At 45.0% G+C, this 144,179-nt stretch overlaps 3 protein-coding genes across 8 annotated transcripts in view; all 3 read left to right on the top strand.

Moving 5' to 3' along the window:
* The window catches only part of LOC139416984 (mitochondrial carnitine/acylcarnitine carrier protein-like), a 43,963-nt gene extending 3,216 nt beyond the window's left edge, over positions 1 to 40,747 (top strand). The window contains exons 2-9 of one of the 2 annotated variants that reach the window (XM_071166217.1): positions 6,504 to 6,593; positions 11,931 to 12,058; positions 13,817 to 13,907; positions 16,474 to 16,597; positions 17,694 to 17,766; positions 17,936 to 18,045; positions 25,312 to 25,439; positions 39,434 to 40,747. In XM_071166217.1, the coding sequence (XP_071022318.1) occupies positions 6,504 to 6,593; positions 11,931 to 12,058; positions 13,817 to 13,907; positions 16,474 to 16,597; positions 17,694 to 17,766; positions 17,936 to 18,045; positions 25,312 to 25,439; positions 39,434 to 39,496 (807 nt within the window). In that variant the 3' untranslated portion in view covers positions 39,497 to 40,747. The remainder of the gene's footprint in view (positions 1 to 6,503; positions 6,594 to 11,930; positions 12,059 to 13,816; positions 13,908 to 16,473; positions 16,598 to 17,693; positions 17,767 to 17,935; positions 18,046 to 25,311; positions 25,440 to 39,433) is intronic. The other variant, XM_071166218.1, reaches the window with a different exon arrangement.
* A 23,820-nt stretch (positions 40,748 to 64,567) lies between these two features.
* Positions 64,568 to 91,925, top strand: LOC139416982 (tafazzin, phospholipid-lysophospholipid transacylase). Of its 4 annotated transcripts, XR_011635152.1 has the most exons (12): positions 64,953 to 65,186; positions 65,619 to 65,756; positions 67,853 to 67,981; positions 72,632 to 72,677; positions 79,017 to 79,102; positions 80,604 to 80,684; positions 80,758 to 80,799; positions 81,623 to 81,685; positions 81,765 to 81,817; positions 82,041 to 82,118; positions 89,761 to 89,959; positions 90,030 to 90,054. XR_011635152.1 is itself a non-coding variant. In XM_071166213.1 (11 exons), exons 2-11 carry the CDS (start codon positions 65,648 to 65,650, stop codon positions 89,860 to 89,862), a joined length of 789 nt encoding a protein of 262 aa, XP_071022314.1. In that variant the 5' UTR covers positions 64,891 to 65,186; positions 65,619 to 65,647; the 3' UTR covers positions 89,863 to 91,925. The 4 variants fall into 4 exon arrangements, 3 of the variants coding, with proteins under 3 accessions (XP_071022316.1, XP_071022314.1, XP_071022315.1); XM_071166213.1 differs by having other exon boundaries at positions 64,891 to 65,186; positions 89,761 to 91,925; XM_071166215.1 differs by lacking the exon at positions 67,853 to 67,981 and having other exon boundaries at positions 64,568 to 65,186; positions 89,761 to 91,925.
* Positions 91,926 to 105,026: 13,101 nt separating this feature from the next.
* Positions 105,027 to 137,363, top strand: LOC139417451 (V-type proton ATPase subunit S1-like). 2 transcript variants are annotated; one of them, XM_071166737.1, is made up of 10 exons: positions 105,027 to 105,258; positions 114,367 to 114,493; positions 116,047 to 116,315; positions 129,724 to 129,764; positions 129,896 to 129,981; positions 132,354 to 132,527; positions 135,906 to 136,063; positions 136,190 to 136,240; positions 136,317 to 136,554; positions 137,022 to 137,363. In XM_071166737.1, the coding sequence occupies exons 1-10, from the start codon at positions 105,134 to 105,136 to the stop codon at positions 137,229 to 137,231; spliced, it is 1,479 nt and encodes a 492-aa protein (XP_071022838.1). In that variant the 5' UTR covers positions 105,027 to 105,133; the 3' UTR covers positions 137,232 to 137,363. The 2 variants fall into 2 exon arrangements, with proteins under 2 accessions (XP_071022838.1, XP_071022837.1); XM_071166736.1 differs by having other exon boundaries at positions 132,351 to 132,527.
* Positions 137,364 to 144,179: the final 6,816 nt, after the last annotated feature.

The following is a 144,179-nucleotide window of genomic DNA, read 5'->3' as shown; positions in this document are numbered from 1 at the left end:
ATGGAACCCCTACCCCATAGGACATGTTGTATAGAACCCCTACCCTATAGGATATATAGATCCCCTAACCTATAGGATATATGGAACCCTTACCCCATTGGACATGTTGTATAGATCCCCTACCCTATAGGATATATGGAACCCTTACCCCATAGGACATGTTGTATAGAACCCCTACCCTATAGGATATATGGAACCCTTACCCTCTAGGATATATGGAACCCTTACCCCATAGGACATGTTGTACAGAACTCCTACTATATAGGATATATAGATCCCCTAACCTATAGGATATATGGAACCCTTACCCTATAGGATATATGGAACCCTTACCCCATAGGACATGTTGTATAGATCCCCTACCCTATAGGATATATGGAACCCCTACCCCATAGGACATGTTGTTCAGAACTCCTACTATATAGGACATGTTGTATAGATCCCCTACCCTATAGGATATATGGAACCCCTACCCTATAGGACATGTTGTATAGAACCCCTACCCTATAGGATATATGGAACCCCTACCCTATAGGATATATGGAACCCCTACCCCATAGGACATGTTGTATAGAACCCCTACCCTATAGGATATATAGATCCCCTATCCTATAGGATATATGGAACCCCTACCCTATAGGACATGTTGTTCAGAACCCTTACCCTATAGGATATATGGAACCCTTACCCTATAGGATATATGGAACCCTTACCCTATAGGACATGTTGTATAGAACCCCTACCCTATAGGATATATAGATCCCCTACCCTATAGGATATATGGAACCCCTACCCTATAGGACATGTTGTTCAGAACCCTTACCCTATAGAATATATGGAACCCCTACCCCATAGGATATATGGAACCCCTACCCCATAGGACATGTTGTATAGAACCCCTACCCTATAGGATATATAGATCCCCTATCCTATAGGATATATGGAACCCCTACCCTATAGGACATGTTGTTCAGAACCCTTACCCTATAGGATAAATGGAACCCTTACCCTATAGGATATATGGAACCCTTACCCTATAGGACATGTTGTATAGAACCCCTACCCTATAGGATATATAGATCCCCTACCCTATAGGATATATGGAACCCCTACCCTATAGGACATGTTGTTCAGAACCCTTACCCTATAGAATATATGGAACCCCTACCCCATAGGATATATGGAACCCCTACCCCATAGGACATGTTGTATAGATCCCCTACCCTATAGGATATATGGAACCCTTACCCCATAGGACATGTTGTATAGAACCCCTACCCTATAGGATATATGGAACCCTTACCCTCTAGGATATATGGAACCCTTACCCCATAGGACATGTTGTACAGAACTCCTACTATATAGGACATGTTGTATAGATCCCCTACCCTATAGGATATATGGAACCCTTACCCTCTAGGATATATGGAACCCTTACCCCATAGGACATGTTGTACAGGACTCCTACTATATAGGACATGTTGTATAGATCCCCTACCCTATAGGATATATGGAACCCTTACCCCATAGGACATGTTGTATAGAACCCCTACCCTATAGGATATATAGATCCCCTAACCTATAGGATATATGGAACCCCTACTCTATAGGATATATGGAACCCTTACCCTATAGGATATATGGAACCCTTACCCCATAGGACATGTTGTATAGATCCCCTACCCTATAGGATATATGGAACCCCTACCCCATAGGACATGTTGTACAGAACTCCTACTATATAGGACATGTTGTATAGATCCCCTACCCTATAGGATATATGGAACCCCTACCCCATAGGACATGTTGTACAGAACTCCTACTATATAGGACATGTTGTATAGATCCCCTACCCTATAGGATATATGGAACCCCTACCCTATAGGACATGTTGTATAGAACCCCTACCCTATAGGATATATGGAACCCCTACCCTATAGGATATATGGAACCCCTACCCCATAGGACATGTTGTATAGAACCCCTACCCTATAGGATATATAGATCCCCTATCCTATAGGATATATGGAACCCCTACCCTATAGGACATGTTGTTCAGAACCCTTACCCTATAGGATATATGGAACCCTTACCCTATAGGATATATTTAACCCTTACCCTATAGGACATGTTGTATAGAACCCCTACCCTATAGGATATATAGATCCCCTACCCTATAGGATATATGGAACCCCTACCCTATAGGACATGTTGTTCAGAACCCTTACCCTATAGAATATATGGAACCCCTACCCCATAGGATATATGGAACCCCTACCCCATAGGACATGTTGTATAGAACCCCTACCCTATAGGATATATAGATCCCCTATCCTATAGGATATATGGAACCCCTACCCTATAGGACATGTTGTTCAGAACCCTTACCCTATAGGATATATGGAACCCTTACCCTATAGGATATATGGAACCCTTACCCTATAGGACATGTTGTATAGAACCCCTACCCTATAGGATATATAGATCCCCTACCCTATAGGATATATGGAACCCCTACCCTATAGGACATGTTGTTCAGAACCCTTACCCTATAGAATATATGGAACCCCTTCCCCATAGGATATATGGAACCCCTACCCCATAGGACATGTTGTATAGATCCCCTACCCTACAGGATATATGGAACCCTTACCCCATAGGACATGTTGTATAGAACCCCTACCCTACAGGATATATGGAACCCTTACCCTCTAGGATATATGGAACCCTTACCCCATAGGACATGTTGTACAGAACTCCTACTATATAGGACATGTTGTATAGATCCCCTACCCTATAGGATATATGGAACCCCTACCCCATAGGACATGTTGAATAGAACCCCTACCCTATAGGATATATAGATCCCCTAACCTATAGGATATATGGAACCCTTACCCCATTTGACATGTTGTATAGATCCCCTACCCTATAGGATATATGGAACCCCTACCCTATAGGACATGTTGTACAGAACCCTTACCCTATAGGATATATGGAACCCTTACCCCATTGGACATGTTGTATAGATCCCCTACCCTATAGGATATATAGATCCCCTACCCTATAGGATATATGGAACCCCTACCCCATAGGACATGTTGTACAGAACTCCTACTATATAGGACATGTTGTATAGATCCCCTACCCTATAGGATATATGGAACCCCTACCCTATAGGATATATGGAACCCTTACCCCATTGGACATGTTGTATAGATCCCCTACCCTATAGGATATATGGAACCCCTACGCCATAGGATATATGGAACCCCTACCCTATAGGATATATGGAACCCCTACCCCATAGGACATGTTGTATAGAACCCCTACCCTATAGGATATATAGATCCCCTATCCTATAGGATATATGGAACCCCTACCCTATAGGACATGTTGTTCAGAACCCCTACCCTATAGGATATATGGAACCCCTACCCCATAGGACATGTTGTACAGAACCCCTACCCTATAGGATATATGGAACCCCTACCCCATAGGACATGTTGTATAGAACCCCTACCGCATAGGATATATGGAACCCTTACCCCATTGGACATGTTGTATAGAACCCCTACCCTATAGGATATATGGAACCCCTACCCTATAGGATATATGGAACCCCTACCCCATTGGACATGTTGTTCAGAACCCCTACTATATAGGACATGTTTTTCGGAACCCCTACCCCATAGTACATGTTGTTCAGAACCCCTACCCTATAGGATATATATAACCCCTACCCTATAGGATATATAGAACCCCTACCCCATAGGATATATAGATCCCCTACCCAATAGGATATATGGAACCCCTACCCCATAGTACATGTTGTTCAGAACCCCTACCCTATAGGATATATGTAACCCCTACCCTATAGGATATATATAACCCCTACCCTATAGGATATATAGATCCCCTACCCTATAGGACATGTTGTATAGAACCCCTAAACTATAGGATATATGGAACCCTTACCCCATTGGACATGTTGTATAGATCCCCTACCCTATAGGATATATAGATCCCCTACCCTATAGGATATATGGAACCCTTACCCTATAGGATATATGGAACCCTTACCCCATTGGACATGTTGTATAGATCCCCTACCCTATAGGATATATAGATCCCCTACCCTATAGGATATATGGAACCCTTACCCTATAGGATATATGGAACCCTTATCCCATTGGACATGTTGTATAGATCCCCTACCCTATAGGATATATGGAACCCCTACCCCATAGGACATGTTGTACAGAACTCCTACTATATAGGACATGTTGTATAGATCCCCTACCCTATAGGATATATGGAACCCCTACCCCATAGGACATGTTGTACAGAACTCCTACTATATAGGACATGTTGTATAGATCCCCTACCCTATAGGATATATGGAACCCCTACCCCATAGGACATGTTGTACAGAACTCCTACTATATAGGACATGTTGTATAGATCCCCTACCCTATAGGACATATAGAACCCCTACCCTATAGGATATATAGAACCCCTACCCCATAGGACATGTGGTAGAAAAACATATTATATAGTTTGACAACCCTGTTTGTAAACTCTTAAATTACATCAAATTCAAATTCCAGTGATGAAGTGTCATGCACAGAAGGTTGGTGGCACCTTAATTGTGGTGTACAGGATCGGGGTAATGACTGCAGCGGAGTTAGTGGAATGGTATCAAATACATTAAAAACACATGGTTTTCATGTTTTTGATGCCATTCCTTTCAACTTCTTAGGGCTAGGCCCCTTTTTTCTCCACTTCCTGTCTGAATGACGTGCCCAAAGTAAACTGCCTGTTGCTCAGGCCCCAAAGCCAGAATATGCATATAATTGGTACCATTGGAAAGAAAACACTTTGATGTTCGTAGAAATGTTAAAATAATGTAGGAGACTATCACACAATATATATGGTAGAAGAAAATCCAAAGAAAAACCAACCAGAATCTTTTTTTTTTTTGAATGACCATCCGCTTAGAAATGCAAGAGAAAGGTCATATTGAGAATTAGCTCCCAGGGTGTAATTCCTATGGCTTCCACAGGGTGTCAGCGGTTTATGTTCACGGTTTCAGGCTCGTAACTTCAAAAACGAATAAGAAATATCAGTTTTAGCAGAAGGACAAGGTCTTGGAAATTTGTGTTTGCGCACGCCATGAAGACATGGCTGCTAAAATCGGTTTCCTATTGAACATACTTCATTCCGTAAGAAATATTATAGTTTGATTACATTTTACATCTGAGGAGTAAATAGAAACATATTTTGACTTGTTGAAACAAAGTTTAGGGGTAGATTCTCGGATTCCTTTCTCTGCAAGTTGAACGAGTGGATTACTCAAATCGATGGCGCCAACTAAACAGACTTTTTGGGATATAAAGAAGGATTTTATCTAACAAAACGACACTACAGGAGGACTTGATCATTCTTGGGGCGGCAGGTAGCCTATTGGTCAGAGTGTTGGACTAGTAACCGGAAGGTTGCAAGATCGAATCCCTGAGCTGACAAAGTAAAAATCTGTTGTTCTGCCCCTGAACAAGGCAGTTAAACCATTGTTCCTAGGATGTAATTGAAAATAAGAATTTGTTCTTAACTGACTTTCCTAGTTAAATAAAGGTTGTCATCCTTTGGATGACAAATCAGAGGAAGATTTTTAAAAAGTACACTTTATCATTATATGTAAATGTATGAAACCTGTGCCGGTGAAATGTTTTATTTATTTGGGGCACCATCCACAAACAATCGCATGGCATGTTTTCGCTGTAATGGCTACTGTAAATCGGACAGTGCAGTTAGATTAACAAGAATTTAAGCTTTCAGCCGATATAAGATACTGGAGATACTATAAGATACAGTATGTACCTAAAAGTTTAAAATCCATAATATTTATGATTATTTATTTGAACCGCTAAAGGACACCGATCCTTTCGTATTATGAGGCATCCTCCCCTCAGCAGTTCCCCTGTTTATGGTATGGTGGGGTACGCAAAATAGGTCATCTTTGAGCACATATTTCTCATTCAGGTCCAAATAGTAACTTTCTGAACACTTCTTCCATGGGCAAACATGTATGGTGAGTTTTGTTTAAATCAAAAGGGATGCTGTCAAAAAGTGATTGAATTCAAATGTATTTACGCTGTAGTATTGTGTTTTATCCTACCGCTGTATAATACTGTAGTATTGTGTTTTATCCTACCGCTGTATAATACTGTAGTATTGTGTTTTATCCTACCACTGTATACAACTGTAGTATTGTGTGTTATTCTACACCGTATAATACTGTAGTATTGTGTTTTATCCTACCGCTGTATACAACTGTAGTATTGTGTGTTATTCTACACCGTATAATACTGTAGTATTGTGTTTTATCCTACCACTGTATAATACTGTAGCATTGTTTGTTATCCTACCACTGTATACAACTGTAGTATTGTGTGTTATTCTACACCGTATAATACCGTAGTATTGTGTACACCACTGTTCAGGTGCGGCTACAGACCCAGCCCAGAGTGCCCAGCCAGGATGTCCTCTACAAAGGTGCTTATGACTGCTTCCTAAAGACTGTCTCCAAAGAGGTGAACACACATACATTCAGAAAGGATTCAGAGCCCTTGCCTTTTCAACATTTTGTTACGTTACAGACTTATTCTACAAAGGAGTAAATAAATACAAATTCTCAGCACTCTACACATGATACCGTATAATGATGAAGTGAAAACAGTTCTCTTTTAATTTTTACAAATGTATTAAAAATAAAAAACGGATCCCTTTTTTACAAAAGTATTCAGACCCTTTTCTGTGAGACTCGAAATTGAGCTCAGGTGCATCCTTTTTCAATTGATCATGTTTGAGATGTTTCGACAACTTGATTGGGGTCCACTTGTGGTAAATTCAATTGGTTGAACATGATTTGGAAAGGCACACACCTGTCTGTCCTGTCTATATAAGGTTCCACAGTTGACAGTGCATGTCAGAGCAAAAACCAAGCCATGAATTCGAAGGAATTGTCCGAAGAGCTCCAAGATAGGATTGTGTCGAGACACATTTCTGGGAAAGAGTACCAAAAAATGTCTGCAACATTGAAGGTCCCCAAGAACACGGTGGCCTTCATCATTCTTAAATAGAAGAAGTATGGAACCACCAAGACTCTTCCTAGAGCTGGCCTCCTGGCCAAACTGAGCAATCTGGGGAGAAAGGCCTTGGTCAGGTAGGTGACCAAGAACCCGATAGTCACTCTGACAGAGCTCTAGAGTTCCTCTGTCGAGATGGGAGAATCTTTCAGAAGGACAACCCTCTCTGCAGCACTACACCAATCAGTCCTTTATGGTAGAGTGGCCAGACAAAAAACACTCCTCCGTAAAAGGCACATAACAGCTCGCTTGGAGTTTGCCAAAAAGGCACCTAAAGATTATCAGACCATGAGAAACAAGATTCTCTGTTCAGATGAAACCAAGATTGAACTCTTTGGCCTGAATGCCAAGCGTCACGTCTGCAGGAAACCTGGCACCATCCCTAAGGTGAAGCATGGTGGTGGCAGCATCATGCTGTGTGGATGTTTTTCAGTGGCAGAGACTGGGAGACTAGTCAGGATTGAGACAAAGATGAATGGAGCAAAGTACAGAGAGATCCTCGATGAAAACCTGCTCTAGAGCGCTAAGGACCTCAGACTGGGGCGAAGGTTCACTTTCCAACAGGATATCGGCCCTAAGCACACAGCCAAGACAATGCAAGAGTGGCTTCGGGACAAGTCTCTGAATGTCCTTGAGTGGCCCAGCCAGAGCCCGGACTTGAACCCAATCGATAATCTCTGGAGAGACCTGAAAATAGCTGTGCCGCGACGCTGCCAATCCAACCTGACAGAGCTTGAGAGGATCCGCAGAGAGGAATGGGAGAAACTCCCCAAACACAGATGTACCAAGCTTGTAGTGTCATACCCAAGAAGACATGAGGCTGTAATCACTGACAAAGGTGCATCAACTATGGAATGCCGTTTGGGTCTTTGTGTCAAAAAAGATACATGTCAAATAACACTATTTGACGCATCAAATAAGCTTGTTGACCAATCGGGACCTGATAATACTCTCCTTCCGTACAACTCTCCTTCCGTGGCCTCCAACTGCTCTTAAATGCAAGTAAAACTAAATGCATGCTCTTCAACCGATCGCTGCCCGCACCTGCCCGCCCGTCCAGCATCACTACTCTGGACGGTTCTGACTTAGAATACGTGGACAACTACCAATACCTAGGTGTCTGGCAAGACTGTAAACTCTCCTTCCAGACTCACATTAAGCACCTCCAATCCAAAACTAAATCTAGAATCGGCTTCCTATTTCGCAGCAAAGCAACCTTCACTCATGCTGCCTAACATACCCTCGTAAAACTGACTATCCTGCCGATCCTTGACTTCGGCGATGTAATTTACAAAATAGCCTCCAACACTCTACTCAGCAAATTGGGTGCAGTCTATCACAGTGCCATCCGTTTTGTCACCAAAGCCACATATACCACACAAAACTGTGATCTGTACGCCCTCGTTGGCTGGCCCTTGTTTCATATTCGTCGCCAAACCCACTGGCTCCAGGTCATCCATAAGTCTTTGCTAGGTAAAGCCCCGCCTTATCTCAGCTCACTGGTCACCATAGCAGCACCCGCCCGTAGCACGCGCTCCAGCAGGTATATTTCACTGGTCATCCCCAAAGCCAAATCCTCCTTTGGCCGCCTTTCCTTTCAGTTCTCTGCTGCCAATGACTGGAACAAACTGCAAAAATCTCTGAAACTGGAGACTCATATCTCCCTCACTAGCTTTAAGCACCAGCTGTCAGAGCAGCTCACAGATCCCTGCACCTGTACGTAGCCCATCTGTAAACAGCCCATCCAACTACCTCATCCCCATACTGTATTTATTTTAATTATTTTGCTCATTTGCACCCCAGTATTTCTACTTGCACACTCATCTTCTGCACATCTATCACTCCAGTGTTAATGCTATATTGTAATTATTTTGCCACTATGGCCTATTTATTGCCTTAACTCCCTAATCCTACCTCATTTGCACTCACTGTATATAGACTTCTTCTATTGTATTGTTGTATTACTGTGTTGTTGTTTGTGTCACAATGCTTTTTTTAATCTTGGCCAGGTCACAGTTGTCAATGAGAACTTGTTCTCAACTAGCCTACCTGGTTAAATAAAGGTGTTCTCAACTAGCCTACCTGGTTAAATAAAGGTGTTCTCAACTGGCCTACCTGGTTAAATAAAGGTGTTCTCAACTAGCCTACCTGGTTAAATAAAGGTGTTCTCAACTGGCCTACCTGGTTAAATAAAGGTGTTCTCAACTGGCCTACCTGGTTAAATAAAGGTGTTCTCAACTAGCCTACCTGGTTAAATAAAGGTGTTCTCAACTGGCCTACCTGGTTAAATAAAGGTGAAATAAAAAATACATAATAATAATAATTTAACACGTTTACAAATCTTTTACATAGTCATTACACATTGATTACACTATCACTCGTATTTAAAATGTCACATCGATTCATCGATACGTATGCTATGATGCTGGTAAATGTGTCTAATGCTACAATATCATAAAGAAAAAAGTTAGCTAGCTGATGGATGCAAACAATGTTACTTCCCAAAAACAAAACATCAATTTCAGGACTATTTAGCTTGGTGTCATCATCTAAAATAACCCTAATTTTTAAGTTCTTAATTTTCTGTTCGTATTTGATTAACGGTGGTCAGACCATATGTATAGCTAGCCACAATAAGGACTAGCCACAATAAGGACTAGCCAAGCTTCCTGCCATCCAGGACCTCTACACCAGGCGGTGTCAGAGGAAGGCCCTAAAAATTGTCTAAGACCCCAGCCACCCCAGTCATAGACTGTTCTCTCTACTACCGCATGGCAAGCGGTACCGGAGTGCCAAGTCTAGGACAAAAAGGCTTCTCAACAGTTTTTACCCCCAAGCCATAAGATTCCTGAACAGGTAATCAAATGGCTACCAGGACTATTTGCATTGTGTATGTCCCCCCAACCCCTATTTTATGCTACTGCTACTCTCTGTTCATCATATATGCATAGTCACTTTAACCATATCTACATTCACATACTACCTCAATCAGCCAGACTAACCAGTGTCTGTATGTAGCCTCGCTACTTTTATAGCCTCTCTACTGTATATAGCCTCTCTACTGTATATAGCCTCTCTACTGTATATAGCCTCTCTACTGTATAGAGCCTCTCTACTGTATATAGCCTCTCTACTGTATATAGCCTGTCTTTTTACTGTTGTTTTATTTCTTTACTTACCTATTGTTCACCTAATGCCTTTTTTGCACTATTGGTTAGAGCCTGTAAGTAAGCATTTCACTGTAAGGTGAATAAATACCTGTTGTATTCAGCATTTCACTGTAAGGTGAATAAATACCTGTTGTATTCAGCATTTCACTGTAAGGTGAATAAATACCACGTGACAAATACACTTTGATTTGATTGTGGGAATCTGAAACCACTGAATGGAGCCACATTTATTGTACCAGTCAACCTACTATAGTGTATTGAACACTATTCCAGAGGAAAAACAATGTGGATGTTTTGGAGTCTGATAACTCTGAGGAGCTCTTAGATACTTAGTAGACTGATACCCCATTTAATTGATCCCCAATCCTTAGGTAAGGCTGTACAGTGCAATATGATTGTCAGTACGCACAATAGGCTGACTGGGTGATTTCCCCCAGTCAAAGTCCCTGAGCTACAATGCTAATATTTACATAAACTCTTCACAGTTGTGTTCTGTTCTCACCAAGTAGACTGATCTTCCATTTCATTGCTCCACATTACAACACTCTAACCTTGTAATAACATGATCTAGTCTAAACAAGTTGTAATGTTCTGCATCACTTTCAAAGAGGGATTTTTATTTTTGAAGGCCAACTGCAAATTCCACTATTGTGGCTAATCCTTATTGTGGCTAATCCTTATTGTGGCTAATCCTTATTGTGGCTAATCCTTATTGTGGCTAATCCTTATTGTGGCTAATCCTTATTGTGGCTAATCCTTATTGTGGCTAATCCTTATTGTGGCTAATCCTTATTGTGGCTAATCCTTATTGTGGCTAATCCTTATTGTGGCTAATCCTTATTGTGGCTAATCCTTATTGTGGCTAATCCTTATTGTGGCTAATCCTTATTGTGGCTAGCTTCACAAAACACAAACCGGTTCAAGCCACACGAGCCAGAGGAAGCTACTCGGCTACTTATAGTGTTAGCTTTGGGCAACAGGGTTAAGTAATTAGCTAGTTATTTTCATGAACTGAAGTTCAACAACAAGTGACTACCTAGCTAATACTTAGATGGATTCCTAAATCATTGCTAAGAGTATTGAAAATGACAGCAGTTTCTACTGGTCATTGTTTTCAGGCTAGTTGCATTGGTGCCATCTAGGTACCAAGCTAAAGCTAGCTAACTACCGCAGAAGCTGCTAAATAACATCTGTATCAAAGATATTAACAACATTTTTTTGAACCTGCTCATTTGATCCTAATCTTATTTCAAATGCTCACACAGACGTTTTCCCATTCGGTCGAACACAAGCCTTATTACCAATTGCGGTATTGTAAACGTATCGTTTGTGGCCGATGTTGTTTGCAGACTGTTATTTTCGTACAGCTTTGACAGCGCTACTGGTCATAGTGGAGGAGCTTGGCTTGCACCTGAAAGTTCAGCACACACAACATTCAATAACAGAGTTGTGTTATTTGTCAAATTAAAAGTGTATTTGACGCATCAAATAGTGTTATTTGTGTATTGTTTGTGACACGCAAAGGCACAAGGGAAACTCTAGACCCACTCCAATTTGCATACCGCACCAACATTGTGTGTGTGTGTGTGTGTGTATGTGTGTGTGTGTTTAGGGACTTCTTGGGCTGTACAAGGGGATGGGGGCCCCCCTAGCCAGCGTAGCTCCTATGATGGCCATTAGTTTCTTTGGGTTCGGACTGGGAAAACAGCTGTTGCAACCAGACTCCACTAAGACACTGATGTAGGTATTCCTTTCTTTCTTTATAACAGTGTCGCTGGGAAACAGGAAGCAAGTTCAGGCATAGAGTTTAATAATAAACGTAACAGAGAACAATGCAAGGCACAAGTGCAGCGTACAGACATGGAACAACATGAATGCTGCTTGGGGAATAGACGTAAGGGAGTGCAAGATATAGAGGAGGTAATGAGAGAGGAAATGGAGTCCAGGTAGTCACGTATACTCCCTCTCTGGCCTCTAGGTCATCAGGCTGCTGATTATCCTGCACACCTGTCACCATCGTCTCGGGCACCTGCGCTTCATGTCACTCACCTGGACTCCATCACCTCCTTGATTATCTTCTCTATATCTGTCACTCACCTGGACTCCATCACCCCTTGATTATCTTCTCTATATCTGTCACTCACCTGGACTCCATCACCCCTTGATTATCTTCTCTATATCTGTCACTCACCTGGACTCCATCACCTCCTTGATTATCTTCCCTATATCTGTCACTCACCTGGACTCCATCACCTCTTGATTATCTTCTCTATATCTGTCACTCACCTGGACTCCATCACCTCCTTGATTATCTTCCCTCTATCTGTCACTCACCTGGACTCCATCACCTTCTTGATTATCTTCCCTCTATCTGTCACTCACCTGGACTCCATCACCTCTTGATTATCTTCTCTGTATCTGTCACTCACCTTGGTTCTTTCCTCAGGTATTATTGACTCTTTTCATGTAGGTGCGTTGTTTGTGTTTATTTTATTAAAACACTCACTCCCTGAACTTGCTTCCTGACTCTTAGCGCACTCGTTACACAGGTGAGCCTCATCATGAGGAACAGGTGAGCCTCATCATGAGGAACAAGTGAGCCTCATCATGAGGAACAAGTGAGCCTCATCATGAGGAACAGGTGAGCCTCATCATGAGGAACAGGTGAGCCTCATCATGAGGAACAAGTGAGCCTCATCATGAGGAACAGGTGAGCCTCATCATGAGGAACAGGTGAGCCTCATCATGAGGAACAGGTGAGCCTCATCATGAGGAACAGGTGAGCCTCATCATGAGGAACAGGTGAGCCTCATCATGAGGAACAGGTGAGCCTCATCATGAGGAACAGGTGAGCGTAATGATTGATACCAGGTGAGCCTCATCATGAGGAACATGTGAGCGTAATGATTGATACCAGGTGAGCATAATGATTGATACCAGGTGAGTGTAATGATTGATACCAGGTGAGCGTAATGATTGATACCAGGTGAGCGTAATGATTGATACACGGTGAGCGTAATGATTGATACCAGGTGAGCGTAATGATTGATACCAGGTGAGCGTAATGATTGATACCAGGTGAGCGTAATGATTGATACCAGGTGAGCGTAATGATTGATACCAGGTGAGCGTAATGATTGATACCAGGTGAGCGTAATGATGGTAACCAGGACCGGTGGTTAGTAAACAGGTGACGTCAAACGCCAGAGGGGAGGAGTAGTGGGAGTAGTTCTTTCTTTCTGTGTTCCTTTCTTTCTTTCTGTATTCCTTTCTGTGTGGTGTAATAGTTGAAATATGAAGCCTAAATATATCTGTAGCCCTTCTCTCTCCTATCATTCACTTCCATCCTTCCCACCCCTGAGTGACTACCACACACACATTCCTCACATTTACCTCTCTCTCTCTTCCCTCTTTCTGCCTCTCCTCTCTTCCCTCTTCCTGCCTCTCCTCCCTCTGTCTCTCTCTCTCCATCTCTCTCTCCCCCTCTCTCTCTGTCAGGCCTACCCAACTGTTTCTCTCAGGCTGTCTAGCAGGTGTTTTCACTACAGTGATAGTGTGTCCTGGAGAAAGGGTCAAGTGTTTACTACAGGTAAAATGACTACACTTACTCCCTGCCCCTGTCCATAACATCCCAAAGCTTCAAACCCAATCAAAAACACCTAAATTGTACTCCCTAATTTAGCCCCTTCCCCAAAATCCTAGTCCCTAAACCCTAGCTCCTACTCCCTAACCCCCTCCCCCTAGCTCCTACTCCCTAAACCCTCCCCCTAGCTCCTACTCCCTAACCCCCTCCCCCTAGCTCCTACTCCCTATACCCCTCCCCCTAGCTCCTACTCCCTATACCCCTCCCCCTAACACCTACTCCATAACCCCCTCCCCCTAACACCTACTCCCTAACCCCCTCCCCATAACACCTACTCCCTAACCCCCTCCCCATAACACCTACTCCCTAACCCCCTCCCCCTAACACCTACTCCCTAACCCCCTCCCCCTAACACCTACTCTCTAACCCCCTCCCCCTAACACCTACTCCCTAACCCCCTCCCCATAACACCTACTCCCTAACCCCCTCCCCATAACACCTACTCCCTAACCCCCTCCCCCTAACACCTACTCCCTAACCCCCTCCCCCTAACACCTACTCCCTAACCCCTCCCCCTAACACCTACTCCCTAACCCCCTCCCCCTAACACCTACTCCCTAACCCTCTCCCCCTAACACCTACTCCCTAACCCCCTCCCCCTAACACCTACTCCCTAACCTCCTCCCCCTAACACCTACTCCCTAACCCCCTCCCCCTAACCCTCTCCCCATAACACCTACTCCCTAACCCCCTCCCCCTAACACCTACTCCCTAACCCCCTCCCCCTAACACCTACTCCCTAACCCCCTCCCCCTAACACCTACTCCCTAACCCCCTCCCCCTAACACCTACTCCCTAACCCCCTCCCCCAAACCCCTACTCCCTAACCCCTCCCCCTAACACCTACTCTCTAACCCCCTCCCCCTAACACCTACTCCCTAACCCCCTCCCCCTAACACCTACTCCCTAACCCCCTCCCCCTAACACCTACTCCCTAATCCCCTCCCCCTAACACCTACTCCCTAACCCCCTCCCCCTAGCTCCTACTCCCTATACCCCTCCCCCTAACACCTACTCCCTAACCCCCTCCCCCTAACACCTACTCCCTAACCCCCTCCCCCTAACACCTACCTACTCCCTAACCCCCTCCCCCAAACCCCTACTCCCTAACCCCTCCCCCTAACACCTACTCCCTAACCCCCTCCCCCTAACACCTACTCCCTAACCCCCTCCCCCTAACACCTACTCCCTAACCCCCTCCCCCTAACACCTACTCCCTAACCCCCTCCCCCTAACACCTACTCCCTAACCCCCTCCCCCAAACCCCTACTCCCTAACCCCTCCCCCTAACACCTACTCCCTAACCCCCTCCCCCTAACACCTACTCCCTAACCCCCTCCCCCTAACACCTACTCCCTAACCCCCTCCCCCTAACACCTACTCCCTAATCCCCTCCCCCTAACACCTACTCCCTAACCCCCTCCCCCTAGCTCCTACTCCCTATACCCCTCCCCCTAACACCTACTCCCTAACCCTCTCCCCCTAACACCTACTCCCTAACCCTCTCCCCCTAACACCTACTCCCTAACCACCTCCCCCTAACACCTACTCCCTAACCCCCTCCCCCTAACACCTACTCCCTAACCCTCTCCCCCTAACACCTACTCCCTAACCCCCTCCCCCAAACACCTACTCCCTAACCCCCTCCCCCTAACACCTACTCTCTAACCCCCTCCCCTAACACCTACTCCCTAATCCCCTCCCCCTAACACCTACTCCCTAACCCCCTCCCCCTAACACCTACTCCCTAACCCCCTCCCCCTAACACCTACACCCTAACCCCCTCCCCCTAACACCTACTCCCTAACCCCCTCCCCCTAACATCTACTCCCTAACCCCCTCCCCCTAACACCTACTAGCACCTAGCTCCTACTACCTAACCCCTTCCTCCTAGTTCCTACTCCCTAACCCCTTCCCCCTAGCTCCTACTCCATAACTCCTACTCCCATACCCCTAGATCCTACTCCCTACTCCCTTCCCCCTAGCTCCTACTCCCTAACTCATATCTCTTATCTCCTAATCTCTTAACCCTAGCGCTTACTTCCTATCCCCTTCCCCCTACCTCCTACTCCCTAAGCCATATCTCCTACTCCCTAACTCCTACTCCATAATCCCTTCCCCCATATCTCCTGCTCCCTTCCCCCTTCCCAATAGCTCCTATTCCCTGACCCATATCTCCTTCTACCCAACTCCTACTTCCTAATCACTTCCCTGTAGCCTCTACTTCCTAATCCTTACCTCCTAGCTTCTACTCCGTAAACCCTTCACCCTATTTCCCACTCCCTAACCCCTTCCCCTAGCTCCTACTCCCTAAGCCCTAGCTACTCCTCCCTAATACCTAGCTCCTCCTCCATAAGCCCTTTCTCCTAGCTCCTAATCCCTTCCCTCTAGCTCCTACTCCCTAACTACTCCCTAATGGATCTGACAGGATTGGATAGATGTGTGTGTGTGTGTGTGTGTGTGTGTGTGTGTGTGTGTGTGTGTGTGTGTGTGTGTGTGTGTGTGTGTGTAGGTGCAGGCCAGCGGGGGCCAGCAGGCAGTACGGTATGCAGGTCCTCTGGACTGTGCTCTCAAGTTGTATAAAACACAAGGCATCCGCTCCATCTACAAAGGAACAACACTCACACTCATCAGAGGTACACACACCAGACTTTACCCTGTGTGTGTCTTTAAATCTATATTGCACTTTGGTTCCCATGATAGTAATATAAATCAGGTATAAGTTCAACATGACTAACTACTAGCGTTGTTCTACCCTGGATTGAAATATATCATTGTTGTTCAATAAAATAAGACTAGTTCACCAGTCTGTTGCTCTCAAATGCATTTTACAATATACCTCTCTTCTCTCTCTCTCCCATTCTCTCTCTCCCATTCTCTCTATCTGTCCCTCTCTCTCTCCCATTCTCTCTATCTGTCCCTCTCTCTCTCCCATTCTCTCTATCTGTCCCTCTCTCTCTCCCATTCTCTCTCTGTCCCTCTCTCTCCCATTCTCTCTATCTGTCCCTCTCTCTCTCCCATTCTCTCTCTGTCCCTCTCTCTCCCATTTTCTCTCTCTGTCCCTCTCTCTCCCATTCTCTCTCTATATCTGTCCCTCTCTCTCTCCCATTCTCTCTCTCTATCTGTCCCTCTCTCCCATTCTCTCTCTCTCCCTGTCCCTCTCTCTCTCCCTGTCCCTCTCTCTCTCCCATTCTCTCTCTCTCCCTGTACCTCTCTCTCTCCCATTCTCTCTCTCTCCCTGTCTCTCTCTCTCTCCCTGTCTTTCTCCCTGCCCCTCTCTCTCTCCCATTCTCTCTCTATCTGTCTCTCTCTCTCTCTCCCATTCTCTCTCTCTATCTGTCCCTCTCTATCCCATTCTCTCTCTCTCCCTGTCTCTCTCTCTCTCCTTGTCCCTCTCTCTCTCCCATTCTCTCTCTCTCCCTGTCTCTCTCTCTCTCCCATTCTCTCTCTCTCTCTCTCTCTCTTTCTCTCCCATTCTCTCTCTCTCTCTCTCTCTCTCTCTTTCTCTCCCATTCTCTCTATCTGTCCCTCTCTCTCTCCCATTCTCTCTCTCTCTCTTTCTCTCCCATTCTCACTCTCTCTCTTTCTCTCCCATTCTCTCTATATGTCTCTCTCTCTTTCTCTCCCATTCTCTCTCTCTCCCTGTTCCTCTCTCTCTCCCATTCTCTCTCCCTCCCTGTCCCTCTCTCTCTCCCTGTCTTTCTCCCTGTCCCTCTCTCCCCCCTCCTCTAGACGTGCCTTCTAATGGTGCCTACTTCATGGCTTATGACTTCCTGAAACACAAAATGACAGCTGAGGGTGAAAGGTCAGTCTCATGTTACCATTACAACCCCAACACCTCTTCATCCAAAACTTTATAGAACACACTGCAATAATTGGTAACAGATATCAATCACTTGATATATAAATGTTTAACCCTGCGTGTGTGTGTGTGTGTATAAATGTTTAACCCTGCGTGTGTGTGTGTGTTCCAGTGTGTCCCAGCTCAGCACTCCAAAGATCCTCCTTTGCGGTGGCATAGCGGGCATCTGTAACTGGATTGTGGGACTTCCACCCGACGTACTCAAGACCAACTTCCAGACAGGTACACACACACACACACACACACACACACACATTCACTGAACCCAGGTCGACCCAATGTCCTTTGGCTGAAGGTTTTTGATTTGTTTATTTGTAATCTCATCAAAAAAAGAAACGTCCTCTCACTGTCAACTGCGTTTATTTTCAGCAAACTTAACATGTGTAAATATTTGTATGAACATAACAAGATTCAACAACTGAGACATAAACTGAACTAGTTTTACAGACATGTGACTAACAGAAATTGAATAATGTGTCCCTGAACAAGGGGGGGAGGGGTCAAAAGTAACGGTCAGTATCTGGTGTGGCCACCAGCTGCATTAAGTACTGCAGTGCATCTCCTCCTCATGAACTGCACCAGATTTGCCAGTTCTTGCTGTGAGATGTTACCCCACTCTACCAAGGCAACTACAAGTTCCCAGACATTTCTTGGGGGAATGGCCTTAGCCCTCACCCTCCGATTCAACAGGTCCCAGACATGCATGATTGAGATCAGGGCTCTTCGCTGGCCATGGCAGAACACTGACATTCCTGTCTTGCAAGAAATCATGCACAGAACGAGCAGTATGGCTGGTGGCATTGTCATGCTGGAGGTTCATGTCAGGATGAGCCTGCAGGAAGGGTACCACATGAGGGAAGAGGATGTCTTCCCTGTAACGCACAGCATTGGGATTGCCTGCAATGACAACAAGCTCATTCCGATGATGCTGTGACACACCGCTCCAGACCATGACGTACCCTCGACCTCCAAATCAATCCACTCCAGAGTACAGGCCTCGGTGTAATGCTCATTCCTGCGACGATAAACGCGAATCCGACCACCACCCCTGGTGAAAGACGAAACCGCGACTCGTCAGTGAAGAGCACTTTCTGCCAGTCCTGTCTGGTCCAGTGATGGTGGGTTTGTGCCCATAGACGACGTTGTTGCCTGTGATGTCTGGTGAGGACCTGCCTTACAACAGGCCTACAAGCCCTCAGTCCAGCCTCTCTCAGCCTATTGCGGACAGTCTGAGTACTGATGGAGGATTCTGGTGTAACTCAGGCAGTTGTTGTCACCATCCTGTACTTGTCCCGCAGGAGTGATGTTCAGATGTACCGATCCTGTGCAGGTGTTGTTACACGTGGTCTGCCACTGTGAGGACGATCAGATGTCCATCCTGTCTCCCTGTAGCGCCGTCTTAGGCATCTCACAGTACGGACATTCAAATGTATTGCCCTGGCCACATCTGCAGTCCTCATGCCTCCTTGCAGCACGTTCACGCAGATGAGCAGGGTTTTTCAGAGTCAGTAGAAAGGCCTTTTTAGTGTCCTAAGTTTTCATAACTATGACCTTAATTGCCTACCGTCTGTAGGCTGTTAGTGTCTTAACGACCGTTCCACAGGTGCATGTTCATTAATTGTTTATGGTTCATTGAACAAGCATGGGAAACAGTGTTTAACCCCTTTACAATAAAGATCTGTGAAGTTATTTAGATTTTTACAAATTATCTTCTGAAAGACAGGGTCCTGAAAAAGGGACATTTATTTTTTTGGTGAGTTTATTTATTTGTTACCCTTTATTTAACCAGAGAGGTCACATCTCTCTAGACCCAAACTGCTACAGACCTATATTTATCCTACCCTGCCTTTCTAAACTCTTCGAAAGCCAAGTTAATAAACAAATTACCGACCATTTTGAATCCCACCGTACCTTCTCCGCTATGCAATCTGGTTTCAGAGCTGGTTATGGGTGCACCTCAGCCATGCTCAAGGTCCTAAACGATATCATAACCGCCGTCGATAAGAGACATTACTGTGCAGCCGTCTTCATCGACCTGGCCAAGGCTTTCGACTCTCAATCCCCACATTCTTAACGGCAGACTCAATAGCCTTGGTTTCTCAAATGACTGCCTCGCCTGGTTCACCAACTACTTCTCAGATAGAGTTCAGTGTGTCAAATCGGAGGGCTTGTTGTTCGGACCTCTGGCAGTCTCTATGGGGGTGCCACAGGGTTCAATTCTCAGGCCGACTCTCTTCTCTGTAGACATCAATGAGGTCGCTCTTGCTGCTGGTGATTCTCTGATCCACCTCTACGCAGACGACACCATTCTGTATACTTCTGGCCCTTCTTTGGACACTGTGTTAACTAACCTCCAGACAAGCTTCAATGCCATACAACTCAAGTAAAACTCAAGTAAAACTAAATGCATGCTCTTCAACCGATCGCTGCCCGCACCTGCCCGCCCGTCCAGCATCACTACTCTGGACGGCTCTGACTTAGAATATGTGGACAACTACAAATACCTGGGTGTCTGGTTAGACTGTAAACTCTCCTTCCAGACTCACATTAAGCATCTCCAATCCAAAATTAAATCTAGAATCGGCTTCCTATTTCTCAACAATGCATCCTTCACTCATGCTGCCAAACATACCCTCGTAAAACTGACCATCCTACCGATCCTCGACTTCGGTAATGTCATCTATAAAATAGCTTCCAACACTCTACTTAACAAATTGGATGCAGTTACCTCATTTGCACACACTGTATATACTTTTTCTATGTGTTATTGACTGTATGTTTGTTTTACTCCATGTGTAACTCTGTGTTGTTGTTTGTATCGAACTGCTTTGCTTCATCTTGGCCAGGTCACAGTTGTAAATGAGAACTTGTTCTCAACTGGCCTACCTGGTTAAATAAAGGTGAAATAAATAAATACAAATAAATCTCTTTTCCAAATGTGACCTGGCCAAGAAGGCCGCATGCATAGTTGACAACATAAAACACATGGTATAAAACACATGATATATACTGTATATTAAACACATAACACATGGTAATTAGCACATGGTATAAAACACATGATATATACTGTATATTAAACACATAACACATGGTATAAAACACATGATATATACTGTATATTAAACACATAACACATGGTAATTAGCACATGGTATAAAACACATGATATATACTGTATATTAAACACATAACACATGGTAATTAGCACATGGTATAAAACACATGATATATAACACACGACACGTGCTTCTACATCTGAATGGCTTCCTGTTTGGGGTTTTAGGCTAGGTTTCTGTACAGCACTTTGAGATATCAGCTTGATGTAAGAAGGGCTTTATAAATACATTTGATTTGATTGATTTAACACATGATAGATGTCTAACACATGATGTAGAACATGGTGTTGAGAGATGACGGTAATGTCCATGACTCTGTAAGTGAATAAAGTTCTGAAATATATTGACAGCTGCCCTAAGATGGTCGTTTAGGTCACATACACCTGGTCTGAACACCAGAGGATGGAAACCAGATGTTTGACTCCAATCCAACCATTATAATGAGCCAGTCCTCCTATAGCTTCTCCCACCAGCCTTTTCTGGCTGCTGATTCTATGTATTGGCCATTGAGAGGCTTTAAGCCACCGGTCGGCCATATTGGCTCTCCCTAGTAGGAACAGTTCCTCATAGGAATGAATGGAATTCTACCATATTTCATTTAAATGTTTCAAAGACAAAATAACATTGTTATGTTTTGTTGTAGTGGGGACAGTAATATTAGTACTCTCTAAGAAATATATTTTACGGAAAATGTTTTTATTAGCTCACATAATAAAATATAAAAGTATGCATTAAAGTGTCTGTAATATAATACTTGGGAAAAACTAATGTAGATATTTATAAATTAATTTCTATAGCTTTTAAAATATGTTTTACAATTGTGGAGGAGCACCCCCTGTCAGTCATCCAGGGATACACATCACTGGGCCAGACACACCCCCTACCTCCATCCCTGTTAGGGGCCAGACACACCTACTACCTCCATCCCTGTTAGGGGCCAGACACACCCCCTAACTCCATCCCTGTTAGGGGCCAGACACACCCCCTACCTCCATCCCTGTTAGGGGCCAGACACACCCCCTACCTCCATCCCTGTTAGGGGCCAGACACACCCCCTACCTCCATCCCTGTTAGGGGCCAGACACACCCCCTAACTCCATCCCTGTTAGGGAACAGACACACCCCCTACCTCCATCCCTGTTAGGGGCCAGACACACCCCCTAACTCCATCCCTGTTAGGGGCCAGACACACCCCCTACCTCCATCCCTGTTAGGGGCCAGACACACCCCCTACCTCCATCCCTGTTAGCGGCCAGACACACCCCCTAACTCCATGGAGGTAGGGGGTGTGTCTGGCCCCTTTAACACTTTGACCAGAGTTCCATGATTAAAATGGAGTTAGGGGGTGTGTCTGGCCCCTAATTTCACCTTTATTCCCAACAACATCAAATGTGTCGAGGCACGACCAAAAGAGCAGCGCCCCCTAGGTAAATCTGTGTCACCTTCCCAGAGCAAACTCTCCCCTGAGAGCTTTCCTTCCATAACCAGCTCTTGTTGCAGCTTGATTTTAGCATGCTCCAAATCCTGTTTAAATTCCAATTATTTGTCATACTTTACACGATCGTGCTCTCGCTTCTCACGATCGTGCTCTAGCTTCTCGCGATCGTGCTCTAGCTTCTCGCGATCGTGTTCTAGCTTCTCACGATCATGCTCTAGCTTCTCACGATCATGCTCTAGATTCTCACGATCGTGCTCTAGCTTCTCACGATCGTGCTCTAGCTGTAACAGAAGCAGTTATTTCTGCTGTTTAAAAGAAGACCACTAGGGCTAACAGATGGAGCAGCCATTGTAATGAAACAGGGAGACGGCGAGAGGTAACTTCATCAGATTGGCCTTCAATATCAACCTAATATAATTGTTTAGACTGGTAGTGTTCAGCAATCTTCAACAGCTGTTCTTCAGTACATAATTCTAACAGTTCCTCTGATGGAAAGCGAATGAACGTGTCTAAGTAAGACGCCATAGTCACTAGAAATACAAAAAAAAGATCTCGCTCTTCCCCTCTGCTGAGCACACCAGACCGGACCACAAGAGAACTGACAATCACGCTGGGCACCACAGAAGAGATAAATATATGGAGTTTCCCATAAAACCTACAGTAACTCAACCCTAGTCTTCCGTAAAACCTACAGTAACTCAACCCTAGTCTTCCATAAAACCTACAGTAACTCAACCCTAGTCTTCCGTAAAACCTACAGTAACTCAACCCTAGTCTTCCATAAAACCTACAGTAACTCAACCCTAGTCTTCCATAAAACCTACAGTAACTCAACCCTAGTCTTCCATAAAACCTACAGTAACTCAACCCTAGTCTTCCATAAAACCTACAGTAACTCAACCCTAGTCTTCCATAAAACCTACAGTAACTCAACCCTAGTCTTCCATAAAACCTACAGTAACTCAACCCTAGTCTTCCATAAAACCTACAGTAACTCAACCCTAGTCTTCCATAAAACCTACAGTAACTCAACCCTAGTCTTCCGTAAAACCTACAGTAACTCAACCCTAGTCTTCCGTAAAACCTACAGTAACTCAACCCTAGTCTTCCGTAAAACCTACAGTAACTCAACCCTAGTCTTCCATAAAACCTACAGTAACTCAACCCTAGTCTTCCATAAAACCTACAGTAACTCAACCCTAGTCTTCCATAAAACCTACAGTAACTCAACCCTAGTCTTCCATAAAACCTACAGTAACTCAACCCTAGTCTTCCATAAAACCTACAGTAACTCAACCCTAGTCTTCCGTAAAACCTACAGTAACTCAAACCTAGTCTTCCATAAAACCTACAGTAACTCAACCCTAGTCTTCCGTAAAACCTACAGTAACTCAACCCTAGTCTTTGTGCGGATTTGTGGTGGGTAATTACACACTGTAGTCTACTGGCAAGGGAAATTTAATTAATTAATTAAAACACGCAGCATGCTGGCAGATTCACCCAAGCCACGGATGTGCCCCCGAGACAACTGCTCCGTCCACAGACACCACACAATAACAAACAAAATAACCATGCCCAACGTATTCCAAAGTGAAACACATCACTAAGCCTAACAGGGGAAAAATAAAGGCTATAGCTCCAGGTAGCAAGTGTCACTACCCTACCCAAATCTCCCACTGAGGTACACAGCCGATTGTACTCACCTCAGACCGGTGTCCCAACAGTGAGTAGATCAAGAGTCTCCAGCCTGGGCAGGGGCCTGGAAACTAACCAATATACTCTCCAACGCAGCACACAACCAACTATCCACCGCGGTGGCAAGTTTCCCAAACAAAGGCAACCAACACTGGGCCTACCAAACATTACAACTCAAAAGCTGTAATGAAAGTTACCAAGCACCTACAGAGTTCTCAAACAGTAACTCCACATTTTCTCCCAAACACAACTCATACTAGTATTAGTCCTTCATAATGCAACAAAGTGCTATATGCCAAAATGTCTAGGAACCAACCTTAAATCCCAGACGAGCCTTCACTTGTCACGAACCGGCTCGAAGTTCGTAACAAAAAAGGGAGACAACGTGGAGATAAGGAATAACAATATATTTATTAATGGAAGTAAACTAAATACAATGAACAACGGTGTGTGTGTGTAGTCAGTAGTGTAAGTGAGTGTTTGCGTGCATAAATGTGATAATGAGGGGTGTTGAAAGGTGCCAAAGCAACCTGCCAACTGCCACAACCAAACTCTATCCGTGTGTCTGCATGGAGAGACTCTCTCCAATAAAATGGGGAAGAGGTGTATTTATCCCGGGACACACCCGAGCCCAGGTGTGTCCCATTTTGCTGACGACCCTCCCGGCTCCGCCCACCGACCTCCTATTAAGGGGAACAAGAGCAAAGAGAAAGAATTCGGCAGACAGAGTGGGAGGGTTGTCACAGTTGAATGGCCTGACTGGAAACTGTGATATGTGGTGGTTTTACCTAACTTAGTTGAATGGCCTGACTGTAAATATTTCTGCTTGAGAGCGTCTGCTAAATGACATGAAACTACAGGAGCCTGGTAGCCAGGACTATAGGAGACAGCAGCTGAATGCTCCCATGTAGTGGTGACAACTGGCAATGACAGACAGATTCTCAGTCCTCATCCTGCTCCAGAGTAACAGAGCAAGGTACAGAGAAGGATCATTTAATGAATACCTGTGTGAAGACCTGGGGGAACTATAGCTAAATATTTAGATTCAATTTAACTGGGGGAACTATAGATAATTATTTAGATTCAAATTAACTGGGGGAACTATAGCTAAATATTTAGATTCAAATTAACTGGGGGAACTATAGCTAAATATTTAGATTCAAATTACCTGGGGGAACGATAGCTAAACATTTAGATTCAAATGAAAATCTGTTTTTTCTTACTGTGTGTGTGTAGCTCCAGACGGGCGGTACAGGGGAACAGGTCTGGTAGATGTACTGAGGGAGCTGCTTCGTGACGAGGGGCCCAGAGCACTCTATAAAGGATCCAACGCCGTGTTCCTCAGAGCCTTCCCTGCCAACGCGGTAGACAACCTATTACAAGCCCTATAGCCACACCACCCCACCAATCAGCATTTAGTACCACACCACCCCACCTATCAACATTTAGTACCACACCACCCCACCTATCAGCATTTAGTACCACACCACCGCACCTATCAGCATCTAGTACCACATCACCTATCAGCATTTAGTACCACACCACCCCACCTATCAACATTTAGTACCACACCACCCCACCTATCAGCATTTTGTACCACATCACCTATCAGCATTTAGTACCACATCACCCCACCTATCAGCATTTAGTACCACACCACCCCACCTATCAACATTTAGTACCACACCACCCCACCTATCAACATTTAGTACCACCCCACCTATCAGCATTTAGTACCACATCACCCCACCTATCAGCATTTAGTACCACACCACCTATCAGCATTTAGTACCACACCACCCCACCTATCAGCATTTAGTACCACACCACCCCACCTATCAGCATTTTTTACCACACCACCCCACCTATCAGCATCTAGTACCACACCACCCCACCAATCAGCATTTTGTACCACACCAACCCACCTATCAACATTTAGTACCACACCACCCCACCTATCAGCATTTAGTACCACACCACCCCACCTATCAGCATTTTGTACCACACCAACCCACCTATCAACATTTAGTACCACACCACCCCACCTATCAGCATTTAGTACCACACCACCCCACCTATCAGCATTTTGTACCACACCACCCCACCTATCATAATTTAGTACCACATCACCTATCAGCATCTAGTACCACACCAATCCACCAATCAGCATTTAGTACCACACCACCCCACCTATCAGCATTTAGTACCACACCACCCCACCTATCAGCATTTTGTACCACACCACCCCACCTATCAGCATTTTGTACCACACCAACCCACCAATCAGCATTTAGTACCACACCACCCCACCTATCAGCATTTTGTACCACACCACCCCACCTATCAGCATTTTGTACCACACCAACCCACCAATCAGCATTTAGTACCACACCAACCCACCTATCAGCATTTTGTACCACACCAACCCACCTATCAACATTTAGTACCACATCACCTATCAGCATCTAGTACCACACCACCCCACCAATCACCATTTGAAAAGGTCAAATAGGGGGTGCTAATATTTGTCCTGTTTCACTACTGGGCGGTTTCACAGACAGAGTTCAATTTAAATCAGGACCAGGCTAATTCTACTTAAATTAATCTAGATAAAACAATGGCTTTCTGAGCCGTTTAACTTCAGATTAATTATTGCTAGACTAGGGAGTCCCAGACTAAGGAAAGTAAGGACTAACCAGTTCATCTTTGTGAAGCTTGATTTGGTTAATGTTCTGATCTGAGGATGCTCCAGAAACCAGGCATGGGACACTAATACATAAGCATTGTGTGGAATTGGAGCAACTCACCTAATTAAAGAAAACACTTTGAAAAACCCTCTTCAAGTGAATTGTGTCTTATCACCCAATTATGGAGAGCAAACAGTATGAATAATCAACAGAAAATAAGAAATAGAATGCCTGGACTACCATTTGTAATGAATTCAACAATTCAACAAGCGAAAAACTAAACGTACGGACGCTACAGCAACTTCAGGTAATATACTGTATTTACTGTTGGCCCCCTTTTACAAATCAGAGTTACTTTGAAATGTTACTTTTCTGGTGTAACAACACAGTGGGGCCGAAATGTATTTGTGTGACAGAAATGTAACAAACTATCACAAATAATTAAGACCAGAGGAGCTGGGGGACTAGTGGATGACCCCAAGTAAGACCAGAGGAGCTGGGGAACTGGTGGAGGACCCCCAATCAGGCCAGAGACAGAGGAGCTGGGAGACTGGTGGAGGACCCCCAGTAAGACCAGAGGAGCTGGGGGACTGGTGGAGGACCCCCAGTAAGACCAGAGGAGCTGGGGAAATGGTGGAGGTCCCCCAATCAGGCCAGAGACAGATGAGCTGGGAGACTGGTGGAGGACCCCCAGTCAAGCCAGAGACAGATGAGCTGGGAGACTGGTGGAGGACCCCCAGTCAAGCCAGAGACAGATGAACTGGGGGACTGGTGGAGGACCCCCAGTAAGACCAGAGGAGCTGGGGGACTAGTGGATGACCCTCAGTAAGACCAGAGGAGCTGGGGAACTGGTGGAGGACCCCCAGTCAGGCCAGAGACAGATGAGCTGGGGGACTGGTGGAGGACCCCCAGTAAGGCCAGAGGAGCTGGGGGACTAGTGGAGGACCCCCAGTAAGACCAGAGGAGCTGGGGGACTGGTGGAGGACCCTCAGTAAGACCAGAGGATCTGGGGGACTGGTGGAGGACACCCAGTCAGGCCAGAGACAGATGAGCTGGGGGACTGGTGGAGGACCCCCAGTAAAATTTAGAGTAGCTGGGGGACTGGTGGAGGACCCCCAGTAAGACAAGAGGCAGATGGGGGACTGGTGGAGGACCCCCAGTAAGAACAGAGGAGCTGGGGGACTGGTGGAAGACCCCCAGTTAGACCAGAGACAGATGAGCTGGGGGACAGGTGGAAGACCCCCAGTTAGACCAGAGAAAGATGAGCTGGGGGACTGGTGGAGGACCCCCAGTAAGACCAGAGAAAGATGAGCTGGGGGACTGGTGGAGGACCCCCAGTTAGACCAGATGAGCTGGGGGACTGGTGGAGGACCCGCAGTTAGACCAGATGAGCTGGGGGACTGGTGGAGGACCCGCAGTTAGACCAGATGAGCTGGGGGACTGGTGGAGGACCCGCAGTTAGACCAGATGAGCTGGGCGACTGGTGGAGGACCCCCAGTAAGAACAAAGGCAGATGGGGGACTGGTGGAGGACCCCCAGTAAGACCAGAGGAGCTGGGGGACTGGTGGAGGACCCCCAGTAAGACCAGAGGAGCTGGGGGACTGGTGGAAGACCCGCAGTTAGACCAGATGAGCTGGGGGACTGGTGGAGGACCCGCAGTTAGACCAGATGAGCTGGGGGACTGGTGGAGGAGCCCCAGTAAGACCGGAGGCAGATGGGGGACTGGTGGAGGACCCCAAGTAAGACCAGAAGCAGATGGAGGACTGTTGGAGGACCCCCACTTAGACCAGAGGAGCTGGGGGACTGGTGGAGGAACACCAGTTAGACCAGAGTGGCTGGGGGACTGGTGGAAGACCCGCAGTTAGACCAGATGAGCTGGGGGACTGGTGGAGGACCCGCAGTTAGACCAGATGAGCTGGGGGACTGGTGGAGGAGCCCCAGTAAGACCGGAGGCAGATGGAGGACTGTTGGAGGACTCCCACTTAGACCAGAGGAGCTGGGGGACTGGTGGAGGACCCCCAGTTAGACCAGAGTGGCTGGGGGACTGGTGGAGGACCCCCAGTAAGACCAGAGGAGCTGGGGGACTGGTGGAGGAAACCCAGTTAGACCAGAGTAGCTGGGGGACTGGTGGAGGACCCCCAGTTAGACCAGAGGATCTGGGGGACTGGTGGAGGACCCCCAGTTAGACCAGAGGATCTGGGCGACTGGTGGAGGACCCCCAGTAAGACCAGATGAACTGGGGGACTGGTGGAGGACCCCCAGTAAGACCAGATGAGCTGGGCGACTGATGGAGACCCCACAGTTAGACCAGGGGATCTGGGGGACTGGTGGAGGACCCCCATAAGACCAGAGGAGCTGGGGAACTGTTGTAGGACCCACAGTTAGACCAGAGGAGATGGGGGACTGGTGGAGGTCCCTCAGTAAGATCAGAGGATCTGGGGGACTGGTGGAGGACACCCAGTAAGACCAGAGACAGATGAGCTGGGGGACAGGTGGAAGACCCCCAGTTAGACCAGAGAAGGATGAGCTGGGGGACTGGTGGAGGACCCCCAGTAAGACCAGAGAAAGATGAGCTGGGGGACTGGTGGAGGACCCCCAGTTAGACCAGAGGAGCTGGGGGACTGGTGGAGGACCCCCAGTAAGACCAGAGGAGCTGGGGGACTGGTGGAGAACTACCAGTAATACCAGAGGAGCTGGGGGATTGATGGAGGACCCCAATTAGACCAGAGGAGCTGGGGGACTGGTGGAGGACCCCCAGTAAGACCAGAGGCAGATGGGGGACTGGTGGAGGTCCCCCAGTAAGACCAGATGAGCTGGGGGACTGGTGGAGGACCCCCATAAGACCAGAGGAGCTGGGGAACTGTTGTAGGACCCACAGTTAGACCAGAGGAGATGGGGGACTGGTGGAGGTCCCTCAGTAAGATCAGAGGATCTGGGGGACTGGTGGAGGACACCCAGTAAGACCAGAGACAGATGAGCTGGGGGACAGGTGGAAGACCCCCAGTTAGACCAGAGAAGGATGAGCTGGGGGACTGGTGGAGGACCCCCAGTAAGACCAGAGAAAGATGAGCTGGGGGACTGGTGGAGGACCCCCAGTAAGACCAGAGGAGCTGGGGGACTGGTGGAGAACTACCAGTAATACCAGAGGAGCTGGGGGATTGATGGAGGACCCCAATTAGACCAGAGGAGCTGGGGGACTGGTGGAGGACCCCCAGTAAGACCAGAGGCAGATGGGGGACTGGTGGAGGTCCCCCAGTAAGACCAGATGAGCTGGGGGACTGGTGGAGGAACCCCAGTTAGACCAGAGTGGCTGGGGGACTGGTGGAGGACCCCCAGTAAGACCAGAGGAGCTGGGGGACTGGTGGAGGACCCGCAGTTAGACCAGATGAGCTGGGGGACTGGTGGAGGACCCGCAGTTAGACCAGATGAGCTGGGCGACTGGTGGAGGACCCCCAGTTAGACCAGATGAGCTGGGGGACTGGTGGAGGAGCCCCAGTAAGACCGGAGGCAGATGGGGGACTGGTGGAGGACCCCCAGTAAGACAAGAAGCAGATGGAGGACTGTTGGAGGACTCCCACTTAGACCAGAGGAGCTGGGGGACTGGTGGAGGATCCCCAGTTAGACCAGAGGAGCTGGGGGACTGGTGGAGGAAACCCAGTTAGACCAGAGTAGCTGGGGGACTGGTGGAGGACCCCCAGTTAGACCAGAGGATCTGGGGGACTGGTGGAGGACCCCCAGTTAGACCAGAGGATCTGGGCGACTGGTGGAGGACCCCCAGTAAGACCAGATGAACTGGGGGACTGGTGGAGGACCCCCAGTAAGACCAGATGAGCTGGGCGACTGATGGAGACCCCACAGTTAGACCAGGGGATCTGGGGGACTGGTGGAGGACCCCCATAAGACCAGAGGAGCTGGGGAACTGTTGTAGGACCCACAGTTAGACCAGAGGAGATGGGGGACTGGTGGAGGTCCCTCAGTAAGATCAGAGGATCTGGGGGACTGGTGGAGGACACCCAGTAAGACCAGAGACAGATGAGCTGGGGGACAGGTGGAAGACCCCCAGTTAGACCAGAGAAGGATGAGCTGGGGGACTGGTGGAGGACCCCCAGTAAGACCAGAGAAAGATGAGCTGGGGGACTGGTGGAGGACCCCCAGTTAGACCAGAGGAGCTGGGGGACTGGTGGAGGACCCCCAGTAAGACCAGAGGAGCTGGGGGACTGGTGGAGAACTACCAGTAATACCAGAGGAGCTGGGGGATTGATGGAGGACCCCAATTAGACCAGAGGAGCTGGGGGACTGGTGGAGGACCCCCAGTAAGACCAGAGGCAGATGGGGGACTGGTGGAGGTCCCCCAGTAAGACCAGATGAGCTGGGGGACTGGTGGAGGACCCGCAGTTAGACCAGATGAGCTGGGGGACTGGTGGAGGACCCGCAGTTAGACCAGATGAGCTGGGCGACTGGTGGAGGACCCCCAGTAAGACCAGAGGCAGATGGGGGACTGGTGGAGGTCCCCCAGTAAGACCAGAAGCAGATGGGGGACTGGTGGAGGACCCCCACCTAGACCAGAGGAGCTGGGGGACTGGTGGAGGACCCCCAGTAAGACCAGAGGAGCTGGGGGACTGGTGGAGGACCCCCAGTAAGACCAGAGGAGCTGGGGGACTGGTGGAGGACCCCCAGTAAGACCAGAGGAGCTGGGGAAATGGTGGAGGACCCCCAGTAAGACCAGAGGAGCTGGGGGACTGGTGGAGGACCCCCAGTAAGACCAGAGGAGCTGGGGGACTTGTGGAGGACCCCCAGTAAGACCAGAGGAGCTGGGGGACTGATGGAGGACCCCCAGTAAGACCAGAGGAGCTGGGGGACTGATGGAGGACCCCCAGTAAGACCAGATGAGCTGTGGAAATGGTGGAGGACCCCCAATCAGGCCAGAGACAGATGAGCTGGGGGACTGGTGGAGGACCCCCAGTAAGACCAGAGGAGCTGGGGGACTGGTGGAGGACCCCCAGTAAGACCAGATGAGCTGGGGGACTGGTGGAGGACCCCCGTAAGACCAGAGGAGCTGGGGAACTGTTGTAGGACCCACAGTTAGACCAGAGGAGATGGGGGACTGGTGGAGGTCCCTCAGTAAGACCAGAGGATCTGGGGGACTGGTGGAGGACACCCAGTAAGACCAGAGACAGATGAGCTGGGGGACAGGTGGAAGACCCCCAGTTAGACCAGAGAAAGATGAGCTGGGGGACTGGTGGAGGACCCCCAGTTAAACCAGAGGAGCTGGGGGACTGGTGGAGGACCCCCAGTAAGACCAGAGGAGCTGGGGGACTGGTGGAGGACCCCCAGTTAGACCAGAGGATCTGGGGGACTGGTGGAAGACGCCCAGTTAGACCAGAGGAGCTGGGGGACTGGTTGAGAACTACCAGTAAGACCAGAGGAGCTGGGGGACTGATGGAGGACCCCCAATTAGACCAGAGGAGCTGGGGGACAGGTGGAGGACCCCCAGTATGATCAGAGGAGCTTGGCGACTGATGGAGGACCCCCAGTTAGACCAGAGGAGCTGGGGGACTGGTGGAGGACCCCCAGTATGATCAGAGGAGCTTGGCGACTGATGGAGGACCCCCAGTTAGACCAGAGGATCTGGGGGACTGGTGGAGGACCCCCAGTTAGACCAGAGGATCTGGGGACTGGTGGAGGACCCCCAGTAAGACCAGATGAGCTGGGGGACTGGTGGAGGACCCCCAGTTAGACCAGATGAGCTGGGCGACTGATGGAGACCCCCCAGTTAGACCAGGGGATCTGGGGGACTGGTGGAGGACCCCCAGTAAGACCAGGGGAGCTGGGGGAATGGTGGAGGACCCCCAGTTAGACCACAGGAGCTGGGGGACTGGTGGAGGACCCCCAGTTAGACCAGATGAGCTGGGGGACTGGTGGAGGACCCGCAGTTAGACCAGATGAGCTGGGGGACTGGTGGAGGAGCCCCAGTAAGACCGGAGGCAGATGGGGGACTGGTGGAGGACCCCCAGTAAGACCAGAAGCAGATGGAGGACTGTTGGAGGACCCCCACTTAGACCAGAGGAGCTGGTGGACTGGTGGAGGAACCCCAGTTAGACCAGAGTGGCTGGGGGACTGGTGGAGGACCCCCAGTAAGACCAGAGGAGCTGGGGGACTGGTGGAGGAACCCCAGTTAGACCAGAGTGGCTGGGGGACTGGTGGAGGACCCCCAGTAAGACCAGAGGAGCTGGGGGACTGGTGGAGGACCCCCAGTAAGACCAGAGAAAGATGAGCTGGGGGACTGGTGGAGGACCCCCAGTTAGACCAGAGGAGCTGGGGGACTGGTGGAGGACCCCCAGTAAGACCAGAGGAGCTGGGGGACTGGTGGAGAACTACCAGTAATACCAGAGGAGCTGGGGGATTGATGGAGGACCCCAATTAGACCAGAGGAGCTGGGGGACTGGTGGAGGACCCCCAGTAAGACCAGAGGCAGATGGGGGACTGGTGGAGGTCCCCCAGTAAGACCAGAAGCAGATGGGGGACTGGTGGAGGACCCCCACCTAGACCAGAGGAGCTGGGGGACTGGTGGAGGACCCCCAGTAAGATCAGAGGAGCTTGGCGACTGATGGAGACCCCCCAGTTAGACCAGGGGATCTGGGGGACTGGTGGAGGACCCCCAGTAAGACCAGAGGAGCTGGGGGACTGGTGTAGGACCCCCAGTTAGACCAGAGGAGCTGGGGGACTGGTGGAGGACCCCCAGTTAGACCAGATGAGCTGGGGGACTGGTGGAGGACCCCCAGTTAGACCAGATGAGCTGGGGGACTGGTGGAGGACCCGCAGTTAGACCAGATGAGCTGGGCGACTGGTGGAGGACCCCCAGTAAGACCAGAGGCAGATGGGGGACTGGTGGAGGTCCCCCAGTAAGACCAGAAGCAGATGGGGGACTGGTGGAGGACCCCCACCTAGACCAGAGGAGCTGGGGGACTGGTGGAGGACCCCCAGTAAGACCAGAGGAGCTGGGGGACTGGTGGAGGACCCCCAGTAAGACCAGAGGAGCTGGGGGACTGGTGGAGGACCCCCAGTAAGACCAGAGGAGCTGGGGAAATGGTGGAGGACCCCCAATCAGGCCAGAGACAGATGAGCTGGGGGACTGGTGGAGGACCCCCAGTAAGACCAGAGGAGCTGGGGGACTGGTGGAGGACCCCCAGTAAGACCAGAGGAGCTGGGGGACTTGTGGAGGACCCCCAGTAAGACCAGAGGAGCTGGGGGACTGGTGGAGGACCCCCAGTAAGACCAGAGGAGCTGGGGGACTGGTGGAGGACCCCCAGTAAGACCAGAGGAGCTGGGGAAATGGTGGAGGACCCCCAATCAGGCCAGAGACAGATGAGCTGGGGGACTGGTGGAGGACCCCCAGTAAGACCAGAGGAGCTGGGGGACTGGTGGAGGACCCCCAGTAAGACCAGAGGAGCTGGGGGACTGGTGGAGGACCCCCAGTAAGACCAGAGGAGCTGGGGGACTGGTGGAGGACCCCCGTAAGACCAGAGGAGCTGGGGAACTGTTGTAGGACCCACAGTTAGACCAGAGGAGATGGTGGACTGGTGGAGGTCCCTCAGTAAGACCAGAGGATCTGGGGGACTGGTGGAGGACACCCAGTAAGACCAGAGACAGATGAGCTGGGGGACAGGTGGAAGACCCCCAGTTAGACCAGAGAAAGATGAGCTGGGGGACTGGTGGAGGACCCCCAGTTAAACCAGAGGAGCTGGGGGACTGGTGGAGGACCCCCAGTAAGACCAGAGGAGCTGGGGGACTGGTTGAGGACCCCCAGTTAGACCAGAGGATCTGGGGGACTGGTGGAAGACGCCCAGTTAGACCAGAGGAGCTGGGGGACTGGTTGAGAACTACCAGTAAGACCAGAGGAGCTGGGGGACTGATGGAGGACCCCCAATTAGACCAGAGGAGCTGTGGGACAGGTGGAGGACCCCCAGTTAGACCAGAGGATCTGGGGGACTGGTGGAGGACCCCCAGTTAGACCAGAGGATCTGGGGGACTGGTGGAGGACCCCCAGTTAGACCAGAGGATCTGGGGGACTGGTGGAGGACCCCCAGTTAGACCAGAGGATCTGGGGACTGGTGGAGGACCCCCAGTAAGACCAGATGAGCTGGGGGACTGGTGGAGGACCCCCAGTTAGACCAGATGAGCTGGGCGACTGATGGAGACCCCCCAGTTAGACCAGGGGATCTGGGGGACTGGTGGAGGACCCCCAGTAAGACCAGGGGAGCTGGGGGAATGGTGGAGGACCCCCAGTTAGACCACAGGAGCTGGGGGACTGGTGGAGGACCCCCAGTTAGACCAGATGAGCTGGGGGACTGGTGGAGGACCCGCAGTTAGACCAGATGAGCTGGGGGACTGGTGGAGGACCCGCAGTTAGACCAGATGAGCTGGGCGACTGGTGGAGGACCCCCAGTAAGACCAGAGGCAGATGGGGGACTGGTGGAGGTCCCCCAGTAAGACCAGAAGCAGATGGGGGACTGGTGGAGGACCCCCACTTAGACCAGAGGAGCTGGGGGATTGGTGGAGGACCCCCAGTAAGACCAGAGGAGCTGGGGGACTGGTGGAGGACCCCCAGTAAGACCAGAGGAGCTGGGGGACTGGTGGAGGACCCCCAGTAAGACCAGAGGAGATGGGGAACTGGTGGAGGACCCCCAGTCAGGCCAGAGACAGATGAGCTTGGGGACTGGTGGAGGACCCCCAGTAAGACCAGAGGAGCTGGGGGACTGGTGGAGGACCCCCAGTTAGACCAGAGGAGCTGGGGGACTGGTGGAGGACCCCCAGTAGGACCAGAGGAGCTGGGGGACTGGTGGAGGACCCCCAGTAAGACCAGAGGAGCTGGGGAACTAGTGCAGCACCCCCAGTAAGACTAGAGGAGCTGGGGGACAAGTGGAGGACCCCCAGTAAGACCAGAGGAGCTGGGGAAATGGTGGAGGACCCCCAGTCAGGCCAGAGACAGATGAGCTAGGGGACTGGTGGAGGACCCCCAGTAAGACCAGAGGAGCTGGGGGACTAGTGCAGCACCCCCAGTAAGACTAGAGGAGCTGGGGGACAAGTGGAGGACCCCCAGTAAGACCAGAGGAGCTGGGGAAATGGTGGAGGACTCCCAATCAGGCCAGAGACAGATGAGCTGGGAGACTGGTGGAGGACCCCCAGTGAAACCAGAGTAGCTGGGGGACTGGTGGAGGACCCCCAGTAAAACCAGAGTAGCTGGGGGACTGGTGGATGACCCCAAGTAAGACCAGATGCAGATGGGGGACTGCTGGAGGACCCCCAGTTAGACTAGAGAAAGATGAGCTGGGGGACTGGTGGAGGACCCCCAGTAAGACCAGAGGAGCTGGGGGACTGGTGGAAGACCCCCAGTTAGACCAGAGAAAGATGAGCTGGGGGACTGGTGGAGGACCCCCAGTAAAGCCAGAGTAGCTGGGGGACTGGTGGATGACCCCAAGTAAGACCAGATGCAGATGGGGGACTGCTGGAGGACCCCCAGTTAGACTAGAGAAAGATGAGCTGGGGGACTGGTGGAGGACCCCCAGTAAGACCAGAGGAGCTGGGGGACTGGTGGAAGACCCCCAGTTAGACCAGAGAAAGATGAGCTGGGGGACTGGTGTAGGACCCCCAGTAAGACCAGAGAAAGATGAGCTGGGGGACTGGTGGAGGACCCCCGTAAGACCAGAGGAGCTGGGGGACTGGTGGAGGACCCCCAGTAAGACCAGAGGAGCTGGGGAACTGTTGGAGGACCCCCAGTTAGACCAGAGGATCTGGGGGACTGGTGGAGGACCCCCCGTAAGACCAGAGACAGATGAGCTGGGAGACTTTTGGAGGACCCCCAGTAAGACCAGAGGAGCTGGGGGACTGGTGGAGGGCCCCCAGTAAGACCAGAGGCAGATGGGGGACTGGTGGAGGACCCCCAGTAAGACCAGAGGAGCTCTGGGACTGGTGGAAGACCCCTAGTTAGACCAGAGAAAGATGAGCTGGGGGACTGGTGGAGGACCCCCAGTTAGACCAGAGTAGCTGGGGGACTGGTGGAGGACCCCCAGTAAGACCAGAGAAAGATGAGCTGGGGGACTGGTGGAGGACCCCCGTAAGACCAGAGGAGCTGGGGGACTGGTGGAGGACCCCTAGTAAGACCAGTGGAGCTGGGGAACTGTTGGAGGACCCCAGTTAGACCAGAGTATCTGGGGAACTGGTGGAGGACCCCCAGTTAGACCAGAGGAGCTGGGGGACTGGTGGAGGACCCCCAGTTAGACCAGAGGAGCTGGGGGACTGGTGGAGGACCCCGGTGGACGATGTCATCGATGTACTTATTGATGAAGCCAGTGACTGATGTGGTATACTCCTCATTGTGATCTGAAGAATCCTGGAACATGTTCCAGTCTGTGCTACCAAAACAGTCCTGTAGTGTAGCATCTGCTTCATCTGACCACTTTTGTATTGACTGAATCACCGGTGCTTCCTGCTTTAATTTTTGCTTGAAAGCAGGAATCAGGAGGATAGAGTTATGGTCAAATTTGCCAAATGGAGGTCAAGGGAGAGCTTTGTACACATGTCTGTGTGTGGAGTAAAGGGGTCTAGAGTTTTTTCCCTCTGGTTGCACATTTAACATGCTGGTAGAAATTAGGTCAAACGGATTTAAGTTTCCCTTCATTAGAGTCCCCGGCCACTAGGAGCGCCGCCTCTGGATGAGCGTTTTTCTGTTTGCTTATGGCCTTATACAGCTCATTGAGTGTGGTCTTAGTGCCAGCATCGGTCTGTGGTGGTAAATAGACAGCTACGAAGAATATAGATTAAAACTCTCTAGGTAGATAGCGTGGTCTACAGCTTATCATGAGATACTCTACCTCAGGCGAGCAAAACCTCGAGACTTCCTTCCTTGCACCAGCTGTTGCAAATACACAGACCACCACCATTTGTCTTACCAGAGGCTGCTGTTCTATCTGGCCGATACAGTGTGTAACCCACCAGCTGTATGTTATTCATGTCGTCATTCAGCCACGACTCGGTGAAACATAAGATATTACAGTTTTTAATGTCCCGTTGATGGGATATACGTGCTTGTAGTTTGTCCACTTTATTATTGAGCGATTGTAAGTTGGCCAGTAGTACTGATGGAAAAGGCACCCTCGTTGCCGCATCCTCACAAGGCACCCGATCTCCTTCCGCGACACCGCCGTTTCCCTCTCCTGCGAATGACGGGGATGAGGGCCTGTTCGGGTGTCTGGAATACATCCTTCTCGTATGAATGTATTTTTGTTGTCCAGTTCAAGGTGAGTAATCTCTGTTCTGATGTCCAGAAGCTCTTTTCGGTCATAAGAGACGGTAGCAGCAACATTATGTACAAAACAAACAAACAATGCGAAAAAACAACAAAATAGCACGGTTGGTTAAGAGCCCATAAAACGGCAGCCATCCCCTCCGGCGCCATTTATATATCCGTCTATACAGCCAATGACTCCAGGGAAGTTCCCATAGTAATATAACTCTACCTTGTAGTTGGCTTGGGCAGCAGCATCAGCGAAATTGATGTAATTGTCATTCAGTTCACATATAGACTTTGTGGACATTTCTGCATACAGTCAGTTCACTTACACCACACTAATCTCCTGTTTCACGATGGAAGGTTCCAGATGCCAAAAACCTCAAGGTGATCAGCAGTTGTTGGGAAGGAGGGATGGGCCTTCTCTGAAGATAGCCAGATGAAAGCCTTGGCTCAAGCAAACAAATAGATGCATTTTCTTTGTACACACGGAAAAGGTCACAGAAATTGAGTTCTTCAAAATCATTCAGTTAGTTGCTCCTGTCTTTTACCACCCTTTTCTCTGGCCTTGGAGGTGCTCTTTGATCATCATTGAAATAGTCCAGGTAATACATTTTCCTCCATTGCCAAGTTCAATCTAGGGGCCAACATCCATTAATCTGAAGTTAAGCCTCTGGCCAAGTCTTCACCTCGATCTAGATTAACTCTAATCTTCCTTCTGGAAATCAGATGTTTTAAATCTAGACTAGGGCAAGTGTGAAACTATTTGAAACCATGTCTGAGAAATGTAGTCTGAGAAATTTAGTCTAGGATTAGCCTTAATCTGTGTCCAGGAAACCGCCCTACAAATGGATAACCTGTACAAGCGTGAAATGGAAATGTGCTTTTTACATATCCCAGCTTCCCCTGCGACACTGTCAGAGAGTGGGGTCGCAGCCAGGGAACAGCCATTATTGACAGCGACCCTGGCGCAATTAGGGTTAAGTGCCTTGCTAAAGGGCAGATCGACCTATTTTTCACCTTGAAGACTCGGGAATTCGAACTACACTGAACAAAAATACAAACGCAACATGCAACAACTTCAAAGATTTTGCTGAGTTACAGTCAATAAGGAAATTGGTCAATTAAAATAATTTCATTAGGCCCTAATCTATGGATTTCACATGGAAACCTTATTTTTCCTGCTCAATGGTCTAACCGCTAGGCTACCTGCCGCCACACCAATCCACCTATCAGCATCCACCAACCCACCTATCAACACACAGTACCACACCAACCCACCTATCAACACACAGTACCACACCAACCCACCTATCAGCATCCATAACCCATCATTTTCTTTCTAGGGTTCTTTCTGCTCTGATCTTCTCTCTGTATCCCTCAGGCCTGTTTTCTAGGGTATGAATTGGCGTTAGAGTGTCTAAATTGGCTGGCTCCCACCTGGTGAAGTCTCCTGCTATGACCTGTCATTAAGAGGTTGTAACCTGCATTGACCTGTTGCTGTCTTCAGACTGGACTCTTCTCTTGATCTCAGTTTCTTGCTTCCCAAATGGCACACTATTCCCTATATAGTGCACTACTTCTGCCTAGGGCCTGTAGGTAATAGGGCTCTGGTCAGTTTTGCACTATATAGGGAAAGTAGTGCACTATATAGGGAATAGGGTGATGGTTTTTGTTGTTGTATTTAACCTTTATTTAACTAGTCATGGTTTTTCATGACAACAACAATGTTAATTCTTGTCCTCCTTGTTGTTAATGTGGTTCTAAAAAATATATTCACTGATGTTTCAGTTTGACATCTTGTCCTGTTTCAGTTTGTCATCTTGTCCTGTTTCAGTTTGTCATCTTGTCCTGTTTCAGTTTGTCATCTTGTCCTGTTTCAGTTTGTCATCTTGTCCTGTTTCAGTTTGTCATCTTGTCCTGTTTCAGTTTGTCATCTTGTCCTGTTTCAGTTTGACATCTTGTCCTATTTCAGTTTGACATCTTGTCCTGTTTCAGTTTGACATCTTGTCCTGTTTCAGTTTGAGATCTTGTCCTGTTTCAGTCTGACATCTTGTCCTGTTTCAGTCTGACATCTTGTCCTGTTTCAGTCTGACATCTTGTCCTGTTTCAGTTTGACATCTTGTCCTGTTTCAGTCTGACATCTTGTCCTGTTTCAGTTTGACATCTTGTCCTGTTTCAGTTTGTCATCTTGTCCTATTTCAGTTTGTCATCTTGTCCTGTTTCAGTTTGTCATCTTGTCCTGTTTCAGTTTGACGTCTTGTCCTGTTTCAGTTTGACGTCTTGTCCTGTTTCAGTTTGACGTCTTGTCCTGTGATTCACGTCTTGTTGAAGAGAAGTTTAAACGCACAGTGAAATAATGACAATCATGATATTTATTTAAGGGGATGATTGACATATTTCTGTGAACCTACGGTTGTGTCTAAAAGGCACCTGATAATAGTGCACTATAATTTATATTCATTATTCATTGTTAATAGTAACAATAAAGACGTGTTTGAATGTTGAAGATTTAAAACAATTTTTTTAAATGCCTTCATTTGTCTATTGACCAATTTAGGGGTTTTGATGTACATTTTAAATGTGATATAATGTGATATAATTTGATGAATTTTGACAATTAATCAAATCCATTTATGAGCAATCCAGATTTATCTCAGAACAGGTTTTATACATTTGTTTGAATAAAGTGTCATTTGCCAAATATGCCATTGCTGTGTCTATTAATGCATAGTTTATGGGTAATTCAGGCCCTAAATTACCATTGGACACTAATCTAAGGTTTTGAGCATAGAGAGGTGTATTCTAGATTCTATTTCTACCTTTATGGTATGCTAGGAGTAGGCCACAGCTATTTTCTAGATTGTATTTCTACCTTTATGTTCTAGTATTCAATAAGTTTATTCTGTCTTTTTGCTGGAGGCATAGTTGCGGGAAGATCTTTGGGGCAGGAGGTGCTGCGATTTGTTTCACAGACAGACGGCTACATCAGTCTGCTAATACAGGACTAATAAAGGCCCAGTGCACTACTTTTGTGAAAAGAATAAACCTTAATTCTCATCTTTCAGGGGTGCTGCAGCACCATAATATGGAGGTCCAAAGCTGCCATAATTACAATGAAATAAAACATTAATTAGCAAGGAAATAAAAAAATACTGACTAAAATGTATTCATTTTCTCTTTATCTGTAATAATTGTTCAATTACAAATGTATTAAAACTTTAATCAATTTATATATTCATTCATTTAATATAGTTCCGTATTTCTTCCTCCCATATGAGAATGAGGGGGTGTCAATCAAACGTCTAGGAGAGGTATCTACTAGAGGTCGGCCAATTAATCGGAACGTCCGATTTCAAGTTTTCATAACAATCGGAAATCGGTATTTTGGGGCGACGATTTTGCAGATTTTTTTATATATATTTTTTTAAATTAGGCAAGTCAGTTAAGAACACATTCTTATTTTCAATGATGGCCTAGGAACGTTGTGCCTCATTTAGGGGCAGAACAACAGATTTTTACCTTGTCAGCTTGGGGGATCCAATCTTGCAACCTTACAGTTAACTAGTCCGACGCTCGAACCACCTGATTACATTTTTATTTTTGTATTTTTTATACAGCCCTTCGTACGTCAGCTGATATCTCAAAGTGCTGTACAGAAACCCAGCCTAAAACCCCAAACAGAAAGCAATGCAGGTGTACTGGCTGTGCCTGGTGGAGATTATAACAGAACATGGCCAAGATGTTCAAATGTTCATAAATGACCATGAACTGGAGCAGCAGCACGGCCAGGTGGACTGTGGACAGCAAGGAGTCATCATGTCAGGTAGTCCTGAGGCATGGTCCTAGGGCTCAGGTCCTCCGAGAGAGAGAAAGAAAGAGAGAAAGAGAGAATTAGAGAGAGCACACTTAAATTCACACAGGACACCGAATAGGACAGGAGAAGTACTCCAGGTATAACAAACTGACCCTAGCCCCCCGACACATAAACTACTGCAGCATAAATACTGGAGGCTGAGACAGGAGGAGTCAGGAGACACTGTGGCCCCATCCGAGGACAACCCCGGACAGGGCCAAACAGGAAGGAATATAACCCCACCCACTTTGCCAAAGCACAGCCCCCACACCACTAGAGGGATATCTTCAACCACCAACTTACCATCCTGAGACAAGGCTGAGTATAGCCCACAAAGATCTCCGCCACGGCACAACCCAAGGAGGGGCGCCAACCCAGACAGGAAGATCACATCAGTGACTCAACCCACTCAAGTGACGCACCCTCCTAGGGACAGTATGAAAGATTGCACTCCACGAGGAGCATGCCTGTTACGCGAATGCAGTAAGCCAAGGTAAGTTGCTAGCTAGCATTAAACTTATCTTATAAAAAAACAATCAATCAACGACTGTCGTTGCTCCAATCTGTACTTAACCATAAACATCAATGCCTTTCTTAAAATCAATACACAAGTATATATTTTTAAACCTGCATATTTAGCTAAAAGAAATCCAGGATAGCAGATGAAATTGTGTCACCTCTTGCGTTCATTGCACACAGACTCAGGGTATATGCAACAGTTTGGGCTGCCTGGCTCTTTGCGAACTAACTTGCCAGAATATTATGACATAACATTGAAGGTTGTGCAATGTAACAGGAATATTTAGACTCATGGATGCCACCCGTTAGATAAAATACGGAACGGAATAAACATTTTGTTTTCGAGGTGATAGTTTCCGGATTTGACCTAAGGCTCGTATTTCTGTGTGTTTATTATAGTTAAGTCTATGATTTGATAGAGCAGTCTGACTGAGGGGTGGTAGGCAGCAGCAGGCTCGTAATAGTCAGAGGTATATGGTTTAGAGAGAAATAGCAGACGCGTTATAATTCCTGTAATAACTTGCGGCCGAACTTGAAAGGGGTTCCTTCATTATTTTACCATTCATGTCTTCCATAGAGAATGTCTTGATCTACTTCAAATAAGGTCTGTGTTTCGTGCAGGCTTAAAACGCCTCTGTTCATGTCTTCCATAGAGAATGTCTTGATCTACTTCAAATAAGGTCTGTGTTTCGTGCAGGTTAGGGTTCAGGCTTAAACCGCCTCGGCATTTTGGTACCTGTGTAAATCACTAGGATAAGGTAACGTTTGTCAAAATATTTTCATAAATCCACTCTACAAAAAAATGATCTTTGCTTATATTTAGCCAATATTGATCAGAGTTACCTTGTCTTATGGATATCTACACAGTTATACAATTGGCAAGGTGGTGTAAGCCTACATGAATCAGACCTTATTTTAAGTGAATCTAAAAATATCCTATGGAATAAATGAATGAAGGAACCGCTTTTCAGATTTTGCTAGAAGGTGTCATGGGAATTATGACTCGCACTTTGGTAGTCAATTCTTACCATGTCCATTATTAAAATAGGATTTCCTGCATATAGAAATTACAGTTTTTGTTTTCAACATTCATCATTCATGTTATTTGAGATTTAATTAATTTTATTTATGTATGATATTAAGTTACACTAAGAGTGTTCATTGTTCATTCAGTATTGTAATTGTCATTATTACAAAAATGTGTGTGTGTATATATATATATATATAATTATTTTTATTTATTTATTTATTAAATCGGCATCGGCTTTTTTTTTTGTCCTCCAATAATCGGTATCGGTATCTGCGTTGAAAAATCATAATCGGGCGACTTCTCGTATCTACCACACCATTGGTTGATCAATGTCACAGTGCGTAGCTCGACTACTTTTGCACCACCTATGTGAAGCTAGCCACAATAATGATTAGCCAGAACACAACAGTAGAATTTGCGGTTCACCTTCAAAATAAAAGTCTTTCATTGAAACTGACGCAAACAGTACCAATAGTGGAATGACTCCATATTTGAACTGGATAATGCTGAGCTCGGTTGGAATGCTGATATGTATATTTAATCAGATGAAATCACACTGTGGATGTATTAAGACGTCAGAATTCCATTGGGTCATACTGTATGCATGGTACACCCTTGCCTATGGATCTTGCGTCCATGAAATGTTCATAACTGTGAAAGGTTTACACAAATATTAGCATCGTGTCTCTTATTAACAAGGCTAATCTGAAAACAAGACTCCCTAAATTCTATCAGCATATCGATTGTGCAAACCCTGGATCATTGTTTTTCTAACTTCCGCGACGCATAGAAGGCCCTCTCCAACCTCCTTTTGGAAAAGCTGACCACGACTCCATTTTGTTGCTTCCTGCCTATAGACAGAAACTAAAACAGGAAGCTCCCACGCTCAGGTCTGTTCAACGCTGGTCCAACCAATCTGATTCCACGCTTCAAGATTGCTTCGATCATGTGGACTGGGATATGTTCCGCATTGTGTCAAACAACAACATTGACAAATACGCTGATTCGGTGAGCGAGTTTATTAGCAAGTGCATCGGCGATGTCGTACCCACAGCAACTATTAAAACATTCCCAAACCAGAAACTGTGGATTGATGGCAGCATTCGCGCGATACTGAAAGCGCGAACCACTGCTTTTAATCAGGGCAAGGTGACCGGAAACATGACTGAATATAAACAGTGTATCTATTCCCTCCGCAAGGCAATCAAACAATCTAAGTGTCAGTATAGAGACAAAGTAGAGTCGCAATTCAACGGCTCAGACACAAGAGGTATGTGGCAGGGTCTAAAGTCAATCACGGATTACAAAAAGAAAACCAGCCCTGTCGCGGACCAGGATGTCTTGCTCCCAGACAGACTAAATAACTTTTTTGCTCGCTTTGAGGACAATACAGTGCCAATGACACGGCCCACTACCAAAACCTGCAGACTCTCCTTTAGGTTAGATTACTCGTTGGTTATTAATGCATTGTCGGAACTAGAAGCACAAGCATTTCGCTACACTCGCATTAACATCTGCTAACCATGTGTATGTGACCAATAAAATTTGATTTGATATTACAGGACTTTAACACCACTGTGAAATTCTCCACATTAGCATACCAGCCAATAGGCTGAAAAGTGATTTCCGTCAGTCTTGCAATAAGAGTTATGACACTTATACTCTATACTTATACTTATACTCACAGTTGTGTTCAGTTGGTGTCACTGAATAGGCTGATACCCCATTGTTATTGATCCACAATCTATAGGTGAGGCTGTACAGTGAAACATAAGTATGCCCCCAATGCAATGATAAAGTCTAATATATCCACAATACGATTTTCTAATTTCTTTTTAGATTTTCTTTTTCTAATCAACAAATTGTCTTTTGTTGAATTTATATAACACCGAAAACTTGTTAAGCATTATCTTTTGCAAATATGGCATGATTCCACTATTTGTATCTGTTTCAAAGCGGGACATTTATTTTGAAGGCAAAAAATTCCACATTTTCCAAAAACTTTCTTGTACTTTCCTGAACAGACTTTGAGATACGCTTCATGGATATGGACCCTGGAAGAAAACTGTTGCCCTATAACTTGACCAGCTGTCCTTTCACCACAGGACCCTAGAGCAGGTGTAGACAACCCTGTTCCTGTAGTGCCACAGGACCCTAGAGCAGGAGTAGACAACCCTGTTCCTGTAGTACCACAGGGCCCTAGAGCAGGGGTAGACAACCCTGTTCCTGTAGTACCACAGGACCCTAGAGCAGGAGTAGACAACCCTGTTCCTGTAGTACCACAGGACCCTAGAGCAGGGGTAGACAACCCTGTTCCTGCAGTACCACAGGACCCTAGAGCAGGGGTAGACAACCCTGTTCCTGTAGTACCACAGGACCCTAGAGCAGGGGTAGACAACCCTGTTCCTGTAGTACCACAGGACCCTAGAGCAGGAGTAGACAACCCTGTTCCTGTACTACCACAGGAACCTAGAGCAGGGGTAGACAACCCTGTTCCTGTAGTACCACAGGACCATAGAGCAGGGGTAGACAACCCTGTTCCTGTAGTACCACAGGACCCTAGAGCAGGTGTAGACAACCCTGTTCCTGCAGTACCACAGGACCCTAGAGCATGAGTAGGCAACTCTGTTCCTGGAGTGCTGCAAGTACTGCAGGATTTTGTTTCATTAAGGCACCTCACCATGGGAGCGTTCAGTTCGCTTGAACGTTTGCTACATTGTGTAACGGTTTGTACTGAATGCCACGTTTTCCAAAAACATTCTTGTATGGTCTTGAACCGACTTTGAGATACGTTTGCTCTGTTCGGTGCCTGGGTATGGCTTGAAGCAGTGCATTTTGAACCCACAACCCAAACCAGCCTTGTTTTTCAACCAGTCGTTCAGTACCTTTTCCAGTACGTTTTTATATACTGAGCGCAGCCCTGACCAACTAAGCTAATAGATCAGTTCAGTGATTTCCTGAATTCCACACACCTGGTCTTCCAGGTCGGTTAATCAAAAACATGAGCCTGCAGCACTCCAGGACCAGGGTTGCCCCTGCCCTAGAGGTGTTAGTCAATGCTTATGAACTGAATATTGTATGTGAATATCCATATATCAATCAGTGGAGGCTCCTCAGAGTAGGACCATCCTCCTCAGTGAATGTTTTTTTTAAATAATTGTGAAACAATAAAAAAAAGTTATCCTTTTTAGATTAAACTACACTAAATACATTCACGTCACCAAATAATTGATTAAAACACACCGTTTTGCAATGGAGGTCCCCAGTAGCCTCAACAGCGCTCTCTGGGGTAGCAACCTGGTGTAGCCGGAGGACAGCTAGTTTCCATCCTCCTCTGGGTACATTGACTTCAATACAAAACCTAGGAGGCTCATGGTTCTCACCCCCATCCAGACTTACACAGTAATTATGACAACTTTCAAACTCTTGTAGCATGAACTGACATGTTGTCCCCCCAATCAAAGGATCAGAGAATGAATCTAGTACTGAAAGCATAAGCTACAGCTATCTTGCACTGCAGTGCATAACATGTGGTGAGTAGATGACCCAAAGAGAGAGAAAGACAATAGTTGAACAGTTTAACTAATGAATGTCTTCAAAAAGGAAAGAGAAAGAGCGAGAGAGATATATTTTGCTACACTTACCTACTCAAACAGAAAGGGATGCTAGCTGGCTATGGCTATGCAACACTGGAACCCTTCCAAGTATTCCTATTTGTATTTATTATGTCACGAACGTGGTCAGGGAAATGACCGGACCAAGGTGCAGCGTGGTGAGCGTACATTTCTTTTTATTTAGAAAGTCGTCAACAAAAACAAGAAACAAAGAAACTAACGTGAAGCTGACTAGAGCTATACAGGCCACTAACACAGACATCTACCCACAAAATACCAAAGGAAAAAAGGCTGCCTAAGTATGATTCCCAATCAGAGACATCGATAGACAGCTGTCCCTGATGGAGAACCATACCAGGCCAAAACATAGAAACAGAAAACATAGAAATAAAGAAACTAGAATGCCCACCCTAGTCACACCCTGGCCTACCCAAAATAGAGAATAAAAGCCTCTTTATGACCAGGGAATGACAGGATCCCCATTAGTTCCTGCCAAAGCAGCAGCTACTCTTCAAGGGGTCCAGCAAAATTAAGGCAGTTTATACAATTTTAAAAACATTATAATACATTCACAACACACTGTGTGCCCTCAGGCCCCTACTCCACCACTACCATATATCTACAGTACTAAATCCATGTGTCTGTATGGTGCGTATGTTATTGTGTGTGTGCGTGTGTGTGCACATGTGTGCGTGTGTGTGTGCGTGTGTGTGTGTGTGTGTGTGTATGCATGTGTCTGTGCCAATGTTTGTGTTGTTTTACAGTCACCTCTGTTCCATAAGGTGTATTTTTATCTGCTTTTTAAATCTGATTCTACTGCTGCATCAGTTACCTGATGTGGAATAGAGTTCCATGTAGTCATGTCTCTATGTAGTACTGTGGAATAGAGTTCCATGTAGTCATGGCTCTATGTAGTACTGTGGAATAGAGTTCCATGTAGTCATGTCTCTATGTAGTACTGTGGAATAGAGTTCCATGTAGTCATGTCTCTATGTAGTACTGTGGAATAGAGTTCCATGTAGTCATGGCTCTATGTAGTACTGTGGAATAGAGTTCCATGTAGTCATGGCTCTATGTAGTACTGTGGAATAGAGTTCCATGTAGTCATGTCTCTATGTAGTACTGTGGAATAGAGTTCCATGTAGTCATGGCTCTATGTAGTACTGTGGAATAGAGTTCCATGTAGTCATGGCTCTATGTAGTACTGTGGAATAGAGTTCCATGTAGTCATGGCTCTATGTAGTACTGTGGAATAGAGTTCCATGTAGTCATGGATCTATGTAGTACTGTGTGCCTCCCAGCTAATTGCATGGATTATTTTCCTAATAATAGTGTAAAATGAACATTTGTACAGACAGACCATGTGAAGGCCAAATTACAGAGGAGGAACTTCTTGATGCATTTAAAGCCTTTAAGGCTGGGAAACCTCAGGGCTGGATGGCAGACCAGTGGAGGTATAACAAACCTCAGGGCTGGATGGCAGACCAGTGGAGGTATAACAAACCTCAGGGCTGGATGGCAGACCAGTGGAGGTATAACAAACCTCAGGGCTGGATGGCAGACCAGTGGAGGTATAACAAACCTCAGGGCTGGATGGCAGACCAGTGGAGGTATAACAAACCTCAGGGCTGGATGGCAGACCAGTGGAGGTATAACAAACCTCAGGGCTGGATGGCAGACCAGTGGAGGTATAACAAACCTCAGGGCTGGATGGCAGACCAGTGGAGGTATAACAAACCTCAGGGCTGGATGGCAGACCAGTGGAGGTATAACAAACCTCAGGGCTGGATGGCAGACCAGTGGAGGTATAACAAACCTCAGGGCTGGATGGCAGACCAGTGGAGGTATAACAAACCTCAGGGCTGGATGGCAGACCAGTGGAGGTATAACAAACCTCAGGGCTGGATGGCAGACCAGTGGAGGTATAACAAACCTCAGGGCTGGATGGCAGACCAGTGGAGGTATAACAAACCTCAGGGCTGGATGGCAGACCAGTGGAGGTATAACAAACCTCAGGGCTGGATGGCAGACCAGTGGAGGTATAACAAACCTCAGGGCTGGATGGCAGACCAGTGGAGGTATAACAAACCTCAGGGCTGGATGGCAGACCAGTGGAGGTATAACAAACCTCAGGGCTGGATGGCAGACCAGTGGAGGTATAACAAACCTCAGGGCTGGATGGCAGACCAGTGGAGGTATAACAAACCTCAGGGCTGGATGGCAGACCAGTGGAGGTATAACAAACCTCAGGGCTGGATGGCAGACCAGTGGAGGTATAACAAACCTCAGGGCTGGATGGCAGACCAGTGGAGGTATAACAAACCTCAGGGCTGGATGGCAGACCAGTGGAGGTATAACAAACCTCAGGGCTGGATGGCAGACCAGTGGAGGTATAACAAACCTCAGGGCTGGATGGCAGACCAGTGGAGGTATAACAAACCTCAGGGCTGGATGGCAGACCAGTGGAGGTATAACAAACCTCAGGGCTGGATGGCAGACCAGTGGAGGTATAACAAACCTCAGGGCTGGATGGCAGACCAGTGGAGGTATAACAAACCTCAGGGCTGGATGGCAGACCAGTGGAGGTATAACAAACCTCAGGGCTGGATGGCAGACCAGTGGAGGTATAACAAACCTCAGGGCTGGATGGCAGACCAGTGGAGGTATAACAAACCTCAGGGCTGGATGGCAGACCAGTGGAGGTATAACAAACCTCAGGGCTGGATGGCAGACCAGTGGAGGTATAACAAACCTCAGGGCTGGATGGCAGACCAGTGGAGGTATAACAAACCTCAGGGCTGGATGGCAGACCAGTGGAGGTATAACAAACCTCAGGGCTGGATGGCAGACCAGTGGAGGTATAACAAACCTCAGGGCTGGATGGCAGACCAGTGGAGGTATAACAAACCTCAGGGCTGGATGGCAGACCAGTGGAGGTATAACAAACCTCAGGGCTGGATGGCAGACCAGTGGAGGTATAACAAACCTCAGGGCTGGATGGCAGACCAGTGGAGGTATAACAAACCTCAGGGCTGGATGGCAGACCAGTGGAGGTATAACAAACCTCAGGGCTGGATGGCAGACCAGTGGAGGTATAACAAACCTCAGGGCTGGATGGCAGACCAGTGGAGGTATAACAAACCTCAGGGCTGGATGGCAGACCAGTGGAGGTATAACAAACCTCAGGGCTGGATGGCAGACCAGTGGAGGTATAACAAACCTCAGGGCTGGATGGCAGACCAGTGGAGGTATAACAAACCTCAGGGCTGGATGGCAGACCAGTGGAGGTATAACAAACCTCAGGGCTGGATGGCAGACCAGTGGAGGTATAACAAACCTCAGGGCTGGATGGCAGACCAGTGGAGGTATAACAAACCTCAGGGCTGGATGGCAGACCAGTGGAGGTATAACAAACCTCAGGGCTGGATGGCAGACCAGTGGAGGTATAACAAACCTCAGGGCTGGATGGCAGACCAGTGGAGGTATAACAAACCTCAGGGCTGGATGGCAGACCAGTGGAGGTATAACAAACCTCAGGGCTGGATGGCAGACCAGTGGAGGTATAACAAACCTCAGGGCTGGATGGCAGACCAGTGGAGGTATAACAAACCTCAGGGCTGGATGGCAGACCAGTGGAGGTATAACAAACCTCAGGGCTGGATGGCAGACCAGTGGAGGTATAACAAACCTCAGGGCTGGATGGCAGACCAGTGGAGGTATAACAAACCTCAGGGCTGGATGGCAGACCAGTGGAGGTATAACAAACCTCAGGGCTGGATGGCAGACCAGTGGAGGTATAACAAACCTCAGGGCTGGATGGCAGACCAGTGGAGGTATAACAAACCTCAGGGCTGGATGGCAGACCAGTGGAGGTATAACAAACCTCAGGGCTGGATGGCAGACCAGTGGAGGTATAACAAACCTCAGGGCTGGATGGCAGACCAGTGGAGGTATAACAAACCTCAGGGCTGGATGGCAGACCAGTGGAGGTATAACAAACCTCAGGGCTGGATGGCAGACCAGTGGAGGTATAACAAACCTCAGGGCTGGATGGCAGACCAGTGGAGGTATAACAAACCTCAGGGCTGGATGGCAGACCAGTGGAGGTATAACAAACCTCAGGGCTGGATGGCAGACCAGTGGAGGTATAACAAACCTCAGGGCTGGATGGCAGACCAGTGGAGGTATAACAAACCTCAGGGCTGGATGGCAGACCAGTGGAGGTATAACAAACCTCAGGGCTGGATGGCAGACCAGTGGAGGTATAACAAACCTCAGGGCTGGATGGCAGACCAGTGGAGGTATAACAAACCTCAGGGCTGGATGGCAGACCAGTGGAGGTATAACAAACCTCAGGGCTGGATGGCAGACCAGTGGAGGTATAACAAACCTCAGGGCTGGATGGCAGACCAGTGGAGGTATAACAAACCTCAGGGCTGGATGGCAGACCAGTGGAGGTATAACAAACCTCAGGGCTGGATGGCAGACCAGTGGAGGTATAACAAACCTCAGGGCTGGATGGCAGACCAGTGGAGGTATAACAAACCTCAGGGCTGGATGGCAGACCAGTGGAGGTATAACAAACCTCAGGGCTGGATGGCAGACCAGTGGAGGTATAACAAACCTCAGGGCTGGATGGCAGACCAGTGGAGGTATAACAAACCTCAGGGCTGGATGGCAGACCAGTGGAGGTATAACAAACCTCAGGGCTGGATGGCAGACCAGTGGAGGTATAACAAACCTCAGGGCTGGATGGCAGACCAGTGGAGGTATAACAAACCTCAGGGCTGGATGGCAGACCAGTGGAGGTATAACAAACCTCAGGGCTGGATGGCAGACCAGTGGAGGTATAACAAACCTCAGGGCTGGATGGCAGACCAGTGGAGGTATAACAAACCTCAGGGCTGGATGGCAGACCAGTGGAGGTATAACAAACCTCAGGGCTGGATGGCAGACCAGTGGAGGTATAACAAACCTCAGGGCTGGATGGCAGACCAGTGGAGGTATAACAAACCTCAGGGCTGGATGGCAGACCAGTGGAGGTATAACAAACCTCAGGGCTGGATGGCAGACCAGTGGAGGTATAACAAACCTCAGGGCTGGATGGCAGACCAGTGGAGGTATAACAAACCTCAGGGCTGGATGGCAGACCAGTGGAGGTATAACAAACCTCAGGGCTGGATGGCAGACCAGTGGAGGTATAACAAACCTCAGGGCTGGATGGCAGACCAGTGGAGGTATAACAAACCTCAGGGCTGGATGGCAGACCAGTGGAGGTATAACAAACCTCAGGGCTGGATGGCAGACCAGTGGAGGTATAACAAACCTCAGGGCTGGATGGCAGACCAGTGGAGGTATAACAAACCTCAGGGCTGGATGGCAGACCAGTGGAGGTATAACAAACCTCAGGGCTGGATGGCAGACCAGTGGAGGTATAACAAACCTCAGGGCTGGATGGCAGACCAGTGGAGGTATAACAAACCTCAGGGCTGGATGGCAGACCAGTGGAGGTATAACAAACCTCAGGGCTGGATGGCAGACCAGTGGAGGTATAACAAACCTCAGGGCTGGATGGCAGACCAGTGGAGGTATAACAAACCTCAGGGCTGGATGGCAGACCAGTGGAGGTATAACAAACCTCAGGGCTGGATGGCAGACCAGTGGAGGTATAACAAACCTCAGGGCTGGATGGCAGACCAGTGGAGGTATAACAAACCTCAGGGCTGGATGGCAGACCAGTGGAGGTATAACAAACCTCAGGGCTGGATGGCAGACCAGTGGAGGTATAACAAACCTCAGGGCTGGATGGCAGACCAGTGGAGGTATAACAAACCTCAGGGCTGGATGGCAGACCAGTGGAGGTATAACAAACCTCAGGGCTGGATGGCAGACCAGTGGAGGTATAACAAACCTCAGGGCTGGATGGCAGACCAGTGGAGGTATAACAAACCTCAGGGCTGGATGGCAGACCAGTGGAGGTATAACAAACCTCAGGGCTGGATGGCAGACCAGTGGAGGTATAACAAACCTCAGGGCTGGATGGCAGACCAGTGGAGGTATAACAAACCTCAGGGCTGGATGGCAGACCAGTGGAGGTATAACAAACCTCAGGGCTGGATGGCAGACCAGTGGAGGTATAACAAACCTCAGGGCTGGATGGCAGACCAGTGGAGGTATAACAAACCTCAGGGCTGGATGGCAGACCAGTGGAGGTATAACAAACCTCAGGGCTGGATGGCAGACCAGTGGAGGTATAACAAACCTCAGGGCTGGATGGCAGACCAGTGGAGGTATAACAAACCTCAGGGCTGGATGGCAGACCAGTGGAGGTATAACAAACCTCAGGGCTGGATGGCAGACCAGTGGAGGTATAACAAACCTCAGGGCTGGATGGCAGACCAGTGGAGGTATAACAAACCTCAGGGCTGGATGGCAGACCAGTGGAGGTATAACAAACCTCAGGGCTGGATGGCAGACCAGTGGAGGTATAACAAACCTCAGGGCTGGATGGCAGACCAGTGGAGGTATAACAAACCTCAGGGCTGGATGGCAGACCAGTGGAGGTATAACAAACCTCAGGGCTGGATGGCAGACCAGTGGAGGTATAACAAACCTCAGGGCTGGATGACAGACCAGTGGAGGTATAACAATCCTCAGGGCTGGATGGCAGACCAGTGGAGGTATAACAAACCTCAGGGCTGGATGGCAGACCAGTGGTAGTATAACAAACCTTTTTCTGATATACTCAGAGGACCGTTATTAGCATGTTTTAACCACTCCTATATAAATGGTCGATTATCGGGCACACAACAAGGTCTGATATCATTATTACTGAAACAGGACCCAAGTGGTGTATATATAAAGGTCCAGTCCATTTAAAAACTTGGAGGCCCCCTACACTTCAGTGTTGTGATGCAAAATGCTTGGCACATAGAACTAAAAAAGTATTGTCAGGTATTATTCATCATAATCAGACAGGTGTTTTACATGGACGACACCTTGGAGATAATATAAGACAAGTACTGGAAACAATAGAACACTATGAAATATCGGGGACACCAGGCCTGGTTTTCATAGCTGATTTTGAAAAGGCTTTTGATAAAGTACGACTGAAGTTTATATATAAATGCCTAGAATATTTCAATTTTGGGGAATCTCTTATAAAATGGGGTAAAGTTATGTATAGAAACCCTGGGTGTAACATAGTAAATAATGGCTACATCTCAGAATGTTTTAAACTATCTAGAGGAGAAAAACAAGGTTGTCCATTATGGGTATATCTATTTATTATTGCCTGTCAAAAAGTTAGCTGTTAAAATTAGATCCAACAATAATATTAAGGGATTGGAAATCCATGGCTTAAAAACAAACGTGTCATTGTACGCTGATGATTCATGTTTTCTTTTAAAACCACAAGTAGAATCCCTCCACGGCCTCATAGAGGATCTAGATACTTTTACCAAGTAGAATCCCTCCACAGCCTCATAGAGGATCTAGATACTTTTACCAAGTAGAATCCCTCCACAGCCTCATAGAGGATCTAGATACTTTTACCAAGTAGAATCCCTCCACGGCCTCATAGAGGATCGAGATACTTTTACCAAGTAGAATCCCTCCACGGCCTCATAGAGGATCTAGATACTTTTGCCAAGTAGAATCCCTCCACAGCCTCATAGAGGATCGAGATACTTTTACCAAGTAGAATCCCTCCACGGCCTCATAGAGGATCTAGATACTTTTGCCAAGTAGAATCCCTCCACGGCCTCATAGAGGATCGAGATACTTTTGCCAAGTAGAATCCCTCCACGGCCTCATAGAGGATCGACATACTTTTACCAAGTAGAATCCCTCCACGGCCTCATAGAGGATCGACATACTTTTACCGACCTCTCTGGATAACAACCAAAATATGTGTACTATATTACGTCTTGGATCACTAAAAAAATGCACATTTTACATTACCGTGTAGTTTACCAATTAAATGGTCTGATGGAGATGTCGACATACTCGGTATACAAATCCCAAAGGAAAGAAATTCTCACTACAATATATTTTAATAGAAAGTTATGAAAAATAGATAAGATCTTGCTACCATGGAAAGGAAAATACCTGTCTATTTGTGGAAAAATTACCCTGATTAACTCCTTAGTTATATTACAGTTTACCCTGATTAACTCCTTAGTTATATCACAGTTTACCCTGATTAACTCCTTAGTCATATCACAGTTTACCCTGATTAACTCCTTAGTTATATTACAGTTTACCCTGATTAACTCCTTAGTTATATCACAGTTTACCCTGATTAACTCCTTAGTCATATCACAGTTTACCCTGATTAACTCCTTAGTTATATCACAGTTTACCCTGATTAACTCCTTAGTTATATCACAGTTTACCCTGATTAACTCCTTAGTTATATCACAGTTTACCCTGATTAACTCCTTAGTCATATCACAGTTTACCCTGATTAACTCCTTAGTTATATCACAGTTTACCCTGATTAACTCCTTAGTTATATCACAGTTTACCCTGATTAACTCCTTAGTCATATCACAGTTTACCCTGATTAACTCTTTAGTCATGTCACAGTTTACCCTGATTAACTCTTTAGTCATATCACAGTTTACCCTGATTAACTCCTTAGTTATATCACAGTTTACCCTGATTAACTCTGATTAACTCCTTAGTCATATCACAGTTTACCCTGATTAACTCTTTAGTCATGTCACAGTTTACCCTGATTAACTCTTTAGTCATATCACAGTTTACCCTGATTAACTCCTTAGTCATATCACAGTTTACCCTGATTAACTCCTTAGTTATATCACAGTTTACCCTGATTAACTCTTTAGTCATGTCACAGTTTACCCTGATTAACTCTTTAGTCATATCACAGTTTACCCTGATTAACTCCTTAGTCATATCACAGTTTACCCTGATTAACTCCTTAGTTATATCACAGTTTACCCTGATTAACTCCTTAGTTATATCACAGTTTACCCTGATTAACTCCTTAGTCATGTCACAGTTTACCCTGATTAACTCTTTAGTCATGTCACAGTTTACCCTGATTAACTCTTTAGTCATGTCACAGTTTACCCTGATTAACTCTTTAGTCATATCACAGTTTACCCTGATTAACTCCTTAGTCATATCACAGTTTACCCTGATTAACTCCTTAGTTATATCACAGTTTACCCTGATTAACTCTGATTAACTCCTTAGTCATATCACAGTTTACCCTGATTAACTCTTTAGTCATGTCACAGTTTACCCTGATTAACTCTTTAGTCATATCACAGTTTACCCTGATTAACTCCTTAGTCATATCACAGTTTACCCTGATTAACTCCTTAGTTATATCACAGTTTACCCTGATTAACTCTTTAGTCATGTCACAGTTTACCCTGATTAACTCTTTAGTCATATCACAGTTTACCCTGATTAACTCCTTAGTCATATCACAGTTTACCCTGATTAACTCCTTAGTTATATCACAGTTTACCCTGATTAACTCCTTAGTTATATCACAGTTTACCCTGATTAACTCTTTAGTCATGTCACAGTTTACCTTGATTAACTCCTTAGTTATATCACGGTTGACCTATTTGCTTATGGTTTTGCCTACACCTAGTGACCTGCTTTTTAAATTATATGAACAAAAAAATATTCAATTGTATTTGAAATGGCAAGCCAGACAAAATTAAAAGAGCCTATTTATGTAACAAAAATTAATTCGGAGGGCAGAAATGGTTAAATATTAAAGCATTAGACCTCTCACTAAAGGCATCAGTCATACAAAAGTTATACTTAAATCCAAACTGGTTCTCCTGTAAATTGGTAGGAATGTCTCATCCTATATTCAAGAAGGGCCTTTTTCCCTTTATTCAGATTACAGCTGCTCACTTTCAGTTGTTTGAAAAGGAAATCATCTCAAAAATATCGTTATTTTTTAAACAAGCCTTAGACAGTTGGTTGCAATTTCAGTTTAATCCACCTGAAAAGACAGAACAAATAATACAACAAATATTGTGGTTAAAATCAAATATACTAATTGATTCAAAAAAAATTTTTTTTCAAAGAAATGTCTGATCTACCCAAAATTACAACCAACTAAGAGGCAAGTAGAAGGGGAAAAAGTAAGGAACTTGTCTGTCGGCCCTGTATTAAAGACCATAAATGGTTAAAGAAAAGTGTGATAAATAAAAACATATACCAATTTCATTTAAGGACCAAAAGACTGACAGCTGTGCCATATAAATTGCAAAATAGTTGGGAAGAGATTTTGGATGTACCCATTCCATGGCACATGGTTTATGAATTGATACGCAAAACAACGCCGGATTCAAAACTTCAAATCTTTCCATTTATATTACTATACAAAATTCTTGCAACCAATAGAATGTTATATATATGGGGGATACAATCTTCCCAGCTCTGCAGATTCTGCTGTGAGGAGGCAGAGTCATTAGATCATTTATTTTGGTATTGTTCATATGTAGCTCGTTTTTGGTCACAGGTCCAGGAATGGCTGAAGAATTGCAACATGTGCCTAGAACTAACACTACAGATAGCAATACTGGGTGATTTGAAAAGCCGTAGTCAATCAATCAATATAATAATTATTTTAGCAAAAAATTTTTTTTTTAATTCACAATCTGTAGAAGCTATGAGAATAGAAAGGTTCAGTACATACTGTATGTGAAGCATCACAGCACAGTTGAAAAATATATGGCAAATAGAAATCCAAAATGGATGATGTTGAGAGATAGATGGGAGGGGTTGAATGGAGCTGAAGGGTGGGACTAATAACAAGATAACTAATGTAAAACATGCAGGGTCTGTAAAATATACTGTATATAGGCTAATTTTGTGAAATAGCACATTTACAAATAGAAATCAAACTGGATGGACATCAGAAATAGAGGAAGGACTAAAAACAAACAAAATATAACTATTGTAAAAAAGATTGTCTGTAAAATGTGTATAAGATGTATAAACTGAAGGTAGAAGCCTAAGTGTTATTGTAAAGGTTTTCCTCCTCTTCGTCTGAAGAGGAGGTGTAGCAAGGATCGGACCAAGATGCGGCGTGGTAAGTGTCCATATTGTTTAATAAAACATAAACTGAACACTCAATGAATACCAAACAATAACCGTGAACAAAACCAAAACAGTACCGTGTGGTGAACAAACACAGACACGGAAACAATCACCCACACAACAACAGTGAAACCCAGGCTACCTAAGTGTGATTCTCAATCAGAGACAACTAACGACACCTGCCTCTGATTGAGAACCATACTAGGCCGAACACAGAAAACCAACTTAGAAACACAAAACATAGAATGCCCACCCAACTCATGTCCTGACCAACTAAAACAAACAAATAACACAAGAACTAGGGTCAGAACGTGACAGTTATTGTTCATTAGTTTACTCCAATTGGGGGAAGGGTGGTAGGGTTTGTGGGGAATAATAAAGGTGTGTTCTTAAAGTATGTGTATATCTATATAGGTATGTGTATATCTATATAGGTATGTGTATATCTATATAGGTATGTGTATATCTATATAGGTATGTGTATATCTATATAGGTATGTGTATATCTATATAGGTATGTGTATATCTATATAGGTATGTGTATATCTATATAGGTATGTGTATATCTATATAGGTATGTGTATATCTATATAGGTATGTGTATATCTATATAGGTATGTGTATATCTATATAGGTATGTGTATATCTATATAGGTATGTGTATATCTATATAGGTATGTGTATATCTATATATGTATGTGTATATCTATATATAGGTATGTGTATATCTATATATAGGTATGTGTATATCTATATATAGGTATGTGTATATCTATATAGGTATGTGTATATCTATATAGGTATGTGTATATCTATATAGGTATGTGTATATCTATATAGGTATGTGTATATCTATATAGGTATGTGTATATCTATATATAGGTATGTGTATATCTATATATAGGTATGTGTATATCTATATATGTATGTGTATATCTATATAGGTATGTGTATATCTATATAGGTATGTGTATATCTATATAGGTATGTGTATATCTATATAGGTATGTGTATATCTATATAGGTATGTGTATATCTATATAGGTATGTGTATATCTATATAGGTATGTGTATATCTATATAGGTATATCTATATAGGTATGTGTATATCTATATAGGTATATCTATATAGGTATGTGTATATCTATATAGGTATGTGTATATCTATATAGGTATGTGTATATCTATATAGGTATATCTATATAGGTATGTGTATATCTATATAGGTATATCTATATAGGTATGTGTATATCTATATAGGTATATCTATATAGGTATGTGTATATCTATATAGGTATGTGTATATCTATATAGGTATGTGTATATCTATATAGGTATGTGTATATCTATATAGGTATGTGTATATCTATATCTATAGGTATGTGTATATCTATATCTATAGGTATGTGTATATCTATATCTATAGGTATGTGTATATCTATATCTATAGGTATGTGTATATCTATATAGGTATGTGTATATCTATATAGGTATGTGTATATCTATATAGGTATGTGTATATCTATATAGGTATGTGTATATCTATATAGGTATGTGTATATCTATATAGGTATGTGTATATCTATATAGGTATGTGTATATCTATATAGGTATGTGTATATCTATATAGGTATGTGTATATCTATATAGGTATGTGTATATCTATATAGGTATGTGTATATCTATATAGGTATATCTATATAGGTATGTGTATATCTATATAGGTATGTGTATATCTATATAGGTATGTGTATATCTATATAGGTATATCTATATAGGTATATCTATATAGGTATATCTATATAGGTATGTGTATATCTATATAGGTATATCTATATAGGTATGTGTATATCTATATGTGTATATCTATATAGGTATGTGTATATCTATATGTGTATATCTATATAGGTATGTGTATATCTATATAGGTATGTGTATATCTATATAGGTATGTGTATATCTATATAGGTATGTGTATATCTATATAGGTATGTGTATATCTATATAGGTATGTGTATATCTATATAGGTATGTGTATATCTATATAGGTATGTGTATATCTATATAGGTATGTGTATATCTATATAGGTATGTGTATATCTATATAGGTATGTGTATATCTATATAGGTATGTGTATATCTATATAGGTATGTGTATATCTATATAGGTATGTGTATATCTATATAGGTATGTGTATATCTATATAGGTATGTGTATATCTATATAGGTATGTGTATATCTATATAGGTATGTGTATATCTATATAGGTATGTGTATATATATACCTGTATACCTGTATATGTATGCATATATACAGTGCATATATACGACTGATTGTTGTCCTATGGACAGAGTCTCCCACCTCAGCTGTAGATCTCTGCAGTTCATCCAGAGTGATCATGGGCCTCTTGGCTGCATCTCTGATCAGTCTTCTCCTTGTATGAGCTGAAAGTTTAGAGGGAAGGCCAGGTCTTGGTAGATTTGCAGTGGTCTGATACTCCTTCCATTTCAATATTATCGCTTGCACAGTGCTCCTTGGGATGTTTAAAGCTTGGGAAATCTTTTTGTATCCAAATCCGGCTTTAAACTTCTTCACAACAGTATCTCGGACCTGCCTGGTGTGTTCCTTGTTCTTCATGATGCTCTCTGCGCTTTTAACGGACCTCTGAGACTATCACAGTGCAGGTGCATTTATACGGAGACTTGATTACACACAGGTGGATTGTATTTATCATCATTAGTCATTTAGGTCAACATTGGATCATTCAGAGATCCTCACTGAACTTCTGGAGAGAGTTTGCTGCACTGAAAGTAAAGGGGCTGAATAATTTTGCACGCCCAATTTTTCAGTTTTTGATTTGTTAAAAAAGTTTGAAATATCCAATAAATGTCGTTCCACTTCATGATTGTGTCCCACTTGTTGTTGATTCTTCACAAAAATATACAGTTTTATATCTTTATGTTTGAAGCCTGAAATGTGGCAAAAGGTCGCAAAGTTCAAGGGGGCCGAATACTTTCGCAAGGCACTGTATATGGATATATATTTTTACCCCAAAAATATATGGGGGATTGGAAATGTTGCTTACAATTACATTGATGGAAGCAACAATCTTCCTGAAATATAAAGCTTATCCACCTCTAAAAAATAAATAATAATAATAATAATTACACATGTTGGATGTCAGCGCGCCCTCCAACATCATCATCTCAAAAACAGAGAACTCTGCATCCATAGCTTCTCCTGACTCCGCTTTTTACTTTAACTGTCTCCTCTTGCTCTCATCACACAGGAACTCACATCTATGAACCGCTGCAAACGCACCACCTAGGACATCTGCCTTTTATTTACTTGATACAGCTGTGACGTTTCATTTTTTAAAAACATTTTCCAAACTGCACCAATTTCAGTCCCTTTACCAATAGTGGAGCAAAATTCCTGCAGGCCATGTCTCCCTTCTCTCTGTCTTAATCATTATTCTGGCCATGTCTCCCTTCTCTCTGTCTTAATCATTCTTCTGGCCATAACTCCCTTCTCTCTGTCTTAATCATTCTTCTGGCCATGTCTCCCTTCTCTCTGTCTTAATCATTCTTCTGGCCATAACTCCCTTCTCTCTGTCTTCTCTCTGTCTTATATTATTATATTATTATTATATATTATATTACCTTCCTACCCCTACACGTCTAACATGAGAGGTTTGCGCAGGGGTTATATAAATGAACTATTACAATGTTATTTCTACATATATCTATTCCCACACATTCCATTTCATGAATATCCAATACTCTCTACGTAATCTCCTCTTTTTTGGGGGGTGCTAATATAAAACATGGCCTTTAAACTTTGAACATGTTCTGTCACACCATTGATCAACCAATGGTGTGTTAGATACCACCCACATAGGTTTGATTGACACCCCCTCATTATCATACTGGCATTGATCAACCAATGGTGTGTTAGATACCACCCACATAGGTTTGATTGACACCCCCTCATTATCATACTGGCATTGATCAACCAATACCACCCACATAGGTTTGATTGACACCCCCTCATTATCATGCTGGCATTGATCAACCAATGGTGTGTTAGATACCACCCACATAGGTTTGATTGACACCTCCTCATTATCATACTGGCATTGATCTACCAATGGTGTGTTAGATACCACCCACATAGGTTTGATTGACACCCCCTCATTATCATACTGGCATTGATCAACCAATGGTGTGTTAGATACCCCCCACATAGGTTTGATTGCCCCCCCCCCCCCCTCATTATCATACTGGCATTGATCAACCAATGGTGTGTTAGATACCACCCACATAGGTTTGATTGACACCCCCTCATTATCATACTGGAGGAAGAAATACAGAAACAAATAAATGAAGAAATAATATAAATTAATAAAAATAAAGGGATAAATGATTTATATATTTATTTATTTATTCATGTATTTTCTATTTATGTGTGCATTTATTTATTCATTTAATTGTAATTAGGGAAGTTTTGGTCGGCCATACCCTATTTCCTGAGTATTTGGCTGGAGGAGCTTTCAAAGGACACTGACTGCTCTCACCTTTGGCACACTGACATCCTTAACCCATCATGCATTTCACCCATACCAGAAGTCTAGAGGTGGAGCTCGGTCTTTATACCATGAGCGTTATGGCAGCAGCATTAAGACTTCCGGTTTTCTGATTTTGCCTACAACATAAAGGTCTGTGGTAAAACGCTATGTGTATGATACGAAATAAATCATGTTTGCAGCTTTGCATAGTGCCTGTTAAAATAACATTACAAAATGAAAATACCTTAAGATGAATGCACAAACTGTAAGTTGCTCTGCATAAGACCGTCTGCTAAATGACTACATCATTTAAAAAAAATGTATAAATTGCATATTGGCTTATAGAGAGAGAAAAAACTGTTCTATGTGGTGATGTGAAAGTATTGAGAATACTCAGTAGGGTCTGTAGAATTCATATATGGTGTCATCTCATAGTGCTCTGACTAATAGTGCTGCTGACCTTTTACTGCGGTCAAACAGCGCAATTAAAATATGGTGCTTGGATATTATACTGTACAAATATAGCACTGTACAGGAAAAAACGATTATTTTTGACGATATAAATGTATTGTAGGTAATACTCAGTAGGGTCTGTAGAATGGATACTGTATGGTGTGATTCACATTGTGGCCAATGGAATGGGAGGAGTAATTGGCATGCAACACTCCGTATTACTCAGAGCCCTATGAATGGGGGGAGTAAATGGCCTGCAACACTCCGTATTATTCAGAGCCCTATGAATGGGAGGAGAAAATGGCCTGTAACACTCCGTATTATTCAGAGCCCTATGAATGGGAGGAGAAAATGGCCTGTAACACTCCGTATTATTCAGAGCCCTATGAATGGGAGGAGAAAATGGCCTGCAAAACTCTGTATTATTCAGAGCCCTATGAATGGGAGGAGAAAATGGCCTGTAACACTCCGTATTATTCAGAGCCCTATGAATGGGAGGAGAAAATGGCCTGTAACACTCCGTATTATTCAGAGCCCTATGAATGGGAGGAGAAAATGGCCTGCAAAACTCCGTATTATTCAGAGCCCTATGAATGGGAGGAGAAAATGGCCTGTAACACTCCGTATTACTCAGAGCCCTATGAATGGGAGGAGAAAATGGCCTGTAACACTCCGTATTACTCAGAGCCCTATGAATGGGAGGAGAAAATGGCCTGCAACACTCCGTATTACTCAGAGCCCTATGAATGGGAGGAGAAAATGGCCTGTAACACTCCGTATTATTCAGAGCCCTATGAATGGGAGGAGAAAATGGCCTGTAACACTCCGTATTATTCAGAGCCCTATGAATGGGAGGAGAAAATGGCCTGCAACACTCCGTATTATTCAGAGCCCTATGAATGGGAGGAGAAAATGGCCTGTAACACTCCGTATTATTCAGAGCCCTATGAATGGGAGGAGAAAATGGCCTGTAACACTCCGTATTATTCAGAGCCCTATGAAATGACACTACATATAGATTCTACTGACCCTACTTTTACTGTGGCAGTCATAATGTTTTTTTTCTCTATAAACCAATATGTACTCCATACAGAGTGATTCACACTGGATCATTTATAGGACCTTGTAACATGTTTTATCACCCACATTTAATGCAAAATAAATATGAACAAATATGAATCATTGTTAATGTGTAGACAATTATTTTTCATATATCATGAATAAATACAGGTTATTGACACGTTTCTACTATTACGTGGGGGACTTTTATTTGAAACGTTTCCGAAATTCCGTGACCTGGAAGTACTTTTTCCAGTGTTGTTGACGAGACACTGATCATGATAACGCATAGTTTCTAAACCCTGAGGCCAAAATAGCAAGGCTTCCGGGAACGTTGGAGCAAAAGGCCAAACAGACCAGGCCGGGTTAGAGAAGTCAATGAGATTAGTGAAACATTGTTAATTAGTTGTTAATTTTCTGAAAATCTAAAAGGCACAACCTAGATTCGAGTTAATGTCTTAAGTAGTTTAACATGTTATTACTCCAACCTCATGAAAGTGACAAACGGACACTTTATCATTTTCGTCAAAAACAACTTTATATCAAAGGAGTGCCTCTGATTTGCGGCCTGCACATGCGCAGTTAGGCGCCAGGCGACCCTTAGATTCGTTTATTCTGCTCGCCAACGTCGCCATTACATCACCTACAAGCGTGATCGGGGATTTCTATTGGAGAAACCGTTTCCGACTATCTTCATACTGTACTGTCTTTGATTATATATCAGGGGTGGAGATGGGATGAGGGGGATGAAGGAACAGACGTCGTTTCAAAGCATCAATGAGTAGATGGAAGAAACACACACAACAACCATTTGTTTACATCGATTCAGAAAGCTTAAATTCGTTCGACGTAATGAACTACAGCTCCCACAAACCATTGCAGAATTAGCCCTTTTCCGGGTTCTTCGAACATGCTAGTTATCAGCTGAAAGCATAAGGTGAGGATGGGACTTAACTTTGATCACAAGTCATTACTACGCGGAGAAAAACAGTGTAGACTTAGTATAAAACTGTCATATGAAACCAGATCCGTGTATTAAACTGCTTTTGAGTGTTTTTTTTTAAAAGCTTTCACCTGGCAAAAAGTATACATTTTTTACTTGGACGGGAAGCTAGCTAGCAGAGACAACATGTTAAAAAGCTGTGTTCTGTTGACAAACCAAACAATCAAAATCCATGAGTCTATGCCAATGATGTATGATCTATGCATGCAATACTTTTATTCTATTCAATACTGCAAATGATTCCGCTAGCTATTTAGCTTCCATTCTGCAGTGTTGAGAGTAGCTAATCTATACTGTCTGGTAGTTCTGGTTATAAGATCGACCCGGTGGTATGTTTCTCATACTGTTCTCTGACCTGTGCGCCAGGTGGATGTGTGTTCCGTTGGTGAGCAGCGATGCCCCTGGAGGTGAAATGGCCGTTCCCACAGTGCCCGCAGCTGGCCTGGAAGGTGACCAGCACCCTGGTCATGGGTGTGGTGGGCTCATACAGCTACTTCTGGACCAGTGAGTCACTACACACACTAGGGCTGCACCAGCACCCTGGACAAAATATCGAAATCGTTTTTTTGTTTTGGCTAGATATTGCAATTATGAATTGCGATTTTCAAAGACTTGGGTTAAACTTGGTCAAATCAAGTGTCAGGATAGAGAACATCTTCTACAATGAAATCATATGAATGAATAAATCGAATTGTATTTGTGACATGAGCTGAATACAACAGGACCTTAGAGTGAAATGCTAACTGAATACAAAACCAAATTAAACAAATAATTTCCAACTTTGTTATAGGCTACATGTAATAGATACGATTATTACACCTACATATTACATTTTTTTTTCATGATCATCAAAATATAGTGTGCTATAAGTGCAGCAGTTATTCATTAACTAATACCATTATGACTTCCTATTTGACCATTTATGAGTTCTTAAATAATAATTAATCATAATTTATTCAGGTAGCCATTGGCTGCAGATTGAATAGGAAGCGTATGATTGTGTAATTATGTATAAATAGGCTCAATCATTATTATAATGGAAATTATAAGTCAAAGTGCCGTAACATGTAGCCTACTGACTATGTCCAACACGTTGGAATCTGGTCCAGTCATTCAACGTGACATTTTTCAACTTCTATCTTCATTTTATTATACAGTGTAGGGATGGTGACTTATTTGTGAGATGGAATCTTGTATATCTAGCTTTTGAATGATCTTCTTGCAGTAGTCTTTGTTGATTGTGTAAACAGGAACCATGACTTTGGCTCTGTGATTTCTGTGTGTCTACGGGAAGTTGTTTTGGTAGGGCATTACACTTGAAAACCCATCGGCGGTCAGTGCCTGTTTAATGTACATGGCTGGTTGTGGCTGAGGGGCTCTGCTGCTCCTGGGCACTTTTTTTTTACCATGCAATCGTTGTAATGTAGTGGATGTTCATTCTTCAAATGATGTACATGTGTTGTCTCCACTACTCTGAGGCACTTTTTGCACTCGGTTGACATGGGTTTTCCTGTAGCTGAAATACTGTCATACCACTGAATATCCTTCTTTGGCACCAAATCAACATTCTCGTTAGCGCTAGCAGCACACATGTTTCTGACACTCACGAGGGAAAGCCACAGTGTTCCTAAACCTCATACTGTTCTGTATTTGGTAAAGCCCTTTTTCTCCTCACCAGCATCTGAGGTATAAAGCCCCTTCTCTCCTCACCAGCATCTGAGGTGTAAGGCCCCATTCTCTCCTCACCAGCATCTAACTGAGGTGTAAAGCCCCGTCTCTCCTCACCAGCATCTGAGGTGTAAAGCCCCTTCTCTCCTCACCAGCATCTATCTGAGGTGTAAAGCCCCTTCTCTCCTCACCAGCATCTATCTGAGGTGTAAAGCCCCTTCTCTCCTCACCAGCATCTGAGGTGTAAAGCCCCTTCTCTCCTAACTAGCATCTGAGGTGTAAAGCCCCTTCTCTCCTCACCAGCATCTGAGGTGTAAAGCCCCTTCTCTCCTCACCAGCATCTAACTGAGTGCTCTAAGCAGGGACACTTTCAAATTAAAATGTTTATTTTATTTTTCTGTTATTTTACCAGGTAAGTTGACTGAGAACATGTTCTCATTTGCAGCAACGACCTGGGGAATAGTTACAGGGGAGAGGAGGGGGATGAATGTGCCAATTGTAAACTGGGGATTATTAGGTGACCGTGATGGTTTGAGGACCAGATTGGGAATTTAGCGAGGACACCGGGGTTAACACCCCTACTCTTACGATAAATGCCATTGCATCTTTAATGACCTCAGAGAGTCAGGACACCCGTTTAACGTCCCATCCGAAAGACGGCACCCTACACAAGGCAGTGTCCCCAATCACAGCCCTGAGGCATTGGGATATTTTTTTAGATCAGAGGAAAGAGTGCCTCCTACTGGCCCTCCAACATCACTTCCAGCAGCATCTGGTCTCCCATCCAGGGACTGACCAGGACCAACCCTGCTTAGCTTCAGAAGCAAGCCAGCACTGGTATGCTGCTGGCGATTGGCCAGCATGCTATGCAGCGTGAATTCGATTAATCGTGCCACCCTAACACACTCTTTCTCTCTCTTCTCTCTCTCTAGAGTATCTGAACTGTATTACGGTTCATAATCAGGATGTTCTATTTGACCTGATAGACCAACGTCCACCTGACACACCCCTCATCACACTGTCCAATCACCAGTCCTGTATGGACGACCCACACCTCTGGGGTAAGGACACACACATTACAATGGAGTGATTCCATATGAAACCCGGACAAAAAAAGACAGTGATTTGGAGGATTTTCACCAAATGTAGTCCATAGAATGGTCCTTTGGGGGAAGGATTGTTGACATATATTTCACATTTGTATCTAAAAGCATAATTGAGAAATAATTGATCAAAGTTGGAGATTTTGGCCTTACAATGCCTTCTGTTTTTCATTTTTTTTGTGTGTTACAGCCTGGATTTAAAATGGATTAAAAAAAAATTGTGTCACTGGCCTACACACAATACCCCATAATGTCAAAGTGGAATTATGTTTTTTGAAATGTTCACAAATTAATAAAAAAATGAAAAGCTGAAAGGTCTTGAGTCTTAAGTATTCAACCCCTTTCTTATTTATAAATACGTTTGAGTAAAGATTTGCTTAACAAGTCACATAATAACTTGCATGAATCACTCTGTGTGCAATAATAGTATTTAACATGATATCTTTATGACTACCTCATCTCTGTACCCCACATATACAATTTTCTGTGAGGTCCCTCAGTCGGAGTCAATTTCAAACACAGATTCAACCACAAAGACCAGGGAGGTTTTCCAATGCCTCACAAAGAAGGGCACCTATTGGTAGATGGGTAAAAAAAAAAAAAAGCAGACATTGAATATCCCTTTGAGCATGGTGAAGTTATTAATTACACTTTGGATGGTGTATCACTACCTCCAGTCACTACAAAGACACAGGCGTCCTTCCTAACTCAGTTGCTGGAGAGGAAGGAAACCGCTCAGGGATTTCACCATGAGGCCAATGGTGACTTTAAAACAGTTACAGAGTTTAATGGCTGTGATAGGAGAAAACTGAGGATGGATCAACAACATTGTAGTTGCTCCACAATTCTGACATGCATGAGTGAAAAGAAGGAAGTCTGTACAGAATACAACTATAACAAATCATGCATCCTGTTTGCAACAAGGCAATAAAGTAATACTGCAAAAAATGTGGCAAAGAAATTAACTGTCCTGAATATAAAGTGTTATGTTTGGGGCAAACACAACACATCACTGAGTAACACTCTTCATATTTTCGAGAGTGGTGGTGGATGCATCATGTTATGGGTATGCTTGTCATCGGTAAGGACTAGGTCGTTTTTTTTAGGATAAAAATAAATTAAATGTGAGCTAAGCACAGGCAAAATCCTAGAGGAAAACCTGGTCCAGTCTGCTTTCCACCAGTCACTGGGAGACCAATTCACCTATCAGCAGGACAATAACCTAAAACACAAGGCCAAGACAACATTGAATGTGTGGCCTAGTTACAGTTTTGACTGAAATCTGCTTGAAAAACTATTGCAAGACTTGAAAATGGCTGTCCAGCAATGATCAACAACCAACTTGACAGAGCTTGAAGAATTTTGAAAACAATGAGCAAATATTGTAAAATCCAGGTATGGAAAGATCTTAGACTTTCCCAGAAAGACTCACAGACTGGCAAATGTGATTCAAACATATTGAATCAGAGGGTTGAATACTTAATCTAATCAAGATAGTGTTTTTTAAATATTTATTTTGTGCTTTATCCGGGTAGCCGGAAAGTAGAGCATTGCAGTAGTCTAACCTAGAAGTGACAAAAGCATGGATACATTTTTCTGCATCATTTTTGGACAAAGTTTCTGATTTTTGCAATGTTACGTAGATGGAAAAAAGCTGTCCTTGAATCAGTCTTGGTATGTTCTTTAAAAGAGAGATCTCGGCCCAGAGTAACGCCGAGGTCCTTCACAGTTTTATTTGAGACGACTGTACAACCATTAAGATTAATTGTCAGATTCAACAGAAGATCTCTTTGTTTCTTGGGACCTAGAACAAGCATCTCTGTTTTGTCAGAGTTTAAAAGTAGAACGTTTGCAGCCATCCACTTCCTTATGTCTGAAACACAGTCTTCTAGCGAGGGCAATTTTGGGGCTTCACCATGTTTCATTGAAATGTACAGCTGTGTGCCATCCGCATAGCAGTGAAAGTTAACATTATGTTTTCGAATGACATCCCCAAGAGGTAAAATATATAGTGAAAACAATAGTGGTCCTAAAACGGAACCTTGAGGAACCCTGAATTTTACAGTTGATTTGTCAGAGGACAAACCATTCACAGAGAGAAACTAAACCAGGCCAGAACTTGTCTGTGTAGACCAATTTGGGTTTCCAATCTCTCCAAAAGAATGTGGTGATCGATGGTATCAAAAGCAGCACTAAGGTCTAGTAGCACGAGGACAGATGCAGAGCCTCGGTCTGATGCCATTAAAATGTTATTTACCACCTTCACAAGTGCATTCTCAGTGCTATGATGGGGTCTAAAACCAGCATTTCATATACATTGTTTCTCTTCAGGAAGGCAGTGAGTTGCTGCGCAACAGCCTTTTCTAAAATTTTTGAGAGGAATGGAAGATTCGATATAGGTCGATAGTTTTTTAAATATTTTCTGGGTCAAGTTTCGGCTTTTTCAAGAGAGGCTTTATTACTGCTACTTTTAGTGAGTTTGGTACACATCCGGTGGATAGAGAGCCGTTTATTATGTTCAACATAGGAGGGCCAAGCACAGGAAGCAGCTCTTTCAGTAGTTTAGTTGGAATAGGGTCCAGTATGCAGCTTGAAGGTTTAGAGGCCATGATTATTTTCATCATTGTGTCAAGAGATATAGTACTAAAACACTTGAGCGTCTCTCTTGATCCTAGGTCCTGGCAGAGTTGTGCAGACTCAGGACAACTGAGCTTTGAAGGAATACGCAGATTTAAAGATGAGTCCGTAATTTGCTTTCTAATAATCATGATCTTTTCCTCAAAGAAGTTCATGAATTTATCACTGCTAAAGTGAAAGTCATCCTCTCTTGGGGAATGCTGCTTTTTAGTTAGCTTTGCGACAGTATCAAAAAGGAATTTCGGATTGTTCTTATTTTCCTCAATTAAGTTGGAAAAATAGGATGATCGAGCAGCAGTAAGGGCTCTTTGGTACTGCACAGTACTGTCTTTCCAAGCTAGTCGGAAGACTTCCAGTTTGGTGTGGCGCCATTTCCGTTCCAATTTTCTGGAAGCTTGCTTCAGAGCTCGGGTATTTTCTGTATACCAGGGAGCTAGTTTCTTATGACAAATGTTTTTACTTTTCAGGGGTGCAACTGCATCTAGGGTATTGCGCAAGGTTAAATTGAGTTCCTCAGTTAGGTGGTTAACTGATTTTTGTCCTCTGGCGTCCTTGGGTAGACAGAGGGAGTCTGGAAGGACATCAAGGAATCTTTGTGTTGTCTGTGAATTTATAGCACGACTTTTGATGTTCCTTGGTTGGGGTCTGAGCAGATTATTTGTTGCAATTGCAAACATAATAAAATGGTGGTCCGATAGTCCAGGATTATGAGGAAAAACATTAAGATCCACAACATTTATTCCATGGGACAAAACTAGGTCCAGCGTATGACTGTGACAGTGAGTGGGTCCAGAGACATGTTGGACAAAACCCACTGAGTCGATGATGGCTCCAAAAGCCTTTTGGAGTGGGTCTGTGGACTTTTCCATGTGAATATTAAAGTCACCAAAGATTAGAATATTATCTGCTATGACTACAAGGTCCGATAGGAATTCAGGGAACTCAGTGAGGAACGCTGTATATGGCCCAGGAGGCCTGTAAACAGTAGCTATAAAAAGTGATTGAGTAGGCTGCATAGATTTCATGACTAGAAGCTCAAAAGACGAAAACGTCATTTTTTTTTTTTGTAAATTGAAATTTGCTATCGTAAATGTTAGCAACACCTCCGCCTTTGCGGGATGCACGGGGGATATGGTCACTAGTGTAGCCAGGAGGTGAGGCCTCATTTAACACAGTAAATTCATCAGGCTTAAACCATGTTTCAGTCAGGCCAATCACATCAAGATTATGATCAGTGATTAGTTGATTGACTATAACTGCCTTTGAAGTGAGGGATCTAACATTAAGTAGCCCTATTTTGAGATGTGAGATATCACAATCTCTTTAAATAATGACAGGAATGAAGGAGGTATTTATCCTAGTGAGATTGCTAAGGCGAACACCGCCATGTTTAGTTTTGCCCAACCTAGGTCGAGGCACAGACACGGTCTCAATGGTGATAGCTGAGCTGACTACACTGACTGTGCTAGTGGCAGACTCCACTATGCTGGCAGGCTGGCTAACAGCCTGCTGCCTGGCCTGCACCCTATTTCATTGTGGAGCTAATACAAGGGCAAATGTTATTAATCAGTGACTGAAATTTCACCCTACGTGATATTCACTTCCGGCCTTGGAAAGTGCTCAAAGCGTTGTAGAACGCCTCTCTGAATAACGACCGTTGGTTTTGGCTTAACTGTGTTGGGGGAAAAGAAAGATGTGACCCAGCATAGTATCCCACCTGTTCACATCCTGCAAATCACCAGCAGAGGGCGACCATTTTGAATCCATTTCCCATCCAGTCTTTTGGGAATGCTCACTAATTGGATCAGAAGTCTCAAAGTAACAGAGACCCCACTCTAGATCTTTGCCCGTAGAGTATATAATTTGCAACAATATATTGAAAACTTTGTCAAATCCAAGATGGTATATTTTCAATATTCATGTTTATATTTTTTAATATTTCCTCTCCTCTCTTCTCTCTTTCTCTAACAGGAGTTCTGAGACTCAGACACCTCTGGAACTTCAACAAGATGCGCTGGTGAGTGATGCTGTGTTTATTAAGTGTCCATGCATACTCATGTTTTTATTGTTGTTGTGTGGCTTGAGAAGAAAAAACAGCCACTTAAATCTTTGATCCTCTTCTTTAGCACACTAATCCACTTACACCGTTTAAGCTAGAAATGCCGTTCAAACGTGCATACTGGTCTCACTTGAGTTGCTTGTGATATATTTTCTATATTCTAAATCTCCCCAGTGTGACATCATCACTGACTACATGGTATAAAAAATACATTTAGAAATCTATATTATTCAATTATTGCACCCACACTGCTCGCACGCAACAACAAGCTGGCTAAAATAGAGGCCAGTTCTATTTGTGAAGCAGATCGCGCTGCAAGTTCTGCCTCTCCCATCTCCTCATTGGTTTATAGAAGCAGGTACCATCTCTTCATTGGTGACGTGCCATCTCTTCATTGGTTATACCCACGTGGGTGACTGAAAGACGAATGAGGCCAGTGGAGGTAATGCACCTAATTTATGAAAGTTGCCAATCGCAATATAAAGTCCAGAGAAGAAAAAGAATGGAAGGATGAGAGACCGAGAAACGATTCGTTTGACCGTTTTATGTGTGGATTAATTGTCAGAGTAGAGGACCTTGTGCATTTCAGGTAAAATAACAACTCAATGTTTATATCCCAGGACAAATTAGCTAGCATCAACAAGCTAACTAAATAGGACAAATTAGTGCAAGCTAGCTAGCTAAATTGCCATAAATGTTTAATGCTTTTCGACCTGTCCCCAAATTAATGTAATTGGTTCAGAGTTTTGTTTTGATATTTTAACCTGCGTGTCGTGTTTGGTGTGGGGGGACAAAATAATCGTATGCACGATGGCGGTTTGGGTTCCATGTTAGACAAACCGAGCATATGAAATCTTCCTCGACTTCTCTGCTTTTAAAATCTGACTGCAGAACAAAAATGTTATGATAAAAAGTTACCTCTGTTTTAGTAAATTCATCAACAACATTTTCTGTAACTTTTTCTAAACAACTGACATTGTTAGCACCAACAAGTTCAACACCTTTTTTCCCCAGCGGTTTTTTTATCACTCCCCCAACAACTGACAGACAAAAAAGCGTTGTGTGTGAAATCTCCCTCTGATTCGCTGCTTTTCAAATCTGAAAAAAATATTAGGAGTAGCTTCTACCAATCAATAGAACAAGCTGTTTTAGTAACCCATCAACTGCTCTCTTTCTAGAAGCTAGCAGATTCATTATTTACCAACAACAGCTGCAAATGCCAAAGAAACTACAGTGGCAAGTATGTAAACCCTTTAGAATTACTTAGATTGTTGCATAAATTGGTCATAAAATTTGCTTTGGTCTTCATCAAGGTCACAACAATAGACAAACACATTCTGTTTAAACTAATAAAACACAAACAATTATACGTTCATCTCCTTATTGAACACACCGTGTAAACGGTGCAGGGTGGAAAAAGTATGTGAACCCTTGTATTTAATAAATGGTTGACCCTCCTTTAGCAGCAATAACCTCAACCAAATGTTTTCTGTAGTTGTGGATCAGACCTGCACAACGGTCAGGAGGAATTTTGGACCATTCCTCTTTACAAAACTGTTTCAGTTCAGCAATATTCTTAGGATGTCTGGTGTGAACCGTTCTCTTGAGGTCATACCACAGCATCTCAATTCGGTTGAGGTCAGGACTCTCACTAGGCCACTCCAGAAGGCATATTTTCTTCTGTTGAAGCCATTCTGTTTTCTGTGTTTTGGGTTGTTGTCCTGTTGCATCACCCAACTTCTGTTGAGCTTCAATTGGCGGACAGATAGCCTTACATTATCCTGCAAAATGTCTGGATAAACTTGGAAATTCATTTTTCCGTCGATGATAGCAAGTTGTTCAGGCCCTGAGACAGCAAAGCAGCCCCAAACCATGATGCTCCCTCCACCATACTTTACAGCTGGGATGAGGTATTGATGTTGGTGTGCTGTGCCTTTTTTTCTCCACACATAGTGTTGTGTGTTCCTTTGAACACCATTCTTGTTGAGTGTTTTACGTATCGTAGACTCGTCAACAGAGATGTTAGCATGTTCCAGAAATTTCTGTAAGTCTTTAGCTGACACTCTAGGATTCTTCTTAACCTCATTGAGCATTCTGCGCTGTGCTCTTGCAGTCATCTTTGCAGGACGGACACTCATAGGGAGAGTAGCAACAGTGCTGAACTTTCTCAATTTATAAACACATCAGCAGCTACTCTTCCTGGGGTTTATTATGGATCCCCATTATTTCCTGTCAAGGCAGCAGCTACTCTGGTGTTTATTATGGATCCCCATTAGTTCCTGCCAAGGCAGCAGCTACTCTTCCTGGGGTTTATTATGGGTCCCCATTTGTTCCTGCCAAGGCAGCAGCTACTCTTCCTGGTGTTTATTATGGATCCCCATTAGTTCCTGCCAAAGCAGCAGCTACTCTTCCTGGGGTTTATTATGGATCCCCATTAGTTCCTGCCAAGGCAGCAGCTAGTCTTCCTGGGGTTTATTATGGATCCCCCTTAGTTCCTGCCAAGGCAGCAGCTACTCTTCCTGGGGTTTATTATGGATCCCCATTAGTTCCTGCCAAGGCAGCAGCTACTCAAATCAAATCAAATCAAATTTATTTATATAGCCCTTCGTACATCAGCTGATATCTCAAAGTGCTGTACAGAAACCCAGCCTAAAACCCCAAACAGCAAGCAATGCAGGTGTAGAAGCACGGTGGCTAGGAAAAGCTCCCTAGAAAGGCCAAAACCTAGGAAGAAACCTAGAGAGGAACCCGGCTCTGTGGGGTGGCCAGTCCTCTTCTGGCTATGCCGGGTGGAGATTATAACAGAACATGACCAAGATGTTCAAATGTTCATAAATGACCAGCATGGTCCAATAATAATAAGGCAGAACAGTTGAAACTGGAGCAGCAGCACGGCCAGGTGGACTGGGGACAGCAAGGAGTCATCATGTCAGGTAGTCCTGAGGCATGGTCCTAGGGCTCAGGTCCTCCGAGAAAGAGAAATAGAGAATTAGAGAGAGCACACTTAAATTCACACAGGACACCGAATAGGACAGGATAAGTACTCCAGATATAACAAACTGACCCTAGCCCCCCGACACATGAACTACTGCAGCATAAATACAGGAGGCTGAGACAGGAGGACACCCCCGGACAGGGCCAAACAGGAAGGATATAACCCCACCCACTTTACCAAAGCACAGCCCCCACACCACTAGAGGGATATCGTCAACCACCAACTTACCATCCTGAGACACGGCTAAGTATAGCCCACAAAGATCTCCGCCACGGCACAACCCGGGGGGGGGCGCCAACCCAGACAAGATGATCACATCAGTGACTCAACCCACTCAGGTGACGGACCCCTCCCAGGGACGATATGAGAGAGCCCCAGTAAGCCAGTGACTCAGCCCCTGTAATAGGGTTAGAGGCAGAGAATCCCAGTGGAAAGAGGGGAACCAGCCAGCCAGGCAGAGACAACAAGGGCGGTTCGTGGCTCCAGAGCCTTTCCGTTCACCTTCCCACTCCTGGGTCAGACTACACTCAATCATATGACCCACTGAAGAGATGAGTCTTCAGTAGAGACTTAAAGGTTGAGACCGAGTTTGCGTCTCTGACATGGGTAGGCAGACCGTTCCATAAAAATGGAGCTCTATAGGAGAAAGCCCTGCCTCCAGCTGTTTGTTTAAAAATTCTAGGGACAATTAGGAGGCCTGCGTCTTGTGACCGTAGCGTACGTGTAGGTATGTACTGCAGGACCAAATCAGAGAGATAGGTAGGAGCAAGCCGATGTAATGCTTTGTAGGTTAGCAGTAAAACCTTGAAATCAGCCCTTGCTTTAACAGGAAGCCAGTGTAGGGAGGCTAGCACTGGAGTAATATGATCAAATCTTTTGGTCCTAGTCAGGGTTCTAGCAGCCGTATTTAGCACGAACTGAAGTTTATTTAGTGCTTTATCCGGGTAGCCGAAAGTAGAGCATTGCAGTAGTCTAACCTAGAAGTGACAAAAGCATGGATGAATTTTTCTGCATCATTTTTGGACAGAAAGTTTCTGATTTTTGCAATGTTACGTAGATGGAAAAAAGCTGTCCTTGAAATGGTCTTGATATGTTCTTCAAAAGAGAGATCAGGGTCCAGAGTAACTCCGAGGTCCTTCACAGTTTTATTTGAGACAATTGTACAACCATTAAGATTAATTGTCAGATTCAACAGAAGATCTCTTTGTTTCTTGGGACCTAGAACAAGCATATCTGTTTTGTCTGAGTTTAAAAGTAGAACATTTGCAGCCATCCACTTCCTTATGTCTGAAACACATGCTTCTAGCGAGGGCAATTTTGGGGCTTCACCATGTTTCATTGAAATGTACAGCTGTGTGTCATCCGCATAGCAGTGAAAGTTAACATTATGTTTTCGAATGACATCCCCAAGAGGTCAAATATATAGTGAAAACAATAGTGGTCCTAAAACGGAACCTTGAGGAACACCAAAATTTACAGTTGATTTGTCAGAGGACAAACCATTCACAGAGACAAACTGATATCTTTCCGACAGATAAGATCTACTCTTCCTGGGGTTTATTATGGATCTCCCTTAGTTCCTGCCAAGGCAGCAGCTACTCTTCCTGGGGTTCTGGCAAAATTAAGGCAGTTATATCATTTAAAAAACATTACAATACATTTTTTACATAATTCACAAAACATTGTGTGCCCTCAGTCCCCTACTCTACTACCAACGCAAAATCCATGTGTCTGTGTGTGTATAGTGCGTATGTTATCCTGTGTGTATGCATGTGCCTGTGTGTGTATAGTGCGTATGTTATCGTGTGTGTATGCATGTGTCTGTGTGTGTATAGTGCGTATGTTATCCTGTGTGTATGCATGTGTCTGTGTGTGTATAGTGCGTATGTTATCGTGTGTGTATGCATGTGTCTGTGTGTGTATAGTGCGTATGTTATCATGTGTGTATGCATGTGTCTGTGTGTGTATAGTGCGTATGTTATCCTGTGTGTATGCATGTGTCTGTGTGTGTATAGTGCGTATGTTATCATGTGTGTATGCATGTGTCTGTGTGTGTATAGTGCGTATGTTATCCTGTGTGTATGCATGTGTCTGTGCCTATGTGTGTGTTTCTTCACAGTCCCCGCTTTTCAAATAAGGTGTATTTTGATCTGTTTTTTAAAATCTAATTTCACTGCTTGCATCAGTTACCTGATGTGGAATAGAGTTCCATGTAGTCATGGCTCTATGTAGTACTGTGTGCCTCCCATAGTCTGTTCTGGACTTGGGACTGTGAAGAGACCTCTGGTGGCATGTCTTGTGGGGTATGTATGGGTGTCTGAGCTGTGTGCTAGTCGTTTAAACAGACAGCTTGGTACCTTCAGCTTGTCAACCAACACCTATTACATTTGCATAAAATAACTCGCCAACAGTAACTCTTGGACTGTTCAAGCTAGAGACACCAAACCAACTTTCTCATGTTCAGGCTATCCTAACTTCTAATAACTCGCCAACAGTAACTCTTGGACTGTTCAAGCTAGAGACACCAAACCAACTTTCTCATGTTCAGGCTATCCTAACTTCTAATAACTCGCCAACAGTAACTCTTGGACTGTTCAAGCTAGAGACACCAAACCAACTTTCTCATGTTCAGGCTATCCTAACTTCTAATAACTCGCCAACAGTAACTCTTGGACTGTTCAAGCTAGAGACACCAAACCAACTTTCTCATGTTCAGGCTATCCTAACTTCTAATAGCTCACCAACAGTAACTCTTAGACTGTTCTGCTAAACACCAAACCAACTTTCCCATGTTCAGGCTATCCTAACTTCTAATAACTCACCAACAGTAACTCTTGGACTGTTCTGCTAGACACCAAACCAACTTTCCCATGTTCAGGCTATCCTAACCTCTAATAACTCACCAACAGTAACTCTTGGACTGTTCTGCTAGACACCAAACCAACTTTCTCATGTTCAGGCTATCCTAACCTCTAATAACTCACCAACAGTAACTCTTGGACTGTTCTGCTAGACACCAAACCAACTTTCCCATGTTCAGGATATAATATCCTATCAATCAATCGATTCTTCACCAGCTAGCATGCACCCCACATTTTCTTCATGAAATTTACTTTTCTAGTTTTTTTTTACTTCAGTTGGATGAATTGTGTGTGTCAGTCTGGTTTCTGATTGGACAGTATGTGATCTGTCTGGTTTGTTATTGGACAGAACGTGATCTGTCCGGTTTCTGTTTGGAAAGTGTGTGTGGCTGTCTTGTCTGATTGGACAGTATATGATCTGTCTGGTTTCTGATTGGACAGGACTCCGGCTGCGTCGGACATCTGTTTCACCAAAGAGTTACACTCCAGATTCTTCAGCAGAGGGAAGTGTATTCCCGTCTGCAGAGGTGAGGATGGGAGGCAGAGGGGGAGGGACTGTGGGGCGGCACCTTCATTTGGGAGGACATGCTCAGATTTTTTACCAGTCACCAATGTATTACTAGTAAGAGGTAATGTGATATTTTGTTTTCATTAAAATTTTTATGACCCGGAGGTTACCGTGGTAACGTGACGAGTCATGTTTGTGCCTGTGAGATTGAGAGTCCGACTAGTAGCAGTGTTTTTAAAAATATATTTTATATTTTTTATATTAACCCTTTCTACCCTTGACTTTTTCCTCTTCAGAAGACAAAAATAGCCTTTTGTTTTTACAGCTTTTTTGTTACATTGGAAAGTATTCAGAGCCCTTGACTTTTTCCACATTTTGTTATGTTGCACAATAATTCTAAATTGGATTAAAAATATATATTTATTCTCATCAATCTACACAAAATAATGACAAAGCGAAAACAGGTTTTTAGAAAGCAGATACCTTAGTTACACAAGTATTCAGACCCTTTGCTATGAGACCCGAAATTGAGCTCAGGTGCTTCCTGCTTCCATTGATCATCCTTGAGATGTTTCTACAACTTGATTGGAGTCCACCTGTGGTAAATTCAATTGATTGGACATGTTTTGGAAAGGCACACACCTGTCTATATAAGTGCATGTCTGAGCTAAAAGCAAGCCATGAGGTCGAAGGAATTCAGCAATCGGGGGAGAAGGACCCAATGGTCACTCTGACAGAGCCCCAGAGTTTCTCTGTGGAGATGGGAGAAGCTTCCAGAAGGACAACCATCTCTGCAGCACTCCACCAATCACGCCTTTATGGTAGTGGCCAGACGGAAGCCACTCCTCAGTAAAAGGCACATGACAGCCCGCTTGGAGTTTGCCAAAAGCATCTAAAGGACTCTAAGTCCATGAGAAACAAGATGGTCTGAAGAAATACATTTTTAACTCTTTGGCCTTAATGCCAAGTGTCACATCTGGAGGAAACCTGGCATCATCCCTACAGTGAAGCATGGTGGTGGCAGCGTCATGCTGTGGGAATGTTTTTCAGCAGCAGGGACTGGAAGACTAGTCAGAATCAAGGAAAAGATAAACGGAGCAAAGAACAGAGAGATCCTTGATGAAAACTTGCTCCAGAGCGCTCAGGACCTCAGACTGGGGAGAAGGTTCCCCTTCTAACAGGACAATGACCCTAAGCACACAGCCAAGACAACGCAGGAGTGACTTCGGGACAAGTCTTTGCTTGTCCTTGAGTGGCCCAGCCAGAGTCCGGACTTGAACCCGATCGAACATCTCTGGAGAGACCTGAAAATAGCTGTGCAGTGACACTCCCCATCCAACCTGACAGAGCTTGAGAGGATCTGCAGAGAAGAATGGGATAAACTCCCCAAATACAGGTGTGCCAAGCTTGTAGCATCATACCCAAGAAGACTGGAGGCTGTAATGTTTTTCTTTGCTAAGTGGTGTGCTTGTCTCTCCATGTGTTTCTCTTTTATATATTGGTGTGCCTGTGTCTCCTAGGTGATGGGGTGTATCAGAAAGGCATGGACTTTATTCTGGAGAAGCTGAATGGAGGAGACTGGGTACACATCTTCCCTGAGGGTACGATCTCTCTTGCTCTGTGTGTTATAGGGGGAAAGTCCTCTACTGAAACTGAAACTCTCTTTTCTCTCAGGGAAAGTCAACATGACTGAGGAGTTTATACGGTTGAAATGGGGTGAGTTACCTAGGTGTGTCTGTTTGTCTTCCTGTGTGTCAGTACTGAAGGTCAGGGGTGCAAAGTTGTCACTTTTCGGCAATATTTGCCGTTTTGATCTCAAAATAGGTCATCCACATGAATTGTGAAGATACATAAAAAACATGTTTGGGAGGTTATAAAGGAGAGGCCCAGAGTGGATCACCCGTTGTGGGATAACTACCTTCTCTCACCAGAGTGGATAACCCGTTGTGGGATCACTACCTTCTCTCACCAAGTTAATAACTGAGCACAGAATGCATCCTACAAATATAATATCAGAGTTCAGAATGAGAATATCAGAGTGATGTCATAGGTCCTACCAGAGTGATGTCATATCAGAGTGATGTCATGGGTCTTACCAGAGTGATGTCATATCAGAATAAGAATATCAGAGTGATGTCATGTCAGAATGAGAATATCAGAGTGATGTCATATCAGAGTGATGTCATATCATATGAGAATATCAGAGTGATGTCATATGAGAATATCAGAGTGATATCAGATATGTCATATCAAAATGAGAATACCAGAGTGATATCAGATATGTCATATCAAAATGAGAATACCAGAGTGATATCAGATATGTCATATCAAAATGAGAATACCAGAGTGATATATTATATTATATATTACTGCATTATATATCACTGCACTGTTGGAGCTAGAAACACAAGCATTATATATCACTGCACTGTTGGAGCTACTGTAGAAACACAATCATTAGACTCATTTCTCTGCAACTGCGATAACATCTGCTAATCTGTGCACGTGACCTATAAACTTTGATTTGTATGTGTTTCAGGTGTCGGCCGTCTGATAGCAGAGTGTTCCCTTAACCCTGTTATTCTCCCTGTGTGGCATGTAGGTGAGTTACACCCCCCCCCCCCACACACACACACACCATGCACACACATTCTAACTTGTGTTCAATATTCCTGGCTCAGGTATGAGCGATGTCTTGCCCAATGAGCGACCCTACATCCCTCGTACTGGACAGGTGATAACAAACAACACACACACTGGACAGAGACTCTCTGACACACACACACTGGACAGAGACTCTCTCTCTCTCACACACACACACACTGGACGGATTCACACACACACACACTGGACAGAGACTCTCTCTCTCTCACACACACACACACTGGACGGATTCACACACACATACACCCTGACCTCTAACCCTTAACCTCTAATGCCTGACCTCTGTGTTGTAGAGAATCACAGTCCTGATAGGGAATCCATTTACAGTCAAAGATCTTCTGGAATCTCTCCGACAACAGCAGAAGAGCCAGGTGAACACACACACAAACGCACGCAGACGGAGACTCTATTGTAGTCATCATTCAACTAAAAACAGTACACACTGGGGTAGGGCTAAAGACAGTACACACTGGGGTAGGACTAAAGACAGTACACACTGGGGTAGGACTAAAGACAGTACACACTGGGGTAGGGCTAAAGACAGTACACACTGGGGTAGGGCTAAAGACAGTACACACTGGGGTAGGACTAAAGACAGTACACACTGGGGTAGGGCTAAAGACAGTACACACTGGGGTAGGGCTAAAGACAGTACACACTGGGGTAGGGCTAAAGACAGTACACACTGGGGTAGGACTAAAGACAGTACACACTGGGGTAGGACTAAAGACAGTACACACTGGGGTAGGGATAAAGACAGTACACACTGGGGTAGGGCTAAAGACAGTACACACTGGGGTAGGGCTAAAGACAGTACACACTGGGGTAGGACTAAAGACAGTACACACTGGGGTAGGACTAAAGACAGTACACACTGGGGTAGGGCTAAAGACAGTACACACTGGGGTAGGACTAAAGACAGTACACACTGGGGTAGGACTAAAGACAGTACACACTGGGGTAGGACTAAAGACAGTACACACTGGGGTAGGGCTAAAGACAGTACACACTGGGGTAGGACTAAAGACAGTACACACTGGGGTAGGGCTAAAGACAGTACACACTGGGGTAGGACTAAAGACAGTACACACTGGGGTAGGACTAAAGACAGTATGCACTGGGGTAGGACTAAAGACAGTACGCACTGGGGTAGCACTAAAGACAGTACGCACTGGGGTAGCACTAAAGACAGTACGCACTGGGGTAGCACTAAAGACAGTACGCACTGGGGTAGCACTAAAGACAGTACGCACTGGGGTAGCACTAGAGACAGTACGCACTGGGGTAGGACTAGAGACAGTACGCACTGGGGTAGGACTAGAGACAGTACGCACTGGGGTAGGACTAGAGACATTACGCACTGGGGTAGGACTAGAGACAGTACGCACTGGGGTAGGACTAGAGACAGTACGCACTGGGGTAGGACTAGAGACTACGCACTGGGGTAGGACTAGAGACAGTACGCACTGGGGTAGGACTAGAGACAGTACGCACTGGGGTAGGACTAGAGACAGTACGCACTGGGGTAGGACTAGAGACAGTACGCACTGGGGTAGGACTAGAGACAGTACGCACTGGGGTAGGACTAGAGACAGTACGCACTGGGGTAGGACTAGAGACAGTACGCACTGGGGTAGGGCTAGAGACAGTACGCACTGGGGTAGGGCTAGAGACAGTACGCACTGGGGTAGGGCTAGAGACAGTACGCACTGGGGTAGGGCTAGAGACAGTACGCACTGGGGTAGGGCTAGAGACAGTACGCACTGGGGTAGGGCTAGAGACAGTACGCACTGGGGTAGGGCTAGAGACAGTACGCACTGGGGTGGGACTAACTACACACCAAAAAACATATGGGTCAGATGGGTTAGACCCTTTCTTCTTTAAGGTTGCTGCCCCTATCATCACCAAGCCTATCTCTGACCTTTTTAACATGTCTCTCTTCTTTGGGGAGGTTCCCATTGCTTGGAAGGCAGCCACAGTTCATCCTTTATTTAAAGGGGGAGATCAAGCTGATGCTAACTGTTAAAGGCCCATTTCTATTTTGCCCTGTTTATCAAAAGTGTTGGAAGAATGTGTCAATAATCAACTGACTGGCTTTCTTGATGTCTATAGTATTCTCTCTGGTATGCAACCTGGTTTCCTCTCAGGTTATGGATGGGTCACTGCAACCTTAAAGGTCCTCAATGATGCCACCATTGCCCTTGATTCTAAGCAATATTGTGCTGCTATTGACTTGGCCAAAGCTTTTGATACGGTAGAATATTACATTATTTTGGGCCGGCTAAGGAGTATTGGTGTCTCTGAGGAGTCTTTGGCCTGGTTTGCTAACTACCTCTCTCAAAGAGTGCAGTGTATAACATCAGGAAATCTGCTGTCTCAGCCACTGCCTGTCACCAAGGGTGTACCCCAAGGCTCGATCCTAGGTCCCACGCTCTTCTCAATTTACATCAACAACATAGCTCAGGCAGTAGGAAGCTCTCTCATCCATTTATATGCTGATGATACAGTCTTATACTCAGCTGGCCCCTTCACAGATTTTGTGTTATAATGCTTTACAACAAAGCTTTTTTAGAGTCCAACAAGCTTTCTCTGACCTTAACCTTGTTCTGAACACCTCCAAAACAAAGGTCATGTGGTTTGGTAAGAAGAATGCCCCTCTCCCCAAAGGTGTGATTACTACCTCTGAGGGTTTAGACCTTGAGGTAGTCACCTCATACAAGTACTTGGGAGTATGGCTAGACGGTACACTGTCCTTCTCTCAGCACACATCAAAGCTGCAGGCTAAAGTTAAGGTTTCCTCTATCGTAATCACTCTTCTTTCACCCCTGCTGCCAAACTAACCCTGATTCAGATGACCATCCTACCCGTGCTAGATTACGGAGACATAATTTATAGATCGGCACGTTAGGGTGCTCGAGTGGCTAGATATTCTTTACCTTTCGGCCATCAGATTTGCCACCAAAGCTCCTTATAGGACACATCACTGCACTCTATACTCCTCTGTAAACTGGTCATCTCTGTATACCCGTCGCAAGACCCACTGGTTGATGCTTATTTATAAAACCCTCTTAGGCCTCACTCCCCCCTATCTGAGATATCTACTGCAGCCCTCATCCTCCACATACAACATCCGTTCTGCCAGTCACATTCTGTTAAAGGTCCCCAAAACACACACATCCCTGGGTCGCTCCTCTTTTCAGTTTGCTGCAGCTAGCGACTGGAACGAGCTGCAACAAACACTCAAACTGGACAGTTTTATCTCAATCTCTTCATTCAAAGACTCTTACTGACAGTTGTGACTGCTATTGTGCCCACTAATATTTGTACCCTGTTTTGTGCTGCTACCATGTTGTGCTGTGTTGCTACCATGTTGTTGTGTTGTTGTCATGTTGTGTTGCTACCATGCTGTGTTGTCATGTGTTGCTGCCATGCTATGTTGTCTTAGGTCTCTCTTTATGTTGTGTTGTCTCTCTTGTCGTGATGTGTTTTTTGTCATATATTTTTATCTGTGCCTTAAATTCCAATCTGTGCCTTAAATTCCATGCTCGACTGAGGGACCTTACAGATAATTGTATGTGTGGGATGAGGTAGTCATTAAGAACCCCTGTTGATTCTTTAGAGTCTAAGACGTTGGAGGGGTGGTGCTAAACTGACATGTTTTAAGATGGTCATACTATGGATCATTTAGCCATTTGATTTAGAATGTTAGGACACCTTTAGGTATAAAAATAAATGACAATGATTTGATAAAATATAGATTTTTGGCATTTAAATATTACTATATTGAATAACACATTATTAATGGTGATAAGGACGGTAAATAATACATCCAAAGACAATAGATTCTGAAGTAAATCTACACATATTTAACCCCATATATTTCCATTAGTTTTTTAAAAACTGGTTACCTTCAGATGAGTCCTGTCGTAGAGCAAAACAGAGAACCATCGTGTTCGTGACAGTCTCCCCATAGGGAGGTTATAATAGTTTGTAGGTCAAACCGTTCGGACGCTACAGACGTCGTCTCTAACTATGTCACCTTTCACAGCAGATGCGGAAGTGCGTGGATTGAGACAAATTGCGCCGGTGCGTCAATCGACTCGTGGGTTAAATACTATTATTGAACACAGAGTAAATCCATGCAACTTATTATGTGACTTGTTAAGTACATTTTTACTCCTGAACTTATTTAGGTTTTCCATAACAAAGGGGTTGAATACTTATCGACTCAAGACATTTCAGTTTTTAATTTCTAATTAATTTCAAAACATTTCATAAAACATAATTCCACTTTGACATTATGGGGTATTGTGTGTAAGCCAGTGGCATGTTTTCAATGGAATCCATTTTAAATTCAGCCGGTAACACAACAATGTGGAAAAAGTCAAGGAGTGCGAGTACTTTCTTTGCCCCCCAGCAGGCAAATCAAACGTGATGTTTAATGATAGTTCGCTCTGGCATCTTCCCCAATATTTAGAACCAAGGACTGATCACACCAATCCACAAAAGTGGAGAAATTCAACCCTGGGATATGCATCAACAGAACCTTGAGAAAATCCTCTTTAACAGCAGACTCCTACATTTCTTCAGTGAAAACAATGTCCCGAGTAAATGTCAAATTGGCTTTTTACCAAAATGGGCGGCAGGTAGCCTAGTGGTAGGAGAGTTGGGACTAGTAACCGAAAGATTGTAAGTTCCAATCCCTGAGCTGACAAGGTACAAATCTGTCATTCTGCTCCTGAACAAGGCAGTTAACCCTCTGTTCCTAGGCTGTCATTGAAAATAAGAATTTGTGCTTAAATTACTTGCCTAGTTAAATAAAAAAATAAAGAAATTCCCCACAACAGACAGAATTCACCCTGTACATCCTAATTTGACAAACAAACCAAACCAAATTTTCTTGCAATTATATATATTTTGCCATGTTTAAATGTGTATTCTTGATATTTGAGTGATAAACAATTACAACATTATCTATAGGCTAAAAAGCAAACTATCTGGACATTTCTGAGAAGTTATAAATATCTTTAAGGTCTGTATTGACTGACATGACAAGAGGAACTGACGATGTACTACCCAATATATATATATATATATATATATATTATTTTTTTTAACCTTTATTTAACTAGGCAAATATAGAAATTGCACCTTGTGGATTCTACTGTTACAACTTTAAAGAGTAAGTTTAAATTTACAAAAAAATACATCAGCGCCACAGGTAACTTCCACACAGCTGTGAATGATCTGAGAGACAAGGCAAGAAGGGCCTTCCATGCCATCAAAAGGAACTGAAGTTCAACATACTAATTAGGATCTGGCTAAAAATACCTGAATCAGTTATAGAACCCATTGACCTTTATGGTTGTGAGGTGTGGAGTCCACTCACCATTTCAACAGATACAAATACACCTTGTGGAAGAGCGGGGACTGTGAAGTAACACAAACATAGTCACAATAACATACACCCTATACACATGTACACATGGATTTAGTACTGTAGATATATGATAGTGGAGTAGGGGCCTGAGGGCACACACTTAATGTGTTGTGAAATCTGTTGTGAATGTAATGTTTTTAAAATTGTATAACTGCCTTAATGTTGCTGGGTCCCAAAAAGAGTAGCTGCTGCCTTGGCAGGAACTAATGGGGATCCAAAATAAACCCCAGGAAGAGTAGCTGCTCCTTGGCAGGAACTAATGGGGACCCATAATAAACCCCAGGAAGAGTAGCTGCTGCCTTGGCAGGAACTAATGGGGATCCAAAATAAACCCCAGGAAGAGTAGCTGCTCCTTGGCAGGAACTAATGGGGACCCATAATAAACCCCAGGAAGAGTAGCTGCTGCCTTGGCAGGAACTAATGGGGATCCAAAATAAACCCCAGGAAGAGTAGCTGCTCCTTGGCAGGAACTAATGGGGACCCATAATAAACCCCAGGAAGAGTAGCTGCTGCCTTGGCAGGAACTAATGGGGATCCATAATAAACCCCAGGAAGAGTAGCTGCTGCCTTGGCAGGAACTAATGGGGATCCATAATAAACCCCAGGAAGAGTAGCTGCTGCCTTGACAGGAACTAATGGGGATTCATAATAAACCCAGGAAGAGTAGCTGCTGCCTTGGCAGGAACTAATGGGGATCCATAATAAACCCCAGGAAGAGTAGCTGCTGCCTTGACAGGAACAAATGGGGATCCATAATAAACCCAGGAAGAGTAGCTGCTGCCTTGGCAGGAACTAATGGGGATCCATAATAAACCCCAGGAAGAGTAGCTGCTGCCTTGACAGGAACTAACAGGGATCCATAATAAACCCCAGGAAGAGTAGCTGCTGCCAAGGCAGGACCTAATGGAGATCCATAATAAACCCCAGGAAGAGTAGCTGCTGCCTTGGCAGGAACTAATGGGGATCCATAATAAACCCCAGGAAGAGTAGCTGCTGCCTTGGCAGGAACTAATGGGGATCCATAATAAACCCCAGGAAGAGTAGCTGCTGCCTTGACAGGAACTAACAGGGATCCATAATAAACCCCAGGAAGAGTAGCTGCTGCCAAGGCAGGACCTATTGGGGATCCATAGTAAATGAAAATACCAACCAAGAACTCACAAAATGGGACAAACACCAAATGTAGATTTTGCATGCAGAATTCTGCAAAAACATCCCCAGTGTACAACACAAAACCACAAATAATGCATGCAGAGTAGAATTAGTACGATGCCCGCTAATTAGCAAAATCCAGAAAATAAACGTTCAATTCTAAAACAAACTAAAAGGAAGTGTTTCCCAAACCTTCATTAGTAAAGCCCTCACCTACAGAGAGATTCCCCTCAGCCAGCAGCACAAAGCCCCAGGACAGCAACAGACCCAAACCTTCATTAGTAAAGCCCTCACCTACAGAGAGATTCCCCTCAGCCAGCAGCACAGAGCCCCAGGACAGCAACAGACCCAAACCTTCATTAGTAAAGCCCTCACCTACAGAGAGATTCCCCTCAGCCAGCAGCACAGAGCCCCAGGACAGCAACAGACCCAAACCTTCATTAGTAAAGCCCTCACCTACAGAGAGATTCCCCTCAGCCAGCAGCACAGAGCCCCAGGACAGCAACAGACCCAAACCTTCATTAGTAAAGCCCTCACCTACAGAGAGATTCCCCTCAGCCAGCAGCACAGAGCCCCAGGACAGCAACAGACCCAAACCTTCATTAGTAAAGCCCTCACCTACAGAGAGATTCCCCTCAGCCAGCAGCACAAAGCCCCAGGACAGCAACAGACCCAAACCTTCATTAGTAAAGCCCTCACCTACAGAGAGATTCCCCTCAGCCAGCAGCACAAAGCCCCAGGACAGCAACACAATTAGACCCAAATCATGAGAAAACAAAAAGATAATTACTTAACACAAACAGAGCAAACTAGAATGCTATTTGGCCCTAAACAGAGAGTACACAGTGGCAGAATACCTGACCACTGTGACTGACCCAAACTTATGGAAAGCTTTGACTATGTACAGACTCAGTGAGCGTAGCCTTGCTATTGAGAAAGGCCGCCACAGGCAGACCTGGCTCTCAAGAGAAGACAGGTTATGTGCACACTGCCCACAAAATGAGGTGGAAACTGAGCTGCACTTCCTAACCTCCTGACAAATGTATGAGCATATTAGAGAGACTTCCATGAAGAGATGAGTCTTCAGTAAAGACTTAAAGGTTAAGACCGAGTCTGCGTCTCTCACATGGGTAGGCAGACCGTTCCATAAAAATGGAGCTCTATAGGAGAAAGCCCTGCCTCCAGCTGTTTGCTTAGAAATTCTAGGGACAATTAGGAGGCCTGCGTCTTGTGACCGTAGCGTACGTGTAGGTATGTACAGCAGGACCAAATCGGAAAGATAGGTAGGAGCAAGCCCATGTAATGCTTTGTAGGTTAGCAGTAAAACCTTGAAATCAGCCCTAGCCTTAACAGGAAGCCAGTGTAGGGAGGCTAGCACTGGAGTAATGTGATCAAATTTTTGGTTCTACTCCATCACACAGATGGAGATGAGGAAGGCCCTGACAGATTCCATCCAGGAGGAGTTTCGTAGCCTGCGGACCAAGGCTGAGGCTCTCCACCAACGGGTACAGACCACTACCTGAGCCCCAGGCTCCAGCCCGGCCTCCACACCTGGCCCCTACCCTAACCTCAGGGTACCAACTCAATATAGAGTGGACAAAGAGACTGACTGTATACACACACACACACAAACAGGAAACTAGATTCACACACACACACACAAACAGGAAACTAGATTCACACACACACAAACAGGAAACTAGATTCACACACACACAAACAGGAAACTAGATTCACACACACACAAACAGGAAACTAGATTCACACACACACACCTGTGCCTCATAGTGTGTGCAGTCCAACCTGCTGTCTGATAAACCAGTGGTCACCACTGTGATAATTGCAAGGAGTATCCTGCTATGCACCTCAAAAATCATTCAGTCAACATACAGGCAATGTTGAGAAAACATTGTTCTTTGCTTCATGTTTGAAACCAATTCAACGGGAATGTCCATAGAGCCAATGTTGTGTTTAACAGACATTTTATCAACCGTCCAGTTCCCTCCCCTGTTATGAAGTCACGTGACACTCACCTCTGTCCCCACGGTAACAGCAGAACTATGAGTAGTAGAGAAGTGTGGTTCTCATGGTAAAAGCAGAACTATGAGTAGTAGAGAAGTGTGGTTCTCACGGTAACAGCAGAACTATGAGTAGTAGAGAAGTGTGGTTCTCACGGTAACAGCAGAACTATGAGTAGTAGAGAAGTGTGGTTCTCACGGTAACAGCAGAACTATGAGTAGTAGAGAAGTGTGGTTCTCACGGTAACAGCAGAACTATGAGTAGTAGAGAAGTGAAATGTTGTTCTGATCCTCTGGCAGCTTAGCAGGAACTGACTTATACAGCCAGGAAAAACTACGGGTCCTAATCACAAATCCTTTCACTTTGTGCCCTCAATCTCTCTCTCTATTGCACTCCGTTTCTCTTCCGTTGTCCACCTCTCTCACCCGATCCCTCCTGTTGTACTGTTTCTCTCCCGTTCTCCATCTCTCTCTGTTTCTCTCCCGTTCTCCATCTCTCTCTGTTTCTCTCCCGTTCTCCATCTCTCTCTGTTTCTCTCCCGTTCTCCATCTCTCTCTGTTTCTCTCCCGTTCTCCATCTCTCTCTGTTTCTCTCCCGTTCTCCATCTCTCTCTGTTTCTCTCCCGTTCTCCATCTCTCTCTGTTTCTCTCCCGTTCTCCATCTCTCTCTGTTTCTCTCCCGTTCCCCATCTCTCTCTGTTTCTCTCCCGTTCTCCATCTCTCTCTGTTTCTCTCCCTTTCTCCATCTCTCTCTGTTTCTCTCCCGTTCTCCATCTCTCTCTGTTTCACTCCCGTTCTCCATCTCTCTCTGTTTCTCTCCCATTCTCCATCTCTCTCTGTTTCTCTCCCGTTCTCCATCTCTCTCTGTTTCTCTCCCGTTCTCCATCTCTCTCTGTTTCTCTCCCATTCTCCATCTCTCTCTGTTTCTCTCCCTTTCTCCATCTCTCTCTGTTTCTCTCCCGTTCTCCATCTCTCTCTGTTTCACTCCCGTTCTCCATCTCTCTCTGTTTCTCTCCCATTCTCCATCTCTCTGTTTCTCTCCCGTTCTCCATCTCTCTCTGTTTCTCTCCCGTTCTCCATCTCTCTCTGTTTCTCTATCTCTCTGTTTCTCTCCCGTTCTCCATCTCTCTCTGTTTCTCTCCCGTTCTCCATCTCTCTCTGTTTCTCTCCCGTTCTCCATCTCTCTCTGTTTCTCTCCCGTTCTCCATCTCTCTCTGTTTCTCTCCCGTTCTCCATCTCTATCTGTTTCTCTCCCGTTCTCCATCTCTCTCTGTTTCTCTCCCGTTCTCCATCTCTCTCACCTGATCCTTCCTGTTGTACTGTTATCCTCGGTTCAGTCATCTCTGATCTCTATTGATTACATATCTATTACTGTGATTGAAACAATGCCACCAATAAAGTACTGCCTTTTGTTAATTTCTGATGTCTGTAATGTAGGAACGCTGTTAAGAGTAATGACTTGGGCAGATGAGTTTGGACATCAGTGAATCATGAAAGACATTGAAGGACTATTTTGTCACACCTTTCCTACAGACAACTAGGATCAATTAAAGCGATGTGCCACGTTATTTGGTTTATTTTTTTGCTCTACAGTTTACCCACCTTTTGCAGAAAAATGTATTGAAAGTATAGGGAGTGTTACTTTATCAGTTTACCACCCAGTTTACCACTACATAACTAAACCAACACACATTCCCTCTAAAATCAAAGAGTATTTGTTCAATCTGAATATTTGACAAACCTAACATAATACATTGGACTTGTTTGAGGCGAAAGCATCTACTACAGCTGAAAATCAGACACTGATGTGGTTTTCCAACGGCAAGGCTCAGAGCACTATGGCAGTGTTGCCATTGTTTATAAAAGTGTCTCTTTATAATGATGAAATAAACATGTTTCCAACACCCATCACACTCAAACTGAAAATATATGTGTACATTTTACAATCAATTTGTTAAGTTTTAAATATCCACATTAATTGCAGCAAAGTTGGTTTTGGTTTCAGTCATGTATATGGTCACGTTCACATGGGTCAAAAAATAATAATAATTGATAATTGGTTGACAATAGAGCCCCCCACTATACAGGTGGTGGCTGCAGGATGGCATTGGCGAAGAGCACAGAGATTGAGGACTCATCTTTGTATCTGTGACATCATAGCTTCTGTGACATCATGGGCAGTGTCATGAAGACTATCTCCATTTTAAAGTTGTAAATGTTCTTCACAATTGGCTGATCCACCCTGATGACCCGGTTGGACATGACTCCAACAGGGTCACCAGGAGGGATCAGCCACCCAGTTGACTACATTAAAATGGTGACGATCTCCATGGCGCTGCCCATGCTAATATGGCCTTTTGGCCACTAGAGGCCTCTATCATTCTCTATGACGAAGAGCAACTGGCGAGACTGGCAGTCGGCTGCAGTCAAAACTGGCTATTTTTATCCCCACAATGCAACACACTTTGAAAGGCTGTGACTATCAACTTGACAAAACTCATTTGTTAAAACGCGCCCATTCACTTGCCTCTTTCAAAGCACCTGGGATTTGGGAAATCTCAGACTTCAGTGAGCTCAAAACACCTGGGAACTGGAAATCTTAGACTTCAGTGAGCTCAAAACACCTGGGAACTGGAAATCTTAGACTTCAGTGAGTTCAAGACACCTGGGAACTGGGAAATCTCAGACTTCAGTGAGTTCAAGACACCTGGGAACTGGGAAATCTCAGACTTCAGTGAGTTCAAAACACCTGGGAACTGGGAAATCTTAGACTTCAGTGAGTTCAAGACACCTGGGAACTGGGAAATCTCAGACTTCAGTGAGTTCAAGACAACTGGGAACTCGGAAGAAAGAAAATGCCCAGACTGGAAAAAATCATTTTAAACGATCATCCAACTCTGAATTTCAAATCATAAAGTCGGGTATCTTTCTATAGTGCCAACCTGAAGATCACTGACGTCGTGATTCGACCTTTTCAGAGTTCCCAGTTGTCTTGAAAGAACCATCAGCTTGCGATCAGACACAAAGGGTTCGTTCGAGCGGATCACTTTTGCCTTTGAAAGTGTCACGCATTATGGGGATAAAAATGGTCCAATTTGTGCTTACATGAAGACTGCATGAACGTTACAACTACCATGTCAACTGTCATTTTCTGCAGTTGCTCCTCAACAGCTACATACTTGTAGCCATCAACTGCATTGTGGAAGGCTCTATTGTCAACCAATCATTAGGGTGTTTTTGATTGGCCCTCTCAAAAGTGACCGAAGACGTGACTGAAACAGGAACCAACTTTGTGAAGTTATGTATACAGTTGATATGTACAAATGAATGAGACATTTGAGGCTCTCGCACCGATTGATTGTACAATGTGAGGGGAGGAGATGGCTCGTAATAATGTCTAGAATGTAGTAAATGGGATGGTATCAAACACAAGGAAATCATGTGTTTGTGCTCGATACCATTCCATTGATTCCGTTCCAGCCATTACTATGAGCCGTCCTCCAGCCGTCCGCCTGTAGTACACACATATATATGGTACAGTCTGTGAGTGTGTGATATGGGGGTTTATTTCCACATTACAAATAAATATATATTTTTGCCATGTTGCACTGAGCCCAGCTGTTGAAAAAGTGTCCGACTTTCAGCTGTCGCCTCCTCTAACTTCACTCCTCCACTGTCGTCTGCAGCCGGTTTCTCCTTATCACTCAAACAAGCCCCTTATCTAGTCAAAACCCCAAAAGATGGGCCTTCACCTGGTCACGCAATACAGTCTCTCATTAACTATGTTTTTATGTACTAATAAGCAGTTATACTACCGGTCACAAGGTTTATAACACCTACTCATTTAAGGGTTTTTCTTTATTTGTACTATTTTATACATAGTAGAATAATAGTGAAGACATCACAACTATGAAATAACACATATGGAATCATGTAGTAACCAAAAAAGTGTTAAACAAATCAAAATATATTTTATATTGGAGATTCTTCAAATAGCCGCCCTTTGCCTTGATGACAGCTTTGCACATTCTTGGCATTCTCTCAACCAGCTTCATGAAGTAGTCACCTGGAATGCATTTCAATTAACAGCTGTGCCTTTGTGGAAATTCTTTCCTTCTTAATGCGTTTGAGCCAATCAGTTGTGTTGTGATAAGGTAGGGGGTATACAGAAGATAGACCTATTTGGTAAAAGACCAAGTCCATATTATGGCAAGAACAGCTCAAATAAGCAAAGAGAAACGACAGTCCATCATTACTTTAAGACATGAAGATCAGTCAATCCGGAAAATGCCAAGAACTTGGAAAGTTTCTTCAAGTACAGTCGTAAAAACACCAAGCACTATGATAAAACTGTCTCTCATGAGGACCGCCACAGGAAGGGAAGACCCAGAGTTACCTCTGCTACAGAGGATAAGCTCATTAGAGTTACCAGCCTCAGAAATTGCAGCCCAAAAAATGCTTCACAGAGTTCAAGTAACAGACACATCTCAACATCAACTGTTCAGAGGAGACTGCGTGAATCAGGCCTTCATTGTCATATTGCTACAAAGAAACCACTACTAAAGGACACCAATAAGAAGAAGAGACTTGCTTGGACCAAGAAACACGAGCAATGGAACCGGTGGAGATCTGTCCTTTGGTCTATAGTCCAAATTGGAGATTTTTGGTTCCAACCACCATGTCTTTGTGAGATGCGGTGTGGGTGAACGGATGATCTCCACATGTGTATTTCCCACCGTGAAGCATGGAGGAGGAGGTGTTATGGTGATGGTTTAGGGGTGCTTTGCTGGTGACACTGTCTTTGATTTATTTAGAATTCAAGGCACACTTAACCAGCATGGCTACCACAGCATTCTCTTCAACCTCAGGAGGCTGAAAAAATGTGACTTGTCACTGTAAAATCTCTAACTTTTACAGGTGCACAATTGAGAGCATCCTGTCGGGCTGTATCACCGCCTGATACGGCAACTGCACCACCACTGCCTGTTCACCCCGCTATCATCCAGAAGGCGAGGTCAGTACAGGTGCATCAAAGCTGGGACCGAGAGACTGAAATACAGCTTCTATCTCAAGGCCATCAGATTGTTAAACAGCCATCACTAACACAGAGAGGTGGCTGCCTACCTACAGACTTGATATCATTGATATCATTGGCCACTTTAATAAATGGAACACTAGTCACTTTAAGAATGTTCACATATCTCACATTACTCATCTCATATGTATATACTGTATCCTTCACTATCCTTTATTATCTATTGCATCTTAGCTGCTGTGTCACTTCTCGTCCATATATTTTATACTTATATATTCTCATCCCATTCCTTTACTGTATTAGGTTTTGTTGTGGAATTGTTAGATATTACCTGTTAGATATTGCTGCACTGTTGGATCTACAAGCATTTCGCTACACTCACAATAACATCTGCTAACCATGTGTATGTGACCAATAACATCTGCTAACCATGTGTATGTGACCAATAACATCTGTTAACCATGTGTATGTGACCAATAACATCTGCTAACCATGTGTATGTGACCAATAACATCTGCTAACCATGTGTATGTGACCAATAACATCTGCTAACCATGTGTATATGACCAATAACATCTGCTAACCATGTGTATGTGACCATTAACATTTGCTAACCATGTGTATGTGACCAATAACATTTGATTTGGTGACGTTGATGCACTATTTGTGCTGTTCGTTTTAGAACACTTACTCATTCAAGTCGGGAGAGGGCAAGATCAGGTGGGACCATTCTAGCCAATGAGAAGGCAGATCCGAGTGTGATAACTGGCACAAGTTCGATATAAAGTGTTTTTGTTGTTGCCGGGATGTCATGTGTCCTACTCATATCAGTACACACACTGGTGTATAAAGGGTGTGATCATTGACCAAGTTGAAGAAGCTGAACTCCTAGGAGTAACATTGGAAGGTCAGTTATCTTGGTCAAATTATATCGACAAAGTTGTTTTGAAGATGGGGAGCCGTACACTACATCACCAAAAATATGTTGACACCTGCTCGTACATCTCATTCCAAAATTATGGGCCTTCGAATTAGTGGATTCGGCTATTTCAGCAACTCCATATTAATGCCCATGATTTTGGAATGAGATGTACGAGCAGGTGTCAACATATTTTTGGTGATGTAGTGTACGGCTCCCCATCTTCAAAACAACTTGATGTGATGTAGTGTACGGCTCCCCATCTTCAAAACAACTTGATGTGATGTAGTGTATATCTGTTTATAAAAAGATGTTCTGCATTTTTAACACAGATCAACTGTATTAGTTGTTCAGGCTCTGGTCCCTTTCCATCTTGATTACTGTCCAGTAATAATGTCAGGTGCAGCAAAGAAAGACCTAGCATAGTAGCAGCTGGCTCAGAACAGAGCAGCACGCCCATAACTGTAATACAGAACCAATATCAACAGCATGCATGATAGTACTTCATGTTTCAGGACAACTTCTCTTCTAGTCTTTTTAAGAAACATTTTTTCAGAAAATGCCTATCCACTTGTATAATCTATTTGCATACATTTCAAACAGATATACAGTGCATTCAGAACGTTTTCAAACTCCTTGACTTTTTCCACATTGTGTTACATTACAGCCTTTTTCTAAAATGGATTCAATTGTTTTTGTTCCCTCATCAATCTACACACAATACCCCATAATGACAAAGCAAAAACAGGATAGAATTATTTTGTGTGCAAATGTATTAAAATGAAAAACAGAAATATAACATTGACATAAGTATTCAGACCCTTTACTCAGTACTTTGTTGAAGCACCTTTGGCAGCGATTACAGCCTCATGTCTTCTTGGGTATGACGCTACAAACTTGTATTTGGTGAGTTTCTCCCATTCTTCTCTGCAGATCCTCTAAAGCTCTGTCAGGTTGGATGGGGAGCGTCGCTGCACAGCTATTTTCAGGTCTCTCCAGAGATGTTTGATCGGGTTCAAGTCCAGATTCTGGCTGGGCCATTCATGGACATTCAGAAACTTGTCCCGAATCCACTTCTGCATTGTCTTGGCTGTGTGCTTAGGGTCGTTGTCCTGTTGGAAGGTGAACCTTCGCCCCAGTCTGAGGTCATGAGCGCTCTGGAGCAGGTTTTCATCAAGGATCTCTCTGTACTTTGCTCCGTTCATCTTTCCCTCGATCCTGACTAGTCTCCCAGCCACTACCATGCTTCACCGTAGGGATGGTGTTTCCTCCAGACGTGACATGGGCATTCAAGCCTAAAGAGTTCAGTCTTGGTGCCTCTGTGACACAATCCTGTCTCAGAGCTCTACAGACAATTCCTTCAACCCCATGGTTTGGTTTTTACTCTGACATGCACTGTCAACTGTGGGACCTTATATAGACAGGTGTGTGCCTTTCCAAATCTTGTCCAATCAATTTTAATTTACCACATACGGACTACAATCAAGTTGTCGAATCATCTCAATGATGATCAATGAAAACAGCATACACCTGAGCTCTCACAGCAAAGGGTCTGAATACTTATGTAAATAAGGTATTTTGTTTTTTGTTTTTTTTTATAAATTTGCAAACATTTCTAAAAACCTGTTTTTGCTTTGTTATTATGGGGTGTTGTGTGTAGATTGATGAGGATCAATTTTAGAATAAGGCTCTAGAAAGTACAGTGGTTAATGGACCCCAGGAAGAGTAGCTGCTGTATATTCAGTAGTTAATGGACCCCAGGAAGAGTAGCTGCTGCATGTTCAGTAGTTAATGGACCCCAGGAAGAGTAGCTGCTACATGTTCAGTAGTTAATGGACCCCAGGAAGAGTAGCTGCTACATGTTCAGTAGTTAATGGACCCCAGGAAGAGTAGCTGCTGTATATTCAGTAGTTAATGGACCCCAGGAAGAGTAGCTGCTGCATGTTCAGTAGTTAATGGACCCCAGGTAGAGTAGCTGCTACATGTTCAGTAGTTAATGGACCCCAGGAAGAGTAGCTGCTACATGTTCAGTAGTTAATGGACCCCAGGAAGAGTAGCTGCTACATGTTAATGGACCCCAGGTAGAGTAGCTGCTACATGTTCAGTAGTTAATGGACCCCAGGAAGAGTAGCTGCTACATGTTCAGTAGTTAATGGACCCCAGGAAGAGTAGCTGCATGTTCAGTAGTTAATGGACCCCAGGAAGAGTAGCTGCTACATGTTCAGTAGTTAATGGACCCCAGGAAGAGTAGCTGCTACATGTTCAGTGGTTAATGGACCCCAGGAAGAGTAGCTGCATGTTCAGTAGTTAATGGACCCCAGGAAGAGTAGCTGCTACATGTTAATGGACCCCAGGTAGAGTAGCTGCTACATATTCAGTAGTTAATGGACCCCAGGTAGAGTAGCTGCTACATGTTCAGTAGTTAATGGACCCCAGGTAGAGTAGCTGCTACATGTTAATGGACCCCAGGTAGAGTAGCTGCTACATGTTAATGGACCCCAGGAAGAGTAGCTGCTGCATGTTCAGTAGTTAATGGACCCCAGGAAGAGTAGCTGCTGCATATTCAGTGGTTAATGGACCCCAGGTAGAGTAGCTGCTACATGTTAATGGACCCCAGGAAGAGTAGCTGCTGCATGTTCAGTAGTTAATGGACCCCAGGAAGAGTAGCTGCTGCATATTCAGTGGTTAATGGACCCCAGGAAGAGTAGCTGCTGCATGTTCAGTAGTTAATGGACCCCAGGAAGAGTAGCTGCTGCATGTTCAGTAGTTAATGGACCCCAGGAAGAGTAGCTGCTGCATATTCAGTAGTTAATGGACCCCAGGTAGAGTAGCTGCTACATGTTAATGGACCCCAGGTAGAGTAGCTGCTACATGTTAATGGACCCCAGGTAGAGTAGCTGCTACATGTTAATGGACCCCAGGTAGAGTAGCTGCTACATGTTAATGGACCCCAGGAAGAGTAGCTGCTGCATGTTCAGTAGTTAATGGACCCCAGGAAGAGTAGCTGCTGCATATTCAGTAGTTAATGGACCCCAGGTAGAGTAGCTGCTACATGTTAATGGACCCCAGGTAGAGTAGCTGCTACATGTTAATGGACCCCAGGAAGAGTAGCTGCTGCATGTTCAGTAGTTAATGGACCCCAGGAAGAGTAGCTGCTGCATATTCAGTGGTTAATGGACCCCAGGTAGAGTAGCTGCTGCATATTCAGTGGTTAATGGACCCCAGGAAGAGTAGCTGCTGCATATTCAGTGGTTAATGGACCCCAGGAAGAGTAGCTGCTGCACGTGTATTAGCTATTGGTGATCCTAATAAACTAAACTCATAACAACCTAATCATATGAAACTTCTATTTGTTCAAATAAGCCAAACGTAGCAAATAAGCTCTCCAGAGGGTAGTGAGGTCTGCACAACGCATCACCGGGGGCAAACGACCTGCTCTCCAGGACACCTACACCACCTGATGTCACAGGAAGGCCATAAAGATCATCAAGGACAACAACCACCCGAGCCACTGCCTGTTCACCGGAATTTTAAGTTGATTTGTCAGAGGACATCTACAGAAACAAACTGATATCTTTCCAACAGATAAGATCTAAACCAGGCCAGAACTTGTCTGTGTAGACCAAATTGGGTTTCCAATCTCTCCAAAAGAATGTGGTGATCGATGGTATCAAAAGCAGCACTAAGATCTAGGAGCACGAGGACAGAAGCAGAGCCTCGGTCTGATGCCATTAAAAGGTAATTTACCACCTTCGCAAGTGCAGTCTCAGTGCTATGATGGGGTCTAAAACCAGACTGAAGCATTTCGTATACATTGTTTCTCTTCAGGTAGGCAGTGAGTTGCTGCACAACAGCTTTTTCGAAAAGTTTTGAGAGGAATGGGAGATTTGTCGAGGTTTAGCTTTTTCAAGAGAGGCTTTATTACTGCCACTTTTACTGCCACCGATTATTATGTTCAACATAGGAGGGCCAAGCACAGGAAGCAGCTCTTTCAGTAGTTTAGTTGGAATAGGGTCCAGTATGCAGCTTGAAGGTTTAGAGGCCATGATTATTTTCATCAATGTGTCAAGAGATCTAGTATTAAAAACTTGAGTGTCTCCCAGATGACCTGGCCTCCACAATCACCCGACCTCAACCCAATTGAGATGGTTTGGGATGAGTTGGGCCGCAGAGTGAAGGAAAAGCAGCCAACAAGTGCTCAGCATATGTGGGAACTCCTTCAAGACTGTTGGAAAAGCATTCCAGGTGAAGCTGGTTGAGAGAATGCCAAGAGTGTGCAAAGCTGTCATCAAGGCAAAGGGTGGAGAATCTCAAATATAAAATATATTTCGATTTGTTTATCACTTTTTTGGTTACTACATGATTCCATATGCGCTATTTCATATTTTTGATGTCTTCACCTTAATGATACAACGTAGAAAATAGTAAAAATAAAGAAAACCCCTTGAATGAGTAGGTGTGTCCAAACTGTTAACTGTTACTGTATTTCATCACTCACAATCTTGCCAAAGCATATTCTGTAAGAGGGGTTAATATGAATGTAAAATAATTTTACGAATCAGGTCATGGACATTAAAATTAATAAGGGAGAGGTTAAACGTAGGCTAAGTCTGGCATAAACGTATTCCCACACTTTACAATAACTCTGTTGCAGTGGTCTTAGGTATTTTCTGATAGGCTATTCCCTCCATCCAGCTGCTGCCCAGTTGAAGAGCTTGTGATCTCCATGCAGCACCACAGCACCATGCTCCTTCAGAAAAGCCCCCCTCAGCCTCAGAAGATGCCCTTCTGAAGGCATGCAGCCATACAGTCCTTATACCCTTATGTAGGCCTGTGCCTTCGAGCCAAATAAAGTGCAGATCATGCATAATGTGTGCAACTCATCATTCCAACATATTTTATCATTTCATTCATCCTTCATTCAGTTCAGTCATCCGTTCAGTCATTTGTCTGAGTTGCAATAGGAACTAAACCAAAGAGAACAGAATATCCATTTGTTCATTGAAATCCATTTGTGTATTCCAACTTATCTACATTTTCCAAAGTTCTTTAGCCTATCCCTTTAATAATTCAATATTTAATTTAGGCCTATCCCTTTAATAATTCAATATTTAATTTAGGCCTATCCCTTTAATAATTCAATATTTAATTTAGGCCTATCCCTTTAATAATTCAATATTTAATTTAGGCCTATCCCTTTAATAATTCAATATTTAATTTAGGCCTATCCCTTTAATAATTCAATATTTAATTTAGGCCTATCCCTTTAATAATTCAATATTTAATTTAGGCCTATCCCTTTAATAATTCAATATTTAATTTAGGTCTATCCCTTTAATAATTCAATATTTAATTTAGGCCTATCCCTTTAATAATTCAATATTTAATTTAGGCCTATCCCTTTAATAATTCAATATTTAATTTAGGCCTATCCCTTTAATAATTCAATATTTAATTTAGGCCTATCCCTTTAATAATTCAATATTTAATTTAGGCCTATCCCTTTAATAATTCAATATTTAATTTAGGTCTATCCCTTTAATAATTCAATATTTAATTTAGGCCTATCCCTTTAATAATTCAATATTTAATTTAGGCCTATCCCTTTAATAATTCAATATTTAATTTAGGCCTATCCTTTTAATAATTCAATATTAATTTAGGCCTATCCCTTTAATAATTCAATATTTAATTTAGGCCTATCCCTTTAATAATTCAATATTTAATTTAGGCCTATCCCTTTAATAATTCAATATTTAATTTAGGCCTATCCCTTTAATAATTCAATATCTAATTTAGGTCTATCCCTTTAATAATTCAATATTTAATTTAGGCCTATCCCTTTAATAATTCAATATTTAATTTAGGCCTATCCCTTTAATAATTCAATATTTAATTTAGGCCTATCCCTTTAATAATTCAATATTTAATTTAGGCCTATCCTTTTAATAATTCAATATTTAATTTAGGCCTATCCCTTTAATAATTCAATATTTAATTTAGGCCTATCCCTTTAATAATTCAATATTTAATTTAGGCCTATCCCTTTAATAATTCAATATTTAATTTAGGCCTATCCCTTTAATAATTCAATATCTAATTTAGGTCTATCCCTTTAATAATTCAATATTTAATTTAGGCCTATCCCTTTAATAATTCAATATTTAATGTAGGTCTATCCCTTTAATAATTCAATATTTAATTTAGGCCTATCCCTTTAATAATTCAATATTTAATTTAGGCCTATCCCTTTAATAATTCAATATCTAATTTAGGTCTATACCTTTAATAATTCAATATTTAATTTAGGCCTATCCCTTTAATAATTCAATATCTAATTTAGGCCTATCCCTTTAATAATTCAATATTTAATTTAGGCCTATCCCTTTAATAATTCAATATCTAATTTAGGCCTATCCCTTTAATAATTCAATATCTAATTTAGGCATATCCATTTTAAAAAATTGGCTTTCAACTTGTTGCAATTTAGGCTATCATTTCGCGTACTGGTGTCTTGCGGAATAATTTTTGAATTATATTTGTGTTTTATAACTGTTTTTATTATAGGCTTCCCCTTAAAAAGAGACTGTAGTTCACAGGCCTCTAAATACATTTGAAACAACAAGAAGCACATGCAGTGGCTGATAGGGAAAACAGATCTGGCAATAAGAATAGGCTGTAGATAGTCTTGACCATTTGGGACCCCTTGGCAATTTAGCTCAGGACAGGTCATAGCCAAGACTTAATCAATATTTAGTTTTGTCTCATTTATTGATATGGATATATCCTCTGTGTGATGGGGTTGAGCCACGCAAATGGCTTTAACAAGCCTCCATACAGAGTGGAATTCACAAATACAACAGTCATAAGGCCTAATAGAAGGCCTACAGTCCATGCTCCCAGATTCATTAGGTTACATGATCACAACATTAGCCCTTATACAATTTATGCAATTAAATGTCCATTAAATAACACACAACAGCATGGCATATTTAGATAGTGGAATAGGCCTAGATTAAATCATATTCACTTCCTAGTTTGTAGCTCAGACGGTTATTCTAGACAAGGCTCTTCTGTGTCTTTATAGCGTCATTCTCACACAAGTCATTAGCTGAAGGTCCAAGCCTTTACTGCGCCATCTAGTGGTGTAACGTCGTTATTGAATGCAGGTCTAAAACAAGCTAGACTTTTTTAGAAATGAAACCGGAAGCTGCAAAGCAAGAGTTGCTTTATTGACTAGACAACTTCGACTAGCAATGTTTGGTTCATGTCCTTTTCAGATGCCACATTCCTGACAGTTTGTACATATAAAAAAGATCTGTAACCGATTGAAGGGAGTGGTAAAGTAAGAGTTGAACGTGTAAATGTTAATTCATAGTCGTAACTGAGGATTTTGTAGGTTTACAGATCTAATTTAACTATTACATTTCATGATTAACGCATGGCTTTTCTTAAGATCCTCCTAACAATTTATGTATGGCTTTTCATACTTTCCCAAAGATACCTACATTCAACCTTTTGGCAGCTATGTGGCTCCATACAGCTGTCCTGATCATTATTTTTTTGACAGTGACTTTACTCTCATAAAAACTGGATGCTGGAAAAAAAAATTGTCCGTAAAATTAATTATGTGGGAAATTGTGGTGGAAACGTCTTTATTCGCAAATATTGAATAGTTACGATCATATCGGAGAACATTTGGAGTCACGTGATGATATGTTGTGCGGTCATCCCACTACGACTATATAATCCATGCAGTGTTTGGCTACAGATGAAATAAATGATGATTAACTTCATAGGGTGGTGAAAGTGCACGGTGATGACCCTGATGCTGCTTTCCAATAAATACGGAGGGACTTATTCTGGTGACATGATGATCGATGCTTGACAGCCGTTTGACAAATAAAAATATTCTCGCTCTTATCCATAATAATCTCATCATGTAGATAGACCTGCAGATAGACTAGCTTCACTGTATCTGTTAACTGTTGGCTAGAGCGCAGGTTGCCAAGACCAGAGTAGACGCATTATTAAACACAGCCGTTTTTGTGACAAAACTATCGGTAGAGTTGAAAATGCAAAGCAAACATATTGAATTTTAGAGTTTTATTTGGTCCAAATTTAAGAGAAAAATGACATTTTGTGTGCAGTATGTCATCACGCACCGATTTGTATCTGCAACAAGTCTATTTGGTGGAAACATGCGGGGCAACATAGCCTCGTGGTTAGTGTTGGACTAGTAACTGGACAAATTACAAGTCTGGTGTAGAAAGATTGTTCTACTCAGTTATATCACCATCCCCAGCTGGGTGTTCTGTGTGCAAAGAGTTTAGAATATTAGTTTAATTTCCTGTGAATTTTGAAAATTTGGAGTTTGAATATCAAATCCCTGAGCTGACACGGTAAAAATCTATTGTTCTGCCCCTGAACAAGGCAGTTAACCCACTGTTCCTAGACCATCATTGAAAATATGAATTGTTCTTAACTGACTTGCCTCGTTAAATAAATAAAAATACCACTGATGAGGAAATGCACATCGTTTCTTTATGCCGATTCTAGAATATTCACATTAAAATCTGTCGCCAATTGGAATGGAAACCCATCTACTGTCACGTTTCTTATAAATAGCATGAATTGTCAAATCGAGTTGGTGTCCGTGCATATTTACCTCCCCGACTTCACTCGTTGACTTCCGTCTACACTCGGCTACCACTCAAACGCGTCCAATGAGACACCGGGTTGGGTCCGGTGATCTGCGGGCGACGGGCACTTCGTCATTCCCTGTAGTACCACAGTAGAACATCTTTCTACTCCGGAGGAAGATGGCGGCTGAGCAGAGGAGGATGTCTGGTCGGGGCTGTGTGGCGACATTTCTAGCCGTGTTGTGCACCTTCTCCTCCGGGAAATGTGACGACCAGGTGCCGCTGATGCTGTGGACGAGTGAAGGGTAAGGGTGGTGTGTGTGGTTGGTTTTGGTCTCTGATATGGGGTTGCGTTTCTAGCCGTGCAAGGTGGTTGACCTCTTGTCATTCATACTCATAGTGGGGATATTCATATTGTCCTAACGTATTTGCTTGCTCGATACCTAACTAGCTACGTTATATCGTGACAATAATAATACAAATAAAATAAAATAAAAAAAAAATAAAAAAAATATATATATATATATCGTGACAATTTCATATGTGAAGCCACTAGCCCGTAAGGAATGTACTATTATGTTGGCCATATGAAATGTAGGTAGTTTAGGTCATGTCCTCATCGAGCTAGCAGGACGTTTACCTAGTTAGCCACCTGATCTGTTTACATGGGCTAACTGTAAATAATATTTTGAGTGTGTTCATCAATCCAATCTGGAGTGACAGAGTTCCCTCAGAGTCAGTAAATTCCCAGCGTTTCGCTCTCGGGTTATTCAGAGGAGCACACTGGACGCCCTGGTGGAGGAGTTGGATTAATCCTCGGGTAATTCAGAGGAGCACAGTGGACACCCTGGCAGAGGAGTTGGATTAATCCTCGGGTTATTCAGAGGAGCACACTGGGCACCCTGGCGGAGGAGCACACTGGACGCCCTGGTGGAGGAGTTGGATTAATCCTCGGGTTATTCAGAGGAGCACACTGGACCCCCTGGCAGAGGAGTAGGATTAATCCTCGGGTAATTCAGAGGAGCACAGTGGACACCCTGGCAGAGGAGTTGGATTAATCCTTGGGTTATTCAGAGGAGCACACTGGACACCCTGGCGGAGGAGCACACTGGACCCCCTGGCAGAGGAGTAGGATTAATACTCGGGTTATTCAGAGGAGCACACTGGATGCCCTGGCAAGGAGTAGGATTAATCCTCGGGTTATTCAGAGGAGCACAGTGGACACCCTGGCAGAGGAGTTGGATTAATCCTCGGGTTATTCAGAGGAGCACACTGGATGCCCTGGCAGAGGAGTTGGATTAATCATCGGGTTATTCAGAGGAGCACACTGGATGCCCTGGCATAGGAGCACACTGGACGCCCTGGCAGAGGAGTTGGATTAATCCTCGGGTTATTCAGAGCGCACACTGGACGCCCTGGCGGAGGAGAACACTGGACGCCCTGGTGGAGGAGTAGGATTAATCCTCGGGTTATTCAGATTAGCACACTGGACGCCCTGGCGGAGGAGAACACTGGACGCCCTGGTGGAGGAGTAGGATTAATCCTTGGGTTATTCAGAGGAGCACACGACGCCCTGGCGGAGGAGAACACTGGACGCCCTGGTGGAGGAGAACACTGGACGCCCTGGCGGAAGAGTTGGATTAATCCTTGGGTTATTCAGAGGAGCACACTGGACGCCCTGGTGGAAGAGTTGGATTAATCCTCGGGTTATTTAGAGGAGCACACTGGACGCCCTGGCGGAGGAGCACACTGAACTCCCTGGCGGAGGAGCACACTGGACGCCCTGGCGGAGGAGCACACTGGACGCCCTGGCGGAGGAGCACACTGGACGCCCTGGCGGAGGAGCACACTGGACGCCCTGGCGGAGGAGTTGGATTAATCCTCTGGTTATTCAGAGGAGCACAATGGACGCCCTGGCGGAGGAGCACAGTGGGCGCCCTGGCGGAGGAGTAGGATTAATCCTCGGATTAGGTTCCGTGAAGATTTTTGAGATTTGTGAGATTGAGTGCATCTATCTTAGATTGTAGGACGGCCGGGGTGTTAAGCATGTCCCTGTTTAGGTCACCTAACAGTACGAACTCTGAAGATCGATGGGAGGTGATCAATTCACATATGGTGTCCAGGGCACAACTGGGGGCCGAGGGGGGTCTATAACAAGCGGCAACGGTGAGAGACTTGTTTCTGAAAAGTTGGATTTTTAAAAGTGGAAGCTCGAACTGTTTGGGTACAGACCTGGGTAGTTTGACAGAACTCTGCAGGCTTTCTCTGCAGTAGATTTATTATAATTATATATATATATATATTTTTTTTTTTTTGTAACCTTTAGGCAAGTCAGTTAAGAACAAATTCTTATTTTCAATGACGGCCTAGGAACAGTGGGTTAACTGCCTGTTCAGGGGCAGAGCGACAGATTTGTACCTTGTCAGCTCGGGGATTTGAACTTGCAACCTTCCGGTTACTAGTCCAACGCTCTAACCACTAGGCTACGCTGCCGCCCCAAGATTGCAACTCCGCCCCCTTTGGCAGTTATATCTTGTCGAAAAATGTTATAGTTTGGGATGGAAATTTCAGGAATTTTGGTGGTTTTCCTAAGCCAGGATTCAGACATGGCAAGGACATCTGGGTTGGTGGAGTGCGCTAAAGCAGTGAATAAAACAAACTTAGGGAGGAGGCTTCTGACATTAACATGCATGAAACCAAGGCTTTTACTGTTACGGAAGTAAACAATGAGAGTCCCTGGGGAATGGGAGTGATGCATGGGGGCTACAGGGCCTGGGTTAACCTCTACACCACCAGAGGAGGAGTTGGATGAGGGTACGGCTAAAGGCTATAAGAACTGGTCGTCTAGTGCGTTCGGAACAGAAAGTAAAAGGAGCAGATTTCTGGGCGTGGTAGAATAGATTCAGGGCATAATGTACATACAAGGGTATGGTAGGATGTGAGTACAGTGGAGGTAAGCCTAGGCATTGAGTTACGATGAGAGATTTTTTTTGTCTCTAGAGGCATCATTTAAGCCAAGCGCGATCACTGCATGTGTGGGGGGTGGAACTAAGCCATATTGAGCAGGGCTGGAGGCTCTACAGTGAAATAAGACAAAAATTACTAACCAAAACAGCAATAGACAAGACATATTGACATTAGGGAGAGGCATGCATAGCCGAGTGGTCATAGGGCACAGTGAGTAGCTAGGCGTGCTGGAGGCGATTCAGACAGCTAGCAGGCCGGGGCTAGCAGATAGGCCTCGGGGACGTCGCAACAAGAGTCTGTTGAAACCCCCTCGGACGGTCGGCAGACCAGTCGTGATGGATCGGCGGAGCTCCATGTCGGCAACAAAGGGTCCAGACCAATTGGCAAAAAAGGTAATTGAAGCCCAGGGATTGCTTGATGGAATCTCTTCAGCTAGCCGGGAGATGGGCCTAGTTCAAGGCTAGCTCCAGGCTAACTACTACCTAGTAGCTAGTTAGCTGGCTAGCTTCAGAAGGGGGTTCTGGTTCAAAAGTGTAAAAATAGCAGACCATATTGGGTGAGGTGGGTTGCAGGAGAGTGTTCAGTCTGTAGATGGAAAATGACATTTAAAAAATAATATGTACAAAGAAAAACAATAAAAACAGACATCCCCACTGCTACGCCATCTTGATTCATGGTGGTGGTGGTGGTGGCTGCATCAAATTTTGGCTCTGCTTGTCATCGGCAAGGACGAGGGAGCAGGTGGTTGGCACCGGTTCAGGGAACAGAACAGGAAAACGCAAACAAACATTTTTCAAGGAACAGAAACGGAACCTGGAACGAAAGTGATCCATACTGTTCCGGAACGTTATGTTAAACACATGGGAACCGGTTAATAACACTCTTATGTTCCAGGCATTTCTTGTCTGGTCCCACAACACAGCATCTATGCAAAACCCTAACTGTCATTCGAACTTGTTCCAGTGTCTACCTGAAAGCTGGAAATCTTTACGTGTGTGTGAGGGGGGTTACATTCCCCTCCTCCTCTGAAGCCCAGGCTACTGTGCTGACCTTAGCATAAGCTACTGTGCTGATCTTAGCATAGGCTACTGTGCTGACCTTAGCATAGGCTACTGTGCTGACCTTAGCATAGGCTACTGTGCTGACCTTAGCACAGGCTACTGTGCTGACCTTAGCATAAGCTACTGTGCTGACCTTAGCATAGGCTACTGTGCCGACCTTACCAGCTTCATTCAGAAGATGGGGAGATTTTTTATTAGCCAGAGAAGAATGGAGTAACTTTTTCAGAGCTAGTTAAGGATACTATAAGCCTAGTTATCATGTTGCACGTTGGATTTATTAACTGCAAAAAGGTAAGATGTGTGTGCAGAGCAGCACCAGAATGAAAAACACAAGCTTGTTAGCAGGTTAACTCAAAGGACTTTCGATGTTCCTCCATAGAAGCCGCTCCTAGGTATCATTTCTGTGGACCTAATTAATATAATGCCGGTCATAACAAGATGCCCAGCGCTTCAAGCCTCCACCTCAACCCTCTCGCTCTCTCCACTCACTGGCAAAATTTCAGTTGCATTTTGCACCGTAGGCTTCACTTGTTTGTCCATAACGCATGTAAACAACTAGCAGGCTCTATCCGCACTGATTGGTGAAGTCATTTAATGAGCTAAATGTACAAAATAAATGATTTCACAGGTTAAAAAAGGAACATAAAGGAATGATATAAACCTGTAATTGTGTGTGTGTGTGGGGGTGGGGGGAGGGGGTTGAACTGGTTCTGAACATTATTTTGCTGCTAGGAACAGTGGAACAAAATGGATAGAAATAATGGTTCTGTTCCCGAATAAAATGATTGGAATTATAATTTCGTTACAACCTCTGCTAGGGAGTTAAGCACAAATCAAATAAAATGTTATTTGTCACATGCGCTGAATACAACAGGTATTCAGCGCATCACAACCTTACTGTGAAATGCTTACTTACAAGCCCTTAACCAGGCAAAATCCTAGAGGAAAATCTGGTTGTCTGCTTTCCAACAGACACTGGGAGATGAATTCACTTTTCAGCAGGACAATAACCCAAAACACAAGGCCCAATATACAGTGAAGTTGCTGACCTAGAAGACAGTGAATGTTGCCTAGTTAGTTTAGACTTTAATCAGCTTGAAGGTATATGGCTTTAAAATGGCTGTCTAGCAATGATCAACAACCGTTTTGAAGAATTTAAAAAATAATGATGTGGAAAGCTCTTAGACATACCCAGAAAGACACTGCCCTAATAGCTGCAACATGTGATTCTAACATGTATTGAGGGGTGTGAATACTTATGTAAATTAGATAGTTCTGTATTTCACTTTCAATCAATTTGCTAAAAATGTTAAAACCATGTTTTCACATTGTCATTATGGGGTATTGTGTGTAGATGGGTGAAAATGTGTATTTATTTAATCCATTACTTCCGGCGCCGACAGAGATGGCCGCCTCGCTTCGCGTTCCTAGGAATCTATGCAGTTTTTTGTTTTTTTACGTCTTATTTCTTACATTAGTACCCCAGGTCATCTTAGGTTTCATCACATACAGTCGAGAAGAACTACTGAATATAAGATCAGCGTCAACTCACCATCAGTACGACCAAGAATACGCTTTTCGCGACGCGGATCCTGTGCTCTGCCTTACAAACAGGACAACGGAGTGGATCCCATGCAGCGACCCAAAAAAACGACTCCGAAAAAGAGGGAAACGAGGCGGTCTTCTGGTCAGACTCCGGAGACGGGCACACCGCGCACCATTCCCTAGCATTCTTCTTGCCAATGTCCAGTCTCTTGACAACAAGGTTGATGAAATCCGAGCAAGGGTAGCATTCCAGAGGGACATCAGAGACTGTAACGTTCTTTGCTTCACGCTTACTGGAGAGACGCTATCCGAAGCGGTGCAGCCAACAGGTTTCTCCACGCATCGCGCAGACAGGAAAAAACATCTTTCTGGTAAAAAGAGGGGCGGGGGCGTATGCCTTATGACTAACGTGACATGGTGCGATGAAAGAAACATACAGGAACTCAAATCCTTCTGTTCACCTGATTTAGAATTCCTCACAATCAAATGTAGACCGCATTATCTACCAAGAGAATTCTCTTCGATTATAATCACAGCCGTATATATCCCCCCCCAAGCAGACACATCGTTGGCTCTGAATGAACTTTATTTGACTCTTTGCAAACTGGAAACCATTTATCCGGAGGCTGCATTCATTGTATCTGGGGATTTTAACAAGGCTAATCTGAAAACAAGACTCCCCAAATTTTATCAGCATATCGATTGCGCTACCAGGGGTGGAAAGACCTTGGATCATTGTTACTCTAACTTCCGCGACGCATATAAGGCCCTGCCCCGCCCCCCTTTCGGAAAAGCTGACCACGACTCCATTCTGTTGATCCCTGCCTACAGACAGAAACTAAAACAAGAGGCTCCCACGCTGAGGTCTGTCCAACGCTGGTCCGACCAAGCTGACTCCACACTCCAAGACTGCTTCCATCACGTGGACTGGGACATGTTTCGTATTGCGTCAGACAACAACATTGACGAATACGCTGATTCGGTGTGCGAGTTCATTAGAACGTGCGTTGAAGATGTCGTTCCCATAGCAACGATTAAAACATTCCCTAACCAGAAACCGTGGATTGATGGCAGCATTCGTGTGAAACTGAAAGTGCGAACCACTGCTTTTAATCAGGGCAAGGTGTCTGGTAACATGACCGAATACAAACAGTGCAGCTATTCCCTCCGCAAGGCAATCAAACAAGCTAAGCGTCAATACAAAGTAGAATCTCAATTCAACGGCTCAGACACAAGAGGCATGTGGCAGGGTCTACAGTCAATCACGGACTACAGGAAGAAATCCAGCCCAGTCACGGACCAGGATGTCCTGCTCCCAGGCAGACTAAATAACTTTTTTGCCCGCTTTGAGGACAATACAGTGCCACTGACACGGCCTGCAACGAAAACTTTCGGTCTCTCCTTCACTGCAGCCGAGGTGAGTAAGACATTTAAACGTGTTAACCCTCGCAAGGCTGCAGGCCCAGACGGCATCCCCAGCCGCGCCCTCAGAGCATGCGCAGACCAGCTGGCCGGTGTGTTTACGGACATATTCAATCAATCCCTATACCAGTCTGCTGTTCCCACATGCTTCAAGAGGGCCACCATTGTTCCTGTTCCCAAGAAAGCTAAGGTAACTGAGCTAAACGACTACCGCCCCGTAGCACTCACTTCCGTCATCATGAAGTGCTTTGAGAGACTAGTCAAGGACCATATCACCTCCACCCTACCCGACACCCTAGACCCACTCCAATTTGCTTACCGCCCAAATAGGTCCACAGACGATGCAATCTCAACCACACTGCACACTGCCCTAACCCATCTGGACAAGAGGAATACCTATGTGAGAATGCTGTTCATTGACTACAGCTCGGCATTCAACACCATAGTACCCTCCAAGCTCGTCATCAAGCTCGAGACCCTGGGTCTCGAACCCGCCCTGTGCAACTGGGTACTGGACTTCCTGACGGGCCGCCCCCAGGTGGTGAGGGTAGGCAACAACATCTCCTCCCCGCTGATCCTCAACACTGGGGCCCCACAAGGGTGCGTTCTGAGCCCTCTCCTGTACTCCCTGTTCACCCACGACTGCGTGGCCACGCACGCCTCCAACTCAATCATCAAGTTTGCGGACGACACAACAGTGGTAGGCTTGATTACCAACAACGACGAGACGGCCTACAGGGAGGAGGTGAGGGCCCTCGGAGTGTGGTGTCAGGAAAATAACCTCACACTCAACGTCAACAAAACTAAGGAGATGATTGTGGACTTCAGGAAACAGCAGAGGGAACACCCCCCTATCCACATCGATGGAACAGTAGTGGAGAGGGTAGCAAGTTTTAAGTTCCTCGGCATACACATCACAGACAAACTGAATTGGTCCACTCACACAGACAGCATTGTGAAGAAGGCGCAGCAGCGCCTCTTCAACCTCAGGAGGCTGAAGAAATTCGGCTTGTCACCAAAAGCACTCACAAACTTCTACAGATGCACAATCGAGAGCATCCTGGCGGGCTGTATCACCGCCTGGTACGGCAACTGCTCCGCCCTCAACCGTAAGGCTCTCCAGAGGGTAGTGAGGTCTGCACAACGCATCACCGGGTGCAAACTACCTGTCCTCCAGGACACCTACACCACCCGATGTCACAGGAAGGCCATAAAGATCATCAAGGACATCAACCACCCGAGCCACTGCCTGTTCACCCCGCTATCATCCAGAAGGCGAGGTCAGTACAGGTGCATCAAAGCTGGGACCGAGAGACTGAAAAACAGCTTCTATCTCAAGGCTATCAGACTGTTAAACAGCCACCACTAACATTGAGTGGCTGCTGCCAACACACTGACACTGACTCAACTCCAGCCACTTTAATAATGGGAATTGATGGGAAATGATGTAAATATATAACTAGCCACTTTAAACAATGCTACCTTATATAATGTTACTTACCCTACATTATTCATCTCATATGCATACGTATATACTGTACTCTATATCATCGACTGTATCCTTATGTAATACATGTATCACTAGCCACTTTAACTATGCCACTTTGTTTACATACTCATCTCATATGTATATACTGTACTCGATACCATCTACTGTATCTGCCTATGCTGCTCTGTACCATCACTCATTCATATATCATTATGTACATATTCTTTATCCCCTCACACTGTGTACAAGACAGTAGTTTTGGAATTGTTAGTTAGATTACTTGTTGGTTATTACTGCATTGTCGGAACTAGAAGCACAAGCATTTCGCTACACTCGCATTAACATCTGCTAACCATGTGTATGTGACAAATAAAATTTGATTTGATTTTGATTTGATGATTTCCATTTTGAATTCCCGCTGTAACAACAAAATGTGGAATACGTGAAGGGGGTATTGTTTTTTTCTGGGCACAGTATTTTGACAAGCTTGCAGAGCTGTAGCTAACTGAGCAGAGAAGGGACTGGTCATTCATGGTCTCCTCTCTGCCCAGATACTGGTTCAGGCTATAACATAGAGACGCTTCCTTACGGAAATTCTACGTATGTTCTTGTTGGATAAGTTCATTTGAGGGGAGATTAAGAGGAGTTTGGACCAGCATCCCATTGACAGGCCGAGTAGCCAAGACACAAACTACCCTTGATTGTGTAACCCAAACCAATAGGGCTGCTTTTTACTGTGGCCAATTGTGTATCTGGGGGTGTTGGGGAAGGCAGAAGCCAAGTTTCCATTCTAACCAATTGACAAAGTTGTATTCTATTTGGAAATTCAGCATCGGTTTGCTGGTCAAGACATGTCCTCTTAGTCTTTTCAGTTGAAGTCCCTGTTGCACTCTGTTTGGTAACGTTTGGTCCCTCCTGAACGATGTCAGGTCTGGTCTGCCGTCTCAGGCTGTTCCTGCTGCTGGTCACATAGTGGGTGTCACTCAGCTGAGCTCATACCTGGAGACCGCCCTGGGGTCCGCCCCGCGCAACGTACTGCTCTTCCTGCAGGACAAGGTAATACACACGACACAGTCCTACCTTAGTAACCTGTATACGACACACCACACAATCCTACCTTAGTAACCCGTATACGACACACCACACAACCCTACCTTAGTAACCCGTATACGACACACCACACAATCCCAACTTAGTAACCCGTATACGACACACCACACAATCCTACCTTAGTAACCCATATACGACACACCACACAATCCTACCTTAGTAACCCGTATACGACACACCACACAACCCTACCTTAGTAACCCGTATACGACACACCACACAATCCCAACTTAGTAACCCGTATACGACACACCACACAATCCTACCTTAGTAACCCATATACGACACACCACACAATCCTACCTTAGTAACCCGTATACGACACACCACACAATCCTACCGTAGTAACCCGTATACGACACACCACACAACCCTACCTTAGTAACCCGTATACGACACACCACACAACCCTACCTTAGTAACCCGTATACGACACACCACACAATCCTACCGTAGTAACCCGTATACGACACACCACACAATCCTACCGTAGTAACCCGTATACGACACACCACACAACCCTACCTTAGTAACCCGTATACGACACACCACACAACCCTACCTTAGTAACCCGTATACGACACACCACACAATCCTACCTTAGTAACCCGCATACGACACACCACACAATCCTACCTTAGTAACCCATATACGACACACCACACAACCCTACCTTAGTAACCCGTATACGACACACCACACAATCCTACCTTAGTAACCCATATACGACACACCACACAATCCTACCTTAGTAACCCGTATACGACACACCACACAATCCTACCGTAGTAACCCGTATACGACACACCACACAACCCTACCTTAGTAACCCGTATACGACACACCACACAATCCTACCTTAGTAACCCGTATACGACACACCACACAATCCTACCGTAGTAACCCGTATACGACACACCACACAACCCTACCTTAGTAACCCGCATACGACACACCACACAACCCTACCTTAGTAACCCGTATACGACACACCACACAATCCTACCTTAGTAACCCGCATACGACACACCACACAATCCTACCTTAGTAACCCGTATACGACACACCACACAACCCTACCTTAGTAACCCGTATACGACACACCACACAATCCTACCTTAGTAACCCGTATACGACACACCACACAATCCTACCTTAGTAACCCGTATACGACACACCACACAATCCTACCTTAGTAACCCGTATACGACACACCACACAATCCTACCGTAGTAACCCGTATACGACACACCACACAACCCTACCTTAGTAACCCGTATACGACACACCACACAACCCTACCTTAGTAACCCGTATACGACACACCACACAACCCTACCTTAGTAACCCGTATACAACGCACCACACAATCCTACCTTAGTAACCCGTATACGACGCACCACACAATCCTACCTTAGTAACCTGTATACGACACACCACACAAACCTACCTTAGTAACCTGTATATTAGTTATCTTACTGTTTGTCTCCTCCCTCTAGATGAGTATTGAGGACTTCACCATGTACGGAGGGGCATTTGGCAACAAGCAGGACAGTGCCTTCCCTAACCTAGAGGGGGCGCTCCTCTCCAGCCCTTCCCCGTTGGTCCTGCCTACCGTGGCCTGGCAAGCATCCAATGCTGTGATTGGTCAACTCCAGGACCAATTAGACACCTCTCCTCTCTACATGGACCCAGAGATGCTCAGCCAGCTACGACTCAATGCTTCTACCCCCGCCCTGCTGGTCTTCAGACTACCCTACAGCACCGGGTACAGTTCTGATTCTGTTTATCTCACTGGTCACTTTTATATGGTTTACAGTGGTTCCCCAACTATTGTTTTCAGCAGTGGTGGCTAAGTAGTTTATTTTTTAAAGGCCTTTCAGCCACAAAGACAGTATTTTGATGTTTTAAAGTAATTGCCAAGTGTTTTCAGATATGAATGAAATATAACCTGTAATTATGTACAATATGAGTGGGCAATTAAGCTAAAGTGAAATAGGAGGTGGTGTAGACTAACAGTGAAATGCTTACTGACTAGTGGTCGACCGATTAATCGAATTGGCCGATTAATTAGGACCGATTTCAAGTTTTCATAATAATCAGAAATCTGTATTTTTAGACACCGATTTTGCTGAATTAAAAAAATATATTTATTTTTTATATACTTTTTTTACACCTTTATTTAATCTTTATTTAACGAGGCAAGTCAGTTAACACCTTCTTATTTTAAATGACGGCCTAGGAACGGTGGGTTAACTGCCTTGTTCAGGGGCAGAACGACAGACTTTCACCTTGTCAGCTCGCAGGATACAATATTTGCAACCTTACAGTTAACTAGTCCAACGCTATAACAACCTGCCTCTCGTTGCACTACACAAGGAGACTGCCTGTAAGCCAAGGTAAGTTGCTAGCTAGCATTAAACTTCTCTTATAAAAAACAATCAATCAATCATAATCACTAGTTCACTACACATGATTGATGATATTACTAGTTTTTTTTCTAGCGTGTCCTGCATTGCATATAATCGATGCGGTGCGTATCGTTGCTCGACAGAGCAGTCTGACTGAGCTGTGGTAGGCAGCAGCAGGCTCGTAAGCATTCATTCCAACAGCACCTCCGTGCGTTTTACCAGCAGCTTCTTGTTGTGCGTTAAGTATTGCGCTGTGTATGACTTCAAGCCTATCAACTCCCGAGATGAGGCTGGTGTAACCGAAGTGAAATGGCTAGCTAGTTAGCACGCGCTAATAGCGTTTCAAACTCCACTCGCTCTGAGCCTTCTAGTAGTTGTTCCCCTTGCTCTGCATGGGTAACGCTGCTTCGATGTTGGCTGTTGTGTTCCTGGTTCGAGCCCAGGGAGGAGTGAGGAGAGGGACGAAGGCTGTACTGTTACACTGGCAATACTAAAGTGCCTATAAGAACATCCAATAGTCAAAGGTTAATGAAATACAAATGGTATAGAGAGAAATAGTCCTATAATTCCTATAATAACTACAACCTAAAACTTCTTACCTGGGAATATTGAAGACTCATGTTAAAAGGAACCACCAGGTTTCATATGTTCTCATGTTCTGAGCAAGGAACTGAAACTTTAGCTTTCTTACATGGCACATATTACTTTCTTCTCCAACACTTTGTTTTTGCATTATTTAAACCAAATTGAACATGTTTCATTTATTTGAGGCTAAATTGATTTTATTGATGCATTATTTTAAGTTAAAATAAGTGTTCATTCAGTATTGTTGTAATTGTCATTATTACAAATACATTTAAAAAATCGTCCGATTTCATCGGTATCTGCTTTTTTGGTCCTCCAATAATCAGTATCGGCGTTGAAAAATCATAATCAGTCGACCTCTAGTACTGACGGGTCCTTGGTCAACAACAGGTGTAGACTAACAGTGAAATGCTGACGGACTGGTCCTTGGTCAACAACAGGTGTAGACTAACAGTGAAATGCTGACGGACTGGTCCTTGGTCAACAACAGGTGTAGACTAACAGTGAAATGCTGACGGACTGGTCCTTGGTCAACAACAGGTTTAGACTAACAGTGAAATGCTGACGGACTGGTCCTTGGTCAACAACAGGTGTAGACTAACAGTGAAATGCTGACGGACTGGTCCTTGGTCAACAACAGGTGTAGACTAACAGTGAAATGCTGACGGACTGGTCCTTGGTCAACAACAGGTGTAGACTAACAGTGAAATGCTGACGGACTGGTCCTTGGTCAACAACAGGTGTAGACTAACAGTGAAATGCCGACTGACGGGTCCTTGGTCAACAACAGGTGTAGACTAACAGTGAAATGCCGACTGACTGTCCCTTGGTCAACAACAGGTGTAGACTAACAGTGAAATGCTGACGGACTGGTCCTTGGTCAACAACAGGTGTAGACTAACAGTGAAATGCCGACTGACTGTCCCTTGGTCAACAACAGGTGTAGACTAACAGTGAAATGCTGACGGACTGGTCCTTGGTCAACAACAGGTGTAGACTAACAGTGAAATGCCGACTGACTGTCCCTTGGTCAACAACAGGTGTAGACTAACAGTGCAATACTTGGTAAACAACAGGTGTAGACTAACAGTGCAATACTTGGTAAACAACAGGTGTAGACTAACAGTGAAATGCTGACTGACTGTCCCTTGGTCAACAACAGGTGTAGACTAACAGTGAAATGCTGACTGACTGTCCCTTGGTCAACAACAGGTGTAGACTAACAGTGAAATGCCGACTGACTGGTCCTTGGTCAACAACAGGTGTAGACTAACAGTGAAATGCCGACTGACTGTCCCTTGGTCAACAACAGGTGTAGACTAACAGTGAAATGCTGACGGACTGGTCCTTGGTCAACAACAGGTGTAGACTAACAGTGAAATGCTGACGGACTGTCCCTTGGTCAACAACAGGTGTAGACTAACAGTGAAATGCCGACTGACTGTCCCTTGGTCAACAACAGGTGTAGACTAACAGTGAAATGCTGACTGACTGGTCCTTGGTCAACAACAGGTGTAGACTAACAGTGAAATGCCGACTGACTGGTCCTTGGTCAACAACAGGTGTAGACTAACAGTGAAATGCCGACTGACTGTCCCTTGGTCAACAACAGGTGTAGACTAACAGTGAAATGCTGACGGACTGGTCCTTGGTCAACAACAGGTGTAGACTAACAGTGAAATGCTGACGGACTGTCCCTTGGTCAACAACAGGTGTAGACTAACAGTGAAATGCCGACTGACTGTCCCTTGGTCAACAACAGGTGTAGACTAACAGTGAAATGCTGACGGACTGGTCCTTGGTCAACAACAGGTGTAGACTAACAGTGAAATGCCGACTGACTGTCCCTTGGTCAACAACAGGTGTAGACTAACAGTGAAATGCCGACTGACTGTCCCTTGGTCAACAACAGGTGTAGACTAACAGTGAAATGCCGACTGACTGGTCCTTGGTCAACAACAGGTGTAGACTAACAGTGAAATGCTGACGGACTGTCCCTTGGTCAACAACAGGTGTAGACTAACAGTGAAATGCCGACTGACTGTCCCTTGGTCAACAACAGGTGTAGACTAACAGTGAAATGCCGACTGACTGGTCCTTGGTCAACAACAGGTGTAGACTAACAGTGAAATGCTGACGGACTGTCCCTTGGTCAACAACAGGTGTAGACTAACAGTGAAATGCCGACTGACTGGTCCTTGGTCAACAACAGGTGTAGACTAACAGTGAAATGCTGACGGACTGGTCCTTGGTCAACAACAGGTGTAGACTAACAGTGAAATGCTGACGGACTGGTCCTTGGTCAACAACAGGTGTAGACTAACAGTGAAATGCCGACTGACTGTCCCTTGGTCAACAACAGGTGTAGACTAACAGTGAAATGCTGACGGACTGGTCCTTGGTCAACAACAGGTGTAGACTAACAGTGAAATGCCGACTGACTGTCCCTTGGTCAACAACAGGTGTAGACTAACAGTGAAATGCCGACTGACTGTCCCTTGGTCAACAACAGGTGTAGACTAACAGTGAAATGCTGACGGACTGGTCCTTGGTCAACAACAGGTGTAGACTAACAGTGAAATGCCGACTGACTGTCCCTTGGTCAACAACAGGTGTAGACTAACAGTGAAATGCTGACTGACTGGTCCTTGGTCAACAACAGGTGTAGACTAACAGTGAAATGCCGACTGACTGGTCCTTGGTCAACAACAGGTGTAGACTAACAGTGAAATGCTGACGGACTGGTCCTTGGTCAACAACAGGTGTAGACTAACAGTGAAATGCTGACGGACTGGTCCTTGGTCAACAACAGGTGTAGACTAACAGTGAAATGCTGACGGACTGGTCCTTGGTCAACAACAGGTGTAGACTAACAGTGAAATGCTGACGGACTGGTCCTTGGTCAACAACAGGTGTAGACTAACAGTGAAATGCCGACTGACTGTCCCTTGGTCAACAACAGGTGTAGACTAACAGTGAAATGCCGACTGACTGGTCCTTGGTCAACAACAGGTGTAGACTAACAGTGAAATGCTGACGGACTGGTCCTTGGTCAACAACAGGTGTAGACTAACAGTGAAATGCCGACTGACTGGTCCTTGGTCAACAACAGGTGTAGACTAACAGTGAAATGCTGACGGACTGGTCCTTGGTCAACAACAGGTGTAGACTAACAGTGAAATGCCGACTGACTGTCCCTTGGTCAACAACAGGTGTAGACTAACAGTGAAATGCCGACTGACTGGTCCTTGGTCAACAACAGGTGTAGACTAACAGTGAAATGCTGACTGACTGTCCCTTGGTCAACAACAGGTGTAGACTAACAGTGAAATGCCGACTGACTGGTCCTTGGTCAACAACAGGTGTAGACTAACAGTGAAATGCCGACTGACTGGTCCTTGGTCAACAACAGGTGTAGACTAACAGTGAAATGCCGACTGACTGTCCCTTGGTCAACAACAGGTGTAGACTAACAGTGAAATGCCGACTGACTGTCTATTCCCAACAGAGAAAGAAATATCAGTAATAGAGAAATAACTAGAGTAAATTTCCTGAAGAAAATGTGGTGTGCTTGTTTTAATGGTTGTTAATTAAGTTATAGTAGTGGTAGTGACTGGTTAGAGTAGTGTTAGTGACTGGTTAGAGTAGTAGTGGTGTCTACAGTAGTAGTGACTGGTTAGAGTTGTGGTAGTGACTGGTTAGAGTAGTGGTGGTGTCTACAGTAGTAGTGGTAGTGACTGGTTATAGTAGTGGTAGTGTCTACAGTAGTAGTGACTGGTTAGAGTAGTGGTGGTGTCTACAGTAGTAGTGACTGGTTAGAGTAGTGGTGTCTACAGTAGTAGTAGTGGTGTCTACAGTAGTAGTAGTGGTGTCTACAGTAGTAGTGACTGGTTAGAGTAGTGGTAGTGTCTACAGTAGTAGTGGTAGTGTCTACAGTAGTAGTGGTAGTGACTGGTTAGAGTAGTAGTGTCTACAGTAGTAGTGACTGGTTAGAGTAGTGGTAGTGTCTACAGTAGTAGTGACTGGTTAGAGTAGTAGTGGTGACTACAGTAGTAGTAGTAGTGACTGGTTAGAGTAGTGGTAGTGTCTACAGTAGTAGTGACTGGTTAGAGTAGTAGTGGTGACTACAGTAGTAGTAGTAGTGACTGGTTAGAGTAGTGGTAGTGTCTACATTAGTAGTGACTGGTTAGAGTAGTAGTGGTGACTACAGTAGTAGTAGTAGTAGTAGTAGTGACTGGTTAGAGTAGTGGTAGTGTCTACAGTAGTAGTGGTCGTGACTGGTTAGAGTAGTAGTGGTGACTACAGTAGTAGTGGTAGTGTCTACAGTAGTAGTGGTAGTGTCTACAGTAGTAGTGGTAGTGTCTACAGTAGTAGTGGTCGTGACTGGTTAGAGTAGTGGTGGTGTCTACAGTAGTAGTGACTGGTTAGAGTAGTAGTGGTGACTACAGTAGTAGTGACTGGTTAGAGTAGTAGTGGTGACTACAGTAGTAGTGGTAGTGACTGGTTAGAGTAGTTGTGGTGACTACAGTAGTAGTGACTGGTTAGAGTAGTAGTGGCGTCTACAGTAGTAGTAGTAGTAATGTCTGGTTAGAGTAGTAGTGGTGACTACAGTAGTCGTGGTAGTGTCTACAGTAGTAGTGACTGGTTAGAGTAGTAGTGGTGTCTACAGTAGTAGTGACTGGTTAGAGTAGTAGTGGTGTCTACAGTAGTAGTGACTGGTTAGAGTAGTGGTAGTGTCTACAGTAGTAGTGGTAGTGACTGGTTAGAGTAGTAGTGGTGTCTACAGTAGTAGTGACTGGTTAGAGTAGTAGTGGTGACTACAGTAGTAGTGGTAGTGACTGGTTAGAGTAGTTGTGGTGACTACAGTAGTAGTGACTGGTTAGAGTAGTAGTGGTGTCTACAGTAGTAGTGACTGGTTAGAGTAGTAGTGGTGACTACAGTATTAGTAGTAGTAATGTCTGGTTAGAGTAGTAGTGGTGACTACAGTAGTCGTGGTAGTGTCTACAGTAGTAGTGACTGGTTAGAGTAGTAGTGGTGTCTACAGTAGTAGTGACTGGTTAGAGTAGTAGTGGTGTCTACAGTAGTAGTGACTGGTTAGAGTAGTAGTGGTGACTACAGTAGTAGTGGTAGTGACTGGTTAGAGTAGTAGTGGTGTCTACAGTAGTAGTTACTGGTTAGAGTAGTGGTGTCTACAGTAGTAGTGACTTGTCACGAACCAGCTCAAAGCCCGTAACAAAGGGAGACAACGTGGAGATAAGGAGTAACAAAATATATATTTATTAACTAAAGCAACTAAGGAAAATATACAATGATGTGTGTAATCAGTAATTAGTAGTGTAAGTGAGGTTTGCGTGCATGAATGTGATAATGCAGGGTGTTGAAAGGTGCCAAAGCAAACAAACAAAAGGCCACCAAGAACCACAACACAATCTACAAAGGTGTCTGCATGGAGAGAGTCTCCTTTATGAATGTGGAAGAGGTCTATTTATACTGGGAGACACCTGGCCCAGGTGTTTCCCATGAAGCTGACGACCCTCCCAACTCCGCCCACCGGCATCCTAATAAGGAAACAAGAACAAAGACAGAATACAGCAGACAGAGTGGGAGGGTCGTCACATTCCCCCCCATAAAACCGGGGACCAACAAGGACCCCGGAACAACATACCAGCCTCTGCGTCCCAAATTGACACAGCCTCTGCGTCCCAAATTGACACAGCCTCTGCGTCCCAAATTGGTGAGGGGTTATGTGTTCACACCTCCACCTGCCCCAGCCAACCTCCTCCTCCCCAGACCTCAGCAACCTTTGCGCATAGGAAGCAATATTTAAGAGGAAAGAAGAACACAAGACCAGGAGGGAACAGACAGGAAAGATAGAACATGACAACCCCAACCAATGGTCAGTCACGTAACATTCAGGAACATGGCACAAAAGACCACAACAGCTACAAACTCCAACGAAAAGAACATCAGGGTCCTTCTTAATTTTTTACAACTCCCAACGATTCATAGTCACGTCCAACGATTCATAGTCACTTAGTCACTTCCAACGATTCATAGTCACTTCCAACGATTCATAGTCACTTCCAACGATTCATAGTCACTTCCAACGATTCATAGTCACTTCCAACGATTCATAGTCACTTCCAACGATTCATAGTCACTTCCAACGATTCATAGTCACTTCCAACGATTCATAGTCACTTCCAACGATTCATAGTCACTTCCAACGATTCATAGTCACTTCCAACGATTCATAGTCACTTCCAACGATTCATAGTCACTTCCAACGATTCATAGTCACTTCCAACGAAACAGAATTTCACTAATTTCAATCATTTAACCTTGTAGTGTTCAGCGATCTTCAACAGCTGTTCTTTAGTACCTAATTCTAACAGTTCCTCTGATGAAAGCGAATGAACTTGTCTACATGAGACACCATAGTCATAAGTAAATAAACTTGCTCAGCCCCTCTGCTGAGCACATCAGACCACAACCAGAGAAATGACAATCACCCTGAGCACCACAGAAGAGAGATGAGATACGGAGCTTCCCCAAAACCTACAATAACTCAACCCTAGTCTTCATGCAGATTTGCGGTGGGTATTTACGCACTGTAGCCCGCTGGCAAGGAAATAGAAGTCCCCAGCATTCTGGCAAATTCCACCAAGCCACGGATGTGCCCCCGAGACAACTGCTCAGTCCACAGACACCACACAAAAATAACAAACATTTAACCATGCCCAACATGTCCAAAATTGAAACACGTCGCTAAGCCTATCAGGGGAAAAGGCTATAGCTCCGGGTAGCAAGTTCCACTACCCTACACAAATCTCCTACCGAGGTACACAGCCGATTTACTCACCTCCTCAGACTGACTTCCCAACAGAAAGTAGAACAAGAGTTTCCAGGCTAGGCAGGGCCTGGAAACTAACCATTCTCTCTCCAACGCAGCACACAAACCAAACAACAAAGGCAACCAATACTGGGCCTATCACACTCAAACACAATATTCAAACCAAACACGTACCTCCACGGTCTCCCAAACCAATAGTTCAAATATCCCGGATGAGCTCCCACTTGTCACGAACCAGCTCAAAGCCCGTAACAAAGGGAGACAACGTGGAGATAAGGAGTAACAAAATATATATTTATTAACTAAAGCAACTAAGGAAAATATACAATGATGTGTGTAATCAGTAATTAGTAGTGTAAGTGAGGTTTGCGTGCATGAATGTGATAATGCAGGGTGTTGAAAGGTGCCAAAGCAAACAAACAAAAGGCCACCAAGAACCACAACACAATCTACAAAGGTGTCTGCATGGAGAGAGTCTCCTTTATGAATGTGGAAGAGGTCTATTTATACTGGGAGACACCTGGCCCAGGTGTTTCCCATGAAGCTGACGACCCTCCCAACTCCGCCCACCGGCATCCTAATAAGGAAACAAGAACAAAGACAGAATACAGCAGACAGAGTGGGAGGGTCGTCACAGACTGGTTAGAGTAGTAGTGGTGACTACAGTAGTAGTGACTGGTTAGAGTAGTGGTGGTGTTTACAGTAGTAGTGACTGGATAGAGTAGTAGTGGTGTCTACAGTAGTAGTGACTGGTTAGAGTAGTAGTGGCGTCTACAGTAGTAGTGGTATTAACACTACTACTCTAACCAGTCACTACTACTGTAGACACCACTACTACTCTAACCAGTCACTACTACTACTACTGTTTAATTGGAGTAGTGGTAGTGTCTAGTTAGTTATTGTCGTGGTGTCTGGTTATATACTCAGCAAAAAAAGAAATGTCCCTTTTTCAGGACCCTGTCTTTCAAAGATAATTTGAAAAAATCTAAATAACTTCACAGATCTTAATTGTAAAGGGTTTAAACACTGTTTCCCATGCTTGTTCAATGAACCATAAACAATTAATGAACATGCACCTGTGGAACGGTCATTAAGACACTAACAGCTTACAGATGGTAGGCATTAGAGGTCGACCCATTATGATTTTTCAACACCGATACCAGTTATTGGAGGCCCCCAAAAAAACGATACCGATTAATCAACCAATTTTTTTTATACATATGTTTTATTTGTTCGTAATAATGACAACAGTACTGAATGAACAATGAACACTTTTATTTTAACTTAATATAATAGATCAAATCTATTTAGTCTTCAAATAAATATTGAAAAGTGTTCAATTTGGTTTAAATAATGCAAAAACAAAGTGTTGGAAAAGAAAGTAAAAGTGCAATATGTGCCATGTAAGAAAGCTAACGTTTAAGTTCCTTGCTCTGAACATGAGAACATTTGAAAGCTGGTGGTTCCTTTTAACACGAGTCTTCAATATTCCCAGGTAAGAAGTTTTAGGTTGTAGTTATTATAGAAATTATGATGTGTTGACTATTTCTCTCTCTACCATTTGTATTTCATATACAGTGCCTTGCGAAAGTATTCGTCCCCCTTGAACTTTGCGACCTTTTGCCACATTTCAGGCTTCAAACATAAAGATATAAAACTGTATTTTTTTGTGAAGAATCAACAACAAGTGGGACACAATCATGAAGTGGAACGACATTTATTGGATATTTCAAACTTTTTTAACAAATCAAAAACTGAAAAATTGGGCGTGCAAAATTATTCAGCCCCTTTACTTTCAGTGCAGCAAACTCTCTCCAGAAGTTCAGTGAGGATCTCTGAATGATCCAATGTTGACCTAAATGACTAATGATGATAAATACAATCCACCTGTGTGTAATCAAGTCTCCGTATAAATGCACCTGCACTGTGATAGTCTCAGAGGTCCGTTAAAAGCGCAGAGAGCATCATGAAGAACAAGGAACACACCAGGCAGGTCCAAGATACTGTTGTGAAGAAGTTTAAAGCCGGATTTGGATACAAAAATATTTCCCAAGCTTTAAACATCCCAAGGAGCACTGTGCAAGCAATAATATTGAAATGGAAGGAGTATCAGACCACTGCAAATCTACCAAGACCTGGCCGTCCCTCTAAACTTTCAGCTCATACAAGGAGAAGACTGATCAGAGATGCAGCCAAGAGGCCCATGATCACTCTGGATGAACTGCAAAGATCTACAGCTGATGTGGGAGACTCTGTCCATAGGACAACAATCAGTCGTATATTGCACAAATCTGGCCTTTATGGAAGAGTGGCAAGAAGAAAGCCATTTCTTAAAGATATCCATAAAAAGTGTCGTTTAAAGTTTGCCACAAGCCACCTGGGAGACACACCAAACATGTGGAAGAAGGTGCTCTGGTCAGATGAAACCAAAATTGAACTTTTTGGCAACAATGCAAAACGTTATGTTTGGCGTAAAAGCAACACAGCTCATCACCCTGAACACACCATCCCCACTGTCAAACATGGTGGTGGCAGCATCATGGTTTGGGCCTGCTTTTCTTCAGCAGGGACAGGGAAGATGGTTAAAATTGATGGGAAGATGGATGTAGCCAAATACAGGACCATTCTGGAAGAAAACCTGATGGAGTCTGCAAAAGACCTGAGACTGGGACGGAGATTTGTCTTCCAACAAGACAATGATCCAAAACATAAAGCAAAATCTACAATGGAATGGTTCAAAAATAAACATATCCAGGTGTTAGAATGGCCAAGTCAAAGTCCAGACCTGAATCCAATCGAGAATCTGTGGAAAGAACTGAAAACTGCTGTTCACAAATGCTCTCCATCCAACCTCACTGAGCTCAAGCTGTTTTGCAAGGAGGAATGGGAAACAATTTCAGTCTCTCGATGTGCAAAACTGATAGAGACATACATACCCCAAGCGACTTACAGCTGTAATCGCAGCAAAAGGTGGCGCTACAAAGTATTAACTTAAGGGGGCTGAATAATTTTGCACGCCCAATTTTTCAGTTTTTGATTTGTTAAAAAAGTTTGAAATATCCAATTAATGTCGTTCCACTTCATGATTGTGTCCCACTTGTTGTTGATTCTTCACAAAACAATACAGTTTTATATCTTTATGTTTGAAGCCTGAAATGTGGCAAAAGGTCGCAAAGTTCAAGGGGGCCGAATACTTTCGCAAGGCACTGTACCTTTGACTATTGGATGTTCTTATAGGCACTTTAGTATTGCCAGCCAAATCTCAAGAGTTGATAGGCTTGAAGTCATAAACAGCTCAATGCTTGAAGCATTGCGAAGAGCTGCTGGCAAATGCACGAAAGTGCTGTTTGAATGAATTCTTGCGAGCCTGCTGCTGCCTACCACCGCTCAGTCAGACTGCTCTATCAAATAGCCTGACTCTGCTTGCACTGAACGCTAGAGAAGTGACACAATTTCCCTGGTTAATACTGCCTACTAACATACATTTCTTTTAACCATATATGCAGGTTTAAAAATATATATACTTCTGTGTATTGATTTTAAGAAAGGCATTGTTAGGTACATTTGTGCAACGATTGTGCTTTTTCGCAAATGTGCTTTTGTTAAATCATCACCCGTTTGGCGAAGTTGAAGTGGGCTGTGATTCGATGATAAATTAACAGGCACCACTTTGATTATATGCAACGCAGGACAAGCTAGTTAACTACACATGGTTGATGATATTACTAGGTTAACTAGTGACTATGTGAAGATCGATTGTTTTTTATAAGATAAGTTTAAAGCTAGCTAGCAACCTACCTTGGCTCCTTGCAGGGCCTTTTGATGCTGCATTCGCGTAACAGGTGAAGACTTGAACTCGGCCCCAATTAAACGGCCATGCTGATTAATCGGTCGACCTCTAGTCTGCACCAGTAATGGTGGTGGCTGGTTATAGTTGAAAAAGTAGGTAGAGAAAACATTTTGACTGATTGGATAGGAAAGCATAGCTTGAACATGTAAAGTTGGTTTGGTGTATTTAGCTTGAACAGTTCAAAAGTTATTATAGTTGGTTAATTGGCTAGTAGTAGTGGGAACTGTGTATGAGTGGTATTGATAGTTACTACAATAGTAGGGATATTAGTAAAGACTGTGGTCAATTATAGCATAAACCTTTATTGAAGCAATTTAAGTTGAGTCAGTCAGTACACCCTGGACCAGAGATAGTTATTGCAGACCAGAGATGGTTAGTGCAGACCAGAGCTAGCTACGCCCTGGACCAGAGATGGTTAGTTCAGACCAGAGCTAGCTACGCCCTGGACCAGAGATAGCTATTGCAGACCAGAGCTAGCTACGCCCTGGACCAGAGATAGTTATTGCAGACCAGAGCTAGCTACGCCCTGGACCAGAGAGAGTTATTGCAGCCAGAGCTAGCTACGCCCTGGACCAGAGATGGTTATTGCAGACCAGAGCTAGCTACGCCCTGGACCAGAGATAGTTATTGCAGACCAGAGCTAGCTACGCCCTGGACCAGAGATAGTTATTGCAGACCAGAGATGGTTATTGCAGCCAGAGCTAGCTACACCCTGGACCAGAGATGGTTAGTGCAGACCAGAGCTAGCTACGCCCTGGACCAGAGATAGTTATTGCAGCCAGAGCTAGCTACGCCCTGGACCAGAGATCGTTAGTGCAGACCAGAGCTAGCTACGCCCTGTACCAGAGAGAGTTATTGCAGCCAGAGCTAGCTACGCCCTGGACCAGAGATGGTTAGTGCAGACCAGAGCTAGCTACGCCCTGGACCAGAGATGGTTAGTGCAGACCAGAGCTAGCTACGCCCTGGACCAGAGATGGTTAGTGCAGACCAGAGCTAGCTGTGCCCTGGACCAGAGATGGTTAGGCAGACCAGAGCTAGCTACGCCCTGGACCAGAGATGGTTAGTGCAGACCAGAGCTAGCTGTGCCCTGGACCAGAGATGGTTAGGCAGACCAGAGCTAGCTACGCCCTGGACCAGAGATGGTTAGTGCAGACCAGAGCTTGCTACGCCCTGGACCAGAGATGGTTAGTGCAGACCAGAGCTTGCTGTGCCCTGGACCAGAGATGGTTAGTGCAGACCAGAGCTTGCTGTGCCCTGGACCAGTAGTTGTGGGCTCAGTGTTTTTTGTGGTTGCGGTCAGTGGGTTACTCATTGGGAGCCCAATGCCATGACATTTGGGGGATTTTAGATTCTCTCTGGCGGATTTAGTTGTAATGGCGGCCATGATAAATGAATGAAGGGGAAATGTTTTTGTCTTATTTTTTTCTCTTCTGAATATGGGTGTGGTCTATCTGATTGTGGGTGTGGTTTCTAACAGGGCCGATCTGATGTCCGTGAAGGAGGTTCTCAGCGGGAATGGTGAGTGTTCTATATTGGTCTATAGTTCTACTGTACGGTGGCTCTGCTGGGACAAACATCACCCCTCATTCACTGTGTTCCTTCTAACAGCATGATCCAGATTGCTGAAGACTAACTTTGTGTGTGTGTAGATGAGGTGATTGGACAGGTGATGAACATTATGAAGAGCCAGTCTGTCCCCTACACTGCCGTCTACACTGCAGTGAGACCCTCACGGGTAAGTGTGTTTACGTGTTAGGGCCGGGACTATACCAGTATCGACATACTCCTTAGTATCGTGGCAAGCTGATTTAACTTCTTTATAAAAACAGCCCTAATTTTGGAAACAAACATTGTTGTCCTCATGTCACATTTGATTTCTACTGAAGAAGAACATAAACACAACATGTGAAGTGTTGGTCTCCACGTTTCATGCGCTGAAATATAAAAGATCCTAGAAATGTTCCAGATGCACAAAAAGCTTTTCTCTCGAATGTTGTTCACAGATTAGTTTACATCCCTGTTAGTGAGCATTTCTCCTTTGCCAAGATAGTCCATACACCTGACACATGTGGCATATCAAGAAGCTGATTAAACAGCATGATCATTACACAGGTGCACCTTGTGCTGCGGACTAGGGCTGTTACGGTGATCGTATTACCGCCACACTGGCGGCTCGAGTTATGATGGCAGTCAAATTCCACGTGAACATTTAGTCATGGGAATTAGCCTTCTCGAAGCTCTGATGCTGCTGATGGTCATTAGTAGCCTACCAAACTTGCTAACTGCCTGGTACTCAGCACTCTATTGTCCCTCTAATCACTCTGACATCAATGCAAATGTAATTTCAAATCTAATCAAACACTTCATGAGAGCCCATGAGCTCATGTTGGGCAATATTTATATAGGCTATGCTATTGTGTGATGGCCTCTATTAAACAGAGGAGGATCCCATCAGCTTTCTATAGGCCAGACCTACTATATTTATTTCTAAACTTTTCTAATATTAAGCACATTGCTTCTCTTTACAACAGGATGCCATGAAAATGAACCAAGGGAATAGTATCCTCCATTTGCTATTTAAGTGCATAGATGTTTTTCCGCTCTCCCTGTTCTGATACAGGTGCATGATAATGGTCCGTTCTAAATCTAAACAAATGTCACACTTGTATTATTTAGTACATTTATTACACCAGATTAAATCATGAATAGTCTGAAAAAGCATACCAGTAATAAAAAAATGTACCCTGGAAATAGCATTGTTGAGAGATCTGAAGAATCAGTCACTGATATGCTAATACTCTTAGTAAAAGTATTTATCTTCAACTCACAATCTGTAGATATGATTTAATTAGATTCAAATTGTATGTTAAACATCACAGTTGAAATATAGAAATCCAAAGAGGGTGGAAGTGGTGTTGATGGGGATAGAATGTGCGGCTGCTCGGCCATAGGAACCCATTTTATGAAGCTCCCGACTAAGTTATTTTGCTGCTGTTGCTTCCAGAGGAAGTTTGGACGGTGGTCTCGTTCTGTTAGCTAATGTGGCTTCGCTGTTGTGGAAACTTTTAGGAGCAACATTACAATAACAGCACTTATAGTTGATTTGACTTATGGACTTGTTGGAAAGGTGGCATCCAATGACGGTGCCACGTTGAAAGTCCCTGGAGTCCCTGAGCTCTTCAGTAAGGGCCATTCTACTGTCAATTTTTGTCTATGGAGATTGCATGGCTGTGTGTTCGATGTTATACACCTATCAGCAATGGGTGTGGCTGAAATGGCTGAATCCACTAAGTTGAAGGGGTGTTCACAAGTATGTACAGTGCATTCGGTAAGTATTCAGACCCCATTGTGTTACATTACAGCCCTTTGTGACGTAACAAAGTGGAAAAGTCTGCATACTTACCGACGGCACTGTGTATGTCTGCATACTTACCGACGGCACTTTGTATGTCTGCATACTTACCGACGGCACTGTGTATGTCTGCATACTTACCGACGGCACTGTGTATGTCTGCATACTTACCGACGGCACTGTGTATGTCTGCATACTTACCGACGGCACTGTGGATGTCTGCATACTTACCTACGGCACTGTGTATGTCTGCATACTTACCGACGGCACTGTGTATGTTCCTTTTCAGAAGGCTCTGATGAAGGCAGACCAGGCACAAACATACACCTGTTTGTATTGTCAGTGAACCAGATTCATACACAAACACACACCTGTTTGTATTGTCAGTGAACCAGATTCATGCACAAACACACACCTGTTTGTATTGTCAGTGAACCAGATTCATGCACAAACATACACCTGTTTGTATTGTCAGTGAACCAGATTCATGCACAAACACACACCTGTTTGTATTGTCAGTGAACCAGATTCATGCACAAACACACACCTGTTTGTATTGTCAGTGAACCAGATTCATGCCCAAACATACACCTGTTTGTATTGTCAGTGAACCAGATTCATAAACAAACATACACCTGTTTGTATTGTCAGTGAACCAGATTCATGCCCAAACATACACCTGTTTGTATTGTTTTCCTGGATAGTCACCATTTGACGTATCCTGCTAACCATCTCTCTTTCCTTCTCTCTAGCAGGTGCCATCTATTTCAATGGATATGGAGGCTGGTGTAAGAGGAGGGCGCTCTCTATTGCAGTACGGAGACAGAAAGAGGGAGAGAGAGAGACAGAGGGAGAAGGAAAGGGCAGAGAAGAAGGTCAACGACAGGACATCAGACAGGACAGGAGTCTACCCACCAGTGGAGTATAAGGTACACACACACACACACACACACACACACACACTCTGCAGGTAAAGAGCCTCTTTTTAGTTGGATAATAAATACACTATGAAATAATCAACTGAGACTCACCAGGATATTATAAACAAGTCTTGTAAACGAGAGTGATACAAGACATTGCACTCGCCCTTAAAAATCTGCCAGAGTACATGGTACTCTTCACACTGCTGTGACGGGGTAACGGAGCAGTAGGTGGTACTGCTGTGACGGAGCAGTAGGTGGTGCTGCTGTGACGGGGTAACGGAGCAGTAGGTGGTACTGCTGTGACGGGGTTACGGAGCAGTAGGTGGTACTGCTGTAACGGAGCAGTAGGTGGTACTGCTGTAACGGGGTAACGGAGCAGTAGGTGGTGCTGCTGTGACGGAGCTGTAGGTGGTGCTGCTGTAACGGGGTAACGGAGCAGTAGGTGGTACTGCTGTGACGGGGTAACAGAGCAGTAGGTGGTGCTGCTGTAACGGGGTAACGGAGCAGTAGGTGGTACTGCTGTGACGGGGTAACGGAGCAGTAGGTGGTACTGCTGTAACAGGGTAACGGAGCAGTAGGTGGTGCTGCTGTAACGGGGTAAAGGAGCAGTAGGTGGTACTGCTGTAACGGAGCAGTAAGTGGTACTGCTGTAACGGGGTAACGGAGCAGTAGGTGGTACTGCTGTAACGGGGTAACGGAGCAGTAGGTGGTACTGCTGTAACGGGGTAACGGAGCAGTAGGTGGTACTGCTGTAACGGAGTAACGGAGCAGTAGGTGGTACTGCTGTAACGGGGTAACGGAGCAGTAGGTGGTACTGCTGTAACGGAGTAACGGAGCAGTAGGTGGTACTGCTGTAACGGAGCAGTAGGTGGTGCTGCTGTGACGGGGTAACGGAGCAGTAGGTGGTACTGCTGTGACGGGGTAACGGAGCAGTAGGTGGTACTGCTGTAACGGAGCAGTAGGTGGTACTGCTGTAACAGGGTAATGGAGCAGTAGGTGGTGCTGCTGTAACGGGGTAACGGAGCAGTAGGTGGTGCTGCTGTAACGGGGTAATGGAGCAGTAGGTGGTGCTGCTGTGACGGGGTAACGGAGCAGTAGGTGGTACTGCTGTGACGGGGTAACGGAGCAGGAGGTGGTGCTGCTGTAACGGGGTTACGGAGCAGTAGGTGGTGCTGCTGTGACGGGGTAACGGAGCAGTAGGTGGTGCTGCTGTGACGGGGTAACGGAGCAGTAGGTGGTGCTGCTGTGACGGGGTAACGGAGCAGTAGGTGGTGCTGCTGTGACGGGGTAACGGAGCAGTAGGTGGTGCTGCTGTAACGGGGTAACGGAGCAGTAGGTGGTACTGCTGTGACGGAGCAGTAGGTGGTGCTGCTGTGATGGGGTAACGGAGTAGTAGGTGGTACTGCTGTGACGGGGTAACGGAGCAGTAGGTGGTACTGCTGTGACGGGGTAACAGAGCAGTAGGTGGTACTGCTGTGACGGGGTAACGGAGCAGTAGGTGGTACTGCTGTGACGGGATAACGGAGCAGTAGGTGGTACTGCTGTGACGGGGTAACGGAGCACTAGGTGGTACTGCTGTAACGGGGTAACGGAGCAGTAGGTGGTACTGCTGTGACGGGGTAACAGAGCAGTAGGTGGTGCTGCTGTAACGGGGTAACGGAGCAGTAGGTGGTACTGCTGTGACGGGGTAACAGAGCAGTAGGTGGTACTGCTGTGACGGGATAACGGAGCAGTAGGTGGTACTGCTGTAACGGGGTAACGGAGCACTAGGTGGTACTGCTGTAACGGGGTAACGGAGCAGTAGGTGGTACTGCTGTGACGGGGTAACAGAGCAGTAGGTGGTGCTGCTGTAACGGGGTAACGGAGCAGTAGGTGGTACTGCTGTAACGGGGTAACGGAGCAGTAGGTGGTACTGCTGTAACGGGGTAACGGAGCAGTAGGTGGTACTGCTGTAACGGGGTAACGGAGCAGTAGGTGGTACTGCTGTAACCGGGTAACGGAGCAGTAGGTGGTGCTGCTGTGACGGGATAACGGAGCAGTAGGTGGTACTGCTGTAACAGGGTAACGGAGCAGTAGGTGGTACTGCTGTAACGGAGCAGTAGGTGGTACTGCTGTAACAGGGTAACGGAGCAGTAGGTGGTGCTGCTGTAACGGGGTAACGGAGCAGTAGGTGGTGCTGCTGTAACGGGGTAACGGAGCAGTAGGTGGTACTGCTGTAACGGAGCATTAGGTGGTGCTGCTGTAACGGGGTAACGGAGCAGTAGGTGGTACTGCTGTAACGGAGCAGTAGGTGGTACTGCTGTGACGGGGTAACGGAGCAGTAGGTGGTACTGCTGTAACGGGGTAACGGAGCAGTAGGTGGTACTGCTGTGACGGGGTAACGGAGCAGTAGGTGGTACTGCTGTAACGGGGTAACGGAGCAGTAGGTGGTGCTGCTGTAACGGGGTAACGGAGCAGTAGGTGGTACTGCTGTAACGGAGCATTAGGTGGTGCTGCTGTAACGGGGTAACGGAGCAGTAGGTGGTACTGCTGTAACGGAGCAGTAGGTGGTACTGCTGTAACGGGGTAACGGAGCAGTAGGTGGTACTGCTGTAACGGGGTAACGGAGCAGTAGGTGGTGCTGCTGTAACGGGGTAACGGAGCAGTAGGTGGTACTGCTGTGACGGGGTAACGGAGCAGTAGGTGGTACTGCTGTAACGGGGTAACGGAGCAGTAGGTGGTGCTGCTGTAACGGAGCAGTAGGTGGTGCTGCTGTAACGGAGCAGTAGGTGGTACTGCTGTAACGGGGTAACGGAGCAGTAGGTGGTACTGCTGTAACGGGGTAACGGAGCAGTAGGTGGTGCTGCTGTAACGGGGTAAAGGAGCAGTAGGTGGTACTGCTGTAACGGAGCAGTAGGTGGTACTGCTGTGACGGGGTAACGGAGCAGTAGGTGGTACTGCTGTAACGGGGTAACGGAGCAGTAGGTGGTGCTGCTGTAACGGGGTAACGGAGCAGTAGGTGGTACTGCTGTGACGGGGTAACGGAGCAGTAGGTGGTACTGCTGTAACGGGGTTACGGAGCAGTAGGTGGTGCTGCTGTAACGGGGTAACGGAGCAGTAGGTGGTACTGCTGTAACGGGGTAACGGAGCAGTAGGTGGTGCTGCTGTAACGGAGCAGTAGGTGGTGCTGCTGTAACGGAGCAGTAGGTGGTGCTGCTGTAACGGAGCAGTAGGTGGTGCTGCTGTAACGGAGCAGTAGGTGGTGCTGCTGTAACGGAGCAGTAGAGAAGTTTAGCCTCATTTCATGCTCTTAGTTGTTGTGGCAGTCAGCCAGATACAGCTGTTTGCTTTGTGCTGATTCTACCTTTAAGAGATGAGGATTTATTTCTGATCTTCTCTCCCCAGGAGGGCGGAGCCGGCTGTATCATGCTGTGGGCGGAGAACCTGACCGTGAGCGTGCTCCGTGGTGGTCGCTGGGAACGACACGACCTCACCTCTCTGACCTTTGGAGAGGGCGTGACCCCTAGGCTCCAGGGCTCCCTCTGCAACCAATCACACTCCAGGTCAGGGGGTTTAGTGCTGGAACCATGGGAAGAGCAGCCTTGTTGAACGTGGGAATGATTGGGATGAATTTTGTTGTAGTCGATTTTTCTTTTTAATAAAATATCTTTCTTTCATCTCTCTGTCAGTCTGGTTCTAAACTATGAGAATATCCTGGGACATCGCTCCTTCAAACTAGTGTGAGTTGACTGGAGACACACACACACACACTGTTACAAACCAAGACATTTGAACTAATGTTGTGTGTGTCTCCAGGTTTGCCATGTCCCAGCGCCACTACAAGGTGTCAGCTCGCCGCTGGTTCACGCTAGACGCCGTGGAGATAGAATACGACGGTCAGAAAGCAACGTTTAACGGGAGCCGTAATGTGTACGCGCCGGCTGAGTACTCCTACCGCTGTCAGTCAGTCACTAACTTCAGATACCCCCTGCTGGTTCCGCGCACCTCCAAAGACCCTGCTAACCAGTGGAGGGTCTCCTTCACGGACTTCCAGGTAGGGTCTGTGTTTCTGTGTTTGCAGTGTGTCTGAAACCAGACGGTACAATACAAGCTGACCGTTGACACACTTTCTACTGTTGCTCTTTCTCCCACCCCCCTTCTATCACTCTCTCCCGTCTCCCCTCTCTCTCTCTTCTCTCCCACCCCCCCTCTATCACTCTCCCGTCTCCCCTCTCTCTCTCTTCTCCCCCACCCCCCCTCTATCACTCTCTTCCGTCTCCCCTCGTTCTCTCACCACCCCCCCTCTCTCTCCCATGTCCTCTCTCTCTCTTCTCCCCCACCCCCCCTCTATCACTCTCTCCCGTCTCCCCTGTCTCTCTCACCACCCCCCTTCTATCACTCTCTCCTGTCTCCCCTCTCTCTCTCTCCCTATTCCCCCTCCTCCGTGCTCTTTCTCCCCTCTCTCTCTCTTCTCCCCCACCCCCCTCTATCACTCTCTCCCGTCTTCCCACCCCCCTCTAGATCCAGGGCTTCAACGTGGCAGGGGGAGAGTTCTCCTATGCCAGTGACTGTGCAGGGTTCTTCAGTCCTGGTATCTGGATGGGACTGCTCACCAGTCTACTGATGCTCATGGTCCTGACCTACGGCCTCCATATGATCATGCAGCTACACACCATGGACCGTTTTGATGACCCCAAGGGACCTGCTATCTCCGTACCACAGACTGACTAACACACATACCACAAGCAAATAATGCCCCAAACACACACACACCTTACACTACTTGTTGAGATCATTCCTTTAGTCACCATAGCAACCAGACCACTCAGCGCATGAAAATTAATGGAATGAAGAAGGGGGATAGGGGCCGGAGGAGGGGGATAGGGGCCGGAGGAGGGGGATAGGGGCCGGTGGAGGGGGATAGGGGCCGGTGGAGGGGGATAGGGGCCGGAGGAGGGGGATAGGGGCCGGAAGAGGGGGATAGGGGCCGGAGGAGGGGGATAGGGGCCGGAGGAGGGGGATAGGGGCCGGAGGAGGGGGATAGGGGCCGGAGGAGGGGGATAGGGGCCGGAGGAGGGGGATAGGGGCCGGAGGAGGGGGATAGGGACCGGAGGAGGGGGATAGGGGCCGGAGGAGGGGGATAGGGGAGGGGGATAGGGGCCGGAGGAGGGGGATAGGGGCCGGAGGAGGGGGATAGGGGAGGGGGATAGGGGCCGGAGGAGGGGGTATACGGGCCGGAGGAGTGGTTTACGGGCCGGAGGAGGGGGATAGGGGCCGGAAGAGGGGGATAGGGGCCGGAGGAGGGGTGTAGAGGCCGGAGGAGGGGGATAGGGGCCGGAGGAGGGGTGTAGAGGCCGGAGGAGGGGGATGGGGCCGGAGGATGGGGATAGGGGCCGGAGGAGGGGGGATAGGGGCCGGAGGAGGGGGGGGATAGGGGCCGGAGGAGGGGGGGGAATAGGGTCCGGAGGAGGGGGGGGGTATAGGGTCCGGAGGAGGGGGGGAATAGGGTCCGGAGGAGGGGGGGGAATAGGGTCCGGAGGAGGGGGGGAATAGGGTCCGGAGGAGGGGGGGGAATAGGGTCCGGAGGAGGAGGGGGAATAGGGTCAGGAGGAGGGGGAATTAGGGTCCGGAGGAGGGGGGGAATAGGGGCCGGAGGAGGAGGAGGGGGAATAGGGGCCGGAGGAGGAGGAGGGGGAATAGGGGCCGGAGGAGGAGGGGGAATAGGGGCCGGAGGAGGAGGGGGAATAGGGAACCGGAGGAGGAGGGGGGGAATAGGGTCCGGAGGAGGAGGGGGGGAATAGGGTCCGGAGGAGGAGGGGGGGAATAGGGTCCGGAGGAGGAGGGGGAATAGGGTCCGGAGGAGGAGGGGGAATAGGGTCCGGAGGAGGAGGGGGAATAGGGTACGGAAGAGGAGGGGGAATAGGGTCCGGAGGAGAAGGGGGAATAGGGTCCGGAGGAGAAGGGGGAATAGGGTCCGGAGGAGGGGGGGAATAGGGGCCGGGGGGGGGGGGGGGGGGGGTAGGGGCCGAATATTTCTGTTACTGAAGGGAAGAGTGCGTCTGTCCATCGTTTTTGTTAACTTACTGTAAAGATTCTAAATTATCATGTTTAGTCAATACAGCCCATGTTGTTCTTTACATGAATAGCAGCTATATGTTATTATTATCAGCTCATGTTGTTCTTTACCTGAATAGCTATGATGTTATTATTATCAGCCCATGTTGTTCTTTACCTGAATAGCAGCTATATGATGTTATTATTATCAGCCCATGTTGTTCTTTACATGAATAGCAGCTATATGATGTTATTATTATCAGCTCATGTTGTTCTTTACCTGAATAGCAGCTATATGATGTTATTATTATCAGCCCATGTTGTTCTTTACATGAATAGCAGCTATATGATGTTATTATTATCAGCTCATGTTGTTCTTTACCTGAATAGCAGCTATATGTTATTATTATCAGCTCATGTTGTTCTTTACCTGACTAGCTATGATATTATTATCAGCCCATGTTGTTCTTTACCTGAATAGCAGCTATATGGTGTTATTATTATCAGCCCATGTTGTATTCTACATGAATAGCAGCTATATGATGTTATTATTATCAGCTCATGTTGTTCTTTACATGAATAGCAGCAATATGATGTGTATTTTATTAGTAAAAACGTGTTTGACCTTGTGATTGTGTCTATAGCAGCCTAGGGTAGTAGTGTATAGGTAAACTAGGACTGCTTCTGAAATGGCTTATTCCCTCTATAGTGCACTACTTTTAACCAGAGCCCTATGGCGGTGGCCTTACGGACCCTGGTAGGGTGACATTTCAGAAGCAGACTGGGTTTCACTAGGGTTGTTTTGTGTGTTTTTAGATGTTCAGTGTAACAGGGAATTATTCTATGCTTCAAAGGAACTGAAGGGACACAGTGGTACCATGAAGTTACATCCATACAAAAATGTTACTATGAAATTTACAATGTGACTTAACAGTTAAATGTTGCTACGAGGGAAGGTTGAGACCCCCATGGATCAGGGCAGAATGTTCTGGACACACCTCTTGACCAGACAGTCAGGTATTAGGGGTCAGAGGTTAGGGAGGGAGGGGGGTGATGACCAGAGGATTAGATGACCCTCTGTGTTTACTGTGAACAAGGAGAGGCGTTTCTATTATTGATTTATAGATTTTTCTGTGGTTTATTTAAGTTAGATGTTACTGATGATGCTGTTAAATTGACTTCCTGTTGAACTGAAGAGGCTGTTGTCTGGTCCTCTATCATTCATAGAGGATTAATCTATTATAACAATGTCTCCGGTCCTGTGCTACTGTTGTGCTTCTGTGATTTCCCCCCCCCCCCCCAGGTATGTTTTCACTTTTCAGGATATAGTAAATAAAGACGCTGCCTAAACATGGTTCAGGGTGAATCCCAGTCTATATGCTGCTTTGGGCTCTATTCAATCTGCACACCTAGCTACCAGCAGTGGTGTAAAGCACTTAAGTAAAATTACTTAACACACTTATCAAGAGAACATCCCTGGTCATCCCTACTGCCTCTGATCTGGAGAACTTACTAAACAGAGAACATCCCTGGTCATCTCTACTGCCTCTGATCTGGAGGACTCACTAAACAGAGAACATCCCTGGTCATCCCTACTGCCTCTGATCTGGAGGACTCACTAAACAGAGAGCATCCCTGGTCATCCCTACTGCCTCTGATCTGGAGGACTCACTAAACAGAGAACATCCCTGGTCATCTCTACTGCCTCTGATCTGGAGGACTCACTAATCCCTGGTCATCCCTACTGCCTCTGATCTGGAGGACTCACTAAACAGAGAACATCCCTGGTCATCCCTACTGTCTCTGATCTGGAGGACTCACTAAACAGAGAACATCCCAGGTCATCCCTACTGCCTCTGATCTGGAGGACTCACTAAACAGAGAACATCCCTGGTCATCCCTACTGCCTCTGATCTGGAGGACTCACTAAACAGAGAACATCCCTGGTCATCTCTACTGCCTCTGATCTGGAGGACTCACTAAACAGAGAACATCCCTGGTCATCCCTACTGCCTCTGATCTGGAGGACTCACTAATCCCTGGTCATCCCTACTGCCTCTGATCTGGAGGACTCACTAAACAGAGAACATCCCTGGTCATCCCTACTGTCTCTGATCTGGAGGACTCACTAAACAGAGAACATCCCAGGTCATCCCTACTGCCTCTGATCTGGAGGACTCACTAAACAGAGAACATCCCTGGTCATCCCTACTGCCTCTGATCTGGAGGACTCACTAAACAGAGAACATCCCTGGTCATCCCTACTGCCTCTGATCTGGAGGACTCACTAAACAGAGAACATCCCTGGTCATCCCTACTGCCTCTGATCTGGAGGACTCACTAAACAGAGAACATCCCTGGTCCCCCCTACTGCCTCTGATCTGGAGGACTCACTAAACAGAGAACATCCCTGGTCCTCCCTACTGCCTCTGATCTGGAGGACTCACTAAACAGAGAACATCCCTGGTCATCCCTACTGCCTCTGATCTGGAGGACTCACTAAACAGAGAACATCCCTGGTCATCCCTACTGCCTCTGATCTGGAGGACTCACTAAACAGAGAACATCCCTGGTCATCCCTACTGCCTCTGATCTGGAGGACTCACTAAACAGAGAACATCCCTGGTCATCCCTACTGCCTCTGATCTGGAGGACTCACTAAACAGAGAACATCCCTGGTCATCCCTACTGTCTCTGATCTGGAGGACTCACTAATCCCAGGTCATCCCTCTGCCTCTGATCTGGATGCTATCCACTCACTAAAAACAAATGCTTTGTTTCTAAGTTAAAATTGTGCCATCTGGTTTCCTTAAAGATAAGGAATTTGAAACTTTATACATTTACTTTTGATACTTCAATATATTAAAACCAAATACTTTTTAAATACAATAAGTATTTTACTGGGTGACTCACTTTTACTTGAGTCATTTTCAATTGCAGTGTCTTAACTTTTACTCGGGTATTACAATTGAGTACTTTTTCCACCACTGGCTACCAGGACCAGTATGTGTTCAGGTGAGACCAGGGGCCTCATTTATAAAACGGACTTACGATCAATTCTGCTCTTCAGTATGACACAGAAAACCACATGAGTAGTTATTTATATTATCTTATCTCTACTCAGTCTAGGCTAGTAGTAGTTATTTATGTGATTTTCCTGCAGGTTATGTATGGCTATTCTTTCCCCTACAGTTTAAGGTCAGACCATTTCTTTCCCCTACAGTTTAAGGTCAGACCATTTCTTTCCCCTTATAGACCATTTATCTCCCCTACAGTTTAAGGTCAGACCATTTATCTCCCCTACAGTTTAAGGTCAGACCATTTCTTTCCCCTACAGTTTAAGGTCAGACCATTTCTTTCCCCTTATAGACCATTTATCTCCCCTACAGTTTAAGGTCAGACCATTTCTTTCCCCTTATAGACCATTTATCTCCCCTACAGTTTAAGGTCAGACCATTTATTTCCCCTTTCAGTTTAAGGTCAGACCATTTCTTTCCCCTTTCAGTTTAAGGTCAGACCATTTCTTTCCCCTTTCAGTTTAAGGTCAGACCATTTCTTTCCCCTTTCAGTTTAAGGTCAGACCATTTCTTTCCCCTACAGTTTAAGGTCAGACCATTTCTTTCCCCTACAGTTTAAGGTCAGACCATTTCTTTCCCCTACAGTTTAAGGTCAGACCATTTATTTCCTCTACAGTTTAGCTCAGACCATTTATTTTTCCCATCCTCCACAGTTCTGTCTTGCTGCTCCACCTCGTTCACTGCAGCGGTGACACACTACCCAGATCCCTGTTTGGCTGTGTTTGTCAACCCACTATTTAGTCCACCTGTCTTCAATCTCCTCTACCATCGCTGTGATCTCGTCTTCCACAAAGTTAGCTTTTCTCTTTTGGTCCATGGCTATTCCTGACTGAACCCTCATCTGTTCTAGCATTCTATAAGGGGGAAATCGCTGATTGTAAGGCACGTTCAGGTGCCGTCAATTTGAAGTTAATTTGAGATTTATAGATCACAGGAGCTTAAGTTACAAATGGGCTTCTTAGAACCTGCGTCAGCAAAGGTAGTATCTTTTCTGACGCTATTGATCATACGACTAAATTCAGGTATAAATCTAAGAACATATTTTCACCTGGAGCATGGTGTTCATGACAACTGGACCGTTGTCAAACAGTTCCATGATTAGTAAGAATTATTAGGACAGAGTTATAGGACAACTGTTCAACCACTATTATAGTTCTATGATTAGTGAGGATCAGGACTACTGTTTAACCCCTATTACAGTTCCATGATTAGTGAGGATCAGGACTACTGTTCAACCACTATTACAGTTCCATGATTAGTGAGGATCAGGGTAGAGTTATAGGACTACTGTTCAACCACTATTACAGTTCCATGATTAGTGAGGATCAGGACTACTGTTCAACCACTATTACAGTTCCATGATTAGTGAGAATCAGGACAACTGTTCAACCACTATTACAGTTCTATGATTAGTGAGGATCAGGACTACTGTTTAACCCCTATTACAGTTCCATGATTAGTGAGGATCAGGGTAGAGTTATAGGACTACTGGTCAACCACTATTACAGTATCATGATTAGTGAGGATCAGGGTAGAGTTATAGGACTACTGGTCAACCACTATTACAGTTCCATGATTAGTGAGGATCAGGGTAGAGTTACAGGACTATTGTTCAAACCTTATTGTACACTTTTCTCACCTTCCAATATCTAATGGATTCAAAAAAACTTTCCTAACCTTAAATAATATACAAGACCAGAGTATTTTTAAATCTACCAATTGGTGCTGAACAGAAGATGAATATGCATTTATTTGCATGGCTTTCTGTCATTCAGATCCACAGATGATGCAATCTCTACTGCACTCCACACTGCCATTTCCCACCTGGACAAAATTAACACCTATGTGAGAAAGCTATTAATTGACTACAGCTCAGCGTTCAACACCATAGTGCACTCTAAGCTCATCACTAAGCTAAGAACCCTGGGACTGAACACCTCCCTCTGCAACTGGATCCTGGACTTCCTGACGGGCCGCCCCCAGGTGGTAAGGGTAGGTAACACCACATGCGCCACGCTGATCCTCAACACTGGAGCCCCTCAGGGGTGCGTGCTCAGTCCCCTCCTGTACTCCCTGTTCACTCATGATTGCACGGCCAGGCACGACTCCAACACCATCATTAAGTTTGCCGATGACACAACAGTGGTGGGCCTGATCACCGAGAGCGACGAGACAGCCTATAGGGAGGAGGTCAGAGAACTGGCCGTGTGGTGCCAGGTCAACAACCTCTCCCTCAAAGGAGTTGATTGTGGACTACAGGAAAAGGAGGATCGAGCACATCCCCATTCTCATCGACGGTGTTGTAGTGGAGCAGGTTGAGAGCTTCATGTTCCTTGGTGTCCACATCACCAACAAACTATCATGGTCCAAACACACCAAGAGAGTTGTGAAAAGGGCACGACAAAGCCTATTCCCCCTCGGGAGACTGAAAAGATTTGGCATGGGTCCTCAGATCCTCAAAAGGTTCTACAGCTGCACCATCGAGTTGCATCCTGCCTGGTATGGCAACTGCTTGGCCTCAAACTGCAAGGCACTACAGAGGGCAGTG

The sequence above is a fragment of the Oncorhynchus clarkii genome, chromosome 9 (genome assembly GCF_045791955.1).
Source record: "Oncorhynchus clarkii lewisi isolate Uvic-CL-2024 chromosome 9, UVic_Ocla_1.0, whole genome shotgun sequence".
Taxonomy (NCBI): domain Eukaryota; kingdom Metazoa; phylum Chordata; class Actinopteri; order Salmoniformes; family Salmonidae; genus Oncorhynchus; species Oncorhynchus clarkii.
Note: the sequence above shows the minus strand (reverse complement) of the source record. Positions and strands in the feature narration are given on the sequence as shown.

Excerpts from the sequence above, each read along its gene's own strand:
- LOC139416982 (XM_071166213.1), top strand. The coding sequence starts at position 65,648 with ATGCCCCTGGAGGTGAAATGGCCGTTCCCACAGTGCCCGCAGCTGGCC. Across the intron at positions 67,982-72,631 it reads GGACGACCCACACCTCTGGG|GAGTTCTGAGACTCAGACAC; the intron begins GTAAGGACACAC and ends TTTCTCTAACAG. Across the intron at positions 80,800-81,622 it reads GTTTATACGGTTGAAATGGG|GTGTCGGCCGTCTGATAGCA; the intron begins GTGAGTTACCTA and ends TATGTGTTTCAG.
- LOC139417451 (XM_071166736.1), top strand. The coding sequence starts at position 105,134 with ATGGCGGCTGAGCAGAGGAGGATGTCTGGTCGGGGCTGTGTGGCGACA. Across the intron at positions 132,528-135,905 it reads ACCCACCAGTGGAGTATAAG|GAGGGCGGAGCCGGCTGTAT; the intron begins GTACACACACAC and ends TTCTCTCCCCAG. Across the intron at positions 136,555-137,021 it reads TCTCCTTCACGGACTTCCAG|ATCCAGGGCTTCAACGTGGC; the intron begins GTAGGGTCTGTG and ends ACCCCCCTCTAG.